Source organism: Pyxicephalus adspersus, chromosome 9 (assembly GCF_032062135.1).
Source record: "Pyxicephalus adspersus chromosome 9, UCB_Pads_2.0, whole genome shotgun sequence".
NCBI lineage: Eukaryota > Metazoa > Chordata > Amphibia > Anura > Pyxicephalidae > Pyxicephalus > Pyxicephalus adspersus.
The window spans coordinates 47,744,425-47,888,603 of record NC_092866.1 but is presented as its reverse complement, the minus strand read 5'-3'; the positions used below and the strand labels follow the sequence as shown (position 1 = coordinate 47,888,603).

Here is a 144,179-nt window from a genome sequence, read left to right as displayed (position 1 = left end):
AGATGGGTGAGAAGAGCTTGTTCTCTTTAAAACATACTTGGGCCAAGAGGATATGTACAAGGGATGGTCCTCCGTAACCATGCATGAAAGTTTATCTTCAGCTGCCTTTTAAAGTTCCTACGTTATTATTATTATTATTATTAATAATAATAAACAGTATTTATATAACGCCAACATATTATGCAACTCTGTACATTAAATAGGGGCTTCAAATTACAGACAGTGACACAGGAGAAGATGACCCTGCCCCGAAGAACTTACACATCAATGGATAAAAAAAAAAAATTGTGTCAATGAGCAGAATGAACAAAAGGATTTCTTGTGTGCTGCTGCTCCTTCAGTGTCCAATCACAGGCTGGAGTCAGAGACATTACCTAGCTCTTGTTTTACCTGTAGTACCTCCGACCTCCTACCCAGCTCTGATTTATTGTAGAGCTGCCTATATCTGAGAATTGTATAAACAGAAATTTTAATTCATTTGTTATGTATTTATAATCTTTTTCCAGATCGCATGTATTGTGCAAGGTGCATGTACTCATATGCCCGAATGGGTTAAAAGTTTTGTGTTTCTGTATAACAGATATGTTTTAGTTTAGACATTTAACTGTGCCCATGTGGGGCTTAACACTTAATAAAATGGGAAAAACACCAGAAACAAGTTACAGAACACATATGTAAAATAAACCACTATGAAGGGTAATACAGTTATACATTGATAAGGTCATAATAAAACAGATGTGCCGTCTGACCCCCCCCCCCCCCAGTTCATCCACCCACCCACACGTATTACTGTAAACCACACATCCTGAAGTCTCCTGTTCTCATATTGTATTCTTATTTATTTAGGGTATTATGACGGAAGTTCCTACCCTGCACCAAGCTTTTATAATCCAATACCATGGAAACCTATCCCTGTGCCTCCACCACCAAAGGAAAATGTCAAAAACCCATCTGGAAATAAGAAGAAGAAGAGAGCAGCTTCAAGCTTGGCATGTAGGCCTGCTACAGCTATGCCCTACAAACCCAAAGACAATCTTCGTGTTGGTGTAGGAATGGTCAAGAGATAACTTTTATCAGACAACAGAAGTTTCCTCAGCCAATTTGGTTAACCCTTTCTGCAGTCACTCAGCTACCTTCCAGCGGTAATGGAGGAATGCAATTAGGGTATGCTGCATTGCTGAGAGAATAATTTGAACAACTCCAATACTTTTGCTGTGTTCTTCTAGGGTGTATTGCTCCAGAGTACCTGCAGCTACATAGGCCAGTGAAGGCTTTTTTTACAGTAAGTACAGATAAATCCTTAAGCAGTTGTATGTATGTGGTTTATGGACCCACAACCACTATTGTGGTTTTCCGACAGTTATATTTCATTTCTTTTGAAATCAATACTTTTTTAACATTTTTTGATATTATGTTTTATAGCTATTTATGTAAAATTTTAGTTTTTTAAATAGAGTACACACATGACACAAAATGATACATTTTCTAAAACAAGAGGTCATAGTGTCTAAATAAAACATTGGATTGAGCATATACTCAGAAGTAGGAAGGGGCTGTGTCATTCCTCCATATTCTTTCCCAATTCTTTCACTTGTGTCTATAAATTTTAGCCTTAGCTGTTGGATAGCTTCAATAAATCAGGCCTAATGTGTATGTGAAACACAAGTACACCAGATCATCCACAACAGCTGTTGAGTACAGACAGATTTATTCTTCAATTGATTCTACAAAGAGTACCTGCTTAGATTACCCCATAACTTTTACATCTAGGTGAACATGAGACCCGATTACTTGCTGACACAGTATGTACATATCCAGTGTAAAGAAAATATCATACATCCTGATAGGATTTATCCTATTTTTAAAGATACACTTTTTAGCTATTTTTTTGTTCATAATTTTTTTTGCTTACTTACTGCAAAATGTTGTGAAAAGCAAAATCATTTCTGCTTTTAATACAAACTGTTGTCCATGGCATTTGGTATCATGCTTATGCTTTCCAGCCAGTACTAAATAAAATGACAATTGGAATGTTTAGCTCTTTTAACAGGGTCTTTTCTTGCCCCAGATTAGTTTTTTTTCACTTTGCGGATTTTGTTTATAATTTTGTAAAAAAAATATTTTTGTAATTTTAAATTAATTTGTTTTGGCATTGTTTTAAATGTGATGTGTATTTTTATATTTATTTCCTAATAAAGTTAACTAGATTAGCAAACATGCAGTTCTTGTTTTCATTTAGTTCTGTGCAGTTTATACTTTGGCCTGGCAAGTCTTTAAAAAAATGATTATGAGGATTTATCGTTTTGATTTTAATTGGCCTGGCTGTGTTTGGCTAACATGACACATGTAAATCAGACCACCACATTATTTTACCATTATTATTTACTCATATATATTGTGCCAACATATTACGTAGCGCTATACAAAGTCCACTGTCATATCACTAACTGTCTCTCAAAGGGGCTCACAATCCAATGTCCCTACTATAGCTATATGTCATTAACACGGTCTAAGGCCAGTTTTGAGAAGTCAATTAACCTAACTGCATGCTTTTGGGATGTGGGAGGGAACTCGAGTGCCCAGGAAAAACCCAAGCAGACATAGGGAGAACATACAAACTCCTGTACTGATATTCGAACCTGGGACCCAGCACTGCAAAGGGAAACATGCTAGCAACAGAGCCAACCTTGCTGCCCACACAAAAACATCTTTAAAAAAACTTAAACTGTAGAAATCGTGTTAAAAAAAAGGAAAGGGGGTGAGCTAGAATTACCTGTTTGCTCCCTGCAACTGATCTTTTCCTTATTGCAGACCTACTGTGTATTGTTATTTATCATATCTGATTGTTGGTGGGAGAGTATATAAATATGCAGCAGGAGAGGTGCGGTAAATGGACATGGATAAAGGAGTTGCAAAGTGAGAAGTAGGTTCCTCTCCAGCAAGAAAAAACATCAGCAGCACAGTAGTGACATCACCAAATTTCGGTTCAAAATTAGTAAGACAAAGGCATTAAACTGATCTCACATTGCATATACTGTATACAGCTATAAGTACAGTATAAGTGGTTAACTAAAATCCCACTTTAAAAATGTTGGTGTCAGACAGGTCCTTGCTACAGTGATGTGCCTTCTCAAATAAGTTTTCCTATCTGCTGTCAAAATTTCCAGGAATCATGGCTTCTCTTGTGGATGCTGGGACTGAATTAATCCCCATGCACCTGTACAGGAGTTACACCTTCCCTGTCCAACCAATTAGGATGGAAAAAAATCAGGAAGTGGAATAAAAGAAGGGAAAAGCTGGTGATGGCTATGATGGAACCAAAACAGTTTAGTATCCCCAGGGTTTAGTTCTGCCAATTGCTACAGGAAGTACACTTCTACTTGTTTTAGAAGAAATTGTAAATGACAAAATGTACATTTTTCAGGCTACTGCTTTATGGACAATTTCTAGGTGTTTCTTGTACAATACCTAAACTTTTTGAGTTCAGGGCAACTTTAAAAGTACACCTAAGGTCTATTGTAAGCACTTTACTTGTCTCATGTCAACATTCTCCTGCAATCTCACATCAGTGTTTCTCAAGCAGAGTTTTCTGGTTGCTAGGGGGTCCTTGAGGAAAGAGCATTTTTTGCCTCTCAGATTAATTTAGGTGACATTGATCTTTTTGGCTATCTGTAAGGGTGACATTCTTCTCACTGACCAGCATTGAAGTCTACCACGTGGATTGCTAAAGATCTGTAACATGAAAAAGGGAACATATAAGGCTTACAGCAGCCCATGGGCACAGGCATGTTAGATGGCATACCAAGAGGAATGGTATGGGTTACCTTAAAATTCAAATTGAAAGAATCTGTGAACCATGGAAAAATAAGTTGTTCTCTTTACTGATTTGCTTGATAAAGGTTATGAAGCTGTAGTGCTTATTCTGATGTTTTACTAATGTATAAATGGTATGGAACAAGCATGCAAATGGTGAAATCTATGGGTTGAGAAAGGTGAACACACCATGGTCCATCAAGTTCAACCACTAAGGAAATAAACATACTAGAAAACCTGCATATTCAAGACAAAAACATGTATACACAGATGACCCAGAGGAAGGCAAAATAACTGTTTAAAATATGGTTCAGAAATGGTTTAGAACAGTGGTTGCCTAAACTTACAGGCTCCTGACCACGCATGTGCAGGGAGCCGTGTGTCACTCAAAGGGGAAAAAACTTCCCCCCATAGTGACATCAGGATGCCAGAACTCGCCCACTCTTCTATCGCAGGTCTAAACCCTAAGCCCATTTCCCTGAGCCTGCAATCCATGTGGGGGACATGGTCCTGGGCTCTGGCTGATGTGCCCCCCCAGGGGTCCTTCTCCTGACCACCAAAACTTTCTTGCATACCACCGGTTGACGACCGCTGGTTTAGAACATCTGAAGGGTTGTTATTGTTCTTTTGTCCCTGCTAATGACAGTTCTGGTTCAGTTATGGCTGCCAAGATCACATCCAGGATGATATAGCCCAACAACAATCTTTGCAGATTTGGATATCTACACACGGGAGGCTTTTACAGCTAATACCATCCGTGAAATGTAAATCAGATATATCCTTATGAAAGGATTTTTGTTAAAGTGAATGATATGATGCACTCATGTACACGTTCTGTTTGTCCAGGAAATGTTTTCCACACCTCAGGCTAAATCATTCTGAAATGTGTATATATAACAGGGACAAGTCAAATATTTAAATACCTCGGTAATGTGATTTTAGCTACCAACAACTTCCTGTTCCCAGGAAAATAAAATAATTCTTTTAATATCAATCCAGATAAAGTAGACAGATGAAGACATGTGACCTAAGAATGAGTTTCCAAATGCCATTTGTTAATGAACGTGTGAAAGGTTCCAGAAGCTTAGCAGGGGAGAAAGCTGTAACAGTTCTTTCAAGCCCTGATAAATTTCTTTGTGTTTGCTAATCCCTTCCAATGAATATACAATAATTTAAGGAAATGTCTCTTTTAAAAAGCATCATATCGAATAACTAAAATAAAGGCGTTGAAGTAAGGCTGTTGATTGCAAAAAAGCTTTTGTCTGTACAGGAATGCTTTTAATTTGTCATTGTAACTGATAGAACTTTAATATTGATTGTACAAATAATTACGGATATTGTCATAGTGTACAAAGCCTCCTGTTTGGTCAGTGACAGACTGACAGTGTTTGGCCTGGGGTAATGTTTGCTGTTTTTTCCTTTGGAGGAACTGTAGTCTTTTAAGCCTTTATTTGGATATGTGTGTGAAAGAGAACAGCAAGATCAAATCCTTCTAATGTGTGTTAAAGTGGAACTATACTTACATTGGAAAACAATATGACCGGACAGACCCTTTATTGCAGGCGATGTCCCTCCTGCAATAAAATAAACTTAGCAGTCTGTTTAGAAATCTTTTCTCTATGTACACTGCAAATGTTGCCCGGGGTGCTTTTCCAATCATAACTTTAGGCAAAAAGAAAACTACTGCTCACTAAACAACTAGAGAAGGCACAAAAAGATTTCATGCTTCTAGATCAAGAGTTGGCATTTTGGCCACCAAACTATACACGAAATATAGAGAAATCCTGGAAGAAAACCTGATGCACAAAAACCAAACCTACAGGGTTGTGTCTTCCAGAAGGATTATGACGTTAAGCAAAAAGCCAAAATCACACAGGGACTTTAATAGCAGCACTGACATATGGGAACAACCAAGAGGTGAGATCTTTAACCTGAAGACCACTATGGGTTTGGACCCAAGTTGGTTTATGGATGTGGTGGAACACAATGGCACAATAACTATGAATAAAAGCTTGGACATGTATAGAGTTAGGCTAGGTACACATGTGCAATGTTTTTGGATTAGGGCTAATATCGGATGAGAATTTTGCGTGCATACAGTGCTCATCGTCCATCGTCTGAACGACCGTCCTGGCAGGTGCACGGACGATGTATGACGAACGATCTTAACAAGTAAAGGGGAGAGAACGCAGTGGGGTTCCGCTCTGTTGTTCTTCCCTCCCTCCCCATAGGGCAGGACGGTGCTGTATGTACAGTGCTCGTTCATGCATGGTGCAGCCGTTTGTCGTTGGAAAGGATCGTGAAAGATGTGTGTACATAGCCCTAGAACACATGTAAGAAAATTGGCTCAGGCAAACTAGATTGGAAGTGACCTAGTAGTAGATGGAATTGCCTACTAATAAAAAGTTTTACAGTTATTTTATTATTTCTCAATTTTACTTAAGCTTGCAGAAATGGAGAATATAGTCCTCAATGTGTTGACATGAGGACTGTAAATAAAAGCCTGGCTGCATCTTTTTCACCTGTAGAAGAACTAAGATGGCAAACCCCAATGAAGGAAGAATTAAGCTGCGTACACACTTCCAATTTTTATCGTTCAAAATGAACGACGAACGAACGACGAACGATCGATTGGGCAAAAATCGTTCGTAAAAAAAGTAACCAATGACGCCGACGAACGAGGAAAGTCGTTGGAAATGAACGACCGGACCAGCGGATGGGATTGGACGACGATCGTTCACCATCGTTCGTGTGTACGATCGTTCATTGATCGTCCATGGTCTGAGCATGCGTGATGAACGAACGTTCCTGCGGTGCACGTAACTTCCTGTATCGTTCAAACGATCGCATCTATTGTGTGTACAATATCTACGAACGATCGTGTCGTTATCTGTATGTACAGGATCGGTGCTATACGATCGTTCGCAGATATCGTGCAGGATCGTTCGTCGTTCGTTTACCAACGATAATAATTGGAAGTGTGTACGTAGCTTTAGTCCTTGGGGAATAGTCTGTAGTAAATGATTGGCAATGATTTCTGAATATAGTGGCAGAAGGGCTACCTCCCCTAAAGCAGACACAGACAGCAATAAAAACCTATTATAGTTCTTACAAAGGAGATTAGACAGTTCATTCTGCAAACTAAATTACAACATTGCAAGAGAATTGTGGTAAATCATTTTTGCTTGCACATGGTTGAATGATTGAAGTAGGTAAAACATAATTTATTCACTAAGCAATTAAAAATTATTTTGAAAGGTGATAATTTACTTTTGCAAAGCGAATAGCCTAAGTTCTTTTGATAAATGACCCTATTGTTTATATTGATGTCTATGTCCCTCTTTCCTTCACTTCCTATTGTCTGACAAGAAGCAACAAAAATCCCCCCAAAGGGGACAAAACCATCAATTCAAAACTGACAGAGGCTCTATCTATTCACTGCTTTTTCCAAACCTGCAATAAAAAGTTTTGGCTGGGCTTGAAGTCTGTGGATGACACCTGACACTTTGTATATGTCCAAAAAGCAATGAAAGAGTACGAAAAATGAAACTGTTGAGTTTTGAATCTTGACAGGCATGCCATGAAATAATCCGGTGTGAGGGGAAGGGTAGCTGCACTATAAAAGGTTCATTCCGCACATCCGTCATATGTCAATTTTATACGAGCACCCTGGAGACATGAGGATTTATTTTAAGCGGCTGTAATTAAATTTAGATAGGTTGTATTGATGCTAACATATTTGTTTTAAAATAGTTTATGCTGAAATAAGAGCACAGGAAGGCTCATGTGGCAATAATAGGCGTGCAATTTCTGTAACATGGCCTTCTAAGCATCGGCACAAACATGAACAATTCTTGATTACATTATCTCACTGGCTTGATCCATATTACTCACTTACTAAAGCCAGTTTTGTCTGCAACAGGAGATAGGGGGGTAGCAGCCATAGCTAAAAGGGAGAACTAAAGTTCCATAAAGCGCATTTAAATCCAAAGCCATAAATGTAATATGTTGCAGCTTACCACTCTGAAGATGTGATGGCTCCATTCATTTTCGCATTTATTTTAGCTTCCTTTTAGTCTTAGGATGACATTCCTCACTTACCTTCACTTTTCTCAACTATGGTTCAGTGGAATCATAAGACAACTCCAGAAGTTGCCAGGGGTTCCTTGAGCTGTGGCTGATTGATCTATAATAGGATGGTACCTGCATACCTCGTGGCCAATACTACTTGGCAGAGCTAATTTCATGAAACCAAGGACTTTATAGTTGTCCACAAAGGTGGCATTTTGACCCATAATATATAGGGGGGTAACCAGTGCAAATAGCATTTTCCTATTGGCTGATTATAGCAGGGATTCCTTGATATCTATCAAATATTTTAGAGGTTCCTTAGGGGTAAAAAGGTTTAGAAATGCCACACTAGATAGATATTTATCTAAATTGTTTTTTTCATCTTGAAATCCCAAACCACCTGACAATGAATTAGAAATAGTTTTGTTATATTATTTAAAGCTTGATTAATCCTTAGTTTATATAAATCAGTTATAATTGAAACTTGGACAAAATGGTTATAAAAATGTAAAGTTCACTGCAATAATTTCTTCTTCCATGCCATGTAATAGGCGTCACTGGTGCCGGTAACAAAGGAGCTCGCTTGGGCTCCTAATTGTACTGAAAAAAGCAAGAGTGTTGAATTTGTTCAAAGTTAATTCAATAGTTTCATAGACAATGCGTTAGAGGCACCCGTGCTTAAACGTTCATTTCAGACCTCCAAATCTTCCATGTTGCACCCAAGAGGATCCAGTCGATTAAAGTTGGTCTTAAAGTTGGTTCGCTGACAAAAGATGGACCAAAGTTCAATATAGTGCTTACCTACTGTTAATCACAGCTAAAGTGGGTTAAATATTCAGGGGCAACAAAAAGTAATACATTTTATTATATTTCATTTATTCCCTAGACGTGCATTTTGATCACGTCTGAATGATGCTTATAACGCTGCAAAAATGTAAACATAATTATTACAATAATATTTATTAATGTATCATTAAAATACATGAATAGCCAAAACTTTTAAAGCTGCATTATATGATTAAAAAACCATTTGTCATATATCTGCCTTGAGTAACCAGACATTATTCAGGTATTTTGGCCATCCTTACCCCAAGTGTATTTGTTCTCTGTCAGCTTATTTTAGTATTTTGCTTAGCAGTAATGAGGCTTATAGATCTGATATTTCTCTCTGCATGTTAGAACGTGCACACTTATCGGTGCTCCCTTTTGTCTTCCCCACAGCCTTATACCAGAGGTATGATTAGAATTCTATCATTCACAGTATGTAAGTATCAGAAATGACTTGTGAGTGAAGTGTAAGGTAATTGTGCTGTGGGTTAGCAGATATTGCTGAACGAGTTCATAATCTGTCAGACACATTCAACTTTGAATAATCGAAACAAGAATTCCTGATAAAAGCAGAGACAGTTGGAATGAAATATGATATATTGTTATGCTCTGAGCAACTTTGTCAGATAACTGGCAAGCACAAGTGAGCTAAGTTCATTCCTTACACAAATGAACAATACTGCCTGTGATTTGATTTACTCAGAATCTGATATTGAACTGATTTACACTTTCCTAACTTTTGTCACTTTAAAGCTGAACTCCATGCAAAGAGATAAATACAGACATACTATAAATAGGTGGGTTGTTTTACCTATTAAAGGATTTGTATTTCTGTCTATTTCTGAGAAGTACATAACTCTGCCACATGGTGCAAGCCTGTCTGGTAAGCCCAGATACTTTGGTTTTGTCTAAATACAAGAGGCATGTGTAGTCTCACATAAATATTGGCGTGCTTCATATTTCCTCCAGGTCTGTCATCTAGTATAAAACTTTGCCTTTGTGCAAAGACCAATTACGGCTTTTCCCTTTCCTGGTGCAGGGTGGCTGATCATGTATCTACCCCCTTATCTTGTTTTCTGTAGGTAGCCTGTAGCAGGTTGGCCTACTGGGTTCCTCCATTAGGTTTGCTCTCCGTTTAGGCTATGTGCATAACAGTGATGATGCTACTTTAATAAGTTAATATCTGGGTTTTCAAAGGCATTTGGTTTACACATTCTGGTATTACTTTGAACAACTACAAGCCAATCAGAACACTGGGCTCCATGTACTTAGTTACCAACTTTTGTTGTTTCTAATATAAATTGCAAGGAGTGTTCCAGTTAGCTAGGGCCAGTATTAGATGTCCCAGGAGACCCTAGACCTTTTAGCACTCCATCCATACAGTGTTCTCCCCAGCCCCTTTTAGCCGGGAGCAGCACCCGGCAATTTTCAGTAACCACTCAACTATTTTTGAGTAATTGCTTGGGTCACAATAAAGCGGCTGCCACCTGTCTACAATTTTTTCCCATCCAGGTTTAAAAAAATGGGTTGAACACCCATTTACAGCCATATACCAACAAATGATTATCAAGTGATGAAGCGCTTCTTCAATATTGGTCTCGTTGGCTTTGTAATAAGGTGAACCAGTGATCCAATCCTTGACTTACTTTTCTTCAAGTACATCGGTGTCCAGACTATGGACCTTTAACAATTTACAGAAAATTTTGAATAGGCAACTACATTATTCTGGGCACAGGTTCTCCTTATATAAAATATACAGCCAAATGGGGATCAGAAAGTTTTTATTTCTATCCATGTAGGAGAGATATTTCTCTTACGTTGATGTGTCTCCAATAGAGCAATCAAGGAAAACTTTCTCCATCTAAAATATGATTTTGACCAATCGTTACCAACCTATTTCCTGCACTCAAGTCATTTTAGTTTTGAATCAGTTGGACATGTTGGTAAATCTCAATCACATGTATAATTGTTTTGTCATATGTGTAAACAATAGGTCACATTCCACCAATATTTTGTCATGTGAATCCAAACTTGCTAATAATATATATTGCAGTGAGAATCAAAGCCAGCATGAGCATTTATGTCTACCATATGGCTAGTAAATTGGAGTATTATTTAATGAAGCCAGGGTACATATTGAATGCCACCATATACTTTAGCTATATATTTTTGTACCCAAGTTAGATTCACAATACCTTCGCTGTCCAAATACTAAACATAGAAAGTTCCCTCACATGCCGTCTTTTCCATACAAATATGTATGGAGTTTATTATACGTATTTGTGCAATATTTTGGGGCTTTCAATGAACGAAATATATGATAGCCGCACTACGGAGTAAAATGTTATTTATTAAAATTCTTAAAATGGAACTAAAGTTCTGCTTTGAAAATTTGCGATCAGGCAGGTGTTTATTGGAGAAAGGGTTAGGCAATGTCTCTCCTGCAATAAAACATACTTACGCATGCTACTCATGCTCAACTCAGCATAGAATGCTGGGACACCTGGTGCAGCTTCCCCTGAAGTATCCACTAGTGAGTGTATTTAAAAAATTGTGATCATTCAGGTCAGGTTATTTTATTGTAGAAGGGACAGGTGATGTCCCATGTGCCTGATCAGGGGCTGTTTGATCGCTATTTTTTGAAAAAAGATTCCAAACTGTAAAAAGCCTCCTTTACATTCTGGAGATGTGTTGTGATGGATTTTTGATCTTCTACAGCAGGGAATGGCAAACTTTTTGAACTACTAGGCCATTTCAGGAGGTCAAGAAGGCACACTAGGCCAGAAGAAACAAGGTGTCCAACGAAAGGTTTTTTCCAACCCAGACTGCAAGCGAGCAGCCTCAGCTCATCTGCGGTGTAGTCCCTGGCGTCTGCTTGGCATCGAAATGCCTACTGAGATTCAACCGCTTGAAAGTGCTGTTGGTGTCGTTGCACACTAAACACAGGGCTTTGGTGCCGGGTTGGATGAAGAATAATTCGTCAGTCCATTCGGGGTGGAAGAGAAGACATTCGAGGTCAACCTTCCAGAGACTGTTAGCTGTGCGTTGCTTCTGCTCTTTGAGCATAAAAATTGGGGTACTGTGCGGGAACTCGCAATAACGCGACAATTCAATTAGGCCGGATCCAACAATAAATAACTAGGGGGGCATTAGGCCAGACTGGACTACTGGCTAGGCCGTATCCTGCCTAAAGCCCGAGGTTTGTCTACCTCTGTTCTACAGAAAAATTTGAATTTTCTCCTGGTGTGTGAATATCACAAATTTTGTTCAGTGCAATATGAATGCTGGACTTGCTCTTTAGCCTGCACTAGCATCCAGACATTTACATGCATTGTATACCGAATCAACCTCATTACACCATCTGGGCAGCCATTTCTTTTGGGGCATCCTATAGATAGGATCAAGTTAAGAATTAGCAGTGGATCTGCATGTGTGTGTCATGCCTGTGTGCAGTACACTTATTTTTTACCCCATTTTATTCTGCTTTCAGCAAATCTGTTTCTTCTAAAAACTGACCCCTTCCCCAGCCTTTTCCAAGAACAAATACTTAATATCTCTTTGTTGAACAATGAGTATTCCATTTAATGTGTATGTTTTCACAAGCAAAGACAACATCTGAAGTCTTTTGACTTTAGCTAAAGGACATAAACCCCTCTTAGTATTTGTTCTAACCATATCTAAAGCTTCACTTGCATTAGCAGGGCCATTTCTCCAATACGTAAAGCCTCTGCTAACATAGATCGGCCCATGGAAACAAATGCTGACAATGTTTCAGAAAATAATCTTTTGTTTTTGGTGGTCAGAATCAGTTGTCTTGAATTCATTCCTACGTTCTGCAAGAATTAAGGTCTTGACTCCTTTTAGAACAGTCCAAAGTCAACAAATCCATCTTGCAGCCCATTCCTTTGCTATTTTTTCAGGTGCTTGGGTGTGTTCTGTTTCTTATATAACATTGATATACCAGCTTCAAAGAGCGAACATCTTCGGGATTAAGATATTTAAAGAGATTAAGGAACCTATCATCCTGGCGATAGTGCTTGCTGTCCTGCCTTATGTTATGCATTCCTTGGCATACAACGTTCAAAGGAGCATGATAAAAACAAGGTGTATGTAATCATATTATCTGCTGCCTTTAAAACAGGGAATGATAAGGCCTGGTTTGTATAATCATATTACCAAGGTTTTAATCTTTCAGTTTATGAATCCTCCAGTCAACATTGTATCCAAGGTATCCAACGTAATCTTGTATTAGGAGTAAAGGAACAATCTCAGTTTGTGTTACTACTCTTATTGCCATGGATAGTTGAATTTTTAAGGATAAATGAAATATCATAAAGTTTGAAGGAAGAAAGAAGAAGAGGGGTTTCCTGATAGAAAAGTATCTATGTATTTAAATATTAGGAAGCAAACAGTACATTGTAGTATGATCCACCAAATAAACTATACAAGGTCACAAAGCATAACAGAGTCCTTTATAGAAACCCTTGTAAACAGTTGTAGTAGTTGGGTAATATTGTATAAAAATCATCAGTAAATTTAAACTATGTGGGTTTAAACAATTATTTTACATAGTTTAAATTTATTGCTAGTGAATTACCAAACTACTACAACTCAAATACCAATTTCAGAAACTTAAATCTGTATACCGTCTCCTATTAATGATACCTACTGTCACGCTTGGGTAGACAGGGCCACTAGGGGGCGCTAAGACTTGCATAGGAGTGGTGTGACCCCTAAGAAGGGCCAAGGCGCAGAGTCTAAGCAGTAACTAGGTCTTCTCCAGAGCCTCTAGTGGTGAGGATGTTGCGCTGCTAATTACTGACAGGTTGTGGTCCTTGGGGACACTAGGGTGGGCAGGTAGATACACGGTACCAAATCACAAAGATGAAGAATAGTCGGGGAAGGCTGGGGTCGAGGCAGGCAGCAAGCAAGAGAGGTCAGGTCACAAGCCGGAGGTCAAATATCAGGGATCCAGTTCCCACTTCTACTCCCCTCTTCTCTGGAAGGTGTCAGCAGCTCAATCAATTGGTATTTTTTGCTCTCATGTAACAGATTTACCTAACAGTTCCCATGATATATACACTGCCTGGCCATTAAAAGGCCCCAAACCTGTTATTATTATTATTAAACAGGATTTATATAGCGCCAACATATTACGCAGCGCTGTACAAATAAATAGGGATTGCAAATGACAGACGAATACAGACAGTGATACAGGAGGAGAGGACCCTGCCCCGAGCTGTTGGGGGCAGTATTATGACCTGGGGTTGCTTCAATTGGTCAGGTTTAAGTTCACCAACATTTTGTGGCCAAAAAAATTAGGTCAGCTCACCATCTAGAAATAGGTTTGCTAGATCACCCAGGTTCACCCATGATAATCTATCTTCTCCAATCCTGGAGAGCTTTAATAAGTCAAGTCCATAGTCTTAGCTTTCTTTTTCATTGAATGAATTGGAAATGAAAAAGTATTCTTTCAGTGTGACCAGGGACAGTTTTGTGGCTTCTGTGGCTTCTTCCAAAGAAAACAAATTATACACCCATGCACAACTTTTATTTTGATACACCTGGAATGTATTTATCCAATTTGAAGTAAATGTTCAGCTGAGCTTAAGTAGAACTCCCATGCCTCTGCTAAGTGAGTGGATTTGTTGTTGAGTTTTAAAACAAAGCTAATAAAAAAAATGCCAGCTGAATACAGCGATATACTAAGCACGACCTGTCATCGATGTACATATTTGTCAAGCACGACGGCACTTTCAGGTGGCAGGACAAGTCAATGTTAAGCTGAATGGCAAACTTTCGAATGACACAAGATGACAAGTTTAGTAAATTTACCCCTTAATCTTTAGCCTTTGTAGTAGTGAAAGGTTAAGTAAACAGTATGAGAGAGAATCATCACAGATTAATACCAGGGTATTTCTCATGTATAAACACAGCAGGACAGCCGTTTTTCCAAACTTGGCTGGAAAAAAAACTTGAACTCCATGCCCTTCTTAATTTTCCTTAAAGAGTTTTACCATGATGTAGGGTATAATATCTATAATCTAAAATGTGGTTTGGAACTGAGTAAGTCAGGGAAAGTTTCATGTTATAAATATGCTTTAAAGGGAATATTTTACATATTTTTACGATGGTTAGGGTAAAAAAAATAAAATTTATATATTTACTAAATTTTTATGTAAAAAAAAAACTTTTAATATGCAGATAAATATAAATGTATTGCATCTAAACATAATTTATTCTTGTGTCCTGCAGCAGGTGAAGCTTTAGGCTCCTTTTCATATTTTTGTTGTAAATCCTTTTCTCCTTTGTTGTAAAATTCTGGTGTAGTGGGCTTAGTTGCTCAAGCTGCAATTTTATATATATATATATATATATATATATATATGTATATATATACACATAATTTATATTTATACACATAATAAATATATAATAATTTAGAGTTAAGATTCAACTTCCTGTTTGCTTTATCATTAAACATCTCTGTGCATATATTATGGAAACATGTATGTTATAAATTAAAATCAGGTGTCATAAAAAACATACAACATGTTTTTGGAAACAATCCAAAAACAATAAAAAAAGCAAATATAAATAATAGGGTGTATATAATATATATAGAAATATATTGAGGCATTGTTACCTAATCATAAGATTATATTACCATCCACATACTGTTTTTCTTCAAAAGGGCCATTGTCAATGTAACTAATAAGAGGACAACACAGGCACGACGCACAGGAAGTTATTAGCACACAGCATTTTTGGACAAGTTTCTTTTTGCTCTCTTTGAACAACATGCTTTCTATATATTATTTATTAGATCAAAACCAACAAATTGTAGAACAAACTGACCCAAAATCATTATACCTTCCTAAAATAGTAATCTACTATCTGTCTCACCGACTTTGATGCTTCAATACCCAAAGTTACTAAAAAGCAGAAGAGAATTTTTTATATATCTATTTATTTCTCTGTCTTTCCCCATTTCATACTTGTTTCAAGTCAGTGATTTAGAAAGAATCAATCAGTGGGAAAACAGCCTGGCAACCAGTATTTTTTCATGGTGGGCAGCATTGGCATGGTTGCAATTCATCTTAAAGCTTACCCAAACTCACAATATCTATGTCATGCATCCCGGGAGGCTCTTGGCAAGTTTTTTCCCAATCCACGTCACCCAATATCACGCTTGCGCAGTGCGAGATTGGGGGACGTAGAAAGAATAACACAGAAGATGAAAGCAGAAGATGGCGGTGCCTGGCACTCCCTCTGTGCCGGCCCGAAGACGGATACCAGGATGACGTGGGACCCAATGGAAGAAACCTTCCCGACTGATAGACTTATCTGCGGGATTGAAGGTAAGTGTAATTTTTTTGTTTTGGGTTTACTTCCGCTTTAAAAACCTCTACACTAGCAGGACATGCAAACCTCTGCTTCTCTCCCCCACCAAAAAAGAAAAATGGGGGAGCCCATGAAACAACTTTCAGGTCTTCAAGGAACCCCTAAATTTATTACCATATCCACAGCTCACAGTACATTAGTGTGGTGGTCGGCGGTAAGAGTATCTCTTACATTGCTGGTTCATGAGAACAATGTCACCCTTAAAGACAGCAATAAAGATCATTGGTGACCTTTAAACTGACCCGAGAGGCACAAATTGCTCAAGGAATCTCTAGCAACCTCTGGAGGAACCCTGGTTGAGAAACGTTGCTCTTGTGTATAGTGATGGTCACTCCTTTGTATTCACTTCTGGTCATCGGTCATATTTTCGCCCTTGCTGTAAACATGGCTTATCTCTAGCTGGCATGGTGGTCATATCTTAAATCTAGTGGTGTCACTCCTGGCTTTTTTATGGTTGTTCGAAAGCTGTAGCAGCAGTCAATCCGTCCATTTACTGGTAATCATTCCTTGAGTGAAGAGTTCTTTTCTTTTGTTTCTCTTTTTCTTCTGTTTTTATTAGCTACTCTTTTTGGTGTACCGGGTATCTTTTCTGTCCTCTTACATCCTCCTGTTCTTCACCATGTCCTAATATTTTCCTGTAGGTTCTGCACTAAAGCATAAAGAATTATACTTTCCAGCAGTTCTCAAATGAATTGGTGTAATTTTTCCTCTTTTTGTAGTTCAAAAGAAGAAGCAAAATGGTGGACCTTAATGGACGGTTAGATGAGAAACTTTTAGGGAACAATTGTACTAAATTGCATCTGGGTTGGGCTGTACTAAGTTGGGATCTGGGTTGGGTTTTTTACTCACTTCGATAACATGGTGCAGAGTATTTGTCATTTTATAGATTAAGAGAACTCACACAATCAATACATCAATGCTCATTTTAATAAGGGCATATTCACACATACTTCTGCAAAAACAAATATGGAAAAATGTGTTTTGGATTCTATCCCGGACATGTCTGCCAACTGCTAAGCTACTGAGCTCATCTGCTCCTCATTTTGTGGAGTCTCCTTGAAAAGTACAGATTAACTGTTTTGTACAGTAGCTTAGCCAAGCTAAAAAAAATGTGGAGGATTAAAAATAATAAACAAAACCAGAGCACCTTTTTATTCAATACCAACATTTTCGTCCTTATTTCATTAACAATTGTCATTTATAATGCACAGATAAAAAAGACAGACATTGCACTCAAAACCTAATGTCTGAACACGGGTCATAAATCACAGAACCTTGGCTGCGGTTCTCTATCCAAAATTATAGGCGAAACCTTTAGTTAAGTTGAACATGGATCTAATCCACACCAAACAAAAATACATATGGAAAAGAGTTTCTAGCAAACACATGCTTTAATATGTAACAAAAACATACACATACTGTGGAAGAAGTCAAAAGGGAGTGCCTTCAGGACACGTAAACCACAAAATCAGTCTCCTAAATACAAATGTCCTCAACAGGAACGAAAATAAACTTCCTGAATATGCTGTGTTTACTCTGCGTTGAAACCGAATATTGCTTTTTATTATCTTGAATTTTATCACATTTCCAGGTTAACTGGTTCAGTATTGGGCTTCCGAGGGTCCTTGTACAAAATATGTGTTTAGGTTCTCCTTCCATTAATGCCCATTGCACATACCAAGGGACCCTTTGGCAGGTTACCACCTAACCAGTGTAGAACTCTGGTAAGAGCTTGCTAACTATATATTATGCATACAAAATGCTCCTAGATTTTTCTGTCTACAATGGGCCCCTCTATGTCTCTTCTGCTATAAAATACTGCCTGCTATTAGTTTGTTATGAACCTGACAAAGGTGCATACAAAACTCACAGCATACAATTCCAACATCTGTAGGCAGGGTTATCATTGACATCATTTTTTGCCTAATACTAAGTAAACTTCCTGGGCCCACCTCTCCCAGGTCAAAAAGGTCCACAATTGCAAAAGTCGAACTCTTTTGATTAGAGATACATATAGTAGAACTCCTTGTTCCCAACCCTAATCACAAACTGATTAGGATGCCAAAATGTCATGACAAAGTAACTTTTGGGGATAATTGTGAAATGATTACATGATCTGGGCCCAGCCAATCCAAGTCGCCAATTACTCTGGAACTGTAAAAAGGTGAGAAAAAAATGTAATCTTCTTATCTAAAATATTAGTTTCTCCCTTTTGAAGAGACATTTAAGGGGGGATATGATCACCTTGTATAAATATAGAAATGGTCCATATAGAGAACTCTCTTCTCAACTATTCACTTTAAGATCATTGCAAAGGGCACTCTTTGCGTCTGGAGGAAAAAGAGTTTAAGCTCCCGATAAGGAAGGAATACCGGATATTAAGGCTTTAAAGTAAAGATAACAGAGACTATTGATCCAGGGAACATCTGATTGCCTCATGGATTTTTTGTCCCCTGTTGGAACAAATTGTACCAGGGTTTTTTTTTTGCCTTCCTCTGGACAAACTATGTCTTATAGCAGTGGTCGCCAACCGGTGGTCTGCGGCTCTGGTCGGTGCACTCCCGAGCGGGGTCAAGAGAAAGACACACCGGCCAGAGCCGCAGACCATGTCCCCCGTGCAAATCCCTGGCTCAGGGAAGTGGGCAAGCTGTGTTTCATGACACAACCCGCCCACTCTCCAATCGCAGGCTCAGATCTGTGATGGCAGAGTGGGCGGGGTTATGACGTTATGATGCCACTATGGCGGAGGTTCCTCCCCTTTGACAACCGGCTCCCTGTGCATGTGCGGTCAGGAGCCGGTAATTTTAGTGGTCCGTGGGATCAAAAAGGTTAGCGACCGCTGTCTTATAGGGTTTTTTATCTGGGATTTGTTTATTTCTCTAGTGGTTGAACTTGATGGACTATTTTTCAACCTGAATTATTATGTAACTATATGTAATTTAATTTCAAAAACATTTATTACATATACAAAATATATTTTCTACTGTTAATAAATAGCCTGAATATGTTCTTTATTGTAGGTCCTCAAAAGGACATACATTTTAAAAGATATAAAGAATATATCATTTTTACATTTTAATACTTTTATTAATACCTTAAACACCATAAATGCATTATACAAATATAATATTAACAAATACTCATTGCAATTAAGGTTGTGCTTGCATTTGATGTCCGAGAACCCATTTTTATGTGGAAGAGCTTACACCTTGCATGTCATAGCTGACATATTGTTTACAGGATTACTCCAAATGAATTCTGAATAGTGAGACTGAAGCCATCAATTGTGTTGGGGTTGTTTGCTAGCTTTTAAAGAGGGGGCATAGGCTAAAATTTTCCCTGCATGAACATCAATCTATTACATGGGAATAGGAGTACACCTACGCTCAATACAACAAGTGATAAAAACAAGTGATTTGCCTTTTATTGTGTTTATTGTGCTGTAACTCACAAATATTTAAACTAAACACATCAGGGCAATAAGGATTCATAGAGTCAATGACAACTATCATATTTCTACCAGTAAAGGTTTTCTTGAACCATTCACATCTAGCTAGGGCTAGCATCACATCTAGGGCTAGCAAGTCAATTTTGTTAAAAGCCTACCAATGTATGTATTTCTTGGGGCTTAGACACCAGAACACTCAGTGCAGCTAGTATACGTAATGGGAACTGGAAATCGAAGATCCTGGCAATTTAAGAGAACAGAGTTGGCTTCAGATCTGAATTCAGGTGTATACATGAATAGGGATTAATGGTTTTGCCACTCATCAGATCATCATGTAACCACTTGTTCCCAAGGCATTTCCTTTATTACTGCTTAGATGGCCTATGATGGCATATACTGAAAACATAGTACTTTGTGTTCCAAGTTACTTTATTGGACTGATGGAGAAACCAGTTGCAGATGAGAGAGTGACAATACTTTACCATAGTGTGCCTTAACTTAATCCTTTAAACACGTCCACAGTGATCACATTTATACATGATGTCTCTTACAATGGGCCTGATTTGGTAAAGCTCTACAAGGCTGGAGAAGATACACTTTCAACAGTGAACCTGAGTGATCCCGCAAACCTGGAATGGATCTAGGTCCAGGATTAAAAACATTTGCTGGCAATAAGCAAATGACTTTGAAGAATTCCATTCCAGCTTTGCTGGATCAGTTTCACTGATGAAAGTGTATTCTCTCCAGCCTTGGTTTCATTGGGTTCATTGTTTTATGTATGACACACTTGACGAAGGCTCGTATGTGTTTTCCTTTAGCAAAAAGATAAAAATGGATAGAATAATTTTCCAGTTATCTAGACCATGATGTTTAATAGTTTGCTCGAAAAACCTTGAACACAGATGCCATCTACTCCCAAATTCCATAGCAGGGTAAAACTGTTTACTCAGCACTCGGCTATAAACACCCATCCATGAATAAAATTCATCAGTTCCGCTGATCCATAGCTTGGATGCCACCACAATCCAATTTTTGTGTTGTGCTATGAAAGAAGCAGGTTGGCTTCAGGGCAGCCATGAAAATTCTGAGAATTACAGGACTCCATTTACAGACTAGTCATTATAAACCAGAACTGTATCCTACACATAGCACCAGACAGTCATGAATGCTCCAACAGATGGAAAGGAATATCCTGTGCAATTTGTTACAGAGCAAATAATATTTATTTACTGAAGCACTAGAATGCTTCACAAAGACGTACTCATACATCTACGGGACAGAGAGGACAGCATGGAATATTCAGGAGTCCAAATATTGAAGGAAAAGCTTTTCCAATGATATACATCCGAAATTGTTTTTTGCCAGGAGCAAGAAGTGGCTCTGCGGCAGTAATTGCACAGCGCTGGAAGACTTCCTGCAGACTTCAGTAAAGAGATAGTTCTTTCTTTTTTATAAAATAGACGCTGTGTGATGGAGAAGAGAGGCTAGCTAGGAGAAATGTGCATTAGTAAAGGACAGTCAGTGAGATTTGCTGGAAATACCAAGGGTGCTTCCAAATTTTCTGTGCTTTAAAGCAAATTTTCAATAGCTGGGCATTTGTCACACTGTTACTTATATGGTTCAATAAGCTATGCCTGTTTGACCAGGAGCATTCACAAAATGCCATTACCACTGTCTACATGGACCATGCTCGCAGCTCTTATTATTAGGTAGAAAAGGCAAAGTTTCTAATGCAGGGGCAAAACCAAACAGCTTGGGTGCATCTATAGTGTTCTGCATAACATGTCATAAACGTGAATGGTATTTTTATTAAAAAAAAAAAAATCAAACTTGTATTTTGCTCATACTTGTGAGCTGGCCCTAAGAATTACAGAGGTGAGACCAATATATGGCTGGCTCTAGACTTCCCCAGGCACTGCCATCACCAAGCTCTCTGAGACACAGTAGTGTTTGGCTTGGTCTAACTTTCCATTTTTTGTAACAGCATTAAAGAGGAGATTGGAGACGGAACTGGCAGATCCGGCATTTCATTTAAATTACAGTTATACTTCATTCCAACTAAGCATGGTCTGTGTACATTAAATATTAAAACATAGGTGTTGTATATAGTAATATAGTATATAGGAGATGTATATAGTAGTATAGTATAAAGGAGTTGTATATAGTAGTATAGTATATAGGTGTTGTATATAGTAGTATAGTATATAGGAAATGTATATAGTAGTATAGTATATAGGAGTTGTATATTGCTGGTAAGCCAAGATATTTTGTGGTGTGGGGGATGTGTTTGCAGTTATAATACGAATAATAAAGAATAGTTAGAAAAAACATGGTATGGATGTAATCAAAAGATTCTGTACCACCAAAAGATACATGGAACATGGAAGCCATAGGGGCTTGTCTAAGGGGAAAACTTTTTTATAGAGAAGAAAATGAAGCAGAGGATCTCAAGGCAACACATTATTGTGTTAACCTCTAATAGAATTCATGTAGCAGTGTTCTAAATCTTTTTAATAGGGGGACCCTTGAAATACCTTTTAAATCTTGAGGGAACCTCTTCTATATTTACTATATCCACAGCTCACACTACATTGGGAAGAATGCCTTTTACATTGCTGACCATTGGGAAGAATGTCACCCTTACAAATAGCCAAAAAGTTTATTGGTTTCAGCTTAAACTTACCCAAGATGCACAAACTGCTCATTGCTCAAAGAACCCCTATCAATCTCTAGAGAAACCCTGGTTAAGTAACACTGTCATATAGGAAATAGTATAGAATAAACAACCAAACAACTTGGCTGCAATTGCCCAGCAGTATTTAAAGGTCACTTTTGTAAATGATGGGGAAATCCAACAACATTTTCAATGTTGGTAGTCTGGTAGACTCATGTGGCACATTTTTCAGCCTAAAAAAAAACTTCCAAGGAATGATTTTGTAGAGCATGTTGCAGCTAAGAAACGATTCTTGCAGAAAAGCAACACATGAACCTAACAGTAATTGGCAAAAGATCATAAAGTATGGTGCAACAACTGGAGGCAGAAAGTATTTGAAAGCGATGAGTCAAAATGATACATTTTTTTTGTGCAAATACACCTACATGTTAGAAGACAAGTTGGCAGAAATACATAAATAACTTTCTGCAACCCTCTATGGGGCAAGGTGACAGATCTGTCGTAACTATAAAGCAGGGATGAGCGAGAATGCCTCTGGCATTCTTGTGAAAACTTCCTCAAACTACCGATGGGTCCGCGAAATTTCAGCGACTCATCGGAAGTTCCAGAGAATCTTCCTTTGTGTTATCCTTGGCACTAGAGGTTAAATGGGGACAAGTCTCCCCGCTCAAGCGTCATCAGGATTTTACTTTCCTCAGCCAATCAGAGAGCACTAGAGGTTTTGAATGGGGAGACTTGTCATCATTTAACCTCTAGTGCCGGGGATCGCACACTGAGCTGATCAATGAATGATCTTGATCGCTGCCAGATTGAGTTTAAAAATCTCGCTAGCTCATCCCTACTAGAAACTTGGTGACCCTGTAGAAAAAAGGGGGCAGTCGATTATAGGGATGAGGGAACTTTGACATTTGTTGCCCCTGTAGGCTTCAAAGAGCTGGGAGACCGAAAAAAGTGGATAGAGGTCCAAGGAAGGTGGAATGTGCTCCAAGAGGCAGAGGAGAGAGATTAGAGAGCAACATTCCAGGAACCCAAAATAAGCTGCCTGGGGTTGAGTACCATAGAGCTTAGGTAGGTATGGGTAAGAGTATGTGTTGAGCATAAAGTCCTGGAGTGTATGTTTTTATAATGTGTGTGGGCATGTAACTATAAATTTGAGCCCCCAGGGGGTATATTGGGTTGTCCAGGGACTGAGACCCACAAGCTACAGCAGGGCTGACTCTTCCTACTCCTCTATCCAGATAGCCATCCAAGACTTTGATGGGGGCCCATGACTATCTACTTACTTTCATGGGTTCTGTCTTTCAGGCAACAGAGTGCATTAGGGTCTGTCTAGAAAACATATTTTTTGGGAAATATGTATCGTGGAAAACTTCACTGAAGGGTTGCCTATTGAAGATTAAAAGTAAAAACATAATTATCCTGCAAAGTATATCCACAATTTTGCTAAAGTTCAGACATACTTTAAAGCCTGCTTTTAGCATTTTTTTGGATCATAAACAATAAATGCCATGCCACGTACAAGGAAGAGGGATAGACATTCAGATCACCTTCGTCGCCTGGCCACAAAGGAGCAACATAGGGGAACGGGTATTTTCTGTACACTTCACTGTGTTCCTGTTGTTGGGGAGTCACCTGCATTGATCTACAATATGCTACCAGCCTAATGGTATAAGATTTGACTGTAGGTTAATCGGCTTAAAAAGCTTTACAATTCTAATTAACATAGCCATGCAGATGTGTCAGCATGCAATTAAAAAAGTCATAAAATATGATTGCTTTCCTAAATTTCCAAAACTGTGAAGACAAATCTACATGTTCTGAAGAAAGAAAAATTGTTGCATCGGCATTTCTTCTGTACCAACTGTCTCTATTGACCAACCAACTGAAGCCCTGACCTCAACATAACTGACGCAGCATGGGATCACTCGGATCTGCAGGAATAACGAAAGCAACAAAAAAAAAAGTTATTTCAAGTCCTGCAAGAATGAAGATTTTAAACCCAAGGCTATGTAAAAATATGAGGCCACAAAACCATCCAAACCATTCTTTTATATTCTAATGTGTATTCCTATATTGAATAATATCTGAGGAAATGTGCATATATGGAAAAACAGGTTTGAAGCTAATCTCCAGGCTAATGTTAAAACTTTGGACTTCCCATGCACTCCCTTCTAACTAATTGCAGGAGTTTTACAAAAAAAAGTCTTCTCTCTTCTTTTGGTCAGAACTGTAGGGGTCTTGGGTGTGCCATTTTTAAACATTTACTAGATTGTAAGCTCTTCTGGGCCGGGTCCTCTCCTCTTCCTGTGTCATTGTCTGTATCTGTCGGGCATTTGCAACCTCTATTTATTGTACTGCGCTGCCTAATATGTTGGGGATTTATAAAAAACTGTTTAATAAGCATGAAATAAATATATAAAATATATAAAATATATAAAAAAAATCAAAGACTTGTATAAAGGTAAATCAATATAATAACCTAAAACCATTAATTTTTAGCTGTGTAAACATAATTCCAGGGCAGAGGTACTACACAGGAGGTGTACAGGTGTCCATACTCGTTTCTCCATGACAAGTTCATTATTAAACATATAGAATATCTCTTTATACCCCATCATCATCATACAGATATAAAAAGCAGAGGGGGCAAAGAGTGTAGACTTGATAAAGTAACATACCAATAACAATTGACTGTAGTTGACTCCCCCTCCATTTCTTTATTCTTTAGTGATGGTCATTTGAAGGATCACATTTTGGAATAAGATATTTATCTTGTGGATTTTTGTCTACTTTGTCTGTATTTGGATCGGACTAGAGAAGCCAGTACACTAAAATAAAAACTTATTAATCTGAGAGATGTGTGTAATATTTCTTTATAAACAATGCATATAATACATATTAAATTCTCATTTCATCTACACTCTCTGCTTTCCGCATCATAGTTATAATGGAGATTGAGCTTGATTTGAGTTTATTTAACTAATTATTAAGTTTTTGGTTTCCATCTTACTAAAAGCAATTCAGAAATTGTTCAGTTTTTTATTTTATTTTTTAGTAATTATTGTACAACCTGTCCAAATATCCTCTAGAGTAGTGTTTCTAAACCAGGGTTCTTCCAAAAGTTTCTAGCGGTTCCTTGAGAAATGAGCAGTTAGTTCTTCTCAGGTCAGTTTAACTGACACCAATGATCTTTTTGGATATCTGTAAGGGTGACATTCTTTCCAATAATAGCAACACAAAAAGTTTTCTTCCTACTGACACCCAAACTAATGTACTATGAGTTGTGGATATAGTAATTATAGTAGGGTTTCCCTAAATGCCTGAAAAATATATGATATTTCTTGTTAGGCTGATTCCCGTGATAAGAAAAAGCTTATTATTAGTGCTGGCCCGATGGTCAGGAGTAAGTTCAAAATTGGCTCAGGTCTATTCTAACCTCAGTCCATTACATTATCTTTCATTAACGATCATAGAAAACCACATGAATATGACAGTTGCCATTGTCTGGTGGCTACATTGGCTGCATCGACAAGTATAGTAGGCCATTGGGTGATGAGCATCTGGATTGGCTGAGCTCCACTATATCTTTAAATTCTGACCCAACCAGATAAAATCCAAGTTGAAAATTTTGTTTTCTGAACACCTCTATTTATTAACTCTCATACTCAGCTCCTACAGGCAGAAACTACATGAGGATGTCCCCAACCTAGTTGGAACATGGCAAAGTTTGTAATGGTGTAATTCTGGAATCTTGTCAATGAACATTCCTGGTACCAGGTCTCCTTTAAAGCACATACTGAGCTTCTGTTTAACAGCCTTTTTCATTATTTGCACTGAGAAATGATATGTTGGTGGAAATGATTCCTTTCTGGCAAGTTTAGTGTTTCTACAGCTGACGGGATACCTGCTGTGGCAGAATACAGAAACATGGCCCATAACTTCATGCTGGCTCCAGTGGGGGGGTTTGCTGATTTGGATAAAGGCCAGGCAAAATCTCTCAGCCGTCTCAAACAAGAGCCACTATACATCACTGCCTGCTCACCTAATCCAGGAGGATAAACACGAGCTAAAGAAAACCATTAAGACGCTCTGCTCTCTGGTTAATGCGCTATTGCATCTGAGCACATCAAATGATGACGCTTTACAGAATCCGCTCAAAGTTTACTTTTCAAGATTGAGATAACAACAGCTGATACAGAACATATTTTCTCACGTACAACATACAGATTTTTTCACACGAAGAACGCAAAATGCCCAAATGAATCCTATTTGCTAGATTTTTGCAGAATTTAAAGCTGAACTCAAGGCAAACTCAAAAAGCTGAATATAAAGATAACATACTTATATGTAGCTGTTTGAAGGACTCTAGATTGGAGATTTTCCTTTTTTTAATATTAACATAACTTCGTGTTTTTGAAATGTGGGAGAAAACTGGAGTTCCCCAGCGGAAACCCTACGCAAACATGGAGAGAAGCTGCAAACTCCATGCAGATAGTGTCCTGGCTGAGATTCAAACCTAGCAATGCAAAGGCCACTGAGCCACTGTGCTGCCCATTATCAAATTGGAGTTGTTGCAGTTGGTTTCCAACAGCTTACAGTACCTTATATTTGTTTAAAATCATTTAACAAAAAGTTACCAGAAGGCAGAGGTTTTTGGCAATATATACTTTGCATTTGTTTTTTATTCCTACAGTCACAATGGATGTGCCATGCAGTGTACAGCTGTAAATGCGGCACAGCCAGATGTACCAATGTATCTGAATTTAAAGAATTCTGTCATGGTCATGCAATGGCAGAAGATTGCCATGGACCTGGATATCTGCTTTAGAGTTGACAAAGATGATGCAAATGGGACAGGTTCTGCAAAGTAAGTCAATGCAACCCAATGTGTTGTGTTTAATTTATTTTTTGTTACAGGAAGAAAATGTATTTACTGAAATATGCAGGTGATAGGGGTTAGAAACGGAGAAAAAAGTTCAAGAACATGTCATGGTTTGTATTAGAATGCCTGCTTTTAATAGATTAGAACTGCATGTATTAGGGACAGCTCAAGTCTGGCATCCTACAGACTATATCTAAAGGTTTAGTCACAGCTGACAAAACAAACATATTGTCTATTATTGTAAAAATGCAAAGTGTTTTATTTGGCCCCATGTGATGGCAGGCTATGTTTAGACATTTTCTTTGGTTTAGAGTCCTACAAGTAAAATTCCATGTAATAACTCAAGTTAAATGCTATACAGAACCATATTTAGCTCTTACATTCTGGAAAAATAACCAAGCTATTTTAGAAGTAGGAAAATCATCTGCTGTTTCTGGTAGAGACATTCTCTATTCAACACTTAAAAGGGAAGCCCACTCATGTTTTCTATTTATTTACCATAACTTTGTTCATTTAAAGACTATTCACAAACATTATATTAAAATGTTATTTTTTATGAGTACAATGACACAAACTTTAGTGAAACAATGGGCAAACTTTATATAGGTAATAGTGTGGCCACCTGCAAAGTTGCACGCAGTATCAACCATAGATCAGAATGGTGGATAATTAGGAATCTAAAACAATTATTATTATCCTGGAACTGGTTCACACATATGGTCTTTAAAAAAATGGATTCCTTACATCTAAAGGTCTTCCAACTATAATTGCAGAGCTCTTCACCCACCAACACTTGACACTTTGAAAATGACCTGTTACTCCGACAGTCTTTTCCTTGACTTATGTCCTTAAAGCATATTCCTTCAATTAATCTTTCTACAACAACTTTCTCATTTTAAGCTAAACAAAAGCCAACTGAATACCAGGCCTGTACCATAAACTTAGCACGACCCCATACAGCCAATGACCAAGATAGGTGTGGTGGAAGAGCTACAGAAAAGAGTGTGAGAATTGTACACTTTTATACTACAGGTGTTGGAGGGCAGTGCACCCCAGTATAGTCAACCGCAACACTCTGCCTTCATAGAACCAATTGATTTATGGTTCTGCATTATTAGTTAACATGGAATTAGGGTGAGCAAACAGAAACTAACTTCAGCATAGGGCCTAAGACAACTACCAATGTCAATGAGACTAAAAGTGGCCATAATATTTTACAGTTGGCACTAACACAATAGGTGTAGGTAAATCTTTCACCTGAGCCACCTGCTCTGGCAACACTTTTCTAAGATCTAGTGCAGGGGTGTCAAACTCAAATACACAGTGGGCCAAAATTAAAAACTTAGATAAAAGCCACGGGCCAAACTTGAAACTGAAATAGCACCACTACTACAATTCCCTGCGTCAAGAAAACAGTCCAATGCAAGGCTTAATGTTATGAGTGGCTGGAACTCCCTCTTCACTGAAATAGCAATGCTTCTACTATTTCCTGCGTCTTTAAAACAGTCCAATGCGGGGCCATGCATAGGCAGAGAGGCCGCTGGTCTATAGACGCGAGTGATGCCGGGAATTGTAGTAGCGGCAGGCCAGCTGCAATTCAGGTTAAGGATTTCTTTTGGAAGCCTAAAAAAGGACGTTGCAGGCCAGATTTGGTCTGTGAGCCAGAGTTTGATACCCCTAGTCTTGTGCATTCAGCCAATTTTCACTTCTACTCTGATAAAGCGATGAAATATGTAAATCTAAAGGCAAATTACCAGTCAACCTATTGTAAGTGATCAGTTTTTGGCTTTCTGAATGGACATGGGTGGATCGGACAAGGGAAGATCAAACATGTTGAAAAATGTTGATGAAAAGTATACAAGCTTGTTGTTGTTGTTTGTGCAGATGATCAAACAAGACCCTTTGAAATTCTATTCAGAATTCCAAAAACTAAAAATACCAAAAGGAGTACAGGTAGTCCTTGAGTTAAGGACATCCAACATACATACGACTCCTAGATACGAATGGGCTTCCCTGCTCACTCCTGTGCAGGACAAAGGCTTGATGGGGGTAGGGGCGGTTTGCATGACTTGCAGAAGAAGTCTTGCTGTTCTGCAACTCTTGTAACTCTTTAATGACAAAGACAAACTCTGCAGTTGTTTCTTTTTGCATATCAAAGCACAGCTTTCTCCAGAAGTTAATGAATTTTCAGGGCTCCATATCAACTTTCACCTAATTTTCACCTTTTTTGCTTTTTTTTACAGTAACTGACACAATGCTGCCTAATAATATGTTGGGACTAACATCTGTCCTAATTGCATTTATCAAAATAATGTACCTGTTCTGACTTACATACAAACTCAACATAAGAACTAACATACAGCCCCTATCTCACCCGGTGACTGCCTGTATTCACTTTCTTAACAGTTATTTCTTCTTACCAGTGAAGAAAAGTTTCCCCTACAAAAGGAAAGTTTTTGCTACATACTCAACATACACTTTAATTTCCCAATGACAGGTGTACCCATAAGTCAGCCCTGTTGCCCTGTGATTGGATCTTGCTCTTCCATCATAGGAAATAAAAAACAGGAATAAATTCACAAGCTTATTGGGTGTTCTGTGCAAAAAAATAAAAAAAAGCCCCACTTTGTTTTATTTTATTTATTACACAGCCATTGTGATGAATGTGAAATGTTTCCCACAGAACATGTTAACACATTACTTACAATTGTAATAGAATGTAATATATTTGCATTGTATAACCACATTCCGCATACACATTTTTGAGTGTGTTCCAGAAGAGCTGATGCACATTAATATGATAGCTGCACATTGTGAGCTGGAACACAATCGAGCATTCTTCAGCTGCTGTCTGTCCCCTAAACCAGTGGAAATATGAAACAAATATATTGTGTCAGCAGTGAGTTATCACTCCTAGCAAACAGGAAACAAATGGTTTCTTCGAGGGCTTTTTATTATTGGTCTCATACAGCCGAATCTTTTGGATGAGTGTCAACACATTCACTTTGTGCTGACACCATTTAGAACGTAAGTAATTTACTGTTCCGTCCTTTGCCACTATAAAGGACAATGTACACTTTGTGTGGTGGAGGTAATGGGAATCTTCCCACCAGCGGATGTGTCGTTCTGCTGGGAGAAAAATATGAGTTTCCAATAACGTATTCATAATCCAAATCACTAAAACCTCCTATAAGATTTAACACATTAAAGTTATTTTTTTATAAAGCCACAACTTCATGCCATGGCGCTCCTTGTACAAGGTGCCGGTTATAGGGTGAAAATGCTCAATCCACGTCTCCCAGTGGTTCCTCACTTTGAGAACTCAACCCAAATTTAGCCATTCTGATGCACAATATGCTGAAATTTTAAATTGCCGTCACCATCGGAAAGCCACCTTATGAAATTATATACAGCTAGAATAACAAAGTAAATGTAGAAAGGAAAGATGTTGCTTCAGATCAGCCGAGTCGATATGCAATAAATAATGAAAAAAGAAAAAACATTTGTATATTTTTTGTTGTGAAGCAGTGCGTTACAAAAATTATAACTCAGTGGTCTATATACAGAGCAGTGAATCTGACCTTAATCAGTCATTCCCTAGTGGGGAATTAGGCACGGTCATTTAAAACACATGGACCTGGAAGTTTCACTACCAGAGAATATTTGGTGAATGTCCAAAAATAAATAGACTGCTTAGTGTTACATTTTTCGTAATTAGAAACAATGTTGCCAGAATCTATGTAATATTTTATGTTGACAGTGTTAATACGCCCTCATAGGTGTTCTGTGGTTGGAACTGTCAACTAATTAGGCACCAGGGTCTGTTCCCACTGGAACGTCATGTTAGTGTGCACATTTCTATGCAGAAACATATGTGTTAATACAATGAAGGGAAACATATGAGACGTGTTAGTGTATTATTATTATGCAGCACCATCATATTACACAGGGCTGTACAAAGTCATTAGTCTTGTCACTAACTGTCCCTCAAAGGAGCTCACAATCTAATGTCCCTACCATAGTCATATGTGATTAATGTTGTCTGAGGTCAATTCTGAGGGGAAGTTAATTACCCTTACTGCATGTTTTTGGGACGTGGGAGGAAACCCACACAGACACTGGGAATCCTGCAAACTCCATGCAAATAGTGTCCTGGCCGTGATTCGAACCTGGGACCCAGCTCTGCAAAGGCCAGAGTGCTAACCACTGAGCCACTCTGTATTAGGTTGACATTCATACTGAATGTTACCTCTTTAAGCTCTTTACAAATTCACTTCCGTGCAATGTTTGGCAATGCATGCATACACCACATCCCTACAAAGGGAACAAGCACTGAGATTGCTCAATAGCACAACTCACAAAGTTTTAACACAAGGATAAAGTAGGATCCTTGTTTTTGCCATGTGATCGGATCCACAGATAATAATAACTGAGCCACTTTAATTATATGAGTTTTAGAAACCAATACTCAACAATCCCCCTTTCTTTATGAAAATCAAGTATAAATATTCTAGATTGCAGATAGTCACACAAATAAAAAGAACCATAAAGGCACATTACTCCATGTTGTGAATGATAAAACAAGAATGGAACATTTTCTAGATAGCCAATAAAAGAGATAGACCATATCTAAACTTTTCATTGCTTTCTCTTCTTCTTTACAGTGACACAATAAGAAGTCAGAGGATAGCTCCCCAAACTGATAAGACATCCTGTGTCGGAGATTCAGAGGTCAAATGTCCCATTCGGGAGATCCCTAACTACATCATAACTGGGATGGGAAATAAGGTTGATTTACTAGAGCGCTTGGAGGTTCTAATAGCAACAGGTTCCCTGAACTGGTGGCTTCACCAACATCCACATTTACCTTTCCTTTGCTCCAATGCTGCTCAGTTTAGTTGTCAGAAGAAAAGAGGATTACCTTGTACATCATGGGAAGTCATTGACTCTTTCTTACATGCTTGGTGACAATGCTTGGTAATTGGCTGCCCGGACACCCAATTCTGCAACATGGGATCAGTTTGGATCTTACATAGCTATGTTTTTTCACTCCCACCAGCCAAGTAGGGCAAGGTTAGTATAAGCAGAGATCAGTAGAGGTTTTGAATAGGGAGACTTGTCCTCATTTAACCTCTAGTGCCGGGGATCGCACACTGAGCTGATCAATGAATGCAGCCGGCGCTGCATTAATTGATCAGCACAGCCCGCTATCTTTTTATTTTTGAAAAAACATTTTTTTTTAAAATTGGATCTCGCTTGGTGAATTAACACCAGCAGTTCTTACATTTCGGTAAGCAAGACCGGCCAAATTCGCCACGAGATCCAATTTTAAAAACTCACTCGCTCATCTCTAGTACAGTTAAAGATTAGGGGATTAACTCATTATAGTAAGTGATTATACAGCTTCCAACCTCTGAGATAATTGTGATCCAATACAAAGTACATAGGACCCAAAGAAACAACTTTGGATCTAACTTAAAAATATTGCAAGAAAAGTAGGAATATATATCAAAATAAATAGATTTATTTAACAAAACATCTGTATGTGTTATCCGAGTATTTCTTAGTGCTTACATCCAGTACATTGATAATATGACATACATGACATAGGTCCACCTATGCAACAGACAAATAAGTTTGAAATCCTCTGATAAATCTTAGTTTCCACAAGTGTCCCGCAATTAGCTTCCTCAGAGGATGTAAGAGATAGGAATTTCAAATCCCTCATATGATGTGTCAACAGGAGACGGATGTATTTTTCTAGGGTAGTAGTTTTGGCACAGGATTCTCAGAAGATTTTGTTTTTTTAAAAACTCCTTTTTGCCAGCACCATAAAGCATTCAAATAGGTCAGGGGATTAAATTAGGTAAAAGTTGATATCCCAGTGCTGGCTATGTGAGGGGAAAGAACTCTCCTGTCCTTCAGAACTACAGCAGAGTGTGCTATCTACATGAACCCTAAACCCTAATATCATTCCATACTTAGGCTTAGGAAGGAAGATGGACTATTGCTGAACACAACACAATGAATTTGATTTATTAAATCTCTCCAAGACTGGAGAAGATAGATTTTCATTAGAGAACCTGGGTGAAACCTGGAATGGATTTCTTAAAAGTCATTTGAAATTAGTTGGCACACATTCTGGATTTGCTGGATCAGCCAGGTTCCCCCGTCTATCTTCTCCAGTCTTGGAGAGCTTTAATAAAACAAGCCAAATGACTGTTGGCTATTGTCTAATTCTCTTTTTTTACCACCCATTCTGTCAGGTTCCGTTATACAACCAATATAAAACAAGGTAGTTTGAGCACATTTGGGGTATTTAAAAGGCAGAAAAATTGAAATCTCTTGCAGAGCTGTACAAATATTCTAAGCATTTTCTATATACTCATCTCCTTAATTAAACAGCAAATATAATAGCTACAGATAGCTATTACAAAATGTCCATTGTGTGAAGGAGTCCTTCTACGATCGAACAGTATTGCCCCTTTAACAAAGGCTGTTTGTGCATTTAATCTGGCAAAAGTCATCGGCTTGTTTTCTAGCTGGCTTTTTTATTTTTACATAATGCCAGTTCAGTGGGCAGCCACACTATTTTAATGAATGGGGACCCACTACATGCAACCATTTAATGTAAAGTCGAAGCTCCGAAACATGTAATTGTAAACTAAATATAAATCTGTTTTTGGACTTATAGCTTGCTATAACAGGATGACGGGATGATAAAAATCATTTTATGCTGGGATGACATTATAACAGAATAAACAAATTAAAGATTCATTAAAGTCACTTGCACAGTTTTACTTAAATTGATTATAAGGTTTATAAAAGTTATAGGTTATAAGTTACCATATCCTTTATTTGTTTGGAAAACAAATTATAAAAAATTGGCAAAGATGTGACAATTGGCTAGAAAAAGATACGCCTGTTGATCACACAAAATCATCCAGGACAAGAAAAACTTTTGGTATAAACATAGGCGATAGGTAGATCTGGTTATAAATCTGAATATAAAGAAATATATTACTATAATTGTCTTACTTATTTAAATCCCCCTTCCCCTTTGTGGTTTATTTACATTGCCTAGATCTGACACATCACCTCCTCTTACGGTCATGGGTCACCTACATTTTGACAGTGGCTTAATTCTCAACTGACCAGGCTCTGGTTGGACAATGGCAGTGGTCCGGTAGTCAACCTTCCAGCAGCTATAAAACTTTAGATGACTTCTTACTCCCCAAAATAAGCTTAAATTAGTGCTCAACTCCAACTGCATACCATTTATACAGGGTAGCCAATACTATTATATTTTGTTATATACTGCAAATTGTGACCACACTGTGATCTTCTTTTATTATTTATAAAATGCAGACCATGGTGTGGAGCAGTTCCACCACAAGAGAAAGTTTTTACTATACTGAAACTATGAAACTAACATATTTTCTGAATGTTATTTATTTGTAAAAGTGTCCCTTGTATAAACCTCCAAACACCCTAAGATTACTGCTAGGAGCTGCCATCTTGATGTCCAGAAGACTCAGAGCTGTCATGCTAGTGATACCGTATAGCAGTGCTTCTTATATTGCCAAAAAGATCATTGGTATCAATGCTAAATGATCTAAGCGGCAAAATTGCATTTTGCTTAAGGAACCTCTAGCACAGTGATCGCCAACCTTTTGAACCTTGCGGACCAATAAATCCATGGACTCCTGACGCGTAAGCGCTGGGAGCCGTGTGTCACTCAAAGGGGAAGAAACCTCCCCCAGAGTGACATCATGATGTCAAAACCTGCCAACTCTTCCATCTCAGGTCTGAGCCTGCGATAGGAATGTTGGCGGGTTGTGTCCATACGGGGGACCGGTCCACCGCTCTGGCCGGTGCGCCCCCCCAGCGGGGTCCGCTGGGCAGTGCACTGGCCAGAGCCATGTACTACCAAAATTTGCTCTTGGACCACTGGTTGGTGACTGCTGCTCCAGAAACCTCTGCAGGAACCTTAGGATTCCACTGAAATCTGGTTGAGAAACACTGCTCTATAGTATTCCCTTTTGATCTTTCCCCAGATGTGACTTTGGGTTGAACTGAAAGGAAGAAAAGTTGGTCAGGGATGCACAGAGTGCAATAATAACACTTCCAGAAGAGGAGAGAGCTATACCCTACAAAAAAAAGTAATGCTGGGTAACTGACTCTTTCTGAAGTAGTCATATTTTCTACCAAGTTCAAAGGCTCATTTTTCAAAAACATCTAAAATACAGGATTTTTTATGCTTTTATTTGCTAGATTGTGACAGTGTCTCTCTAATTATAATTTGTATGTGGCAAGCAATGCATCTGTCACGTAAGCCACAAAACATTATTTAATATATTTTCATGATGATGAATATACCTCTTTGTACACAAAATATACCTAGACATGAGGATCACCTTGTACAGACATCTAATTTAAAAAGATTGTATTTATTTACCGAAAGACATTTCAGGTTCCAAATAAAAAGGTGTTGAAAGAAATATTGGATATATCTTATGTGACATAACCCGAAACTTTTATGTCATATGTTTTGATGTATTTGGTAAAGAGCTTTCTGCTTTGACTATGTGTGAAACTCTGCTACGCACCAAATGTTTCTGCTCATTTTCACATTCACGGGAGGCTTATGAACCAAAATAGTTATAAGTCTTTTCCTTGTCTGTAACAGATCAGCAAAAATAAGCAGGTTCTATGAACTGTTTTATGGAACAAATAACCACACAACTTCATGAAACCTTAAACCCTTTCATCACAGTTTTGGTGTCCCATTTAGGCAAGGTATGTTGTTTGGCTGTCCTGGATGCCTACTTTTTAATTTGGAAATAATGCAATGAAACACCTATCATTATCATTACCTATCATCAGTTGGTTTTAATCATGATACTTAATAAAACATTTTTCTTAAAACGTAACAATGTAAATTATTAAAATGCATGATCTCTGGTCAAATGAAATATATGTTAGTAGATATTACATTTTGTTTGATTCTATGATGTAGGCTTGAATATGACATCCTCAATCCAAAACACTGCCTCTGAAGAAGTGTTGATCAATTTCTAAATTTTGATAAAGTATTTACTGTTCTAGTTTGCTGTAATGACTTTTTTGGTCATGATACATAATTCCCATGTGAAGTATGATTATATAGAATATAATTGTAGCCTACAACTTGGCATCTGCCACTGGCTGTGGTCCGATACTTCTATAGGAAGGACTGGGTCCACCTCTCTTTATTAGCAGGTTCTGAATACTTCTTTTCTTCCAGTGTGATGTTATTCAGCTTGGCAATGTTAAACATCAATTAGAATAGAGAGACACTTTATTGAATGATTATTTAGGCCTGGTGACCCTTTGTAAATTGTCTCATGGCGTATTCAAAGTACAATTTCATTGAGAAGATTCTTTGTAATGTGAAGCCTTCTTCAGTCTTTTCCCATTAGGAAAAGTGATATTAAAGATTTTTATAATTACCATAGTAGCTAATTCTTCACTAGCCTAATGATTCTTACTACAATGGTTCCGCTTTGGAATAAGTCCAACTTGGTAAAAGTCCTGTTTGGACACAAAAAAATTTGCTTGGTATACAACCTTTCCTTGGATTAACAACCTTTTCTTGGTATACAACCTTTGCTTGGAATAACAACCTTTGCTTGGTATACAATCTTTTTGCTAGAACTTGTATGGGTCAAAATGAGTCATAGCACCGCGCCCTACCCTTATTTACCTCTCTTCAGACAAAGCCACTATTGCCCACGAGCGTCAGTGCGCCAGTTGCTACCATTCAGTGAACAACCCACGCTATAACTCTCTGTGAATTACAAAACATCTCCTCCTCCTCCTGCCTTCTCAGCACCATCTTAGTATATAGTTACATGGTTACATAGTAGGTTAGGCTGAAAAAAGACATAAGTCCATCAAGTTCAACCACTAGGGAAATAAACATATCGCAGATTTAAAACCCTATAAGACATAGTTGGTCTAGAGGAAGGCAAAAAAGTAGGCACTCGACTCTTAGCAAGGTAAAGTGAGGATAAAGTTTCATTTATTTCATCTAATTGCTTTTGTATTTATGTATTTTAGTATTAGGCAGGTAATTATTTCATACAGCCCCATCAATGTATAAAATGCCAATAACAATAGGATTTTTTTTTCCTGGGAATGGATTAATCATTTTCCTTTTATTTCCTATGGGAAAAATTTGTTTGGTAAAAGTCCTGTTTGGTATAAGTAAAAAGGATCTGGAACGGATTAAGGACTTATACCAAGGTACCACTGTATTTTCTAATTAAATCCAAATGTGCAAAATGTGTGAATTCTGAGTAAACTTATGGGTAAATCTTGAATTAAAACATTTAGGAATAGACTTTTATTGTAGCACTACTGAATCTGTTTTGTTTCAGGTTCTGAATCTGTTGGGTTGATTTAAAAAAGTGAGAAATATTTTGATTTATTTCCACTGATTTTTGCTGATTTTGGAAAAAAAAAGAGGTACCACATATACCCAAAAATAGAAAAAATAATTTTAAATATAATTAATTGAAGATCAAGAAAGAACTGGTCGAGTGAACAGAAGCCCCTTTGACTTTCATTAAAGTCACCAGAAAATGGTAATTATTAAGAATAGTGGGGAACAAGTGTCTGCGACATTTCCACCCTGCTCTCCAGTCTATGGGGTCATCACTATCGAAGTGGTGAAAATAAAGTTTTAACTTTCTTTGGTGAACATTTGTGTTTTCCTTTTTATAACTATGGATATATTCTTGTTGTTGGGGAACAATGAATGAGAAAAAAAAGGAACAACAAAGAAAAAAATATTCTTATACCTAAAATTTGGTAACCCACAAAATGGTATTTTTTTTACAGCAGGACAGTCACCTGTTCCAAAATTTCTTAATAGACCCGTAGGTATTATCCTTTCTGTGTGTCCTCATTAAAGAGTTCAGTTCACTTATCCATAGCCCCTACATGTTTTTGTTGCTCTGATGATTGTGGTACTTTGAGAGATGTTTGTCTTTACTATTTTATGTAACATTTGGCCTGAGTGGATAACCATTTATGGGAGAACATTGATCATCCAGCAAACTTGGAATGGATCTTGTCACCGATCGAAAACATTTGCTAGCTAATAACATATGATTTACAAGGAATTCTTTGCAGGTTTATTGGATCACCCAGGTTCTTCCATAATAGTCTATCTTCTTCAGTCTTGGAGAGCTTTATTAAATCAGACCCATTTTTGTCCAGTTATGGTGTCTTTTCAGAGACAAGGCACAGCACAAAAACCATATGAGAAGAAGCTGAACTGCACATCCCTAAAGCCGCATACACACGTGCAATTCTTGTCGTTGGAAAGGATCTTTCACGATCCTTTCCAAAGATAAGACCCGCACGATGCATCAACGAGTGCTGTACATACAGCACGGTCCTGCTCTATGGAGAGGGGAGAGCGATGGAGTGGCACCCTGCTGCGCGCTTTCCCCCTTACCTTCCATTAGGATCGCTCATCCTTCATGAACAGCGCGGGCTGTACACACGCCAGATTCTCACCCGATATCAGCCCTGAGCCGATTATCGGGCGAGAAAAATTGAACGTGTGTAGGTAGCTTTAGTGTGACAAATTATATTATATTAATTAAATGGCACCTTCATGACCAATACCAATTCCCTAACCTAAGAAAGAACCTTAGCACAGTGGAAGAATTCTAATGTTGAAAGTTAATACTCTGAGTAATTCTTTATAGCACAAGACTTGCGTAGATTCTCATTAAAAAGCTATGTAATGTATCAATGCAATTGCCATTTTAAGTTTCTCCTCCTAATAATAGATTCTTGTTATCATTATGATCCAATCAATCCAATACTTTCTGAGTTGTACAGAATGCATATTAGGAGTCTGGACTTTAATTTTACTTTACATGCTGCTTGACAGGGACATGAAACGACTTAGGGCATAACTGGCCAAATAATTGTAAATTTCGGGAACAACTTAACAGTGTCAACCCAAAGTTCCTTTTTAGAAAAATAGCTAAGCATCTGATCTATATGACACCATAAAAGAAAATATAAATTATGAAAAGCTTAGTACAGTCATGGGCAGCAGTATATTTATTTGGGTGCTTTGTAAGTTTTTATTTCCAGTATTCAGACTGCTCAGACATTGAGTAGCATTTCACAGGATGTATTGCTTACCCTAAACCCTCAGCACAGGATGAAGTTATCAGGAATCACTAACATCTGCTGTGAACAGTGTGTGAGTTTTGGGATTAGACGAGTGTGTTTAAGTAATAAAAGCATTGAGGCTGCTGGTATTTTAGCATGCTGAAGCATGTGTGTTTAGGGATAGCATGTGATATGGAGGGTTAACGCAATTTCCTTATTCTATGTTATATATAAAATTTTGCATTATATTTGCTCTGCAATTTTGAAGAAAGTTTGAAAACTCATAAACTATTGTGAAATCATAAACTTTAAGGATGACAACTCGCATAGCAAAGTGTTTACTTTGTGCCCATGTTCTTAACTAAGATGGCTTAAAGCTATTAAATTTCAGTTTTTGGTAGACTATCAAAGCCTTATGATGGGTTCTTGTTCTAGCTGTAGTTTATTTTATATTACAGAGAATTTAACACATGGTGCTGAAAGATGAGAGACAACACCTAATAATCCAGGTGGAGAGAAACAGTCAGGAATTATAGCAGAAAGTTCTCACTATAAGACAAGTAAAGAGTGAGGGGCCTCACAGGTGATGTAAATCAGTTTTGGCTGAACTTTGGTGGACTCTTAAATTTCAGTTTTCCAAAATGAAATGCAATTATCAGTTCCAATTTCAAACAATTGTTCCTACTGTTGCTACTCTTTAATTTCAGGGACAATTTAATTTTTTTGTGCTACCTTAACTTTCATATGTTGCATTGTAAATTTCATTACAAAAGGGCAGCCTATTGAATAGGAAGCGGCTGCCAACTCACCATACTGTGCCAAGAAGCATGGCACTTTTCTTTTCTGCTACAAATCATTCCCCCACCCAACATGCCAATACAAAAAGGAGAATTAACCCTTTAGTAAACACTTTTCCCATGAGTAGAAGCTGCATAGCATAGATACTTAAGAAAGGACGAGTCCAGGAGCCAGGTCAGTCCGACACAATGGGATTGGTTCATCCAAAGAGGATGACCATCCTGATAGTTGGAGGGAGAAGGCAAAGGGTAGCAGGTCACACAACCCTGTTCTGTAGTCACAGATCTCTTACTTGTGCATCATCTTCAAGGTTGTTTCCATTGGGATCCATGTGGAGGATGCAGGGGGAGCAGCCGGTCAGGCCGGTCTGGCATATCCGGCACTTTTCTTTTCTGAAAGAACCTACTGTAATTTATTACCATGCATTGCTTCAATATACAACATGGGTGCATTGCCTTAGTGCATTGAAGTATATTTCAAAATGCAAGAGTTATCACAACACAGAATTTAAATGGGCCCTTATAGTATGCAATGCCAAAACTGTTTCTATTAAGTTTAGAGTAAGGATGAGAATAGGTATAACAGGTATAACATCCTGATTATTTTTTCATTTTTATTCTGTGTGTAACTTGTTAAGGAAATTTCTTCTCACTTCCTCTACCGTTATTGTTTTTGGCAGCCCATGTCTCCTACCTTGATTCTTTTATAGGACTATGGCCTCAGTCAGTATCTTGAGCATTCAACACATTTAGTAGTATCAGATACCCTTTGTGAGTGGTAGTAAAAATGCCTCAGTGGTCAGTGAGAATAAAACATTCCCTGGTATCAATGGCCATTTGGAAAAAAAATCCCCGGGCTTTTGTGGCCAGTGAAAAAATTTAAAATGTTCTAGTGTCAGTTAAAATGCCCCAGCCTCGGTTGAAATATTAAATACCCCTGTCTGTAGTCAGTAAGAGGAATGATGCCTTACTGTGGGTGCACAGTGGGAGGAGAAATGTTTGTAGGATTTGGAGAAGAAGAAAATATAAACCAGAAGATTATACTGAGAAAGGACTATTGGAGTTTGCACTGGTTCACTGGAGGGAACTAGAAGAAATTCTCCTAGTTCCTTCTTGCCATTAGGGATGAGCGAGCGAGATTTTAAAATTGGACCTCCCAGCAAATTAGGCCGTTCTCGCTTACTGAACATGTAAGTAAGAACGGCCTGTGTAAATACGGCCATCAAGAAAAGTTTTTGAGGGCTTGCCCTAATTTACCCACTAGTGCCTGGGGATGCCTGTGGACCCATTGGAAGTTCGAGGAAATTTTTGCGAGAATGTCAGAGGCATTCTCGCTCATTCCTTCTTGCCATAACCTTTTTAAATTAGACTTTCTAAATGGTTCCATTTTCATAGTGTTTAAAGATTCCAAAGTTCTGTAGAGATGATGCTTTGTCCTTTAAAATTCACATGTTTTGCTATTCTAGTTCTACAAATATGTGTTTTATACCTTTTAAACTGTTGAATGTGTTATGGATAATATTTTCTAAGCATACATTCTATTTCCAGCAGTATTGAGCTTGCATTTCCATCTTTTCCTGAAGCGGAAGTCCAACTACAAAGTGATTTCTACCAGAGATCCTTCTGCTTACATTTTAGGACTTTTTTTGGTCTGTGTACCTTTCTGCATTCTATTTTGTGCTGAGATGAAGTGGCTGCTGTGCACACGCTTGAGAATTATGCCATCTCCACTTGGCTAATAAATAAGGACAGAGACTTTAAAATTGGAAGACAACTAAGTGAATGTGACAGTAATGGAGCAACAAAGGACAGAGCAACAGGTAATTGTGCCATTATGTGCAAATATGCTAAGCACTTCTATATATGTGTTTTTTCATGCATTAAATCCAATTTAATGCAACTAATGCAGTCCTAAAAACATGCATTTTCAATATGGTCTTAATAATAATAATAATAATAATAATAATGTACATGCACTTGTTTCGGCCAACCCATGACAATGTGGTTCACAAACGTGAATTGATTCCTTAAAAGTCATTTGCTATTAGAAATGTTAGCAAATGTTTTCAGTCCTGGACCAGATCCATTTCAGGTTGGTTGAATCACCTAGGTTCGCTGATGAAAGTGTATCGTCTCCAGCTTTCAAGAGCTTTAATAAATCAGGCTCATTGAATGGAAAAGATGTGAAAGAGGGCCTTAAAGCTTACCTGTTGCCCCCATCATAAGCAAACCATAATGATAAACACATAATATACTCGTTGCTGTCGGTTAGACCATCTACAGTTTTGGTTTGTCCACATATGTCTTCAGTTTTCAGTGATCGATTATGTAATGTTTCAATAGACACAACATTCTGTAACAATTACAAACCCCAAAAAGGAAGGATATTTCCTGCTCGATAGAAGAAAAACTTCAAGAAATTGCAGAAGCTTAAAAGTACAAGAAAGATTAAATGTTTTGTTGACGAAGATGATTGCCTTTTGGTTTAATATTTGCCGGAGCTAATTTAAAATGGTAGAATTATGTTTTAAAGAAAGAGTATCATGTAAACTAAAAAAGTTAGTTTGGTTTCAGGATAATAAGGATGACAGCACTGCATAATAATAACACTGGTCAACAAACGTTTTCCTGCCAAACAGATTAAAGTCATTTTAGGTTATGTTTGATGCACAGAGTCCAAATATGGTATTGGTTTTACTAGATTGGCTCGAGTTTTTGAAATAATGACCTTAATAATAACCTCATTATCAATGAAACATGGAAATTTGGCAGAATCAACTAGATATGCCTACTTATACAAAATTAAATTTTTGAAATACTTAATGTCAATATATTTCATATTCAGTATATTTACAGAACTAATCATAAAGGAGTCATTGAAAAGCTCCATTTGTATGATTTCCCTTTATGCTGATGATCAGGACAATCACGTTGAAGGCTCCAGCAGTAGTCTGCCATCATGTGTCTGTCCCATCTGCCCTGATACCTTTCTTCCATCACCTTTATATCTTGATGGAACCTCTCCCTTTGTTCCTCACTGAAATCGCCAAGGTTTTCTGGAAATTTTTGCAAATGGCTATGAAGATAGTGTACTTTTATGCTAATAGTAGCACCCAAATTTTTAAAGTTTAAGAGCAAGTTTTGTACCAGTTCTTCATAATTTTGTGCTTTATGGTTGCCTAAGAAGGCAGAAGCTTCAGTATTAGTCATGTAACTTGTGAAATTTTAATCATTTATCAGTTTCTAAATCTGGGGTCCATCAAAGATTCCTGCTTTTCATTTTTCAGTACTCAATCTAGGGAAGAATCTACAAATGTATTTGAAGCAATCGCTGTCCTTGTTCAGAGCTCAAACAAATTGCTTCATTAACCCTAACTTTATGTGTAGTGGAGGGGGAATGATTTTTTCTTTGTCAACCATTGGCTCGTTAATGATGTTCGCTGCACCTTTTTTAATGTTTTCCCTTGGAGGCCATGTCAGTGATCTTGCTTTGCTCTTTTCTCCCACAAGCAGATGAAACATGGGTACTTTGTGTATCCACTTTGCTGTCCAAGTAGGAAGTTCACTATTTTTAAATCAACACATATAGACCATTGGTGTTCATGATAGCAAAGCTTTTGTAAGAGCATTTTGATATTTTCATATTCTTCTTTAAGTTTTGTTGAGGGACCAATTGGAATTGATGCATAGCAGTTGCCATTATGCAGTAAAACAGATTTCAAACTTCGAGTGGAACTGTCAATGAAAAGCCGCCAGTCTTCTGCTCGGTATTCTGGTATTCTAATATGGGCTAGTAGTCCAGGGATGTTACAACAGTACACAGTCTTCATCTTCACTGAAATATGGAAGGAGTGTCACCTCTCTTGTCCTAAAAACCGTTGTTTTAACTTCCAAACTCAGACAGTTCTTTTCTTTTAGTCTGGATGCTAAAAGTTCAGATGCTTGTTTTTACAGACTTAGGTCACGTAATAAATCATTGAGCTCTTCTTGGGAGAACTGCTGGTTTGATGAAACACTTCCTTCATATTCACTTCCACGGCTAACTCCTGGATTACACTCCAAACCCTGAATATCCTCCATGTCAGATACAGGAATATCAGGGAGTGTACTGAACACTGGTATGGGAACATCAGCACCATGCGGCACAGGTCGTCCTGCTGATTCCAAATCAGGGTATTCCACTTGTTTTTCTTGTAATGATTAAAACCTTTTATATTCACAGCACAAAAATAACAATCAATAAAATGGAAAATTTTCCATTTTTCCACTGACGTAGACACTCTACACAAGTTTTTCATACCATATGGGGAGCCCAATACTTATCTTGGTCCCCCAGTTTAATACAAAAATATGCAGGATATGATTGTTTCACTAATTCTGTATTGTTTATTCTCTGTTTTTTCTCTGGGAATATTCACCACAAATGTAGCAAAATACATTAGAGTCATTTAAATAACTTCTTAAAAAACTCATATTTCTGTAAAAAAAGAAAAAGTATGAATAAAAGGAAGGCAAAAACATTGCGCTCTGTGTGGAAGAAGTGGCCCTCCACTAAATCAGAATTCCAGTCCACTGATCAGCAAAGCTTATGCTGTGTGCTGAATGGAAGGACCGGAATCAGCAGAGGACATCAGGAAGTGAAGGATCACTGCATGCTCAAAGAAAGCAAGGGTCCTTGTCTGCAGCTTGTAAGCTGTTTTACTTAGTATGGCGTTTTTTGCCAAAGAAATAAAAATGTTGGACACCTTTTATGCACCTTGAACAGCTAATTTTACTAGTGTTTCTTAAACAGGGTTCCTCCAGAGATTGCTAGGGGTTCTTTGAGCAATGAGAAGTTTGTGACTCTCATCTTAGCTCATTTCCGCTATCTTGTAAGGGTGACATTCTTCCTGTAATGTAAGTGGCATTCTTTGCACTGACCACCACTTTAATATAATGTGAGCTATGGCTATAGTAATTATAGCAGGTTTACCCTGAAGACCTGAAAGTTTTTTCCAAGGGTCCCCCCGTTGAGGAAAACTGATATAGAAAGTTTTCTGGAAACTTGCTAAGCTCTCTGGAACTGCAAATTACTATCTTCTATCAGGCCTATAAAATAAAACTACAAATCCCATAACCCTTTGCTAAATATCAGATGTTCAGGCTGATTAGGACTGTAGTTCAGCAACAGCTGTATGGCTTGGCTAAACTCTAAACTCTTTGCATCTGTGCAGCAGCTGCTGGCCCACAGTTCCCAGGGGCTTAGAGCTAATTTGTAGAACTACAGGGGGCTGTGCCTGGCAATAGGAAAAGTCTATTAGTGCTGCTTATGTTGAAAAATTGTGAGTTTGATATCTTCCACATGCCGATGTTCCACATTGTCAGTGCTCTGCAACTCTTTGGTTAACCCTTTGGTAAAAGTTGCGTATAACTGCAATGTCAAAGGAACAGAGGCCAGGGCATGTTCTATTGCAGAAGAAGCTGAAAAGCCAACATGCTTCCTAGCTAAATATTGGGTGGCCCTGCAGTAAACCCAAGACAATCTAGCTCTTGTCCGCTGACTTTGGCATATTTGTAGATATCAGGAATTTTAAAAGTTGGAACAATTACATTTTGAGACTTTTTTTGTCTAACTTTGTTTAATACTGGTTTACCTAACTGACTACCAGGCTTCAAAGCAAGTCCCGGTCCCCTGGATCCCTTGGTGGAGTCCCAGCACTCAATTCATCACTTTGTACCCAATTTTTGCCCTGAGGATTCTAAGGAAAGACATATTTATGTCTGTAAATAGTTATATTCCAGAACTTGCCTTGGAGTTTCAGTGCACTGAAATTGGCTAACAGCACAGTGGGAAATGCTGTGGAAAATGGTATTTGGCAAATTATCTTTTGCAATGTATTTGTGCAGTGTATATGCAGTATATGAGTGGCAACTCTTTAGATATGGAGAAGAATGTAGATATGTCTTTACACAACATAGAGAACACAGCACATTTATTATGCCTAGAGTTGAGAGTCCTCTTATTTTTACCCCAAATTTTCACTCTTTTCACAGTGGATTTAGACAAATTTAGGAATCATCAGTAAAAGTTAATTTTCTAATTAAATCCAACGTGAAATAATGTAAATTAGGGGTGAACATTGGTGGAATCGTGTGTGAAAATGTAAAAATACCCCTTTGTGTACATCTTTTACTTAAAGTTCTTAGGTGGGAGAGATCTTGGAGAGATGGGTTTATTTCTCAATGCTTCCTCCATTCATGGTAATGCCAACATGTACCCATATATGCCAGGCTGTTTTTATGGGGAGGGTGGACATCGTGCTTTTATTTGTTTTATTTATTTTTGTCATTAACAAATGAATGTTTTAAAAATTGGTGGTTTCTGGAATAATAGAAAATAACAGGATTTTTGTTGCATAATGTATTGGGTATACGGTAAAGGATAAGGTGTAAATTGCAAAATTTACCTCCATAATCTATACAATACCTTCACCAAGCCTCTGCTATTTCCTACACACCTATGTGAATCATCACTTTTCCCTTTCTCTCCTCTAGTATTCCAAAACTCAGTTGCGTATTAGTCATCCTTCTCAGTATCCTTATAATAAAAAGGGGGGCTGAGGAGCAAAGCCAACACCAAACTTTTATTATACTAAGAATGATAGCCAGTGGTATGACAATATTCTGACCAAATACTGTACCAATTTGCACAAGTTATCTGGTACTTACAAATTAATGTATTATTGTAGGTATAGCCTTTAGAGAACATGTTTTGATTCTTTTTGGTGGATAGCAATGTTCAATGTCGCAGTCCAATAACTCAATGGAATGGCCTAGAACTAGCCAGGCCTTCCCAATGAATATCCAAGGTAAATATAATGGTAGCAGTGGACAGATTTCAGCAATCATGCCTGCAAACAGAATATTAGATGGTGGTTCAACAAGACTGAAGCTTCATAGGGACACTGACCACTTATCCTAGAAAACCTTGCAACAATGCAGTTGTTCTTCTACTCATGTGCCATGTAAGTTCTATCAATCTGAGCCTTGAGGTTAATGGGGGATTGTCTAGTGTGCCAGAAAACCCTGTCCCCCTAGTAATTGTACATGGGGATGGAAAGTCCAATAATAACACAAACACAAGCTCTGGTAAGTGATCAGAAGTTATCAACAACAAACAAAGACTGGTAAAACATATGTACCACCCGGTTTAATATAATATATTCAGCAACTAGTCTATCCAGCATCAGAAAATATTTAGACCAGCGGTCACCAACCGGTGGTCCGCATAAAAATTTTGGTGGTCCGTGGCTCTGGTCGGTGCCCCCCTGAGCAGGGTCAGGAGAAGGAGCCCGCTGGGGGGACGCACTCGCCACAGCCACGGAACACGTCCCCGTACAAGTCCCAGGCACAGGGAAGTGGGCGGGCTGTGTCCCTGGCAAACTCTGCAGAATCTGCATCAGTTTTTTCTGTCGCAATGTCGGCGCAGTGCCAGCGCTCCCAGGACATATATTTTTTTCCGGGCAGGCATGCATGGATACAGCCCAAGGCAAAGGGCCAAAAGCTATTTTACCCTCAGTGGTGGTGACTGGTACTCTGACTGTTTACCAGCTAACTTACCTACTTACCTTTTAGTGTTTGTAAACTATTGCTCTTCTGATCATTTGCCTGGTCCTGGATTATGCTTTGCCCGCCACCTGCCCTAACTAGTTCCCTGCACCTGAATTATGCTTGGTCTGCCACCTGCCATGACCTTTGTTTGGGACCTGGACCACAGTTACTTATTGCCAGCTCTGACCCCTCCTTGCTGTGGTCTCACTCTTTTGTCTGCTGGACATCTCCCTCCACATTGAAACCTTTACGTCTAAAGTAGGGAGAAACTGAGGGTTGCAACCTGGTGGCACCTTTCAGTGAAGAGCCCGCTGGCCACTAGAGTTACTGGCCCATTTTTCCTTGCAGGGTGCTCTGGTGAAAGCGTCACTTTGACTCCGCATCTTGTGTTATCCCAGGCTTCCAGTCTGTAAAAATGCCTAACACATAAAACATATAAATCATTCAATAACATTTACTGAAGGAAATACATCATGTTCCCTAAACTAAATGAGCATTTTCTTTGTTAAAACAGAATTACAATCTGGCAGTGCAGCAATTTGCCAAACCTTTAGAGGAAGTTGCATTCAATGGATTTCCCTGGAAGGATCAACTGGTATTTGTAAGGCTTTACACTGGAAATAAGAGCTATCTGTAAGTACAGATGCACTGATAATAAACTACTGCAGGATTTTTTATTTATTTCATTGTTTGGAGGTCAATTTTTTACTTTAACGCTTGTTTTACCTATTCCATTTGCACTTTTGACTGTCTTATTGATAAAACCCATAAGAATGTATGTGGCATGGACTTGACATTGACTCACCACATATTCCAAGCAAAACTTTTAGATTTTTGATTTAGTCCCCAAATATGATCGACAAGTGTTTACTATTTAACAAAACAAGGCAAATGATATCTGGGCCTGAAATGTATTCCTGTGACATAGGAAAATACACAGTTTTGAGAAATCATGGTTCATGACTGATTAAAATACACACCCGTGTTTTTGAGTGTATCCAATCACAACTTTGTTTAAAAATCTAGCCATTTGCAAACATTTTCAGTTGTTATTAAACTTACTGCCCTTACTAAGCTTGTATATATTTCAAAGCACAGGCATCTGTCATGCGTTTGGACCACCCAAATATAATTTCTCATGTGAAAAGCAATATTAATTTGTTACATTTTCTCAAGATCACCATGAAAATGATTATGGGTGTACAAAATCGAAAAATCTAATTTATTAAAAGAAAAAAAGACAGACCCCCCCTACATTCTATACGAGCAATAAAAGAAAACTTTTTGTTTAGACTACAGCCACATGTACTGCATGCCAGAGCTCTCATTATTTACTCTTACCATCCATTTATTATTATTTTACAGACATGGGCTGATTTACTAAACCAAAACTGCTAAGCTTTTATTGGGAAAAAAGAAATACAAAAAGTCAATTCAAGTCTGATTGAAAATGTTATTGTGTGTGCATACCTAGGGTCTGATTTATTAAAGCTCTCCAAGACTGGGGAAGATAGACTGCCAGGGAAGAACCTGGGTGGTTTAGCAAACCTGGAATGTAACTGGTTTAGGATTTGCCAACTGATAGCACATGAGTTTTGGAAAAATCAATTTCTGGTTTGCTCGATCACCCAGCTTTCTTCTAAAGTCATGTAGAGCTGTAATAAATCATGCCCTAATGTTAGGCCCGTTCCCCGTCAATATTGTTTGAGGATGTACGCGGTACGAAGTGTAATTGGCTGTGAAGTTGTTTCTTAGGCAGTTGTCCCCAAATAAATGTTTTCTTCCATCTCCTTTGCCCACTAAAACTCCAAATTATTTTAAAATGATTGAATGGTGTGAGAATTTACCCCAGAAGGGACTCAAGCAGCAGAAAATAAATAGATTCATTTAAAGGATAAATGAGGAAAATTTGTCCTCAATTGGGTCCCACGCCTGGATGAAGAAGGATTACAGGATGGCCCGGGACACAATGGAAGACATCTCTGGCAGATAAAGCTCTGAGGCTATGTACACACGTTGGACTTTTGTCATTGGAAAAGCTCTTTCATGATCCTTTCCAACGCCAAAAGAGTGAATGATGCATGAACGTTTTGCTGTATAAAAAAAAAGATGGAGAGCGAACAAGTGAGAGGCACCCCGTTGTGCTCTCTCCCCTTCACATGCATTGCGGACATACGCCGTTTGTGGATCCGCCAGGATGAAACCATAAGCGATGTCTGACGGCTGCTGTACACACATCAGATTCTTGTCTGATACTAGCCCTGAGGTGATTTTTGGACGAGAAGCATCTGATGTGTGTATGTAGCCTTAGACAGGGCTTTGTTGTTGTTTTATTGTATGTTGTTTTTATGTTCTTTTGTAGCTATTAGATAACTATTAGATAACTACTTGTAGCTACTTGATTTAAAGTTTCTATTTCCATTTGTTTTAATATTTGTGTTTTTTTGTTTGTTTTCCTCTGGTAGTGTTGTGCAAAATTGTACCTAAAATCAGTTGTCTCAAGGTAACTGAAGTTTGATTTGACTTTTTTACTTACTGTAAGTACTTTTTCTTTGTTAGATTTTGAAATGTTTTTATGTAGATACAATTAGAAAACATCAGGGCCCGTATGTTTTCCCCTTTGCACTGTAATGGCGCTATTTTTTGACACCATGATACCTTAAGTATATTTGCAAGAGAATTTAGGAGGAAATTTAAATCCCAAAATTAAAATTAATTTAGGTTGGTCTTTCCCATTGATTACAATATGTTTTGTAAAATATAGGCAATTTAGCATACTTTTCAATATTAAATATTTTATTGTTTATTTGGAAAAAAAATTAAATAATGGTAGGGAATTATTTTTGGGGTACAGGACATTTCCAGGATACTTAAGGCGGATCCATAATTTTTTTTTTTATGAAGTGCGTCACCTGATCTTCCTCGTGCGCAGTGCGTAAAACAGGAAGAAAATGGTGGTGCCCGGTGTCCGGCTCGTGCCGCGATGATAAATGGGGATAGTTGGGGCAGTGCAGGATCGACTCAACTATCGCAAAGGGATCGACAACTTTCCATCTGTAAAAGTAAGTGGTATTTCTATTTTTTTCCGCTTTATATACTGTTGACATAACCCTTACAAATCCTTTGAAGTTCATTACAGGATCTATTTATTCTTTCCTATTAATTTTAATGTATTTTGTCAAAATTCCTGTAACTTTCCTAATTTTTTTCACAGTTTAGGAAAATGAAAACTCTTAGCTTTACTACTTATATATTCCGGGATGGAGGCCCTGATTGGCAAAACCTCATCATCCATAGAATAATAGGCCTTCAAGAGAAGTCAAGTGATACATATTGGGCATATTCGGTGTAATCTACTTATCATTCAGATCTGCATTCATTACTGTAACAATGTTCTTTGAGTACACATGGAAATGTCATATGACAATATGCTGAAAGCCACATAGGTAGCCAATATAGAAAATGGAAAAAAATGGTGCTTCACTACAAACCATGTTTAGGAACACCTGCATTCTATATGGCATCCGTTCTATAAATCGTTCTTTCACAATTTGCCTGATAAATCTTTCTTTGCCGACAAATATCTGTCTCCATGAAAGGATGACTTGGTTGAGGTCTCCACCTGCTCAAAGTCTTCGAAATTAGATTCTTCCTCAAAATACAACAACATTACAAATCTTGGAAGAACTCTGACCACATTAAATCAAATAACATTGCTTCTCTACAGTTTATTAGGATAGTAAAATATCTGGAAAAACATTCTGAAAAATGCATTCTGAGCATAATATCGGTCTGCTGTTGCTTTCTTTCCTGTTGCCATTTCCTGCTTGGAGACTGGATCTAGTTTCCCACATGCTTTACAGGCTCTCAAGGGGAACTGGGACATATCCTGCCTTCTAAAATATTTCCATCCCTATTTCCTCCCTGACCTTACAACCAACCGCAAAGCAATAGTTCCTGCATACATTGCACCTGCACACCTCAATGACCATTCATTAGTTTGCAGCCCTTGAAAATTGGACGAAATGTCATCCATTTCAAGTGAATGTGCGTAAAATGGACTACTTTGGATCTGCTTCATGTCTGATGTCATTATGCCAATTATAACACTTTAAAAATGATGTAGTGTTTTTCCTGTAGGAATAGTCCCTAGGAGATAGCTCATACATGCATACGGATAAAATGGAATCTGCTTTCTCTCCCAGGCATGTGGTTTTTTCGTTTCTTCTGTAGACTAGTTCCACACCTGCATCCTCTTTTTTTTCCTTCAGGAAATTCAACAAACATCTGATACCCTAAAGCATTAAATATGTACATTTTATTTAACAATCCCCATTGAGAATCCATAATGCTATAATTATTTAAAGCCAGAAATGGGGTGTTTTGAAATATGCATCTCCGGAATGGTTATACATGGATTTAGAGCCAGTAAAAAGGTGAAATTGTAGTAAAAACTCTAAAGATGTTTTCATTGTGCTTGAAACACAACTGTAGTACCCTATGCTGTTATTGAAGGGGCATCACAGACCCTTATCGGGACCATTTTACATTTAACAGGTGAATGGGTGTTAGAATGTAAATTGTTTTATTTACTGAGCTGTCCACCCCATGAGTACTGAATATTGGGCGCTCCACTTGGTCAAACTGCGCATTCATCTGAACCATGGAGCAATGTTATGTTGTGGCCAGAATTGTAGGATTCAGTTCCGTGCTTTATTTTAAAGACATTCTAGCTAGGCTAGAACAGGGTCCAATAAGAACTGGTATATGACTGGACAAAAGGACTGGAAATCGCTCTGTTATGGAACAGAGTTTTGTAATCTGTGGGTTCAGACTTTGGTTGACATTCCTGATTCTGTTTGATGTGCAATACCTTGTACTTGTAGTTTATGAACCTGTTCAATTAAACCGTTTTATTGTAGTGCAATTAGAATACTCAAGTTCCCAACTAATCAATAAATGCCCACCATCAAATTATAATACCCTATAGTTCTATTACTTCTGAGAAGTTTATGCTATTCTTGTTGAAACATATTGAGCTACATTTGTATCTGTAATAGTACAGATATGGATACAACTATAATTCACAGGTATAATGTACACTAGTATTCATTACCTTCTATAAAAAGTTAAATTGAAACATACAACTTTTTGATTGTTCAGAATGGTACAATTGGTACAACTAGTGTTTGCATGGAGCTGTTATCTTCCTTTCTTCTATCACCTGTTCTAGTTTCAGATCTTGTTTCCTTTTATTTTCAAGTTTTTTTATGCTAGTTCATTTAGAGCTAATTAAATGTCTCTATTTAAACTACACATTAAAGCAAAGTAACTGAAAGTTTTAACATTTGAAGAGAAAGACTACATATACAGTTTGATAAATTTTACATCTTTTGTGAAAAAAACTGAAACAATTAGTAATGATTATATGATGAAAGACAGAACTTTTTAACTTATCGAAATTATCTCTTATCACTTATAAAAGAGGTCCATCTCTACCTAAAGCTCCAGCAATTCCTGAAACACTGCCACTTCCTTGCTTCGTAGGTTATGTTGGTTTCCAAACTTACGCATGTATGAATACCCACCCGTCTGATTGCACATATTGGTTCCTCCAATGATGTCATACATAACTCGGAATGTACAAGCCCATGGAAGAAACCACTACTGTTGGTGGGGTAGAAGGTTTTTGACGCACCCAGAAATTAGAAATACCTACTGTGGATGGGGAGCAGTCATATGGATACCATTAGGATGGAAGTATAGATGGCTGCTTAAGAGGGCCTGTGGACTTCCTTTCTGATTGATCTGATATTCATCCCAACAGCCAACTGCAGGAACGGATATCACATGCAAACAACATTGCGACATTGCAGGGTAGCAGTTTAGTATTATCAGCCTGCAAAATGAATTGGTGTTACTGGCAGGTTCTCCATGTAAGAATGTTGTATGTATTTCATAAAAGAATATTGATAAGACTAACAACACTCTGAACACCCTGAAATTGCTACTTTTCTAATATTATTTTTCCTTTGAATGCCACTCTTCTTCGGTTGCCATTGTAGTTGGCACCAGCTTTGCTATTCCACGCTGCCCATGACTTCCTACTACTAGATTTTTATTCCCTCTGAATATGCCACTGGTGATTCCATGCATTCATAGAAGACAGGTAGTGTTGAACACTACAGTATGATCTTCTTTGGCTTTTTGTTGGAATGAAGATGGCAAGTGGGCTGCTCTTCACTGCAAAAGCACCAGAATGCTTTGGTTTTTATTGCAGCCAACTGTCAACCGGCACCCAGATAAAATGGTGAATTTTATTATTATTATTATTATTATTTAATTTGATGAAATTAAGATGAAAATGAATTACAGCCATTTATCATGATTTCACTGTAAGCACAATTCTTACAATGCCAGAAAAGGCAAGAAAGCACATTAAGTATACAGTAGATCTGCTTTAGGAAAAGTATATGTTATGTCAAACATGCTAAAATAGATTCGGGTTTCCATACACTTTATTGGCTTAAGAAAGAGTATAATCCTGAAACTGGCGCTTGCAATTATTCTTTTTGGTTTGCACTTGGAATAGAATTTTCACCTTGGTTCAGCAACTGTATGATGCTACTTTGAAATCTATAATATGTCAATGTATGTAAGACGCTGGTAGGTAAATACACAGGAACTGGCTCCCATGAATGTCTCGTCCAGTTTCTTACAATCACTCTTCAACTAAGCCTCCGCCTTTACTTTTTCTTTCTGCTCCTTGTCTGTCATTATCCATGTTTTCTCCTTATGTCTCAGCCACTCTGTCATCTCCTGTTTCCTTACAGCCTTCCTCTGAGTCTCTCAGTAGACCATTGCTCTCACTGTTTTCTTTTTTCTAGAAATTTCAGAAAGGTTCTAACAAGGGGGAAAACGTGTTAAACCTGAATAACTGTGCAAACCAATAGTACCTAAGAAATCTAAGCAAAGTAATATACTCGCTTTATCATAAAATTCTTCCTTAGACACAATGGACTTTGACCTTGTTTTGTTTCTTATTAAATTTTTTAAGAACACTTTTTAAATTTTGTAGAAAATACTGGTGACCAAAGTGAGTTGACAACCTAAACGTTTACTAACACATGTAGATTTTAAAAATTCTGAGGCTGATTAAGTAAGTCTGATTTATTAAAGTTCTCTAAAACTGGAGCAGATAGATTATCATAGGAGATTCTGAGTGATCCAGCAAACCTGGAATGGATTTCTTAAAAAAAATTGTTATTTGTTGGCAAGTGTTTTAATTAAAACTATTCTAGGTTTGATGGGTCACCCAGGATCTCTCATGATAGTCTACCATCTCGAGAGGGAGGGCTTTAACAAATCAGACCCATTGGCTGAATCTATGTAACCATGGGATCAGTGATGAAACAAAGGGTCTGGAAGCCCTAGGCAAGTTGAGTTTCCCTATATATATATATATATATTTTTATGGGTGTTCATCCACCCATTATATTTTCGTTCATGAAAACTTTTCCATCCAATATGTTCTCTAAAAAAGCTATAATATTCTATAAAATTTAGCTTGACTTTTAAAAGAAAAAAATACTTTATCCCTCCTTTCCTGTTTAGCTGGAATTATTATTTGTTTTCCATTGGCTGACAACTTACTTTACTATGTTATGACAATGGATTGTCAGCCATTAGAACAAAGGAAGATTATTCTAACAAATTGGGAAATTAGGAGTGATGTCATTATTTCCGGATTTACCACACAGACACACTATGTTATCTTTTATATTCAACTTCAAGGTGAAAACTTTTTTTTTACAAACAATTCTACAGCTGCTTAGGATGACAGCTATGACAGCAGAAACATCATAAGAACGCTTACTTAAGCCTTTATGCCAAGGTAAGGTTATATAAGAAAGCAATAGGAAAGGCAATAAAGATAATTATTATTCAAACTTCACACAAATTAGTGGAACATTTGTATTACCAAATTGCAATATTATTTTGATGTAAAGAACATTTCTTGCTGTAAAAAATGGTGCCCATAACTTGAAAGCTTAGCTAAAAATATCAGATGTTACCGTAGACCAGTGCTTCTTAAATTTCTAATATAGGTGAACCCTTAAAATAATTTCAAATTTGATTAATTTTGAATTATTATATTTATTATAATTTCATATTATATAGTTTTAGTATATCCACAGATCACAATACATTATTGTGGTGTTCAGATGGAAGAATACTTCCAATTTTACTGGACTGTTGGAAGATTTCATCCTGACGCTTTGCCAAAAAGTTAATTGGTGTCAGTTAAAGTGACCTGAGAACTTGGGCCCAATTTATTAAAGCTCTCCCAGGCTAGAGGGGATTTTTTCAGTGAACCTGGGTGATCCAGCAAACCTGGAATCGGAAAAATTGAATTTTCTACATGTGAGTGGAGTGTTTTCCAAACAATCAATTACTGATTGGAAACTTGATCAGATTGGTCATTTGAATTAGCAGAATGGATCTGCTTGAGTCTATTATACCTTGGACACACTTTGAGAATAAAAATTGGTTTGGTATATTTGGGGTGGCAACATTTTTAACCCAGGATAGTGGAGCGTGGTGTTTCAGGAGAGTGAAGGTGTGTGACTGCACCTGCAGTGTGAATTTATGAGGATGGCAGTTTCCTGCTGTTGTGTGCTTAAGAATGGCAAAATCTACCAAAGAGAATCTGAAATTGTTCTCCTCTGGGGCCACGTTGCAAATATTTAAACAACCACCATGTGTCAAAAAGTGACTTTGCTTTTTGGAACCATGGTACAATCTGCTGTGGCTGCAGCTGCACAGCCAAAAACAACTTGTTACTTTAGGAAAAAGTACCAGGATCAGACGCAAAAAAAAAAAAAAAAAAAAAAAAAAAATTTACAACCTTTTCTATTTACTTGAATAAGTGAGGTTGGGACTATGGTGGAACCTTGAATGGGAGATGTTAGAACTGTGGTTGAGCCTTGAATAGGGGAAGTTGGGACTTTGGTTGAGCCTTGAATGGGAAAGGTTGGGATCGTGCTTGAGCCTTGAATGAGAGAGGTTGGGACCATGGTTGAGTCTTGAATGGGAAAGGTTGGAACTGTGGTTGAGCCTTAAATGGGGGAAGTTGGGACCATGGTTGAGCCTTGAATGGGAAAGGTTGTGATCGTGGATGAGCCTTGAATGAGAGAGTTTGGGACCATGGCTGAGCCTTGAATGGGAAAGGTTGGGATTGTGGATGAGCCTTGAATGAAAGAGGTTGGGACCATGATTGAGTCTTGAATGGGAAAGGTTGGAACTGTGGTTGATCCTTGAATGGGAGAGGTTGGGACCATGGTTAAGCCTTGAATTGTAACGTTTGGGACCATGGTTGATCCTTCAATGGGAATGGTTGGGACCATGGTTGAGCCTTGAATTGTAAAGTTTGGGACCATGGTTGATCCTTCAATTGGAATGGTTGGGAACATGGTTGAGCCACGGCATAACACAACATAACAGGTCTGATAACACGTTTTACTGTAAAATCTGACCCATCATTACCTTCAGTCTGCTACTATTTCTAATATCTCTTTAGTCAAAGCCATAAAATGCTAATATAAGTAAACTCATTTAGTTTGATATGGTCCTGAAATTCTACTGTGCTTCAGAAAGGCTTTAATTTAACTTTTGATCTAAGCTCTGGATGCAGTATAACAGCATATTTATTTTCATATTTCTATCACACAGTTCCAGTTACATAAGGTAAGGTTGGGAATTCAAGAATCCTTTCAAAAACAAAAGCCTTGGCCTGACAGGAGAGTTGATGCTTACTGATAAAGTAATTGCAGTTTCAAACTCACATTTTGACCATCTGTCAACAGCCCTGCTAATCCTTTCTGTAAAATGAAACTACCAAGAGAATCACAAGCTTGTGTGCACAAAAAGTAAATGGAACAGGCGTTATATTTTGTGTAGCAAAAATGTAACCCTTACTTGAAGATAAGAATATTTTCACTATCCTCAAACAGTTACACATTATAGTTGTCAAAATGTAAACTTGTGTTTAATAATAGATAGGGCCTCTTTTGGTAGTAATAACTCATGTCAAATGCTTCTACTACTTAAGGTTTGCCACAGCATTTCAATTGGGCTAAGGTCTGGCCTCTGATTTGCTGGAAAAGTTCAATAGACAAAGTTACAAAACAATAGAATATAAATGAGTTTTAAAATTGTATGGAATTTTGCAGATTTTGAGTCTTCTGACAATTGACTCCATTTATAAAACGAGGAATCTTACATTCCCTCAAACAGTCCTTGGGAATCTTCCAGGTCCATGGATTTCAATGGAAATAATTGATGTCCAAAAGAAAATGTTTAAAGAAATGTCAAATCCCCTGTTTTTTTTTAAAATAAAGCTCATTGAGTTTCTGTATTATTTACTTTATGGACATACCTAATGCCACAATAATCTTAGAAGATTAGGCAATGTTTTTCATAAAAAGAAAATTAACTTAGCTTAGGAAATGAGGTGAAGTTGTGCTAAGTTAAATCATCCAATCATGTGCAAACAAAAAGCTATTGTTTACCCATGATTCATGCATTTTCCAATTAAATCCAATGTGAGAATTGTTTTATTTTAAAGTCGTTCTCTTTGGTAATATCTTATTAAAATACTATTTTTTCTTGTTTCTCTTGCTTAACAAACCTAAAAAATAATTTTTTTATTTTGATATTTTGGAAAATAAAAATTACTTTTCTACTAAAAAGCACCACAAAATTTGCACATGAAACATTAAAAAACAACAAAACAAATTCAGATAAAAATGTTTAAATATTAGAAAATTAGAAACAAGACACAATAGTGGCAGGAAAATACTTAAAGGAAAGAAGGAAAATAAGATACTTAGAGCTGATTAGGATAAAAGGATTATTAAAAGGTGAATATGAAAACAATCTGTTTAAAAAAGAACAGTTTACTGGCATCAATACTCTTTATTTATAAAATGTATCCGGAGATAAATGAAACAGAATTAATACAAAAGTAATAATTTTACTTTGTATCTCTCTTATAGGGCCTGGTTTACTGACCCCCCCAGGCGGTATGACTGTTTGAGTATTTTTACATGTCAAATCAGTACATTTGACATGTAAAAATACTTCTAATACTTCTAATTTTTAATAGTTTCTATGCGCCACAGCCCCACAAAGAATGAATGGGGGACAGCTGCTGTCAAATATGCAGATACTGCACCTGTAAGAATCTTCCACCTTGCCAGGAGCCGCTGTTTGATCCCTATGCAAGGTAAACTTAGCCTAAAGTTACAGAAAAAAATAAATAAATAAGCAGTTTGTAATTTTTTTCAATCCATGAATTACACAAGATATTAAAGTAATTTTGCTAGTTTCTATTAGTTGTTAGTTCTATAGTTTTCTGTCTCTGGTTTAAGAATAAATTACAATAAAAGGACAACATTTGCATTATACACATCAACTTTGTTTGGGGCAATCTAAGAGATTAATCAGGTTCAAGTGCATGCTTCAAAAACACTGTATGAATGCTACTATGTGCTACTTGCTTTTCAAAATGTATTATATTTTTAACATTTGATGGAACCTTTGGCAAAGTATCAACAATGAGGCCTTTCACCGAACAAATGAATGTCAAAGTTGCTGAGTCCAAGCTTTAGAGGTGATGAAAGGCGTCCTGGATGTGTCTTTTCACTGAGACAATTATTGTCTGAGATAATGTCAAAATGAGAATACATGATCAGCCATAGATAATATTGTTTATAATGAAATTGTATTTAAAGACTTTACAATACTGTGCACTGTAAATGTAATCCACCTAGGCGGAATAACATACACCTGGAAATCTTGCAAACTTTTAATTTTTGCTGAAAATAAAGAAAGGTCAACTGGTAGTTAATAAGATGGCCTGCTAAGTAAATGACCTCCTAATCCAATGTGTTATGCATTCTTATGTTTGAAGATTCTGACTTTTTTGAGATATGATCCTCAACGTACTGCTTTTTTATCTACCTTGTACTGAAACCAGTCAAAGAAAACATAAGTGGAATTTAAAGGCAACTTTATATTTTACAACATAGCAAAAGTAAAAACATTTTATAAATGAGTTACATTTAAAAGACATTTTAAATATTTATCCTTATCTCATGTTTCAATGCGTTTTGCAGAAGCAGAAAAGTTAAGACTGGAACCCATTATTCCAAATTGTATAACCAATGTAATTTTGCTGGATGCCTTAAAGTAACAAATAAAAAGTTAGGTTATCTGCAAAATCAAGAAAAAGAAGGATTGAGAAGAACAAGGTTTTGTGGCAAAAACAAATTCTAATTATGTTAGTGTAATAACAAAAATATCAACAAAAAAGCAGTGATATATTTGTTTCACCACTTCTATATTTCCGTCACCGGTGGCCTCCTCTTGGATGGAAGTGACGTGGCACTGCCCCTTTTCCTTGTCACAACAAAACTACCTAGCAAAAATGAGTCAATTTGTCCCTTTGTCAAGATGGCACTGCGTGTCTTATTAATAGGGGACCTGAATTTTGAAAGCTGACCTCAAAACAGGCAAGAACTATAATGGTAATTGGACAATGCAAATAATGAGGTAATGTTCAAATATTAGCATGAAATGTGAAAAAACATAAACCGAATCCATGGGCTTGTTATAATAAAGCTTTCCAACACTGGAGAGGATACACTTTCTTCAGTGAAGCTGGGTGATCCAGCAAACCTGGAATGAAAGTGATAGGACCTGGAAATGTTCTCAATATAAGGGGTGAAGGAGAGGGCAGAATTGAAGATGACGCAAAACAGGGAGGGATAATTAACAGTTATTAGCAGTTAGGAATATGTCAGAGGGAGATTTGGAATTTGGTTCCAAGACTGATGGAGACAGGTCAGGGGTGGACAGATAGATTTGAGTGTCATCAGCATACAGATGGTACTGTAAGTCAAAGGAGGATATGAGACTACCTAGAAAAGAGAACCGGTCCAAGGACTGACCCTTGGGGAACACTAAAAAGGAGGTGAGAAGGAGAGAAGGAATTATCATTGAAAGAATCTTGGAAGGAGCGGTCAGACATATAGGAAGCAAACCAAGAGAGAGCAGTGTCACTGATACCAATGGAGCGCATGATTTTGATTAGAAGGCGGTGATCAACAGTGTCAAAAGCAGAGGAAACATCAAGGAGAAGGAGGAAAAGTTGCCTCATGATTTAGCTCTGATGGGGTCATTGGTCACTATAGTAGGGGTTTTGGTGGAATGGGCAGCTCGAAAGCTCAAGCAGCATTTTTCCTGAATAACAACTTGGCACAGTTTCGATTTCTAGATGTTCCCTTTAAGACAGCAAATCTACCCTTTTTGAGTCCAACGTAAAAGATTCTGGAGCTGCAAAGATTATTAGACATAAATAAAGACATTTCACTAATTTATTTCATACAAAGAGCCTGTGACCTCCCACGATTCCCAAATCATTATATAAACTCTTCCCAGCCTTGGGGACAATTATCACTCTGCCACCCACACAAGCTAAGCCTTGACCTCAAGCATAAAGAGTTAACTCTTCCTGTGATAGAGAAGCTGCCACACTCAGCAGGGTGTTAAATCAAACAAAAGGAATTCTGTAAGCAATCATTTGCCCTGCATAGCATCATATGATCCATGGAGTCCTCACATTCCTCTGCCCCTGTGCAAGTAATTAGTTCAACAGGAATTTGTTTTCATTTAATTGCTACAATGATGCAGTTATTGGAGACTTAATGGGTGGTCTGTATGCACAGTTTGGAAACTCGACCTCCATCTTGTTTAATGTTATGTCACTGTTAATTGGGAATGAAACAATCAAGCAATGTGCAGATTTTGGGTTACACAGAAAACTCAACGTTCTCTTCAGCTAATGCCAAGTATCTACAAACATTGGTGTGTGTGTATGTTGTTTGCTAATATTGTGAAAGCTGAACTCAGATATAAGAGGAAGGCAGATATATTATTTACAAAAATGTATTTTTATTACTAGCAGTATTAGTATACAAATCTGTATTGCAATTCCATTTGCAGCAGAGCTTAGACTTTGGTAGAGAAAGAGGCAGCACAGGCCCCTGAGCAGTTGTGCAATAGGGCTTATATTCTAGCATGGGGCATGCTGATGGGGAAAACATTATCCAATCACAAGTGACAAGGGTTACAAGCGTACCTAAACTCAATATTTTTACTTTACATATAAGGGTAAACAACCCTTCTATGTAAGGTATGTTTTTTTTTTAAGTGCAACATCCTTTTTTTTAAAAGGTGCCGCACGACCCCTTTATGTCTTGATAGCCTAGGTGATCAAGACCTAATGGGAGTGCAGAGTCTCCCCGGAGATCTCAGACATGCGCAAAAGGGGCATTTTCCTCCTAGGGGAAAGGGATGCCGATCTCACGCATGCACAGTAAGATCGTCTCTCTTAATTTTCCTCTTCACAGTGGCTACGTCACCCAAACTCGCACCTGCGCGGATCGAGATCAGGTGATGAAGAAAGAAGACCGAAGAAGAAGACGAAAGTGAAGTTCGAAGATGACGGTGCCCAGCACTTCCTCTGCGCCGGGACGAAGAGGAGTTCCAGGATGACCTGGGACTGGAATGGGGGAAGGACCAGCACCATCGAGGGACCTGCGGGGTTAGAGGTAAGTGTGAATTTTTTGTTTTTAGTTTAGTTCCGCTTTAACTATAGTAAAAAAAAGGTCTCCTGCCCTGCCAGACAGAGATGTGCTAAGTGGAAAAGTTATATAAATCCCATGGCAGGATGCAGAGAAATACAAATCTTCTGGTAGGTAACACAGCTTCATTATATGTATCCAATCTGTGCATTTAGATGTTGGCCTTGAGTTCAATTTGATTTAATGGTTATGGGGCAGCACAGTGGTTCAGAGGTAGCGCTCTTATCTTTGCAGCGCTAGCTCCCAGGTACGCATCTCAGCCAGGACACTATCTGCATGGAGTTTGCAGGTTCTCCTCGTGTCTCCGTGGGTTTCCTCTAGGTACTCCGGTTTCCTCCCACATCCCAAAAGCATGCAGTAAGATTAATTGGCTACCCTCAAAATTGACCGTAGACTACATTGACATATGACAAAGGTAGGGACATTAGATTGTGAGCTCCTTTGAGGGACAGTTAGTGACATGACTATGGACTTTACAAAGCACTGCATGATATGTGGGTGCTATATATGAATACTAGATAATAATGATAATATTGCCCATTAATGCCTCAACTTTGGATCAATTTTGCACAGCGCTTTGTGTAATTAGATGTCACTATATAAATACTGTGTAATTATAATAATGGTTAAAATGTTCTTTAAACATAGGCGTTTGAAGAAAAATGAAGAACCAGGAAGGTGCCAACTAGATCTACATTAATTTCCTAAATTCCACTGGACTTTTATGGTACCAATTATAATTAATTTTCATTTAGCATCCTTTCCATCATCATATATTTAAACATTTAGAAGTTGAGAAGAAGAAGAAACATGACATTTAGAAGAAGAAACATGACATGTACATTTTCTCTTGAACATCCACAAAATAAATGCATGGAAATATAACAATTTTGTCCCAATTTCTTTTTGACGCATTTCACAGATTTTGCTTCCTTACAAAAATCATGAATCTGCTCTGAGAGAGGATCAACAAGTAGGCAAGACATGATGTTGTGAATATCATTTAGGATAAATGGCAGATTGGGGAAAGATTTAGAAGTGTATCATATTTACCAGCTTAAAATGCTGCAACCATAACAGATTTCCAATTGCTTCTGTGAAGTTCAGTTTTGTTCTGTGACATTTTCTCCAAGACCCATCTATGGACAGACAGTCCTAATAGGCTTTAATGGGATGATATATATCAATACTATTTTTTGATGTCCCATGATTTTCCCAAGAAAACAAAATCTGCAAAATGCGTCAAAAAGAAATTGAAAAAACAAAATCAATATATTTCCATGTAGGTCATTTATGGTTGTTCAAGATTAACTGTACATTTTATTTATTTACAAATTATGGTTTGAATTTAGAAATTAAGTCAATTGGAAATTAATTACAATTGGTGCCTTAAAAGTCCAGTAGAATTAAAAAAATTAATGTAGATTTAGAATGAAATGGATGTGACACTTGGATACTAGAGGTTTTTTCAACACAAATTTTGATACGTGCCAACCAGATACCAGTAAAGTTTTTATAAACCACAAATAAATTTTCATAGCATCATTAACATTTTAATGTAATTATAAACATATTTTTAAAATTCCATTTTAATACCTGGTGATCTTACCCATTATAAGGTAACAACATTGTGCCGCAATCTTCCATTTCTGCTCCAATGTTGCCATCTCGTTACATGGGCCAACACTTTTACACAAGCGTTTCAACAACTTTTACACATGCGTGTTCCACCAATGTTACCATTAGGAAACTTATCCTGAGAAATGCCATGAAGCCATCACTGAAGAGCATGTAGACATGAAGCGGTTGTAAAGTTGGTAGGTAGGTTAGATGAAGCTGGCCATCCTACATGGGGAATGGGAAGCATTGATGGGAAGTATTGAAGTAACTGGAAATACATTGTTTTAAAAGCTCAGTGGGATCACCAGGACAAAATGCTGCGTGTGTTCATAAGCCCTTAGGCTTCTTCTTTTTTTTTTTACCATTTTTATTGGTGTTCAGATAGTCGGTGAGTCTTTACAGACAAAGCACTCAAGAAGCATATTTCCTGGATACCAATAAATAAAAATACAAAAGTACAAATATAAGAACATAAGGGGGCAAATGTGTCACACAAGATAATATAGTTTAAAAAAATTCCAGGTCTTCCAAGTGGCACTTCCATATGGTGTAATTGAAACGAACATTCAATAAAAATGGCAGACCCTTCCCATACATTTCTGGTAAATTCCAAACTGTGCAGGAAATATAACATTCTCCATGATATAAATAGTGTGAATGATTCAAGAACAATTGTTCCAGATGTTGACAAATAATAGGAATTGATTTTTTAGCAGATGAATGTGCTGGCAAATACACCACAGAAACCTTTAAAAATAGAGATTTAGAGATAATATATCACTGCAGCACTTCCAACAGTCCAAAACCTCTAAATCAGCAACCAGTTCTATCGGAAACCAATCATTTCACCAAATCTTAGGTATCCAGCAAAGATGAGTGGAGTGATGTTGGAAGGGCTTACTGCAGTAAAGTTGGAGTTTCCTATCTTTTTATACATTTTATTATTTGGTATTGTTAAACCTGGCTGCCATTGACATTTCTACTCCCTACTTAGGAACCAATCAGATTAGTTATTGAATATGCGGGCTGGAGGCTTTATTCAGAAAACAAAAGCTTTCAGTTTGCATATGACAATGCAACCCTAAAATGACATTGTGAATGTAATGCTATAATTGTCAGATATAAGTACAATAAGTCAACAGTCACTGCTATCTTACTTTAAGGCCTTAATACCGAGTTATATTCTGTGCTTCTAGAAAAACATCCAGCTTTTCCTAAAGTATTCTATATTAGTTGCTGAAACTACTTCCTGAGGGAGCCTAATCCACATTTCATTTTCACAGACCTTACAGTGAAGAATCCCTTCCTTATCCAGAGCTTAAACTTCTTTTCCTCCTCTTGACCTTTGTAATGATCCTACATTGAATAATTTGGAAGAGAGTTCTCTATATGGACCATTTATAAATTTATACAGGGTGATCATATCCCCCCTTAAACATCTCTTCTCAACTGTTATGCTGTTTTGATAATTGGCCCCTAGGTGAAAGAATGAATCTTAATTTTAATGTGCATTGAACTGGGATTTGAATGCATCTGAATGAAAAAACAGATGAATTTGTAAATAGACCTCCCGCAGAGGTAATGAGAAGTTAAAGAGGAAGTAAACCCAAAAACCACCCAAAACAAAACAATCCACTTACCTTTAATACCGCAGAATAGTCGATTGGTCCGGAGGTCTCTTCCATTGAGTCCAAATTTGTCTTCGGGGCGTCGCGCTAGGCACCGCCATCTTCTCCCCTTTTTTCGGAGTCTTCTTCTTTTTTTTTCACATCTATGTCACCCAATCTCACGCCTGCATTGGGTGATGTAGATGGGGGGAAAAAATGCAGATCTCACTGCGCATGCGTGAGATCGCCAATTTCTTTTGGCGAAAGGACTCCTTATGCACATGCCCGAGCATCTTGGGCATTTGCAGAAGGAGCAGTCAAGAGCCTTCCAGGATTCGTGACATAAGGCAATCGAAAATTAGGCGGTGGTGCTGCACCCTTTTTTTTTTGTTTAAAAAAAGGGTGTTGCACTGAAAAAAACACAAACAACCAGAATTTTGTATACCCTTTTATGTAAACTGAAATTTCTGGGTTTCAGTATGCTTTAACTGATGCATCATACTAACAATTCTAAATTTGGTTTGAGCATCTAGGAACAATGGCACATGAAGGAAGAAACAGTCAGCCTAGAACATCTTTGCAGGGTTTCTGCAACACAGGGTGATGGTCTTCAGACAGATTACGACTGTGGAAAACCTTTTGCAAATGCTAAAATTTGGAATTTTGAAATAGGACGGTAAAGCCCTGAGTCCTATGTAGTCATATCAAGTATGTACTAATAATTCTGTTTTGCTTGGTTCACGGGTCTGCATATTTATTATTATAAAAAAAAATTCAAGTTTTGTACGATCTTTGCAAGGGCCAGGCTTTTTTATTTAAACTACCTAAATTCAGAATACCTATCAGAGCTAAAGTTCTTGTGCCACTACCTTGCCCACCCAACCCTATTAAAATGATTTTGTTGTCCAACTTTCCAACTTGCATTTCAAAATCAAATTCTTCTGCCTTATAGTCATAAGAAAACATTACGCCATTCTTTATTTCTAATCTGAGATGCCTAAACTAACAGAGGGACTTCATATTTTTCAAATGATTCTTCTGTCTGGATAAAATATTACAGCTGAACTCCAGGCATACATAGAAAAACACTAATTAATACTGCTCTGTATTCACTAATATTTAAATGTATTGCTTTTTTATGCAGTCAGTGTAAGTGACTACATTTGACATACCACCAACATACCATACTATAGAAGGGAAAATCAGCACAAGGAGTCTAAAGTTATAATGAAATGCAGGAAGAATACTAATAGGAGGTGAGAAAACAGTGGAAAAAGATGACACCACTCATCCACTACTTCTTTTCTTGTTCATTACTGGCTGATGGTTGAAGGGGGGGGGGGGGGGGGGGCTGTATGTGTAGGTGTAACTACAACCAAGAAAACTCAAGCTTTCTGCCCTATTGCATAGAATTGTGCTAAGTAGCAGGTGTATGTATATCTCAGGACTGAATGAACAGAAATTCCAATGGTTTGGCAGGTAAACAGTTCAATTACCATATGTACTTGAGTATAAACCAAAATGTTTTTGCCCTCAAAATGCCATTTAAAAAATCAAAAAGATCACAGTTTTTACTCGGTTGACACCTAGTAGCATGTCCTGACACTGCATTTGTCTCTGGTTTGACAGATCAGAGCTGTCAAAGATAACAAATGAGGACAGAGCTCCAGTGATTACTTTACACAAGCTCTATCGATTACTAATATAATTTTACAGTGAGGACTCCAATTTGTTGTCTAGGCTTATACTTGAATCAAAGTATTTGTTTCTGTTTTTTTCATGTAAAAGTAGGTTCCTCTTTTTACATTCAGATCTGATTATTTTTGAGCATCAAGTACAAGCACCCTGCATTGTGGGGTTCTGCAGAAGTCAAATCGCCTACAGTGCCGTACTGGTAAAAAAGGTGGGTGTCCCTAAACCACACAAGTCTATTGTTTAGAGCCAGGCCCCTTGATTTATTATATGTGATGTGGCTCAAATGTTTATATTGTACACGGTATATACAGTGGTATAACAAGGATAAATAACTTATATCTAGACAGAGACCATGTACATAATTCTCAATAATTCAGGATGACAAGGCCTATACTATACAAAGTACAACTGACTTGATCTTTGAGGTTGTTACAATATACTGGATGAACTGGATCCTGGATCCCTACGCGTTTCGCTGTTTTGGCTTCCACAGGGGATTAGTGTAGATATAAGATATCCATCTTTGTTATACCTCTGTATATACGGTGTACAATCACATATAAACATTTGAGCCACATCACATCCCCTGCTGTTCTCTCCTTTTTGTTTATTGGTGTACAGTACCATTAAAGAAAACTCGAGAAAGAAAAGCTATATGTTATTTTATATATTTAGTATAAAACCACAATTTATTGTGATTTTGGGGTTTCCAAATGATTGGCGCTCAAAGTAATTGTAACAACAATTAACAATGATCTTCTAATATTTGCTTCCTTTTAGTCTTTGATAAATACTAATAAAGGCATTTCGTTATCTTATTCATTTTTCTGGCCCAATATTTATGGCTTTCTTATGCTCTCTGCATCCGCCGGCTGTTATCACTGAGCTTTGTTCTACGTTTGTTACTTAGAAAGATGAAGGGGAGAGGGAGACTTGTTCTAAAGTTCAAATGCACTTCGCTTCCATAGAAAGTACAAAAATTGAACTTTGTCACCCCAACCCCAACACCCCTACCCTACTTCGATGTTTCATGCATACAGAGATCTGGTGTGCCTGTGCATTACAGCAAAATAACCTCTAGGTTTAGGAGGCACGTTACTTAGATTTCAGCAGTTTTACATTCTCATGTTTTGCAGATAAACTAAGAATCTATTTGTATATAATACAATGTACAATGTGCAAAAATTCACCCTATTACTTTTTAATTTTTACTGGGCAACTGAGCTGAGCACTATTCTATATACTTTCACTTAGCAGGTTAAGCAGTTCTAGGGACCTATTTATTAAGTATTGAATTTGACATTCACTGAAACATTCCCTGGGGGAGAATTTTCCAGGTCTGCGAGTTTCAATGGCAGTAAATGTTTCTGTGGTTGCCAGATCCACTGCTTTATAAATAGACCACCCTGAGTTATTTTTATTATTTTATTTGTTTAGTAAATAAGTGTATGCAAATGCTAACAATGAAATCTTATTTAAGCACTTTTCTCTGACATTGCTAGCTAATGTGAAATTGGTGTACTTATTATTTTTATTATTATTAATATTATTATTATTAATAATAATAAACAGTATTTATATAGTGACAACATATTAAAGAGTTGCAAATGACAGACAGATACAGGCAGTGACACAGGTGGAGGAGAGGACCCGGAGAGCTTACAATTCAAGAGGGGGGGGTGGGGGGAAGTCTCACACAATAGCATAAGCTAGAGAGAAATTAATGTCATAGTAGTGGAGTAATTCAAAAAGTATTTAAAGGGTGTTGCCAACCCTGAACATTATTTATACAGAAAAAAGACAAACAGAGGTTGTAATATTGTTTTTTTTTAAATACAGATCAAACATAATCAGGATCTCATAGGGTAACCGAGATCAAATTCTTGGCCTACATCAGGGCGAAACGCGTCGGGTGGTATGGTTATGGATTTGCGATCTATCACTATTGTGCTTACGGATGTTGCTTTGATGGGACTCTTATTCATCACCACTTGGTGCATTATATCTAGTGCCAATTTGTTGGCCAAGAATTTGACCTCTGTTACCCTATGAGATCCTGATTTACCTGAGGTATTTATGAGAAATAATCATTAATACAATACTTTCCTTGCCAAAAAAGATCTCTCTGTTTGACTTTTTTCTGTATAAATAGGATAAGCTACCTTGAATAAATTCAGGTTCTGCACTGTAGTGGTAAATTAAATAGTATCTGCGCTGCTACTATTCACACCAGCAGTGCTGGCCAATGCAGCCATAAGGCAATTCAACTTTTGTCCTATGAGTCCAGTTTACAATAAAACACTACATTTATGTGTTGTTAATGAAAAAACAGGACATTACAGATTTTTAAGTAAGTGATCACACGTCCTGTGCTGTATTTGCACATCGCTCAATTCATAAAACAGTGAATCTGACATTCCCTCAAACATTGGCATGGACAATGCCATTGAAACATGGACAAGGAAGATTCCCACCTGAGAATGTTTGAAAAAATGTCAGATTCCCTGTTTTTTAGAAAACAGGAATAAAAATTTACGGAATGTAAAAAGGCATTTTAGCACATGCCAGCGTGTGTGCACACTAGCACACAAATGTTATGTGCACTGTGACATTTGTTGAGGTTTGAACAAGTTACTTTGTTAGGTTAATATTCAACAAAGATCATTACATTTAGGATGTTACATCTTTACAGTGAGTAATGGATGCCATCTTGTGTTCAAAATGTATAACAGCAGAAAGGTTTTTACTACTTAACCAGCACATTGGAAGTTTTTATATACACACACATATATATATATATATATATATATAGAGAGAGAGAGAGAGAGAGAGAGAGAGAGAGAGAGAGAGAGAGAGAGAGAGAGAGAGAGAGAGATATAGTCAAGTGAAAAAAGGACACCTCAATCAGGTCATAATAACAAAATACAACCTCAGATGAGCAAAAACAAATGATATATTACAATATATAGTTTGTTTATTTATAAAAAAGACCAAATCAAAAAGAACTTAGGAGTATTATACAACACCCTCTCTCTCTCTCTCTCTCTCTCTCTCTCTCTCTCTCTCTCTCTATATATATATATATATATATATATATATATATATATGCTGCAGTTATGCAATATTGTACTATTGTATTACACTTACATATTGCAGTGATATATATTTTTAAAACGTAAATTGTTTAAATGCAACTACTTTTAACACTTGAATTCAACTCAATTTAGGACTAGCTTTAAATTAAACTTGTAGTGAAAAATTATGGATACTGACATCATTAACTTTCTTCCTAAAATACAAGTCTCCTGGTAATCATATTCCATGGAACTGAAATGGAAAGAATACGTGAGTAGATTATGGGTTCTGCCTTTAGTCTGATGACATCCTTTCTTCATATTAATGTCCTAACGTATTTGAGCAATGGATAGTCAGGAATACTCTTTTATTCTTCTCTAAAGGGGTCAGTAGGTATGTAAACAAATCCTCATCCATACATTTATTTATATTTAATGTAAGGTTTGGGGGTAGGATAAATCAGCTGCCTTTATTTATTGAAATCAATGGATATAGCTGCACAGGTTGTGTTGTGGATGGGTGGGTGCAGGTGAGCTGTGAATGTAGGGGTGCAGGTGAGCTGTGGGCAAAGGGTAAAGAGTGCAGATGACCTATGAACAAGGGGTGCAGGAGAGCTGGGGACATGATGGATGGGGGTGCAGGTGAGTTGTGAATAGGGGATACTGGGGTACAGGTGAGCTGTGGATGAGAAGAGACGATACATGTGGAAGAGTGGTGTCTCCAGAGTTTACATCTTCTATATGACTACCAGGGGTGTACTGGGTCGGGCATGGGTGGGAACACCGTGCCCTTACTTTTTTCGGTATTGGGCGTGCGTTCCCACTCTTATTTTGAAAATAATTCCTTGGTGGTCTGCTTCTCTGGCCTGTCCCCCCCCACATGGTCAGGAGAGTAACCCCGCTGGCGGGGTGCACCAGTCAGAGCCGTGGACCATGTCTCCATTATAGTATTGCAGGCTCAGGGTGGTGGGCGGGTTGTCTCTCTGAACACAACCCACCCACTTTCCTTTAATAGGCTCAGATCTGTGATGGGGGAGTGGGCAGGTTCTGGTATCATGATGTCACTCATGATGTCAGTTTCTTCCCCTTTGAGTGACACATAGGCAGGGTGTAGTGGAGTGGGCACCTTTACATAGTACCTCTTTTTTTTTTACGACTCCCCTGATGATTATTGTCTTTACTTCAGGTATGCTCCCCCTCCTTTTATCTAGTAAACTATAGTCAAATAGAGACATCTCAGCCAAAGACCTATTTCATTTTACAATGTGTGATTGCTTTTTTTAGTAAATGTTTATCCATATCATAATTTTTTTATAAATCGGGGTAACTTTGGCAGCTTTTTTTATGTCTGGCTTTTTGATCTTGATAATATTGATCTGAGCAGGTGGCCACTTCTACAATCTGAAAGTAGAGGCTTTGCTGAACTTTGTGGCCTGTCTATGACTGAATAGTTTCTTTACACCCCATAAACTGGTGTTCCTACAATGCTGCACTCCTGTGCGTATAGGAGAACGTCCATCACATCAGTGGCTTACAAAGGGATACAGGTACTCTAATATACTTTTTTGCATTGCTGTCTTTCTGTTTAGATACATAGGTACAGATATCATATATACAGTACTCTACGTTTTTATTTGAAAATACAGAAAAGTTATTTGACTCAAATATAAACCTAAGGCACAAAATGTTGCTGTCACTACTAACATTTAAAACAGTAATCAATAGAAATGCTGTTTTTATTTTAAAACATTTGATTAAAAGTTTATACGTTAAAGTATTCTGTACTTTTGTGTTAGTTATGATGGTCCACTTGCTCTGAAATGATCTTTCGTGCATTTTTGTTGGTCCACAACAGTAGATGTGGTTTGTGTCCTCATGTAAGAGACATGAGTTTGTTACACACTCTGCATTAAGATGCAGCACCATCTACTGGTGTGACCTATCTCATCTTTAAGTAAAAGCAAGACACACCTGTCCATAAACATGATGTTAAAGAAAATGTGATTCATGAGACTAGGCTAACTGTTCCATGGTCCATTTCTGATGTTCACATGCTCTTTGTGGGCACCAGTGGAGGTGGGCTGGGTTCAACATGGGCATTGATCTGAGGCTATCCAGTGCCATATCGCAATGCACTGTGTGTCCTGATTCTTTTCTCATTTGGTCAACATGAACATTTTCAACAGTTTGCACTCAAGGATCAGACTTTAGAGGACCAGACAGGCAAGCTTTTGTTCTCTACCCCAAGTCATCCCTTGCCCCCACCATGCACAATCCTTGATCATTAGGTGCCCATGGCCAGTTCACCAGTTGTCTATAGACCGCTTTTTGTAGGTGATAACCCCACAAGACCTAATGATCTGGAGATGCTGTGGCCCAGTCTAGCCATCATGATTTGGCCTTTCTCAAAGTTACTTAGATCATTAAGCTTGCACTTTTTCCTGCTTCCAATACACTAATTAAACATCAGAGCAAATGGGATCTTTTCTTGCAATATCTTCAAACACTTCATTGTTATTGTGAGGAAACACGTCAAGTGTAGTCAATTATTCTTGTCCTACCTACAAATGATGCATAATGCGAATTCTTGTTGGCAATTGTTAAGAAATCATAGATTGTTATATAGTGTGTTGTAATTGGTGGTTATGGTATTGATATATATTATGTATGTTTTTGTGTCTGCTTTAAAAAATCTCATTTGCTTCATATAATTAGTTTGGATGTAAATATATGGGGATGTGGCAGTATATGACAGAATAGTTAATTGTTAGTTAACTGCTTTTAACACTCCATTGTCATGAACTGTAATTCACTTGCTGCCATGCACATTTGACAATTTGACAGTACATAAGCTTGTACAAGACTGAAGGTAAACTAAAACATTTAATTAGGTGTGAATGTGAGCTGAAAATCAAATGAATTTCTTTACATGTGAAAAGGCTACAAGGCTAAGCCTCCATGGTTGGTAACATTAAGTTAGTATTCCAACTGTACTATAGTTTCATAGATATGTTACCTATAAATAAATCATCCAATGGTAAAGGCAAATACCAATCTCAGGTGTGCTATGCCTTTAATGTTTATTGATACCAATACAAGAAATAAAAGTAATTTGTTGTAAACATAATTTATTGTACTTTGATAAGCATTAATAAGAATTGTTTAGATCAGAGTGTTTAGATCAGTTTGGGGGTTGCAGCTTGGCATTTAGGGCTCTCAGCCTGGACATCACGACATCCCAATCAAGGTAGGAGCCCTCTAGGTGACGTGAGACTTCAGCTCCTGATTGGTAGCTCCTTCGCCCATGCAGAATCCTCCAGTTGTCAAATGTTACCACTTGGCCTAAACAAGGAGACATTGTTAGAATTTGAACATGAAATAGTATTATTTTTACATATTTAAATAGACCCTGTTTCCAGGCCATTTATTTAAACAACAAATCTTACCATAGGGTGGTTTGTGCATTTAAAACGTTAGATATTTAAATGTTATATATACATGTTAAATATATATAAAAACCAGAGAAAACCCATGCAAACACAGGAAGCTGCAAATTCCATGCAGATAGAGACCCGGCTGAGATTCGAACCTGGGACCTAGCGCTACAAAGGGCAGAGTGCTAACTTCTGATACACCAAGCTGCCCAATCCACTGTTTTTAAATATCAACCACTGATACTCCATTAGTGGAATTTCTTTAGCATAGGTCACTTCCTCGCAACAGGTCATAAAATTGGGTTACTTCTACAATTCTTTGTTTTTAGGGACAATTTTTTTTGTGAAATTACTTAAAAGAATTCTATCATTACAAGAACCATTCTCTAACATAGCAAAGGTTCCCCCTTTCTTCTTCCATGCCATAGCCGGCTCCTCTTCAGGGAGTGTCTAACTGCTGGCTGTGGTGGTCCAGCTATTCTGTCACTCACCCTCCGGCACATGGTATGATTCACTTACCTTTACCTGTGTAAAGCCCAGTGAGACCCATGCTGTTTTGTCTTCTCTCTTTTCTCTGACCCTCGCCACATTTTCCAGCACCATCACCTTCTTTCAGGTTCTTCCTCATGTCACCCAATTTTGCACTGCTCAGGCACGAGAGCGAGTGACATGTCTTCCTCCAATGTGAATAAAGCATTGAGCATGTGTGATATGGAGCACTTTTTATATTTACATTAGAGTCTCTTGATCATGCATGTCCAATCTCAGGCATGCACAGAAGGAGCAGTGTGCAGCCTCCAGGGATATGTGATGTATATACCCAAGGAGGCTGCAGGTTTCCCCTTCAGTCTTTACTGCCACAGAAGTCATGATAAAGGGGGAGGAGTCCTCTCCAAAAAAGTAAAGGATATCCACTCCTTTACATAATGCTAAAATGTGATGATAAATGGATCCACCCCTTTACATAATGCTAAAAGGTGATGTGATGGAAAATAATAAATAAAGAATAAATAATATGATTTACCTGGTTTCATTTTGAAGCAGAATGTATTCTCTGGACTATTCATAAGACTGACAAACTCTTTTAATGATGAGTAAAAGGGCTGAACCTTCTCTGCTGGTATGTTGAGTACAGAGTCCCTTGTTGCATTGTTAAAATTAATTCTTAAAAGTTCGCCATTTTGATCTAGCCTGAAAAAAGCAATAATATGTTATTAAACATTTTCTTTCCACTTCATTCTATAACACATTCATTTAAAAGTCTGTTGTATTTCAACACAATAAAAACAAAGAACACAATACAAATCATAAAGATCGCAGTAGGATAATGGGTGGACAATCCTTTCTTAACCTACATAATCATCTTGGGTGAAAACCTAGAGCGTGTACAAAGTTTTCATAATGTTGTTCAAATTAAAACTGGATATATAACATAATATCATATGTCTCTGATATGCTTATTATAGAATAAGAGAAAGTACAAATTTTCAAAGAACAAAGGATTTTAAGTTCATTACTCATCATGTTAAAAATCACATGAATAGAAAAAAAGAGGTCTATTTATTTTTTTTTCACCCAAGATCTACCCAACATTTACCCAAACTACACTACTACCTACCCAAACTACACTACTACCTACTACTACCTTTTTTTCATATTGCATTCCATTAGAACATGGTGAAAAATGTGTGAATTTTGGGCACAATTTGGGTAAATCTGGATATAGGAGAAAAAGTGGAAAGATAGCGGCTCTTTATAGCAGAAAATAAGTCTAGCATGACATAAAACCTTTTATTTCAGTTACTAAAACATATACTTCTTAGAAACATAATTGGTAAAAGAGGCCATGGCAATGTTTAACCATGACTTTATAAAATACTCTCAAAAAGGAGTCCAAGATGTGGGTCAGTACTGTACTTATGGTCTCGCCCAATGCCTTTCGCCCTAAACGGGCTTCCTCAGGGGATTGCCAAGACCTTGGTATATTGACCTCACCAGAAGAAGGTGGAGGAGTACATTCAACCCAGAAAATGTCACACAAAGCGGGAAATGACTCGATTCGAGATTTTGGCTGGCTATCTTAATGATGTAATAATTATTAATTATTCCAGTTCTAGTAGATGGTTTGGACAGCTGCCACCAGCTTTTTTCCCCCATACCTCCTCACATAACACTTAGGACGATTCTTCCTTATACTCAGAAGCACTTCTCAATTAATCTATAAGATCTTCTTTGGAATACCCTTCCCTATTTTTGATAGTATTCTTTACACTCTTTACAAGATTCAACACAAATCTTCTGAGGGTGAAGATATATAAAAAAATAAAACCGCAGCCAGTGTACATATTTAAATCGTAGATACCTCCATAAGTACAGTACTGACCCACATCTTGGACACTTTCGTGAGAGTATTTTATAAAGTCATGGTTAAATATTGCCATTGCCTCTTTTACCAATTATGTTTCTAAGAAGTATATGTTTTAGTAACTGAAATAAAAGGTTTATGTTTCTATCCTTCTAGACTTATTTTCTGCCATAAAGAGCCGTTATCTTTCCACTTTTTCTCTTATGTACTATTGGCTCGGCAACCACTCTAGTGATATTTTCTAACCTCATCACTGCGGAATTGGCTTCCTCTCCTTCTAAATCTGGATATAGAGCTGAACTCTAGATAGATATAATCAATGAATGGAGCGCTGAATTCATTTTTTTTAATCTTTTATGACGCAAAGCAGTGTGCAATCGACTTTTGCAAGCTCCTGTACAGCGGAGCTCAGGCAAGAAAAAGCAGCACCAAAAACTAAACAAAATAGTGGCATTGCAATGTGCTAAAAAGCAAAACTCAGATAGGTGGAGAGAACAGAATGATAGAAGGATGAGGTCATCAGTCGTCTGCTTATCCTTTCCCTGTCCAGTTACAGACTGGAGGGGAGACATGACTTTTAGGTATCACCCAAATGAATTTTGGGTCCAATTCACATCTATACAAGGCTGTGAACAGTTCACATCTGTGTGGTCTATTTTTTGCTTATAACTGCACTGCATCTATGTAACAATGGTACATGGGGTACCACACGTTGCTGTGGTGAGGTCCATCAGCAAAATAGTTTGGGTTGCCATTTAAAATGTGTGACATCCTGCAAACCAAAGCGTCTGGTGCAATAACGTGTGGAGTGCCTCATCACACATATATGAACCTGACCTTACTTACTTTATTATGTTACTTGTTATGCAGTAATTATGCATATGTTAAATTTTACTAAGCTGCTCTGCATCAGTAGCACACAGAAGAGTCAGACCGCTGCTCTCACACAGACTTCACCAGTAGTCCGGGTCTCCAATATCTAAAGGGGCCTCTTTACTGTATAACAATCAACAAACGCTCATGATTCCAGAGCAGCATTTATTATTTAATTACTATAGAGGGGGTGTGTTGGACTGCTGCACACCCAGACTATCATGTTCTTTTTAGATCAGCGGTCAACCTCTCCTGCATGCTGCTGATGAAAAGCAGCTGAGCACAAACATACCATAAAACATCATAAAAAACAACATAAAACAAAACATAACACAAAGAATTAAAACATACACACAAACACATAACATAAAAAAATTGACATATCCTTTACTTTTTATGTAGCCAGACTGTAGGATGCCGACCAAACACACTGGTTGATCGCATTGAGGTTACATTTTGCACTACCATCAAATCAAATGCAAATGTTTTAGAAAAGAGGGCATTCACAATCAATGTTTGAGTAATAATTCGAATGAGCATTGATCAGGAGTTCCAATTTTTTGCCTGATTGATACCTGACTACCAATAATCTACCTCAGTGAGAGGAATTCAGTGCTACTGGTGGTCAGAGCAAGAAAGAAGCAAAGAGGACATTGGCCATGCAAAGAATGGGACTGGTGGATAAACTGGCAGTACATGATCAATATCAATATATATATATATATATATATATATATATATATATGTGAGTGGGTGTTTTCCAAATAGATTTAGTTGTGTGCCTGGATTTCATCTTTAAATGATCTGCTGTACAATTTTCATCCAGCGAGAGGCGATCTTTCCCTTTCTCTCTGGTTCTTGTCTTTTGAGTGAGGACACACTACTTCTAATAGGAATATGTGTGAATGAGCTTACTCTATTATTCGCTGTTTGGACTGCAGAGAAAAATCACAAAAATCAATTCCGGTGTCTGTAAAGTCAATCTGTGTAGACGTCAGGATTCTGAATGCCTCCGGATTCTGCTCTCGGAGTTTGTTGCAGACATGAAACCCGTCTACCACTTCGCTCTCACCTCCAGTTTCAGATTGTTTCAAACAGTGAAGAAACTGTACCTGGGAAATGGAAAATATCAAAGTTAATTTATAAATCCCACAGAAACTGTTCTACAAAGTTCACACATGTCATTTTATATATTCATATCATCCATGATATAGTCAATTCAACGTAAGCTTTGGAGCCAGTACACTTAATGTAGAGGCAATTTTTTTCTTTTTTTTTTTTGGTTTTAGATCTTTTTTTAGTTGGAGAAATTGGAACTCCTGGGTTTTTACTGCCTTCTAGAGTTCCATTTTTGCACGTTCACAACACCATACATATTGTATATATATATATATATATATATATATATATATATATATACTCGTATATCCATATATACTATGTTACCAGTATTTTTTGGAGCATAAGAAAAGGTTAAAGTGGAATGTAATTTTGTAAATCATTAAATGGCCTGGTTTACTAAAGCTCTCCAAGACTGGAGAAGATAGACTATCATAGGTGACCCTAGGTGATCCAGCAAACCTGGAACGGATTTCTTAAAAATCATTTGCTATAAGTTGGTAAATGTTTCCAGTCCTAGACTAGATCCATTCTAGGATTGCTGGATCACCCAGGTTCACCCATGAAAGTCTCTCTTTAGTTTTGGAAAGCTTTAATAAATCAGGTCAATAGGGTCAAGTGTCTTGTTGATCCATTTGATATTCAGGAACTTAGGAGACCCTATCACAAACTTAAAAAATGAAGGGAAAAAACATATAAATGATAAAAAAATGACTAGTCATTTCCTTGGCACTGCCCTCTCCAATATTGCATAGAGAGGCATCCACCTCCTTTGGGAGTGTCCAATTACTCTCCGTGCTGGCCCAGCTTCCTTACCCTTCCCCTTACTTAGTATAGCAGAATACTGTATAAAACAGCCATTCTCAGCCAGGATTCTGTTGAAGGCTAGGCTTCCTCCAGAGGTTGCTCTTCATCAATTCTTGAAGGGCAAGCAGTATAAGTACCTATATTTGACCTGGTATATAAACCCTTTATAACAAAATTTTGTTATAAAAGAACGCAGCATAAAGAGTTGTTGAAGAAGAGAAGAGGGCTGTTGATAGGAGGAAAAAGCAGAGTGACAGAGAGATGAGATCATCAGTGAACTGCTTATTGTTTCTCTGTCCATTCACAGGGTTGGGGTGGTAAGGAGACTTTTACCAGAAAATAACTGCAACGGATAAAGATCAGGTCTCCATCCTCGCCAAGCATGGCTATTCTGAGAGGCTGTGACCTAGTATAAGCCTCTTGCAATCCCTGTACAGCAGAGCTCCAACCAAGAGAAAGTCAGGTGTGATGTGCTGTGTAAATCTCACGTCTGGATGGTCAGAAACAGAAATCCCTTTGGCAAGTAAAACAACTTTAATATATGTACTTCATCTGTATAATTATCTTATATAGTTTAATATTAGTTTGCTTGGAGTTTACCATTAACTATTAAAAAAATCAAATAAAATCTGCTTGTTCTGTTTATTTATTCTGCCCCCTTTTGATCACTCACGGTTCTGCAGACAGGGGCAGATGCATTCAAGCAACTTTTTTGTAAAAGCTTGTGCAATGAAAAAAAAAAGCCCTACAAGGATGATTTTCTGAATCTCATTCAATGGCAGTAAACACTCACATATTAATGAACTGCATGTGGTTGCTGGTTAGTCCTTGATGTTTATATTGTCTGCTCAGTGTAATCACTGTTGTGGCGTTGTTTGTATTTAATAATGTCTGCATTTTTAATATACCATAAACCACAAAATAATGGCAACATAAAAACTTCAGCCAGGGACGTCATCTACGGATTTACGGTCCAAGTGAATCCATACAGTTGTATTTGCATGAAAGGCTGAGAACCGGACGGGGTTTCTGAATCCTATGGGTGTATGTAATCCTTGGCAATGCTTTTGCGTATGACCTCAGGCACATCTGTTCTCATGTATACAGTACTCTACCTATGTTTTTACTTTGAACTTTTATAATGCTACCAATTAACAAAATGTGTGTTATTAGAGAAAAGGCAGAATGAGTTTTCAAGAGGTGTTGTGAGTGTGGGGGAGAAAGCCAGAAAGCAAAATTCTATCAAAAAATAACAAGATAAAAACAAATAGCCTAATAAAGATAAAATAATGAAAACAGATTTTGATGCAACATTCATCTTTAAGCTAGGGATGTCGCTGCAGTACATTTGTATGCCACTAGATGTCCTCATTCTGATTGCCAGCATTATTTAACTCACTTTCTTCTGAGCCCTGATTATTTATGAATTCACTATAGTACAGTGATACCTCAGCTAACAAAGATAATCATTCCAGATTCATACTCGTTAGCCAAAATCTTTGTTAACCGAAACAAAACTAAAATACAGCTTACAGTGACTGCAGTTTGTTATCGCACATCCATAAATGCATTCGTTAGCCAAAGCCGAAACTTAGTGGAATAAAATCTTTGTTAGCCGAAAAATTAATTAGCAGCGTCACTGGTTAGCCGAGGTATCACTGTATATGAATGAACAGTGATAGAAGTAGCAGTATGGAGATCTCTCTGTCAAGTTGCTCCTTGTGCTGCTGCTCCCTCTTGCGCTCCAGCCCTGCTGTATAAGTACCACAAGAGGCTGATACCGGGTTCTATTCAGGTTTCTGGTTTAGCTCTATGGACAATTTTGGGAAAATTGTGCCTTTACCATAAATACATAGGCTATGTACACACACAAGATCACTGGAGCTAAGAATGATCTCTTTCCAGTGGCAGATGGATGAATGAGAACTACATACACAGGACCATTCTGTTCTAAGGAGAGGGGAGGGAGGAGGAGAAGCAAGTGGCATTACACTGTGCTCTACTCCCTAGGAGTGAATAGTGGATGAATGACAAATCAGGAACGATCGCTGTTCACTCCAATGGAGGAGAGCACAATGAGGTGACACTCACTTATCCCCCTCCTTCTTCTTAGAACAGAATGGTGCTGTGTGTACAGTGCTCATTCATTCATCTAATGCATGCAATAAAACACCCCAGCATTTCTTTAGAAGTGCAATGCTCTCTGCAGATATCTTAACAAACATAGACCTAAGGAGACTTCAGGGATGCCTTACGCCCTTCAATATTCTACCATAGAGGTCTGGGTGAGGCAGTGAGACAATTACAGGAGGAGGAATGCGTATGCTTTTGTCCTCAGAAGCCAACTATGGTTCCACCATTTTGTTGCAGAGCCACGCCAAGCAAGCACTGCTGTCAGCCTTCCTAGCACAGGCCAAATTGTTTCTCACCGATTCCATTTCATACCAAGCAAGGCTTGTGATGACATGGGCCATGCAAGGTTAGGGATGGCATGGCTGACCCAGGCACTCTTTTAACCAGAAGAGTTTCTGGTCACTTTAGGTGGTCATACCCTGCCTGGGCTGGTCTGGAATAAACTCCTGCCTGAAAACTGGCTAAATACATGGCACTTGAACTAGAATTCAACTTAACCATTCTGCTAAGGTTGCATCAAGGCCATTCCATAAAACCATAAATGAGGATCTGTGTTTGGCACAAGGACAGGGTCTGGGTAGCTAATTATTCGGGAATGTGTGCACCGAAGAAGGTATCCATAAAAAGTGACAACTATGCTGGGATTTGATACAATCCCTGTGGTGTTCCTGCTGGATCATACATTGCGTGGCATCATAGACCAAACATTGAAGGTACAGCAGGAAGAAAAGGTGGAAGACTTCTTTTCTGCTGACTCAAGACCAATTTGACAACTGCCTTTATTCTTGTAAGGTAAAGTCAGCAGGAGGATGAAGAAAAATAACAAAAAGGATAAAAGTTGGGGTACTAGAGGAGAAGATTAGAGGTGTTTTCAGGACATCCTACCCCTCTTAAATCCTTAGTGCTATACATGGGTGGACGGAGATTATTGAGGACCACACTATCTCAGTGATGCCAAAGATTTGGTGTCCTTTGCTGTAGGCAATTTGTGGCATATAGGTCCTATACAAGGGGAACATGGTTAATCTACTGGCACCAGAGGGACATCGAAATGTTGCAATTGGATGGGCACTTTGTGGCTCATTTGATGGTGTGGAAGAACTTTTTTGGCTACATTCCTGGATGGTGTCAGTAACAGGTCTGGTGACCAATATACATTTGATCTTTAGAGCTATAAAAGGAGGTGCAGAGCCACATTTAGGCGTATTTCTAGCCACAATGGCTTGGTTCAGCTGCAGGCCACACACACAGGCAGAATCTTACCACCAGATTTACAACTAAATTGGAGCTGATGGGATGGTAATGGGATTATAAGGACACACTAAGGAGTAAGGAGCAATGAGGCCAATTGGTATCCATGCTGTCTAGGGCTTACAGAGTAGACCCTACACCAGACTTTTTCAAGCTTTTTATCATCGGAAAACCCTTGAAAAATGTTCAGGTCTTAGGGAACCCCTAAAATAACAATACCTGCAGCTCACATTACATTAGTTTTATGACCAGTGGGAAGAATGACTCTTACATTGTAGGAAGACTGTCACCCTTACAGCCAAGATCATTGGTGTCAATAATACTTAAGGGGTACAAATCTTTCAAGGATCCCCACACAACCTCTGGAGGATGCCTATTTGGGAAATGGTGACCTGGAGCCTCTATCTTGCCCTACAACCAGTCTTAGAGGGCTTTCAATGCAGGAGGAGGTTGTGTTACAGAAAGGCAAACCTGCCTGCCTGTCTCCTGACAGCGTGGAACATGCTTTTTAATAGTTTGTAATAATTACCAGTCCTTGATTACCAAATAATACACAACCCTTGCTGCAGATATTAAACATCTTATTGTCACTCAGTCCCTCAAAAATTGATATCTGCCATCTGCCACTTCAAATTGATTATTCCGGTGCTCCAGCACAGTCGGCACACAATTTTCCACAGCTGGACTAAAGCTAAAAACGTCAAATTTATTGCAGTAGGGTAAATCCGGTTATGCCTCGGGGATTGTATCGTAAAGGTGTCACACAATTTTTTATGCAGCTGTTCCACAGATGCAGGAACCTAATGTTTGCATATGATAAAAAAAAGTTTTGCTGCTAAATTCAGTGCTCCGGCACTCAAAAATATTTGTGGCTATTGTCTTTCAGATAATAAACTTATGTTTCCTTTTTCCTATGAAGCAGTGAATCTGACATTCACCAGACATTCCTAAACATTAATAAAATCTTAATTTTTATTACATGAAAAAAACTGCCCTTCCTGCCTTGTGGCATAAAAACCTGCATATACACTATCTAGCTGAAAAAGAATATATATGGACATTTTATTGCATGAAAAGCGTAATTTAAGAAAAAAAAACACTGGTCTCCCTCACACATGTACAGCTATTGATAATTGTGCTGTTGATAATTCATATAAAATGATGAAGATTCATACATGTAGCTGCACCCAGTTGAGGTCAAGGGCAATTTTGTGGGCTGTTCAGCTGTACCCCCGGACCACCCAGATTGAAAAAAACTGTGCTGGTTCACTCATTGTGGGTGTTAAATGTACGTGTGGATGTTAATGTGTCCCACGTGTTATATTCCTGATGAAGCTGTATTTTTCCAAGAAACACGTCAAAGTACATTATTTGTAACATGGAGATTACAAATACATGTACCTTTTTGTGATATTTTGTAAATGTTTTAATACTTGTATAATATATGATTTTATTTATTGTATTGTTCATTCATAGTTGAATGCCTAAAAAGTCCCTGTTGTTGGCCAAAATTGTGTTCCGCTGTCTATTATGGCAGTGGTCCCCAACCTTTTGGAACCCACGGACCAATATATGCAGGGACTTCCGAACCACGCATGCATGGGGTGCTGTGTGTCACTCATAGGGGAAGAAACTTTCCCCAGAGTGACGTCATATTGCCAGAATCTGCCAGAACCTGCCTACTGCCTGGGATGTCTCTGGAAGGCATGGTCCGCGGCTCCCCTGACCAGCTGGGGGGTGCACCGGCCAGATAGAGTGTTACCCACACATCAATTAAAAAATGCTACATCCCATAATACAGGGGTCCCCAAATGCCGGTCTACTAGTATGGCAGTGGTCCCCAACCTTTTGGAGCCCACAGACCACTAAATGCACGGACTCCACACGGCGCATGCGCTGGGAGCCATGTGTCACTCACAGGGGAAAAAAATTCCCTAAAGTGATGTCATGATACCAGAACCCACCCACTCCAGAGACACAACCTGCCCACTGCCCTGATCCTGCTATGTCTCCAGGAAACGTGGTCTGTGGCTCTGGCCGGTGCACCCCCGCAGTGAGGTCCTTCTCCTGACCCAGCTGGGGGTATTACCTCACACACTCAAAAAGTAGACTCAAGTAATACAGAACTTACTCCAGGAGGATACTGGAGAGCTGGATAATCAGTGTGCAGACTTAATTTTCCAGATGTGTAGGCCACGTTGTTGGCATCTACTTTGTCTTGAACTTGCCAAGTATACCTGTAATATAGCATACATTATTATATTACACAAAACTGTACTCTAATATATTTTTAGCATTCACAAACTGCACAATATTATGTATATCTCATCCTTATTTCAATCCTCATTCCACTTCAATCCTTATCTCATCCTCATCCAATATTTTATTTTGCACAAGTACCTTGATTTACTTTGTAGAACACAGAACATCCAAACATGGTCTGCTAAAATGACTTATGAGTCTTTTTGTTATAAATTGTAAAAACATTTCCTACATTTATGCAGATTTGCCAGTAAGGATTTGGTTATACATTTAACCTGCACGTTTATTACTATCACAACCATGTAGATTTATAGAAATTGTTTAGATGTCAATACCCGTAGAGAAAGGGAAGCAACCATTAATGTAATACTAGACAATAATGTACATAGCATAAACATTGTTAAAAGTGAACTCAAGGCAAAGAGCTAAACATACAGATTAAATACATATATGGGAGCTGTTTTACATGAAAAATATTTTGTGCTTTTGGCCAACAAGTCCTGGGCTTTATACAGCTTTGTTAAGCATCACAGCACTGTCTCAAAAGGCAGAAGATCTGGAGGCAAAAGACCGATTACTGCATGTACTCAAGTATAAACCGGGATGTTTATAATACTAGGAACACAAGATGGTGAAGTGTAAAGTGAATGGGAAACTCTTGCAATCTAAAAGTTTGCAGCACTTTACATAAGGACACAGCACAATCTACTAGAGGCCTACAATAGTGCACATAAGAACAGTGAGTGGCTAAAATTCAAAAACTTCACTTGCTTTTATGCCATATGAGCAAGGTAATACAATATTTACAGTGATGATTTATTGAACAGGGAATATAGGGTTGGCTCTTTTATGTGAAAACACAAAGAGAATGCCAGGTTTACTAAACAGCCAATACAACCACCTCAAAAGTAAAGAGCGAAAGGTAAAAAGAGGTAGATTGTAAGTGTACAAATGCCCCCAGTACCTTATTTCCTATTTTTGTGATTGGTTCACTGATTTTGTAAATTGTCTCCTGCAATAGGAATATAATTTTTGATGAAGTTTCCCAAGGCTTGACGAGTAAAAGGATGAAATTTTCCCTGGCAGTATAATGTCTTTGTGTTTGGCAATCCATAAAGAAATACCAACCAAGTATTTTTCAAGAACAGACAAAGGTAGGAACATGCAACAAAGCTTGTTTCAATCCTTGTATATAGTTCATCCTGAGGATTGTTGTATACCTAACAAAGATGGAGTTATATTTTAAGGTTTCATATAGCAATGACAGCCTCTGTGCAATATGATTTCTACCAGAGTTTCTCTAATAAAAACATTGGTCAAAGATTTAGCAAAAAGCTACAACAGGTATTGGCAAGTGGCATATAATAAGGTTTGTTAGACAATGATCAGGTTTTCCATAATTCTTGGTCACATTCTCCTACACCACTATCTTTGATATGAATACAATAGAATTATACATCCATGAACACCAAGTAACCTTTTAAATACATTTTCAACATTAAGAAGATAAAATGCCACTTGTTCCTAAACTTTCAGTGAGTGGAACATAGGATGAATATTCATCTTTGAAGTTGCTGACTAGTTGTAATCACACAAAACTCATGTTACAGTAGAAGTAACATCCCGACATCCTATTCTTATTTAATGGTATTAAACTCTGACCTGAACACAGAACATCAAACTTGTCTACTGTACTATAGTCTCAACATAACGAAAACAATTTATTACAGGTGTTCTGACTTTTCTGGATAGATTCATACATGGCTTAAACTGGACTTTGACATCCGAATGTATCTGTAGGTACACAATGAAACCATTTTCCAGATGTCTACATGGCTGGCTTGTTAGAGAACCAGGAAAACCTGACCACAGTAATGGAGACAGGTGGTAGGTTAAGTGGAAGTTTTGTTTTTTTCCAATGTTCCTTTCTCCCGGTGTTTAAATTTTTTTCAGGACTACATTTCGTCTGCATTCTTCAGCACTGTTGTCCATGTTTTGTCTTCTTCATAAGCCTGGGCTAAATTAAAGCAGCATCATTCTATCCACTCTTGTAAGCCCAGGCTGTCATGAACACATTCCCAGGAGGGTTTACGGGTACATTGGTCTGGACTTAATGAGCTGCAGCTTTGAGTCTCGGGTCTCACGCAATAAAATGTGAGTGTCGTTCAGTGCTGCAATAACTACTGCCCACTGATGAAAGGGGGCAAGAAAATAAATGACCCATTATGTTACTAGACAAAAAATAAGACAGTTGGAATTAAGATAGGTTGATAGGGAAATGTAAAAAAAAGGTTCCAATGGGTTCAAAGTACTGGGCATGGAGGGCTTGATGTTAAAGATAGGCTTGAAAGGATACCCCAGTCATGTTCTCAAAACAAAATTACACATGAACAGAAAAAAAACTTGTGGGCAGGACGGTTTATTGTGAAAGGGACAAGCAATGTCAATAATATAAACTTACCTACCTGTTAAAAACCATTTCTTCAATGTACACTGTGCTACGCATGCACAGTTCAGTGAATGCTAAGTATAGTAGTATACCCCTGGCTGGCGTGAATCAATCACCTACAGAAGATGCAAGGGAGTTATATCATTCTGGTCTGGCTAATCAAGATAGCCATAAAGGTGCCGCCAGAATTGTTTCTTCATTTGTCTTTGGTGAGATCAGAAGAAATTAATATTGGTAAATAAATCTTCACCAGTCTTGGAGAGCTTTAATAAATCAGGCCCAATGTTCATCATTATTACAGCAATACTGCCTTTAGCCTCCACCAGGAGCACCCATGACAAGGTTACATTGAAAGAGAATACCAGTTATTATGTTAAGGAAAGGTACTGATTAAAAAATTATAATGAAAACAACTTATTAAATTAGGATAAAACTGAACTCTGGAATTAGCATACATTATCTAACTACAAGAGGCATGTCTAGTCTTGGTGCTTTTGGAGTATTGATCCAAGGTCTATATAGTAATACAGTGTTATGTTTTGCTGCAGCTTCCTGTATTTAAGACCGGGTAGTGTTGCTTTTTCACCATGGCAGATGGACTGGTCTTTTTACCGCCCTCTCTGTAGTTTTCTGCAGTAAAACCTGTAGTGGGACGAATTGTTGGCTCCCTTCCACAGCTCTGCTCCTTGCACGGGTTATATACGGCCCAGTGGTGATTTGGGTTTGCAAATACATTTGGTGCTTACAAAGGGGACTTTTATTCTTTGTGCTATTGAAGAATGTATTTAATGAACGTTTCTGATCCTAGAGTTCACTTTTAACATGAAAACGCTTTTTAAGACATTACTGATTAGGTTTACATATGCCTTAGTGATTAAATCAAGCAGTGATATACGTCTGTATGAATCATACACTGAACGTTTATCAGGCTTTAAAAGGACTGAAAAGTGTTTACCAGGCTTTGAAAATTGTTGTCATATGTTATGATTAGGCATATTTTTTTTTACGTGCACACATATGTTCTCTATCCATACATTTGAGTATAAACCTTCTTTGTTGAGATGTCTACTGTATAATCTCATAGTTTATTGAGAAATTGCTGATCAGGGAGTTGTACAGAGTCCTGCTTTTCTTCACTTACAGAACCTCCAGTACACTCCAATTCTCATTCATCTCTTCTGTATTTAATACAACGTGACCTCTTCACCTGTAGCGCAGACTCACAATGCACATCTTGTACTTGCTCTCCAAGAAGGTGCAACTTTTACACTCATACAACTCATCTTTCTGTTTACATTGAAAGTAACAGCCTCCCCCATCGATCCTCATAATGACCTTCCAAACATTATGTTGACCTCCACTAGTCTGACCCGTACATATTTGACCACAAAAAACTCAATCCAGTATTCTTGTCCTAATCCACTAAGGACCACTGTAAAGTTCTGTAATTTAGTTTATGATACTGATAACGATATAAGAAATTTAATTTCTAGATTATTAAAACTAGAAACATGGGAGGCTCACTGAGATCTAGGTATATATACAGTATTGTGTAGAAGAATTTTGTATGTGATGCCAAATTCAGAGGAGGCATGAGGTACCTCAATTTTCCCTACAAAAGGGATTAAAGGGCCAGGATAGGGCCATGAGTATTTGAGTTGCAGCAGATTTGTGGCAGAAATTGAGGATAGAGCTGAAGCATGAGCTTGATCATAAAAGGGCAACTGCCTTTGAGAGGGGGTGGCTGGCCCGGCCTGATGCCAGGTGCTGGGAGTGCCCAGGAGGTCTCCAAAGTTTTAGGTCTCTGGGATCACCACCTTTGAAGATGATGTAATTCTCGCCCACAATCACCATTCCATGCTCCCATATACATACATCTTTAAAAGGTGTTCAATGCTTTTGACTCTTGAAATCAGGTAAAGCTTCCATGGCCCTGTCCAAATCCCCAGTTAGGAAAATACATCCATGAATATCATAGTCAGCCAAAATCAGCCAATAGCTTCGTAGAGATGCAGAGACATCATATTGGGGGAAGCGGGTTCCACACATATATATATATATATATATATATACACTATATACACACACACAGGAACAAGGCGTCTTGTTCACCACATTATGTATTTATTGGATTTTTACCCAACTTTTACACACATATTTTGTTCATTAGTATGTCTTTCGTGTGCGTGACATTTTGGTTTTTGTTCACTGATTTTTACGATCCTTTAATAAAGAAAAAGTTTGCAATTTGCAACAAACCAATTATAAATACCATTTTCTATACTTATTATGCAATCACGTATTGTCTAGAGTGCACATCTGAACCAGTGAAGATTTTCACCCCGACACTCCTTGGATCCAGGAATGCTAAGGAGGGGAGTGTGAGGAAGAAAGCACACAAAGTGGAGAATGAAAGACAAGATCAATTTAAAAAGAATTTGCACACAGCAGGAATTCTGCTACTGCTATATTTTGTCTTCTCCCTTTTCTGTCCAATGAATCATTATTTGTCATTTTGGCTTGTCCAATGTCACCCTTCTGTAAACACAGCTCAATGAATTGACCTAGACTGAGTCATTCTTAAAACTCAGGGGATGCCCTTGACTATACTACAGTTGTTTACACGAGATCTTTGTGTATAGTATCACTTTTAGAGCCAGAAATGTCCTAGTAATAAAACACAAACAACTTCTGTCATCTCCCACTGGTTTAAATAAGAACATTTGCTTTGACTGCATTTCTTTGATTACGATCATATTGGGCTCATCAACTGTTCTAGTGGAAGACATTAACACGACTCATATGTGGTCTAGGAGTTATAACGGGGAAGGAAACCTTCTTGATGCTATGCTCTAATCTGGAAAGAATGCAGAATTCCTGCCAAAGCAACTCTGGCGAATCCCCCCTCCTTCTCTCCCTACTCTCCTTGCAGTCTATTTAAATTCTAACAGACAAAAATTTCGACCATGTCCATTGCACACATTGTTAGTCTTCAAATTGAGCCGGTAAGCACAAGAATCAACGCAAGCTCAAGCTTTACTATCTGCATCAGAAAACTCCTCTACTTTGGCTGGGATTCCCTGGCTGTTCTGGTTACAGCGGTGAAATGGACTGAAGGTTTTTCAAGCAGACTTGGCAAGAATGCTTTATGATTAAATTACACATGATCAAGGGCCAATCCATTCTAGATGTGCTATTAAAAAAAAAATAATGTACTAATAAAAATTATATAACTTGTTTTGCTGCTTTAAGCACATAAAATAAGGGAAAGCTTAATAGGCAGCTCTGCTTCCAAAGAAATGCTTAAGGAAGAATTTTCCATGATTGATGGCAATACCAGCAAGGGAAAGCTTTGCACGGATCAGGATCAAGATATTGGAAAGTTTAAAGGTTTAGCACCTTTAGAACGTTCATATACCTAGAAAAGTACATGGTTCATAGGAACCAACTGAAACGTTTACCATTCCAGGCAATTTATTACAGTGGGTCTCATGTAAAAAGCACAATGAAATAAATTCCTGCATTGCTCAGTGAGATTAACTTGTGGATTCAAATAAAAAAAATATCTATCTATCTATCTATCTATCTATCTATCTATCTATCTATTATTATTATTATTATTATAATAATCTATCTATTTATCTCTTTTAATATGTTAACTGTAGAACACAATTACAATATTGAACAGAAGCATGCTGCCATCTACAGGTCTCTGTAATCTGAAACTATTATTTTTAACAAGGTTTTCTTATTATTAGGTTTAAACAAAATTTTCAGATTGCTTGTGATCACTATGTTACAGCTGACATAGAAATAATATGATCGATAATCCATTGTAACTGTTGGTAAAAAATCTTTAGTAGGGACTAAAGCTGTTGGTGACATCCAGGTTTTACAGCTAGCAGCCATAGAAAGTGTCAGCTGGTAGCTGTCAAAAAAATAAGGTTTACAAATGTATTTTCAGCTCGCAGCATTATGCTGTGGCATGAATATACAGTGTATACATATTGTGGGAAGGAAGCGGTTATTGGTGTGACGAATTGAATATCAAGGTTTACTTCTAACGATCTTTATAACAACATCATTTTTCTTTGTGGCATTTTTGTTTAAAAAAACACAATTGATTCAAAATGTGTTGTGCAAGACTTCTGAAAACTGTAAATGTTTGTAAATCTTTAACTGCAGGACCAATTATCCTGTTTTCAGATTTTTACGCACATGCTGGAATGCAAGGATAATTGGTCAATTGTAATTGTTAATATACATTTAAGCATTTACATATTATATACATCCACTAAATCAGCTTTAAACAAGTTGTCACTGATCTTTGTAGCTGCAGGCACTGTGGATTAATGGAGTAATTCATCTCTAATTTTTACAGCAGAAACACTTAAACTTTCATTTCATAAACCCAACTAATCCGACCAGCTTTTTTTGTAACTAAGCACGAAGCGGGTTGTACACCTACTCTATGTTAATGACTGGAAAGCTGGTGGAAGTGGGTGGAAAACGGGGAAGTAGAGTGCCAAAATGGATCTTTGAGGAATAATTTCTCCACATGTCTACATGTCTACAACTATAGAGGTCAGGGAGTTTTGATTCAAGGGGTATAAAAATGAATGTAAAGAATAATCTTCTTATTAATATTTTTAATATCAATATAAAAAATATTATTAATAAACTGTTTTTATAAAGTGCTCAGAATTGATGTGCATTAAATAGGGGTTGCAAATGACAGACAGATAACAACAATGACACTATAGGAGGCGGAGAGGACCCTGCTCAGAAGAATTAATAATCTAGAAGGTGGTGGAAGTAGCATGCAATAGGAGATTGGGGCAGTACTAGAAAAGTTATGGAGCCATGCGTGAGATGAGGTTATAGGTGAAGAAGTCATTAGTGCATCAATGGAAGAGCGAAGAGAGTGGCTAGGGGTGTATTGGTAAAAATACGAAAATAATTGAATGCTCATAACCTGTTCACAGTTTTACTGAAAGCAGTCAAAATAAAAAATCTCCAGGTTAAGTATGACTATCTTACACATTTACGTGCAGTTAAGTCTACATACTGTTTATCCTTTTTGTCTGTTCCTCTTTTAACGTAACACAGTCCTCATTAATTTGTATAGACTGAATTGTGTACCAAATTGTAATTCTTAATGTACCTTGTAACAAGTAACTTCCTGTGTTAGGACACAAGATGAATCAGTCCAGCACACATGAATCGCTTATTATACAGTTTTCAGCAGTACATGTGTTTCCAATCTGTCTGTCAGGACACAGATGAGCCTCTTTGTAAAACTAATCACTGCCTGCTAAGATACACATACTCCTCTTTGCTTTGCTTGGGGAGTTATCGCCTTAATAATAATAATGATAATAATAATGTGACAGGAACTTGTTTTTCCAAACCTAAACTTCAGCCCTCCATGATTGTAATGGCTTTTCTCCTGTACTGAAATTGGTTTCGAAGCAAACTATAAGATTTTTCACAATGTACATTAGAAGCTGCAGTATTTCACCATTTTTCCTGGCTGATGGACATCTAGTATTATTAAGGGTAGGTTCAGACCAGCCTTGGGATCGAGTGTTGACTGGTTCTTTGCCAGCTGCTCGGTCACTTGCACATCAGCGCTGGTTCCTAAAGTACCAGTGCATGCACATTTAACAGTTGGTAAGCGGTACTGCACAGCTAACTGCCCCCCTCCCCATTAATTCTCTATGGGGCTGCTATGGGGAAAAACTGTTTGTACCATCTCTTCCAAGGCAGTTAACTGGCATGAGGAAGCGGTAACTGCACCGCAACCTCATGGCCAGTTTGAACATAATATTGGGTGTTTTACTGTTTCTAAACCACCCTTTAGTTTATTTTATTTTGGTTCTTTCAATTATGGAGGAACAGCATCTCACATGTGTTTTACCCAGGGTGGTCTGCATGAAAATAGAGTGTCTCCGACCACCCACTTCTCCAAGCTAACATCCATCCATCAAAGCATTAGACTCTGGTCTGTGATGGTCTGTGTAGCCACTTTGCCTAAAACATTTCCCACCCTCATCCTTGGTGACTTTAATGTTGCAGTGTATGACCCCATAAACCGCCCCACACACATCGCTGGACACACTTAAGACGAGATATTTTCTAACCTCTGCAACTTTACCCACCTGGACAACTCACCATTTTCCGATTCTGATAAGAACCTAACCACCTTCAGCCTATCTAGATCCTGCCCCCCTTTACCACATCCCAAACCTGGTCAATGGCAGAGACATATCTGTAACCTTGACCACAGCCTATCCTCAAACTACCTTACGCCCCCAACCCCCACGCTCTCTAAAATAACATCTCAAGATAAAGCCGCTACTCAGTCCAACCACGCTCCTTCTCTGGCTCTGGATAAAGTGGCCCCTGCCACCTTCCGCTTCCCCCATCCTGCTATCCTCTGACCCTGGCACAACAATCAGCAAACATTACACAAGACTGTGTGTGTAGCTGAGCGCTAGTGGAGGCCTCAGCGCTGACTTCATGGAGTACAAAGCCGGGCTACAACACTATAACACTGCACTCAATGTGGCCAAGCAAAATTATTTCTCTGCTGTCATATCCTCTCAAGCTTCCAACTCTTAAACCTTTCACCTGCTCCCCCCACAACTACCTTTTCTGCCCAAGACATAGCCACATACTTAAGAGATAAAATTGTCAAAATCAGACATGATGTCTCTGCTCAACCATATCCATCCCTTCCACCTGTAAATCACCATTAACCCCCCTCAGCCCTGTTAGTTTGGATGAAGTCTCCTCTCTTCTCTCATCATTTCTATTTACTATCTGTCAGCTAAACCCAATTCCCTCGGATCTACTTCGTGACCATTCCTCCACCCTTGCCCCCGCACTAATTCAATTATTCAGCCTTACTCTTTCTACTGGTATCTACCCTTCCACTTTCAAACATTCAAACATTCCACTTTTAAACATCTGACTCTTTGTCTTGGTGTCACCTTCAATTCGGCCCTCTAATTTACCCCCCATATTGAGAATATTTCCAGGTTCTGTCACTTTCACCTGAAGAACATCTCCAGAGTCCACCCCTACCTGTCCCCAGAGACCACCAAACTCTTTGTACACGCTCTTATCATCTCCTCTCTGGCTTCCATTTCACCTTAGAATCAAATTCAAGCTTATGTGTTTTGCCTTCGAATCCCTCAACAGTTCTTGTCTCAATTAACTTTCTGACCTGGTCGAAAAATACTCCCCTAGCTGCTCTCTTTGCTTCTCTAATGACCTACTACTGACTTCCTCACTCATAACCTTATCACATGGCTCCAAGACTTTTCTAGAGCTGCCACAACTCTCTGTATTGGTCTTCCAGATCCTTTTCGACTGGCTCCTACATTCTTCACATTTAAAAGAGCACCCAAAACCCATCTTTTCAAACTCGTCTACCCGTCTTCTTTTGTCTCTTAAAACTCTCACTACTTACCAGAACTACATATCTCCCCTCCTTTTGTGTGATACTTCCCCCACCTACAAGATTGTAAGCTCTTCTAGGCTCTTCTCCTCCTGTGTCACTGTCTGTATCTGTCTGTCATTTGCAACCTCTATTTAATGTAAAGGGCTGCATAATATGTTGGCGCTATATAAATCCTGTTACTAATAATATTAAAAACAAGTGTTTAATATTACCTGAAGTTTCATGAGCAGGATAATGAGGAGGGAAAGGAAGTACTAGGGTATGTAACATATAATTATGAGTTACTCAAGAGGAACCGCACCAGCTTACAGAAAAAAAGGTAAATAACTGGGCAGCTTGTTTGCTCAGTTGCTAGAACTATTAGTCAGCACAACACTAGGGACACTTACATTTTCGAATCGTGGCCAGACCACACTTGGAGTCCTTAGTAACCTTTCCTTAAAGGAATCCTGGGGTTCCATAAAACCCTGTGTGAGAATGGCTGATTTCAGGCATTCAACGAAGGGGATTTACTCTAATGTTAAAAAATTGCCAATCTCACTGCCCATGCTTGAGATTGGCACTTTTTTAACATTGGAGGAAATTCTCTTCTGCAAATGTGCATCGCCCAATCTTGGGCTTACGCAGTACGAGTTCGAGTTATGTAGGTAGAAGAACCTGGAAGAAGAGGAAGAAAATGGACATGCCCTGTGTCCAGCCTGCACAGAAGCGAAGAAGGAAGACAAGAAAACGAATGACCGACAGGACTCAGATTGCAAAGGGATAGACGGCTTTCCACTTATAGGTAAGTGTTATTTTTTTTTTTTACTGGTAGTTCCGCTTAAATTGAAAACAGTGTATGTTCATTCTTTTGGAGAAAATTTGGTATTGCTGTTCTTCAATATATTTAATGTGAGGTTTAAATAATTTAGAATGGTTCATACAGTTGTCATTGCATGCTTGTGTAGGAAAGTAATGTAACAGATGTATCTGCCAGGACTTGGTTTTCATGAATAAAATGCACTTGATATTTCACATATGACATGGAACGGTTCCATTTGGCTTGCCAATGAAAATACCGTACAAGGTACCCAGTTCATCATGTAGTCTCATTTCCATCAGGAATTTCAGCAATGAATACACATCATCTGACAAATTCCAGACGTCAGTAAACATAGAATGTTGTAAGACTTTAGTCATAGTTGAGCTAAGAACTCTTCTTCATGGCTCATTCTAATTGACAGGAAATGTCTTTTGATGTGAATATTGGAACAGTTGTTAAAGTGAACCTGACCTATGTTAGGAAAAGTGCTGAAGTTCAGATAACTTGTAATTTCTAGAAGTAGCTGTGTTGGTTCTCCAAATAATCCCTGTGAAACCCCTCACATACTGGGCTCTGTCTTGGACAACATCATCGCTCTTTTTATTAAACCCTGACCTTTCATGGTGCTAAGCCCCTGTCCTGGTCAATTAATTGTCAAATGGGTGATAGATGTTGTGGCACTTGACAGCTAAATGGTAGAGGTGCAGCTTAGCTTAGGAAGGTGGAAAAATAAATCTTGAAAGTCAAAACTGTGTGTCCAACCGGGGTTTAGAACCAAGTGCTAAGGTTCCACAGGGTCACATTATTCAGACCCTTCATGGGGTCCCATGGATCACTTCTTTTTGTTTATACCAAAGTGCCACTTCAGCACTGTTTTTATCTTTAGCACTTTTTATGTCTAGTTTTCAATATACCAAAAAAAAATGTTTCTGCACTCTCTGTTCTGGTCCAGTCCAAATTTATTTTACTAATGTGAAATTAAATTTCATTAAGCCAGCCGAGAGAGATTGACTCATCTGGAAGAGTATCATTGATACAACAAAATTTAAGGCCACCGTTCACCGGAAATTGTAATATTTATCGTTATGTTTGGAAGGCTTGTCAGGTTCAGGCCTGCCTTTTATTATTATTATTATTATTAACCAGCTGAGCGATAAGCCCGACCTTGGTACGGGCTTAAAATAGTTACAACTATCGATAAACCCAAACTTTTCTCACTGTATGAAAATACAGTGAGAAAAGTTCGGGTTTATCGATCACTTACCTGGTCCCGCTGCGATCATCCATTGTCGTGTTCCAGCGTCGTCCTCCAGCGTCGGGTGCCCTCTCCGGGAAGAAGAAGCCGGCCGGCGGAGAAGAGGAACCCTTCCGGCTTCTTCTCTCTCCGTGCGTGTACGTTGGCGCGTACGATGACGTCAGCGCGTGTGCGGGAAATTCAAATTGAAAGTCATTCAAACACATTTTGTATTGGATTGAATACAAACTCCTGCATCCAATCCAATACAAAATAATTCAAAATAAATACAAAGTATGTAATTGGTAAATTCAAACTCTCATTTTGTATTGGATTGGATACAGGAGTTTGTATTCAATCCAATACAAAATGAGAGTTTGAATTTTGTTCTCATTTTGTATTGGATTGAATACAAAGTCCTGTATCCGATCCAATACAAAATAATAGAAAATATATTTATGTGGTTTTGTCTATAGGTATGTGACGGACACTAGGGAGGTGTTTTAGAAAAATATATTACTATACAGTATACCGAATTATCGCATTTTCAGTATTTTTCATTTATTTATGTATTCTTGTTTAAGCTGATTTTTTGTGTCTTTTATTTAATTTTATTAAACGTATTTTTTTTTTTTACATGATTGTGTGTTTCAAACATTTTTTATATTCATGATATCTACTAGAACCCTGTTCAGACATATTTCTGTAAGTTACAGGTCTACAATTTAAAAAAAAAATTTCATGAAAAACAGTGTAACGCTTTTGGAACAGAAATCTAGACCTCAGTGTAACGCCCAGGTGGTTAATAAACAGGATTTATATAGCGCCAACATATTACGCAGTGCTGTACATTAAATAGGGGTTGCAAATGACAGACTAATACTGACATTGATACAGGAGGAGAGGACCCTGCCCCGAAGAGCTTACAATCTAGGAGGTGGGGGAAGTGCCTTGGGATCAATAAATCCTGCACAGTTCCCTTGCTGGCCAAAGAACCAGCATCTGCACATTTGACAGCTGGCAGCAGTGAGCTGTACTGTACTGCTCCCTGCTGCTCCCAATATTTTCTATGAGGCTGCTGTGGGAGAAAGTTACATGCACCATATTCCACAAAGTTTGAGAGAAGGGGGTTCCTTGACATAAAGTGGTAAATACACTGCAACCAATGATAAGTTTGGTTGAAAAAAGACATCGGTCCATAAAGTTCAACCACTAGGGGAATAAACATATATCAGAAAAAAAACCCTATTGACATACTTGATTCAGAGGATGGCAAAATAAAACCCTAGTTCAATTTGTTCCAGCAAGGGAAAAAATTCCTTCCTGATCCCATGAGACAATCGGATGTTCCCTGGATCAATAGTCTCTGTTGTCATAGCCTTATTTTATATTTTGGATAACGTATTGGGCCCCTTTAAAGGTATAGACCTTCTATAAATAAACTTAAATGCTGAAAAAAATGACAATATTTTTTAGAACTTTTTGTAAAGAAAATATAGCAATACACTTATTTCCAGTCATTTTGAGTTGATGCCATTTCCAGTATATAAAGCAGCATGTATAGCTAGATGATGTCATTCAAAAGGATGCTAATCCCATAACTCCAATTTCATGGACTGCCAGTCTAACATTTTATAACTACTTTTCAAAGACACTGTAAATATTGAATAAATCTGTGCATTTCCTTCGGACATACTGCGTCTGTTTCATTATAGCTGTTAATAATAACCAGGTCTGGAGCCCTCTTAATATGAAATAATATTTTCCTAAAGCTAATTCTTTGCAGTTGTATCAGATAGATGCATGTACAGTATCCTGATGAATTGACAAAGCACTCCAAGTAAAATTATTATACCATCTTCAAAGAGTCCTAAAATAGAAACCTTTCCATCATGTAATAAAAAGTATTGCTCTTTCAAGCACATTATGGGTCTGACGTTGCAGAGTTTTAAATTTGCAGAAACTTAACATGCCTGATGTTCATATTGTTTGCTTATTGTAATCATTTGATTTATTATTTTTTTCAATGATGGGGCTCAGGAATAGATGGGGGTAGCTAGTTTAGTCAATATGCACATTTACCTAAAAGTATCAACATCTTCAAATTGACAGCAGCAGTCCAATGGCTTGCATAAGGGCATAGGGTCCTAGGAAGTTTTGGATCAAGGTATTTGTATGTATTAGGCTATATGCATAGCACATCCGACAAGCCATGGTCTGTCCAGAAGCACCAATTAACAACATAACTGTGTCTAAATGTTAAACTTCAGATTTAAGTTAATTTCAAAATGTTTGTGTTGTTTGAAAAAGCATTATAGATTATGGATATTATAAATGAATTCTGGTTCTGTTACATACCCAAGCTACGAAGAAAAAGATAACTCTCTCTCTATCTCCATTAGACACCCTTTAGGCTTGGTAAACTACATAATTGAACCGCATGCTGACCTTCCTTTCCCAGACGCTCCCTCTCAACTGCATGGGATCCACTTTGTGCAAGTGTTTGCACATGGTTGCATTTGTATTGAAGTGCAGTTGTGGCCTGGGCCGAATTTCCCACAAGGCCACCTAGGCTGTGACCTTGAAGGTATCATCCTTCTATCTCCATACCATTCTTCTTTACTTCCTCTCTTTCTTCTCCCTCCCTCTTTTTCCCCTCCCAATCTCCTTCTGTCTTTTCGCTTTCTCCTCCTTCACTCTCTCTCCCCTCTTCCTCCCACTTTCTTCTCCCCTTCTCCCTCTCTCTTTCCCTGTCCCTCTTTCTGTCTTCTTTCTCCCTTCCATGTTCTCTCTCTTCCCTCTCCCTCTCTTTATCTCCTCTCTTTATCGATCTCTGTCTTTTCACTGTTTCCCTACCTCTCTCCCCTCTTTCTTTAATTTTCTCTCTATCTTTTGCTACCCCTTTCGTCTTCTCTTACCCTCTCTATTCCTCATTCTTTCCCTCTCTCCTCCTCTTCCCCTCTTTACCTCTCTCTCTTCGTTCCTCCTATCTGTCTATTCCCTCTCCTCTCTCCCTTTTAACTGTCTTTTGTTCATGTGCAACAGCTTGCATTGTGTGTTTTGTGTGTCAGCTTAAAAAAGCTTTTATTTGTTGGACAGGGGTCCTGGCTGGCCTAGGGAAGCAAAAAGTATAACGATGCAGTTTTTAAACACAAAGTCTGAGGGGCACCCAAGCTACTGTGATTGCCTAATTATGATAATTAATTAGGCTCCAAACTTTTCAGTTTGAGCAGCCAAAGCACCTGGGATTCATTATATTCATAATATTATAATAATAATATTTAAAATAATGCAAAGTAGTAGTAGAGCACAGCACTCATTGCACTAATGACCTGTAAAAAAAATTAATCCATTTGCCCACCTAACAACCAATTTTAAGTTTTGTTTTGCAGTACAGGTTAGAAAACTACCTGATTTGTTATAATATGCATCTCTTTATCTTTTTATCCTTTGTTACTATCAATTAATATGGTAAAATCTATGAATAATTACCCGTAAAAGGTATGTCTCATGTATCCAATCCTCTTTCCAAGTGTCACCAATTCTCCTTGTTTGACAGGGGCACCATCCAAGAGAACAATTCCCACTTTTCTCAAGGAGCACAACCAATTGTAGGCAGTCTGGTCACAATTTAGAACATCTTTGTATGAAAATGTAGGAATTTTCAAGGCACTACCCCAATACTCGTGCTCTGTAAAGACAGTACATAAAAAGAAGGTTATATTGTTTATATTATTGTAGTAAATTATATTATATTAGATACATATAATTATTTATTTAAAATCAACTTTCAAGGTGTATTTTATTTTCTCATCTTTATGGTTAGTTATTCCCCTTCACAGTTTTTTGCTTGCCTATACTCCTTTGGTACAATTTTTCACGTGTATTTCAAGCTGGTGATTTGTTGTGCTTGTAATTTATTAGACACAACAGACTTAGAGTTATGCTGCTATCTTAGCAAACTGAGGTAATCACTCTGCAAGGAACAGTTCACTTAGCACGGAGGTGAAGCTCCACCTCCTCTATCAAGTTAAGTGATTCGATATTCATTTGAAAAGTGAATTTTGATCTAAGCTAAGTGAACCATCCCTTGTAGTCCCACAATTGGCATTGTTAAATAAACAGTCTCAACTTTTCTCATAAAGTCAACTCCTACAAACCCGATTTGTCAAAGAGATTTTTCAGTAAATTAAAGTAAATGACGTGAAACATTAGATCTGATTTAATAAATCTCTCCAAGACTGATGAAGATACCATGAAATAGCCTAGGTGATCCAACAAACCTGAATTTAATCTGGTCTAGGATTTAAAATGTTGCCAACTAATAGCAAATGATTTTAAAAATGTGGGTTTGTTGGATCTGGATGGGTTTGCTCGATCACCCATGGTTCTCCTATGATCGTCTAAATTCTCCAGTCTTGGAGAGCATTAATAAATCAGGCCTAATGTAAACATTACGTTTGCAAGAAATACCTAATCTTTAACAGCAGTTAAATGGTTTTAATACAGTCAATGGTAGTGGCTGAGCACTGCTATACTTGTCATTGACTGTTGCAACAATGCGTTTCCCAGGGGTTCACACTTCCCCTATTGCCTTCTCTGGAATATAAAACACTTACAGTAATACAAACTTTAAAGAGGTACAACTTGAGAACCTTAGCGCAGTCCAAATAGACATAAGAAACCATTAAGTCAGGTATTAGGTATGAGTAGGCTGAATTAGGAAGAAGTGATTTAGGGTAAAAGCTGTCAATTTGAGGCAGTGAGATGCATAGAAAGAATTTGGTTGGTAAATAAATTATGTTTTTATTCTTTATTCAGAGCAGTTTTTCTCAACCAGGGTTCTAATAAACTCCCGGGTTCCTTCAAAGGTTGCTAGGGTTTCCTTGAGCAATGAGCAGCTTGTGACTCTCAGGTCAGTTAAGTAACACCAATGATCTTTTTGGCTATCTGTAAGGTTGAAATTCTTCCCAATTACCAGCAATGAATATGTATTCTTCCCATTGACCACCACACAGGTGCATTGTGGGCTGTGGATATAGTAAACATAAGGGGGGTTCCCTAAAGTCCTGAACATTATTTCAAGGGTTCCCCCATATTAAAAAGTTTGTGAAACACTTATTTAGAATGTGTAGGCCTTTTGGAGGCTTTATTTTTAATGAAGAATAGATACCTGATAGTTGAAAGGAGCTTCTGTTTAAATCTGGAACCAATTAAAACCCATTGTGCCCTTAAAACATCCAGAACAACTTTAATTTGGTCTCACACATTGGGCCTAATTTATTAAAGCTCTCCAATGTTGGAGAGGATACACTTTCATCAGTGAGCCTGGGTGATCCAGCAAACCTGGAATAGATCTGGCCCAGGATTGAAAACATTCGCTAACAAATAGCAAATGATTTTTAAGAAATCCATTCCAGGCTTGCTGGATCATCCAGCTTCACTGGTAAAAGTGTATCCTCTCCAGCCTTAGAAAGCTTTAATAAATCAGGCCCATTGACTCTGATGCATTTTTCCAAAATTATAAAGTTTTTTCTTCTAGAATGAAATGAAAACCCCCCAATTTTGCTAATCTACACTCTCTATATATATATCTTTATAATCACCATAACAAAAACATATTTTTGGTAGACACATTTTTACACAATCTCAAACAAATGCAGCTGATGATCATTTCATATTTACAGGTGTCAAAAACAATCCCGACATTCTAATCAAGTCTTGTTGCCTGATATGTAGATTTATTTCAGGAGCCCCTCCACACAGAACAAGGAATCATTTCTACTTCCTAGTACAGCTTTTTCATGGAAAAGGCGTTTATGATACTGGGGAGCAGTATATCCTTGTTTGTTTTTAGAAAGCTTTTATAAGCTTATTTTCATGGTTGTTACAGCAACTTTGGAGTAAGTCCTTCGATGGAGATAAATCCATGGCAGACATATGTAAACACTTTCAAACATGTGAAAAATTACTTCTGATGGCTTACACATGCTGAAGCTATTCCTAAAAATCCTTTCATTAAATAAAGAAGTAAATGATGGTTATGTACTTTACGTCAGAGTCTCATATGCAGTAGACTAAAAAAAAAATGAGGCCATCTCTATCCAAGGCTAGTACACTTTGAGATAGGCACTGGTGGGCTGATTCCACTAATGAGATTTAAGTTTGTGCTTCTTATCTCTCCCATAATTAGATGGTCAGGTACTTGTACCCTCCAACTTCCCTATTCTATATTTTGAAGAATCAATTAAAACGAAGGTGAAACTATAGTTTGCCTTTGTAATGGCAACAGAAGGCGATTAAAGTAAAATATTTTAATTAAAATAGTACTTGATTGGTTAACAACTGCAAAAAATCTAAATTTATGTTTTGTGGTAAGTGATGATTTGTTATTTGGTGGTGATCTGACGTTATCAAAATGACAATTAGAAAATAGGAAAAAGCCTAAAGGTGGTGATCTGTTATTCAATCATCATTTTTCTATGGATAGCCCCCAGAAAAAAACATGTTGATCAGTTGGAAATCCAGTGTTCATGCTTAAAATAAAAACCAAACATGTCAAGAAGTCCATGCATCACACAGATGCTTTAAATATGTAATTTTATTTTTTTGAGACCATTTATTTTCATTTTTGGTCCATGTGTTTCAATGGCAGTAATGGATTCTCCACTAGAATTATTGTTTTAGTGAATGTTTCAGATTCACTGCTTTATCTATAGACCCCAAACGCTGCTGTGCAAAACACAATTCTGACAATATTCAAAGCAAGATTTCCTCAACCATTGTAAGCTTTAGGAGGATTTACTGACTGAATGCAGTTTAATAAATTATATCCAGATAAGCTTTTTCATTGCAATTTTCAAATATTTTAAATTCCAGGAAAACCTTTGGGAGATATTTTGGCCATTTTGAACTGCTTTTTGGACTATGTATTAAACAATTATCCATGACAACGCTGCTCCCCAGCTGTTCTGTTGTAGCTAGTTTGGTTTACATCATCAAGATATCATAGGTTTAGAAGAAGAACACGTCTTGATCCGCATGAATATTAGAGATTAATTCTCCTATGCCTGAAATCTGCAAGAAACTCACTACTGTGTTTTTCTCGATGAGTTCAGCTATTTTTGCCAATTTAGCAAATTACAGGATTCTCCGAAGAGACCTGGTCTTAGTAGCCAGGTTACTAGTATACAAGAGAAACAAAACAGAATATTTGATCAGCTTTCCAAACTTATTGCTGAGTCTTGATCAATATCCAAAACTAACTAGTAGCCATGTTTTTCTTAGTAAGTTCTACAAGCAGGTCTATGTCAATGGTCCACAACATTGCCTATAATTACACAGTAATTATATAGCACCATCATATTGCACAGCGCTGTACAAAGACCATAGTCATGTCACTAGCTGTCCTTAAAAGGGGCTCACAATCTAATGTCCCTATGATAGTCATATGTCTTTATTACAGTCTAAGGGGAAGGAAAGCCAATGAACCTAACTGAATGTTTTTTAATAGGTAGGAAACTAGAATACCCAGAGGAAACCCACCCAAACACAGGGAGAACTTGCAAACTCTTTGCAGATACTGTGCTGGCCGAGATTTGAACCTGGGACCTAGCTCTGCAAAGGCCAGAGCACTTACCTCTGAGCCACTGTGCTGCCTATTGACTATTCTGTAAATTTTACCATATTTTTTCAAATGTATAGATAGAGTTGTAGCATTTTTCAGGTCATCTTTTTTATTATGATTTGTTGTGTTCTCACTGTACCCTCTAAGGCTGCATACACACGTACAATAATTGTCATTGGAAAGGACTGCATAATGCATTAACAAGTGCTTACATACAGCACAGTTCTGCTCTATGCAGAGGGGAGGGGGAGAACAATGGAATGGCACCCTGCTGCGCGCTCTCCCCTTTCCCTTGCATTAGGATCATTAGTCGTCCATCATATGTTGATCCGCCAGGACAGTCGTTCGGCCGACCAGATTCTCGTCCGACACACCAGATTCTCGTCCGATATCAGCCCTGAGACGATTATCGGGTGGAAACCATTGGACGTGTGTACGTAGCTTAATACTCAGAGCTCCTTGTGGAATGATTTATATTCAAGTATATATGGTATACAATAAAGTCTACCAAGAAAAGTTCAGTACTTTGCTGGGAAAAAAAGACCTACCTCTGCCTGGCTATTAATGCAAGCTATTCTGGTGTGGCCTGGACAGGAAATAAATAAATTTTATCCACATCGACTAACATAACAAAAGCCACAGAATTTAACTAGGTTCTGTCTCTACAGCAAATGAAAATGCTAGGTATAGTTTCCAGTAAAATTAAAAATCTCTGACATGAAGACAAATTGTACTGCCTGTCCTCGCTAAGTAACATTGATGATTAATGTGAAAAACATTGGCCTTCTAAGGTGTTCATATAGGGGAATGTAAACTCTGTCATGCTTTGATGGAGTTACGGATGTCTTCAGTAATTTATTCAATGTTAATTCAAGGCAGACTACAAGGAAGGTTGAGAAACCACAGACACTGAAATCTTATTCATTTAGTATTGGAAACTGTGACACACAGACAACATTTGTCCTCAGCTTCATAAGTCTGGCTTTTCTTGATACTCTTGAAAAAATGTAGACAAAGAGAACAAGACAAGACTCGTACAAAGTGTGACTTCATTGATGAGATGCACATGAAGATTCAGAAGATAAGTGACAGGTGCAGACACTTGCCTGGAGGCAATAGATTACAGACTGCAAATAAAGTTGGCTCACCCATAAGTTATTCTGTCATTCACTATTATTATTAAACGAGGAAACACAAATCCAAAAGAGTATTCTGACACTAGATTACCATAAAGGAAGTCATTAAGTCATTAACGCATAACTCCAGGCAAGAACAAACCTCAATCTATCAACCTAATATGTAGTCAATACATTCATTAGAGATCCTATTGTCAATATTCTAAAATAAAATCATACCTGTAAATGAAGAGTAGACAAACCCTGCTTTGGTGCCGAGTTCTTCCAAGGCTATTTTAACTTTGTCCATAAAAAAAAGCAAAGTTTTCCTTGCCAACTGTTTGGCTAGCAGGTATTGGTAGTATAAGTTATTTGGGAACAATTATATGTACAAGGAAAGCAGTTCTAAATGTTTGCTCCCCTCTGCTACTTTTATATTAGTCATTCATTTATTTCAATATCAATGAAAACAGCAGTAAGGATTTATATTGGCTGGTGGTCTTCAGGGGACACAACCTCACACAGCTAGTCAATGAATACCCTAATATGATGCTAAGCAATTCAATGGCTGCTGGTCTTATGGGTGGTCCCTTGATGACCTTACAGCTCAACGTTCTTTGTTTAATATCAATGGTAGTGGCAGTAAGTAACTCCACAAAGTACCCTTATGTACATTGAGAAGCTATCCAAAGTTGGTTCAAGCAGTGCTTATGTTTAGTTTTATCAGAACTAAATGTTGAATGTTCAGACCAATTTTACAATCAGCCAGAATCCAAACAGCAACACTAATCAAGAAGACCTAGGGGTTTGACCCAGTAAACTGACACCTTCAGAATTGTTGCTTTCCCTGAGAAAGTTGCATGAAGATTTCTCAGGACTGAAGAAGCATTCTAAGGCATAGACAGCAAAAAAGGTTTCCCTTTAGGGGAGTAGTACTGAAGACATTCAAGGTACATTTACCTTGGAAGATGCCCCAAAGCAGATGTAATTTACAATTCTTATATACTCGAACATAAGCCAAGATGGTATTCCCCTTAAAATGTCATTAAAAAAATCTTGTTTATACTCATCAGGTAGAATTTATGGGAGAGGAGGGGACAGGGAGCATCTCACCTGTATAGTAATGCACATTCGTAAGGGTTGAGTAACTAAATGACTACAGTTTGTTCACTTAGCAAAGTATTTAAAGCTGAATTTTCTTCTTATGTAAACAGGTTTAAACCTGTGGGCAGTCACAGACTGAGGGAACTGAAGTTAGTTCAAAGAAAAGGTTTATTTACTTTAATTAGACCTGAACCAAATGTCAGATGAGATGGAATCTGAACAGCAACACTCACCTTATCGTGCTTCGAATCTTTAAATTTATCGTCCAGTCCATTAGTTATTTTCTACTGGATCAGATACAAGATCCAGAAACAAAACTATAGCTTGGGGCGAATTTCTAAACATCTGGCTGCAAGGAAACATTTTTTTTTAAATATAGATAATAGTGAACATGATTACATACTCTATGTGTTTTTTTTTTAGAAAGTGAACTTATTTCTCCACCATTTAACTAGAGATTTTATGGTGATTTTTTAAAACTGTTCACCCATTGCAGTTTAATCAATATAAAACCCTGTAAAAGCAATTAAAGCCCTGATTTAACCACCACTGGGAATGAATGTCCTTTGAATGATTTCATGTGTAGATTCTATAAATCAAACAAAGATCAGAAGTGTGTTCTTTCTTTGGATAGATATGTATGAAGTCATTCTCATCTCTGCGTTTAATCTGTAGGGCATTGTTCTGCTGTCTAAAAGAATACAATGATTCTGATTATTAATGCCAATTCTAGAGTTTGCATATCCCTCATCTGATTGCATCAGGTTTACATTCTTTATGCATTTTATTTACTTCATCTATTTATCTAGCACTGACATCTTACAGTTCTTTACAGAGAACAATGGATGGCTTACTATGGTCTATACCCGTGAATGAGCTAATCTAATGTATTTAATGTCATACAGATGTGAGGGCAATTACTTCACAAATGAAATTTTCTTACATTTATATATACTTAACTCCATCTGTTGGTTGGCCAAATGATATCTTGTGGTTCTACATTTCCTTTTTGGTGCTGGGTGGTTTTTAACGCTGACTAATCCCAGTGTATATTTACCTGTCCCTGTTCCATTGCAAGCGATGCCATCTTAATCCTTCTTCTCTTTCTCATTCTGATCTTAGGCTATCTTATTTGACTGACTTAACTCCTCCACGAGCATGCAGTTGCTCATTCAGTCCCCGCATGCATAAGGGAAGCCGGAATGTGCTGGGAAATTTTCACAAATAGGATGGTTATAAGGCAGGTAAGAATGCTTATTGCCTCTTCCTTTCTGCAATAAAACCCTGCCTGATACCACATTTTTTAAAACAGATGTTTAGTTCCACTTTATAACGTACAGTGCATCACTCTACCCATGCCAATTTGGTTATGAACCCCTAGATGGTCCATGACAGGCTATGACACACTAATGGATTTGATGATGCTGGGCATCCTTTGATTTATGCAGCTTTACCTTTTTTACATTATTACTCGAATACTATTCTGATTGTATGAGCTTTCCAAAATGTGCCAAGAGTCCCTGGGAAACATACTTCAATCCCTACTGCATCGCAATGTTGTCTATGAAAGGCACTGCTTGTGGTGTTCTGCCTCAACTTTCTTATCTATGTCATTCGAAAAACACAGCAAAACGATGAAGTTTTGTTGTGCTTTTTTGTGTAGATGAGCATTTGTTTATCATTAGTGTAATTTCTTTAAAATAAAACAGTTTTCACTTTTCTATGGAGAAAAAAACAAGTGGATTAGTACTAATAATTCTCTTTTTGCTCCTCACCGCCCTTCATATCTACGTCTGCTACTGCTTTCTTTTCTTCAATGATAAATTACATTATTTAACCACTTTCTATGAGCCAAGGCTTTAAATGGAACATCCCAAAGAGCTGCATTAACACTTATTTTCACAGTACTAGGGTGCATAGAATGATGCTCACATATTACACGGGCTCCATTATAGACAACAGTGAGAACCACCATGGCTATGGAAGAAGCAGGACCCTGCATGTGACTAGAAGACACCTTATTCATTCAGAAGGACGTGTATTTAATGGTCTCCTTTAAAAAAATAAAAATGTATATTTTATTTATTAGCTGTTGAGAATATTATTCCTTAGCAGTGACATAGAAGACCACCTACAAAATAGAGAGATCACTAGGAGGCCTCCACAACTTTTTACAGGCTTACCATCTGTGCACTAAACGCGGTCATATGTGTGCATGTTACCACTCAAATCCAATGGAGAAGAGGCCCTTCTAATGCTAAAAACATCTTCTCTTGTTTAAGTATGAAGACGTAATGGTCATGTCTACAGCAGGCAGTTCCTCTTTTACATCTGTATTCTTTTTGTTTTACGGTTAGCTTCCTAAAACATGCTAAAGATGATGTAACTTGTCACTAGTTCAGCATAATAGGCTTTATGTAAACCAAAGCAGCTTATAAGCCTACACATGTGGTGGTGGCAATCATTTTCTTTTGTCAGTATCAGACTTCCTGGCAAAGGGTGACAATTCTCTGGTAATGGATTTTTTGCTAGCAAATGTTTAAAATCCTGGACCAGATTCATTCCAGGTTTTCTGGATCACCCAACGTCACTGATAAAAGTGTATCCTCTCGAGCTTTAATACATTAGCTCCAATGTATTGTATCTTTGGATGAGTGGCGTTACTACTCGAGGACAACAAAACACCTCTCCTCTTTCCCCTCTCCTTTTTCCCCTCTCTATCTTTGTATGTTCTGTAGTCCATTAAATGGACTGGGTAAAATATTTCACACAAAGAGAAAGGACATCATAAAAACCATTAGAGGGATCTTTAATGTTTCAATACAATTTTCCAGCAAGGGTAAGATGTACATGGGTCCTAATGCTGTAATTTCTTCCTCCAATCTGAAATACCAATAGATATTTATGTCCTTGCTTTACAGTGCACTCAGTATTTTTCCATGTGCTTTTCTAGTTCACTGCTTTACTCACAAAACCCAGGAACTGGCCCTATGATGATATGTTGTTGGCTAGGAACTGAATCAATATTTGGTATGACTACCCTTTGCTTTCAGCCAGCATCAATTCTTATAGGTACACGTGCACAAAGTCTGGGATGTTGTAGGAATATTGTTGGGTGTATATTTACCAATTATACCATACAGGTGTTAATGATAATCATTTTCAAATGTAGGTTGTATCACAACCATTACCTGAAACAAAAACAGTTGTGTGAGAGTGTTAAAACTGGTTGAGAAAAAGCCAAACTCTGCTACCAAGGTGAGGTTTCATGTCACACCATACACCACGACAAAACAGCACAGCTGAAACAGGTCATGTGGTGGACCTAAAACGCAGTGTTTGACCAAAAAATGGTCATCTGCGGCAGATGAAAGACACCTAAAGTTTACTTCCCTTCGAATTTTGAAGATGTCCAGCAAAGCCATTAGTCCCTCTGGGATGCAGGTGGGCCCATATGGTAGCCAGGGATGTCTGACCAAAAATCATGGAAATACTCATGAAATTGCAGGCAAAAAGCCATTGAAACAAGGCCAAGCAACTCAAATATGCACAAAAACATAGGAACGGGGGTGCAGAAAAATGGTAGCAGGTGCTCTGGATTAATAAGTCAAATTTTGAAATATTTGGCTGAAGCAGAGGACTGTTAGCCGAAGAGCCGGAGAGCTGTACAATAATGAGTGTCTGCAGGCAAAAGTGAACCATGGTAGAGGTTCCTTGGAAGTCTGGGGATGCATTTTTGCAAATGGAGTTGGGGAATTGGTCAGGATTACCCTGTAATGGTATTTCCGAGTCACACTTGGGGTACCTAAAACATAATAAGAACCCACTTACCTTGCTCCGTCGCTGTCCCCCAGCGTCCTGCTGGTCCCCGCAGGTCCTGGGGACATGGCCTTCTTCTCCGATCTTTAGCTGTGCAATGGAGAGACGTTCTCCAGGGTTTCCCGGTTAGGAGTGGGAGGAGCGGTGGGAAATTCAAATATTTTGTACTGGATGCAATAGAAAATAGCTGTATTGAGTCCAATACAAAGAAATCTTCATGTAATATATATATATATATATATATATATATATATATACATATATACAATACATGCTACTGTACAGTTACATTATATGTTTCACTACTTGTTTTGTTTAAAGTTTATTAATAAATTTATTAACTATTGGACATATTTTGGTGAGTTATGCCTTAGAAATATAGGCCTACCAACACGGACAGAATTAGACCGACAGGGGGGTTAATGGTGTACTCAATGCTGAGAAATTCAGACACTTATCCATCATTTAATACCATCAGGGAGATGTCTGATTGGCTCTACAGCAGAACAACAACTCCGAAGCACAAAGAAGTCCTCTAAGTGATGGTATGGCTGACAAAGAACTCTGATCTAAACATCATCGAGTTGTCTGGAATTACATTAAAAGGCAGAAGAATTTGAGGCAGCCCACCTCCACAGAAGATCTGTGGTTAGTTATCCAAGACGTTTGGAACAACCTACCTGCTGGATTCCTTCAACTGTGTGCAAATGTACCTGGAAGAATTGATGCTGTGATCACAACAAATAATGCCAAATAATGATCTCTCTTTTGTTCATTCACTTTGCATTGGCAATTGATAAAAAAACTATTCTATAAAACACTTCTATTTGTGAAAGCATATATATACACACACACAATACATACCTTTTCAATTAAGAAAAAAATCATAACCACCAATATCTACTGGGGATCAGTTTTTGTCTAGAAAATATATGTATGTACTCTATTAGTGGTAGCTGTGGTAAGTTTATTATCCTTTTCAAAGGTCAGTCCATTGTTTTTTAGCATTTGTATCTATAAATGGTTTATAGGCCAACAAAATGTTAGCTTAGACGTCACATCCATATACCTAGGGTATCAAATCCATGGTGTCATGGTGGGAAAACAAAAGACACTTAGCTTCCCTTTTAGCGGGACATAAAACCCTGATAATCATTATGTTTAAGCCATTTCCAGAATTGTAAAATGCACAGTTACATGGGTAATTTCATACATACATTCCACATAAGGAACCCAAAACAAAAAGTGACCTTTGGTTGCAGCCTAATAAAATACAGATCTGAGATTAGCAGTTGACAGTTCAGGCAGCTCAAAATCTCATGTATATATTTTTCTTAAAAAGCAGTTCAAGAAAGCAAATGAAACCAATCAGTGGTTGGCTAATGCTGTCTATCAAATACTGCAACTGTGTAAAATCAAGTACGTCCCTTTAAAGTGGGGCAACTGGAAGGATTTAATTTCATTTTTGGAAATGGCAAGGAAAAGTTTACCCCTTCTCCCCTTTTTTCAGTTGGTAAAGACCTTTTCTTTTTCGTATTCCCGTAATGGTAGTTTAGGAGACAGGAAGGAAATTTAGGTTTTAATAGCTGTTAGTTTCCCCCCTGGTAAGGCATACACCCATATTTTTGTTCTAGTGGAAATTGTAACTAAAAAAGAATATTCTAGAGTTGTCTTTCAACACAGTTACATCTTCCAGGAACAATTGTCTAGAAGTGGAATTTCTCTTACTTTGGAAAGCTTGGCTCAGGGTTGGAACACTGGCATCCCGCATTGATTTTGTGCTGGAACTGAAATCAGTACACAGCCTTTAGTAGCCATTGTAAACATAAGCTGATTGGCAAGGAGGGCAGCGTTCCCATTGGTGCTTGCTTCATTTGTCTTTTTTATATTGAATTTGAGAAGTATAGTGTATGCAAGAAGGTTTAATATTGACTATCAAAATGAGCTGTTTTCCCCATAAATCACTTACCTGGTAAAAACAGCTCCTCCTGCATTTCGACTCGAGCCTCTTTTGAAAAACACCTCTTCTTTAGCCATTCAGCATCAAACTCACTCTGATGTTCATCTGGCCAAATAATGGACACCTGAAAAATGAAGAGAAATAAGCAATAATATTGCAATTTTTGTTTTTTTATAAAACCACAATTTCTGGAACCGCACAATTGACAGAAACTAATACGAAGTATATTTTTTTGGACACAATAAGCCTGATTTATTTAAGCTCTGGAAGACTGGAGACGATAGACTATCATGGGAGAATCTTGATGATCTAACAAACCTGGAATAGATCTGGTCCAGGATTGGTAGTCTCCTATGATAGTTTATTGGTTGACAAATATTTCCAATCCTGAACCAGATCTATTCCAGGTTTGCTGGATCACTAAGCTTCCCCTATGTTAGTCTATCTTCTCCAGTCTTGGAGAGCTTTAATAAATCAAATCATATGATGTAAAAAAAGGAAAGAAATAGAACTTGATATGTTTCAGTAAATGTAGTGGGGTATTTAAAAAAAACACCAATGAATGCAATTATTTAGTTTAACAAATCCTTGAATATATTTTAAACGCAGTCCCTGGAATTATCTTTCTTATGTAAGCTTCTTGTTATACCCTGTACAATAGAAATGAGAAAAAGAGTGGCATCAGTAGGAGCCAATCTGCACGGCATACACACGTGCTGATAAAGAATATTCTGAAAGGAGGAGAACGCAAGGTTAATGAAGAGCATATCGGCCTTCTGATTCTCCCATCCAATCACAGCTTGGAGGAGGATAAGCGACCAGTCTTTATTGTCTTAGAGCAATAGAGAAAATCAGGTCTCTAGGCTGGCTGTGCTGTTTGTGGAAATCATAGAAATGAACAGACAAATAGAAAAATCCTTGGACAGTTAAAACATCCACATATTGTTTTTTAAAGTTGCAAAACTATGTTTCTAGTTATTCGCAAAAGTTTAGCTGTAATCATAACCAATCCGTTGCACTATTAAGGCTGCAACACCATACGTGTATGAGCAAAATTACTAAAACGAAGAACCACTTAAACAGTTTTGTGTTTTAGAAGTTGGGTAAAAGGGCCTGTGCCTTGATACGTCCGGACTATCATCAACCAAAGTCCCCTTTTCAAGTTTGGTTAAGTCTATAGAAATTTGTGGCAGGCATGGTGAATGTGCCCTGGTGATATTTATGATGGTTCATGCAGCAAAACAGATCTAGCAGCCTATCCAAACACCAAATCCCATGAACCCACCAAACCAATACCAACTCTGCCCTATACCTTAATAAATAATCACACCATAAAATGTGGTTAATGACCCGAAGGCCTTTTATTACAACAAATTAAATATTATTCAAATAAAATTTAACATTTACCAAAATCTTCAATATAAACCATAACTTAAAATAAATACCAAAACAAAAATTAACATTTTACCTTATTAAACATTGGTGATGAACTGACAACAACTTTACACCCACTCCAACAATCATAAATGAAGGGGTGGGAGGTAAACTTTTCTTCTCGCCCTTCTCTAAGCTAATTGCCTCCCACTTCCTGATCCTGACCTTTTAACAACTTGACCTCTCCTTCACCTCCACCCCCACTTAACCCCACCCCACTAACTTCCAAAACTAAGTAATTAACCCTTTACTAGCCTATTCCCTGTCTGCCCAGTCATGCCGGCTTTGCTCTATGCTCCTCTTACTCGCTCGCTCCAGGCCTGACTTTAAAAGGAGAGTCATCACATTAGTCTTACCTTCCCCCCATCCAAATAACTCACCAAGCCCAACAGACCAATAACTTTCCAAGCACTTAGATTTATGTTTAGTCAGATTCTGATTTACAATCCTATATATCTGTTGTGTGTGAAACATATCATTCTTAGGAAAGCTCCATCAGGATTATATGATCGCCTGCCCTTCCTAATTCATTACAGGTGTCCCGGGCACGGTGTCCATATATATAAAGTGTTATAATCCCTTAACCAAATTCCAAGTCAACAAAAATTTTGCTGAAAATGTCCATGTTTCCATAAATCTACGGTGATCACTGGAAGGTTTTTGGTTTCCCAAGAATTATTAGTTCTTTTTAAATAACTCAGCTTAAAAAGATTAATGTGACATTCCTTCCTAAAATGTGTTTTGAAGAGAATACTAAGTCTGCTGTGTTAATGAAAACCTGGCATGGGAAAAATCATTGCTGTACTTTTTCTACAAAAAAAATGCTACTTGTCTGGCTTATACATAATTCCTGAAATCTCATCAAAGCTTTAACATGTAAATGTAATTAAAAAACAGATTTCCTTTTTTTTTCTTATTCTTTGTCTTTCCTTATCAATCCTGCAATGAAGTTCTGTGTTTGGTGCATTCTACCTTAGGGTGACAACTGTTTTTCTGGTATGATACAGCATTGTCATTGATTAGCAAATTAAATGTCACCCAGATAAGGCTAAGATCTCATTTAAAGCTCATTAATTGTTGGTCTCAATGGTTGACAGCCCATAGAAATTAATTGGTAATTTGCAGTGAATGTGTAACTTTGCTGAGGTATCGGTCTATGCAGCTCCTTGCATTGTAATAGGTAATCTGGAGATGAGGAAGACAATTTATACACATTTATACTAAATGTGTACAGCCTTTCAAATAGTTAATTCCTAATTTTCCGTTTTGTTTTAGAACGTTGCGTTCAACTTCAATTTCTCACTGACCTCCAGGATTCGCTCATGCTTAGCAGAGTTTGTTCTTCCTCAACCCACACAATTATCTGTGCTGCCGATTGTGTCAAAACTTCATAGAACCACAGACCTACCTCCATGCTGAACAGAACATATTTTCTTTTTTTAATTTGGTGATCAAGTATTTTGCACCCAGGAGCAATTTTCTGCATTGTGTACTGTTCACTGTACTAAAAAGGATTACAAGTAGTGTTGGTCGAATATCCCACTATTCGATTCGACAGCTATTCAATCGAATAGTGAGATATTGTTCGGGTGATCGAATGCCAAATTTGAACACTATTGAAGTTAATAGTGGGAGAATTCTGGTTATTTTTAGGGACTATTAAGGGCTACAAGAGCAATCAGATTGCTCTTGTAGCCCTTTACTAATTGTATGTGTTCTTGGATAGAGTTTCTCCATACAAGAACACAGGGAGTCCTGTGTTCTTGAATAGAGAAACTCCATCCAGGAACATATACTACAGGGCTGCAACAGTGATCCTGATTGCTGTTGCTGCACTGTACTAGTAGTATGTGTTCTTGGATAGAGTTTCTCTATCCAAGGACACAGAGCACTAGATGTGATGAATGGGGAAAGTTGTCCCCGTTCTACCTCTAATGCCTGGGGATCGCCTGCAGTAACAGCTGTGACCCCAAAGTTCCCACGGTCATGTGACTGTGGGAACTGAACTGCAGATGAACTCTGCAGTTCCACTATGATCCCAAGGGGAATTCCGGTCACAGCCACAGCTGAAATCATTGAGAAGATGCCCCGCACTAGAGGTATCTCTTACGCTGTCTGTAACACACTTTTCAGTAATACGTGTTATCCAGGAACCATGCTGCAAACCAGCCCAACAGAACTGTGTGCATACGCATACACAAATTGGTTCCCTACGGCTTCCATACAGTAAAAGTTGGGGGTGCAATTGAAATTGCAGTACATTGATATGCCTGTATTAGCCAAAGAAGTTCCAAAACCCAAAATCAAATCAGGCGTATTCTTGAATCAGTTGTGTTTGTTAATGTAAATTAGAGGTACTACTATCGGAACTAAACTTTAAAATCCAAAAACCCCATTGTGTAGCTGTGCATCTATTCACACAGCGAGGACCTCTCATTCCTTAAAGTGCAGTTTTCATTTAAAAAAATGGCACTTACCTAGTTGCACAGAGCCCTTGATCCCTTATCATATTCCATTTGGTCCCACGCTGGCCTGAGTTTCCTGTTCTTCTCTGCCCAGAGAAACCAGGGGCCATAAACTTCTGGACTCTTTTTCTGGGTTCTTCTTATGTCACCGGATCTCTATCCCTACAGGCACAAGATGGGGTGACATTTCTCCTGAAAACTAAAAAGAAAAAAGTACCGATCTCATTGCGCATGTGTGTACGTATCCTAGGAGGCTCTAGGTTTCCCTTTAAGTCTTTACCTCTGCGGTGGTAAAGAAGGAAGGAAGGAGTCTTCCAATTTTAACTTAAAAAAAAAGTTTATAAAAACATTTAAAAAAAGACATTTTTTTTCATTATCTAAAAGGGTTTTTTACGCTTTAAATTAATGGCAAAAATGTCATGATAGGTCCTCTTTAAGTGTTCTGTTAACAGAAATGAATAAACTGGAAGCATGCACGGGGACCTCTGTCATTTTAGCCCAGCCAATCAACACCAAAGATCCCAAAACTGGAAGTGGATCAGGTCAGGATGTCTGGAGCAAAAGAATAAGGGGGGAGGAAAGTTTAGTTCAAAAATTGTGATCAGTCAGGTAAGTTTATTTTATTGCACAAGAGACATAGCCTGTCCCGTCTGCAATATTAAGCTACCTTTTGTAGTTTTATTTTTTTTATTTAATTCCACCTTAAGAAACTGTCTAAAGTAGATTGCAGTAAAAAAATACTTTTGCATGTGGCATTTCATTTTTATCTATTTTGTCCAAGCCGTTTCATTTACCAAATGATCAAAGTGGAACCAATGTCACACTTTTTTCTATACACAGAAAGAAGCATTCATCCCTCTTGAACTAAATGTTATTGTTTTCGACAAAGTGAAATTATAAGTCAGCGTCTCCGCTATGGTAATAGGAGATGGCGACATGGTAGCTTGCAGTTTCCAAAGTGCAATTAGGTGAAAAAGTCATTTCCTGACTTGTGATTTTACAGTTGTGACATTATCAGAACCATTTCTATGGTAAAAAAGAAAATAAAAGAAAAGGCCATTGTTTTGTAAAAGCTTATAAATGGTTCCTTTCTGATGATTTTAATGACATTGTATGTAATGATGTGCTTTCAGAGATGGTGCTTATTTTTAAAAAAAATGTATGCTTCAGGCTATGTTTTAAAACAATTGTTGTGTTTATTTGTGAATATTTGCGTCCCACGATGATCCATTGCTATTTGGACATTGCTGAAAAGCTAAGTATCATTTAACTTTCTCCATTGTATGCTGTTGTTTCCACGGCTATTTTAACTCTTTCTGGACATGGGTAAGAGGAAAAATGTACCCTTGTACTCATTCCCCATGGTGAGGGGGTGGATATCTGAGAGCCCCTAATTAAAGTGGGCTTCCAAATTCTAAATAAGCTTTCCACTTGCAGAAACTTACAACACAGAGGTTACATTGTAGAGATGAGGGCCACTCTTCCAACTATGGGCCTTGCCACTGTTGAGGGCAATAGAGTATGTTTTTTACAAAAGTTAAAGGGAGCTACACTTTACCCCCCCTCCCCTTACTTTTAATAGTAAGCTATTTTCTGGAAGACATTTTATGTATAGGAGATGATGATTTCCAATTCAGGTCCAAAGCCTATTGGAAGGTCTAGTTTCTATATTGGGGGGTGATCATGGTTTTTGGTAATCTCTGAAAGCAAGATATGATTTACAATGCCATTCACAATCATCAGAAGGGAAACATTTATAGGTTTTTGCAAAACATTGCTTTTGATTTTTTTAATTTTGAGCCATATGGGCATAAACAAAATGACAGAAATAGTCACATTAGCTATTTTATTTCTGGTTAAAAGGCTTTAAAACAAAACATCTAAAAATGCCTATAAACCTCTGCATAGGCATTTGAAAACTTATATGTTTTCCTTAAATCGCTCCTGGACACCTAGTTATGGATAATGGGTGCCTGTTAGTGGTGAATGTGTTTTTCTACTGCTAGTTTGAGCATAGCCTTAAATAATTGCCAAGAAACCCCTAAAAAAGCCAGAAAGTTACTATACATTTGATAAAATTTGATAAAGTGCTCAAAGACTGGAGATGATAAACTATTATGGGTGAACCGGGCTGAAGCAACAAAACTGGGATGGATTTCCTAAAATAATTAGGAATTATTGCATTTTTGCTGGTTTACCCATAATAGTCTATCTTCATCAGTCTTGGAGAACTTTGGTAAATGAATGACTTATTAACCCATAATAAATTACATTAATATGACAATGTGTTTTTTGAAAAAATGCTATAGAAAAGTTGAATTATTTACCCTTTTTTCATCCCTTGCTAAATCTCAGTAATGTTGATCTTCTTTAACCTATGTAGAGTCACATTTTTCTAAATGCGCTCCTACAACGGGTATATGACATTTCTCATTGACAGTTTCCTATCTATGCCTTCATAATCAGCCTGATTTATTAAAGCTCTTCAATACTGGAGAACATAGACTATTATGAGTAACCCCAGGTAATCATAGTTTATCTTATCCAGTCTTGGCGAGCTTTATTAACTCAGGCTCAATGTGTGTTGAAATGACTACTTTTCATTAAAAACTGGTGCAACAAAGAGACAGTGCACAAATACATTTGGGAGACAGGTACAGACCTTTGTTACCCTATACCGGGAAATTCTCTAGCTAAGACCTGGTTGACCAGGAAAGGATCATGAGCCATTGGCTGAAAAACCGGCACCCCAAAACACATGAAAGGGTCAAAACAAAAACAAACCAGTATACAGCATGCTCTTTCAGATACATATCTGCTGCCAGTGTGCAGTGGAATCAGGATAAACAATTTATATACATTAGATATGCCTTTACAACTGTGCAGAACAACAGGTAGGGCTGGAGTTGATATTTTCATAGAAAAAAAACAGGGAAAAGTTAAGTTACAAAAATAGTGATGACAATTATCAAAATGACAATAACATTAAAAAGTTGGGCCCTGAAGCTGAGATAAGCAAATAGGTGGAGGGGCTGCAGGACAAGGTGCAAAAAGAATCCGGTTGGGGAAGGGTTAAGATAGTAGTAAGAAGAGTTAAAATATTTGGGAGATTGGTTGGTGGGTATGGACAAAGGCGGGAACAGAGAGGTTACAACCAAGGTGTTAGGAAGTGGAAAAGATTCCTGCCCACTCGTCTTTTCTTTCCTTTAGTGGTGGTTGGAGTCTTGGAAGGCAGTGTTTTTTTGGTAGTGCTTGAGAGCAATTGGGGGATCCATCTTTGGTATGAGCATCTTCTTCTTGGCTAGTAAATTGCTGTAAACAGTGGTTAGGTCAAAGGTGGGGGTGGCAGATGGATGAGATCAGCACAAAAATATCAATCTACAAACCTATCAATTGTGTAGTGGTGTTATTGTGGAGGGGTGGGAGCAATAGGTTGGTTGGGGCAGTTGCTGAAAGACTTCAAGCTGCCCTGGTCAATGCTATATGATATTTGTGAGTTTACTTTTCATTTTAACATATTGTTTACATTGCCTTTGATAGCCAATTCCAGCAAGACTTGGCATTTCATACATTTAAAGACCAGGAAACATCTGTATTTTATATCACATTCTAACCCAAGGCACCATCTACAACTTAACCCATATCAACAGCAACATTTATATTTTTCTGTGTCATACCTATCTCTGACATTTCCACCTCACCTAGACAATATATTACGCTTGATATATACCCACGAAGAAGCCCCCGTGGTGAAACGTGTCGGATAACAAGACGTTTTTTTCATGTACACCTTCTTTCTAGCCTAGAACACAACTTTTCAGCCTAGCCAACCACCACCCCATGATTCTACAATGGGGAATGGTCTTTTGTGATGTAACACACTACTGTACTGATGTATGACACCAGACTAAAACTCAACTTAAGTTGTGTATTTTTCAACAAGCAGTTTTTATTAAGCAGCAAATTCTATTCTATTCTGCTTGTTGAAAAATACACAACTTAAAACAAGAGCCTGAAGCCCCTCTCTTTTCTCCTTCTAACCTGTTTCTGATATTTTTGAGTTTACTTTTCATTTTAACACAATGTTTACATTTTAATGAAATGAAACTTTTGCAAAGATGCAAACAATGCAATGCAAAAATGCCCTTGGTCTGAATCCCAACAACAACCCCTACAATGGGAAGTATTCTAACCATTTAGTCACTCAGCTGCCCACTATAGCAAGTATGTCAGAGTGGATTTTCTGGGTTTATTCTGCAACCCTTGGCCAATTTAAAATATTTCAGTGAGTTAAAGTCCAAGCCCTTTATGGCTCATTAACAGTGCAAATCCTAAAAACTATTTTGTTGGATGGAGTTTAATAACAGTGTTCTGCTTATACTTATATTTATGAGTAATATTAGACACACATGATGGCTGAAATGAGATTGGTAATTCATATGCCGGGTAATATAAAGTACAACTAAAGCTGCTGTATATCAATATAAACACAAACCAAATCCAGTTATTATGTTATGTACAAGTCTCATAAAGCACACAAAAAAACTTCCTTTTGTGATTAGGTAATTACAATGCCGATAGCCATGTCCCCACTTTTTTATCCCACTGTATTGTGCACAGGACCAGCCCACTTGAGAGTGGCAACTTTGTTCTGAATTCCATAGTAGTGCAGCACTTGTTGCCACCCCATCACAAGAAGTTGCATAATTCAGACTTATAGGTATTTGTGGGCTTTGCAGAGGGACTAAGAAAAGAGTGTAAGCTCAGAAGCAATTATAAATATGCGCTGCAGCCTAAATATATATATATATATATATATATATATACAAACTAAATAAAAGTGGTCCAGATCTTAGTAATTTTACAATCTCTTAGATGTTGTGGTTGCAATGATTCTATTTCTCATGCTTTTTCTCTTTTTATCTGTAACTGGTGATCCTGTAACAGACTTCCCATCCCAGTGCCAGCATGAATCCTATGCCCCATCATTCTATGCCACACGTCTGTCTGAGCTTACAAAACAATTATGATGAACATGAAAGCATTTGACTTGCTCACCAAAATTACAATTCTAATTAAGTCATAAAGCTTCTGGGTGCCAACAACACACAAAGGATTAACCATTTCATTACCAGCTGCATAGTGTTGTTAGTGGGGTAGCAAAACTTGCAGGTTCAACAGTCCTTCTAAGTCTTTACATATAAGAGAATAGTCAATTTGGACTGAATATATAAAATGCTTGTAAGAGACTCAAATTGATTTTGTTTGACATTTAAGGGGTATTTTTCATTTCCATTATAGATGACAAAACAAGAATTTTATCTATTGTCTATTCTTTGCAAAATGTAAAAGAACAAAAAACACTATGGGCTTGTTTTTTTAAAGCTCTCCGAGGCTGGTGAGGATACATTTTCATCAGTGATGCTGGGTGATCCAGCAAACCTGGAACTGATTTTTTCAAAGCCATTTTCCATTTGCCAACAAATGTTTTGAAACCTAGACAAGATCCATTCCAGGTTTGCTGGATCACCCAGCTTCAGTGATGAAAGTGTATCCTCTCCAGCCTAGGAGAGCTTTAAAAAAATTAGGTCCTTTGACTGAAAGGCAACCATACATTGGTCCATGGGTGAACATCCAGGTAAGGAATTGATATATTCATGATATTGATCATTTATTTGGCATACCCACTGTGCACCCAATGACCAGCCTGGTCCAGGTCTACAAACTCCACCTCCCCATCTGGAACGGTAATCCCTAACATTCACCAACAGACAAAGCTGGAAGAGCCCTTTTATTATAGTAAACATCAGGGATCCCTCCAAACGGTGGTTAGGAGAGCTCCCTGATGACTTGATAGCTTGTCCAAGCTTGTGGTGTTTGATCAACCAAAGAACAGGTATTACATATCAATATATGATCAATACATACATCAATTAACATCCAACAAACTTTAAATCAAATCTCTAATCTATTAGATACATTCAATTCATGGCCACTTTAAGCCAAACCTGGCGCATGGAGAAAAACAAGATTATTACAACAATATTCAAAGCATTTATCTATGTACCTTGTTTCCATTGTAGAGATTTACTTTCTCCAGCCCAGTGTTTACATCCAGATCCTCAATGGGAAGTTTTCTGGCTTTGGCAGACTGTAGGAAGCATTGGGGACATTGGCAGTTGTCCCTCAGCCATACATAGGGGTATAGACTTTGCCCTCCATCCTTCCAGTGTACACAGACAAAGCGTTGAGCATCCAGTACCTCCAAGTGTTGGATCATGGTCTCTGTCTGAGCAGCTTGGTCATAGACAGGAGCGCTGTGTTGTCCTCGAGAGAAGTGTAGCTGGGACACACAAGGAAATGTCTTGTTTCTTTGAACATTTGCTGATATGTGTGCTGAACACAGGCGGACTTTGCTCCGCAATAAATGTTTAGCGGTAATAGTCCACATAGAGACTCACTTTTCATTCAAGATTCACTACTGGAATAGAAAAAAAAGACTGCATTAGCATTTTAGTATTTTAAAGTGATATAACAATAACATTACAATCTATGTATTAAAAAAGGTTGGAACAGTTATATGATGATTGTAATGCTATAGAGCTGATTTGCTCCAAAATACTAATTCTTTTATTCATTTATCCAAAGTTTTTACAAATATACACTAACATGATCTACAATACAACTCCTTCAATACTTAAAATGAATTAAAGAGGAACTATACTCATTTGTGGGTGGTGAATGTCTGCCATAATCAGCAATTATGCACAGTATGCACAGCATGCACAGTGTGCACAGCATACTTGCCAATAATGGCTGAGATTTACTTGTGTGCAGTGGCCCTGCAGCAATTACAGGTCCAGGACCTGTTATCATTGCATCATCGAAAAGCTCTATCTTCACTGCCAGCTCCAAAGTGGACGTCCGAGAAGATACTCTTTGGTCATTAAATGGCCACTGAATGTAAGGCCTGTGCATGCATAGGAGTTTCATTGTGTCCACCAGCTGGCTATGTAGTTGGCACCACATGTGCCATAGTTTTTTGAGTTTTCCACTTTAAGTTAGTGCATATTAAGATCAATACCACTCCATTCGTAGCAAAAAATACATTACAAAATCCTAATTTTGCCTGTTCTTCTTCTACAATTAGACTATGTTCAAACTGGTGGTGAGTTGTAGCTTGGTTACTTCTTCCTCACAATCCTGAAATGCTTCTTTGAGAAAGACACTACATTTAACATGACAAGCTATAGAGAATGAATGTGGAATGGAGTAGTTCAGTGCCAAAGACTACTGTAAAGGCACCAGGATTTGTATGATTCTAGGAAGATGATGGATGATGATGTCCGCACTTAGGTGGTGCTGTCTTTCTGGTGAGAAAGAAAGATGGGGACATCATCACAGCGATCACATCATCGTCACAGAGAGGACCGTGTTCCTTTTAAAAGGTTGTACATTAATGCAAGTGTTGCCATTATACACAACTCAGAATCTATGCACATTGCATAAATAGATATATCTGATGGTGGGTCTGATTTATAGAAAATGGTTTTCTAATTATTTACTTATCAGATTTCATAGATAGTTAAAGTGCCTTAGAAAAAGAGTACTAAATCCACAACCCCCCTCCCACCTTCTAACCTTTCCTTGTTCCAATGTATTTTTTAAAATGTATATAATATACTTACCTTTTCCAAATGTCTTCAGGATGGCCATTTAATTTGCAGGGTCTTTGTCCTCCTTTTATTCTTTAGGATAATGATGGGGGGGAGGGGGGGGGTTGGTAAATAATGCAGGAAATAGAACTGATGCAAAGATGTGGGTGCAAATCTCTGGATAGCTGCAACCATGGTCCATGTGGGTCCATGACACCCCACATTTCTAGAATGTCCTCAAACTAAAGACATCCTGTGTTAAAAAAAAAAAGATATGCAATATAGGACAGTCTGGCATTTTTTTTTTAAACCCTCAGGGAGGACCTATTTTGGGCTTGGACAACTTTCCCATGTTTTCCAAAAGCAGAGCTTCTTGGATATATAAATACAACCTGTTAAACTGAGTGTGGAAGGACAGATACAAGCATTCTTTGTTCTCTGTATCCCCCCAGGTTGAGGATTTGGCAGCCAAGCTATATCTCTACCTGATCCTACCACTGACAGCTATGACATGCTAGGTAGAAATATGTAATGGACACATTCAGTGCACAGAGTTTTATAAAGCAATGATGTCAGCCTCTGATAAAGATCTTAATGGAAGGTTCCTGTAATATTGAAGCTTTTATACTTAGCTCTTCAGTGGTCTGTGTCTTTATCCTCCCCATCTATTTACCCACATCAACCTCCAACAGATTCCATAACACTCAACACTTCTGAAAGTTTAGATTTTTGTTACCCCTCCTGCATGCTATGGTTCTGTCCTCTGACTCTGCAGGTCACAGGTTGTTACAGGTCATACGGGTGATATTGGGGTAGAAAATGGAACCAACGCACCTGGTGGAGGGGGGCATTGAATGCTGAAATGTCTAAAGCAGGTCATGGAAGATAAGTGATACAGGCAACTAGAGAAGGAAGTATAAAAGCTCTTCTAGTTCAAGGACTTTTCATTATTTTTTTTTAATTTTACCCCATGTACTGTGATATCCATGTGTGTTAAGATTTCTGACATTTCTTCTAGAAAATTCACTTTCCCCATATAGAAAATGTGCTTCTTCTGTAATAACAAATAGATTGAGTGTTTATAAATATGTCTTTCTGTAACTTTTTATTTACACTAGATTAGTAAATTGCAAACATCATATTGTTTGCATCCACATAAAACATTTGGCTTTGTTTAAAATTTTGGCATATAATAAATATTAGCTGGCAGATATTTAAGAACACTACTGCCAACCAAAGTCCTCTACCACTTTTGAGTCGGCAACTTGGCTGATCCGATCTCGTTATTGCATTCATAACAATAAAGTCTACAAGTGGAGGTGAAAATTGTGAGGATTAAAAGTGTCTTGATGCTTTTTAATCTTTGGCACCTAGTCATGGGGGTAGTACATATTTTTCTTTAAAGTATCTCCTACCAAAAAAAACCTATAATGTAGTTCAGAGTTCATGGGAAGAATGCTTCTATACATTCCCAGAAAGATCATTGGTGTAACTTAAAGTAGAAGTAAACCCAAAACTAACCCATAACCATAAAATCACACTTACCTTCAATCCTGCGGATAAGTCTGTCTGTCGGGAGGTTTCTTCCATCGGGTCCCGCATCCTCCCGGTATCTGTCTTTGGGCCAGAGGGAGCACCAGGGGCCGCCATCTTCTCCTCTCTTCTTTCGCGTTCTTCTTCATACGTCACCCAATCTCACACTGTGCAGGCATGAGATCAGGGGACGTAAATTGGGAAAAAACTTGCCGATCTCACTGCGCATGCATGGGATTGGCAATTTTTTTTCCTATGATGAAAGAGCAATTTTTTTCCCTATGATGAAAGAGCAGCCAAGAGCCTCCCGGGATGTGTGACGTAGGTATCCTGGGAGGCTATGCGCTCCCATTCATTCTTGATCGCCTAGGTGATTGAGAATTCAGGAGCCATTGCTGCACCCTTTTTAGTAAAAAAAAGGGTGTTGCAATTAAAAAAAACACAAACAAACACAATTTTTACTTTAAATAAAAGTGCTGTCTAGTTCTTCTGAGTTTAGTTATGCTTTAAACTGACCTGAGAGGTAAAAATTACTCAAGAGATCCCTAGCAAGCTCTGGAGAGTCCCCAGGGTTCAATGGAACCCTGGTTGGGAGACACAGGTGTAAATCATCAGGTAGTAGCATCCCTCCAATTCGATTAGAGCTTTCCTGGGTTTCGTTTAAAAGAGCACTTAACATGAAAAATGGAAAATGAATCTGATGCTTTCTAAAAATGAAAAATATTTTTTTTTTCCTGCAAGTTTTAATTCCTAACACTTCATTGCGTGTGCTGCCAAACTCCACTGTCTTAGGGCTAAAACAGATGGGCAAATCTACCAATTAGATGAATCTAAAGGGAAATCCTCAGCTGAGTCTGATTTTAATTTTTTGGGTTCCTACTAGTGGTAGTCAGTAAATATTGATCAAAAGTCCACAATCTGTATAACGTGTAATAAACTACTGATTGCATCTAATCAATGTACTGGTTGAATCCCATATATTTGTGTGCAGCTTTGGGACTTTGGGGAAAAGATTGAGTTGGTTAATCAAGCACAAACTTGGCAGTCAATCTGCTCACATATACTATGCCTAACAACAGGGGTCGGCAAACTCCAGCCTAGCCGGTAGTTCTTTCCGGCCTAACGCCCCCTGGCCAATCCGGCCTAATGCCGGCCGGCAACCCGCGGATCGGCCAGGGGGTGTTAGGAACTACCGGATGCCGCCTCCTTGCTGTGCTCCCCTATTTATCGCAGCCAGCGTTGATACTTCCGCCGTTCCCTATTTACTGCAGCAGCGGAAGTATCAATTATGGCTGCGATAAATAGGGGAGCCACAGCAAGGAGGCAATGCATACAGAGGAGAGGGCATTCACTTCAGGGGGAGTTCCCTGGTGGTGGGCAGAGCTTTTAGGGTGGGGCTCACAGTCCAGCCTAGTGTGCCCCTGCCCACCCCTGAAATAGCCTAGTGCTTATAAAAGTTTGCCGACCCCTGCCTTTCAACATCTGCTAAACATTCAGGTGTATTGGTCTAGTGGTCCCCCAACTCTTTGGTTTCTTCTGATGGCTCTAAATCACTACTCTATCCTTTAAATAATGTCAGTATTCAACAAACTCAAATTTTTTTTCTAGCAAGCTTTGCTTTGGAAAACAACAGACTATGAACTTTAGAAAGAAAATGAATAAACTTTTAGGGCCCTATTATACCTGTGGTGGGAAATTGTGGTCCTCGGGTCCCAGGCCCAAAACAAACTACTGCTGTGTGCCTGTGGCACTGCAGGTAATCAGATTTGCATGCAGCTATAACTGTGGTAATAGCACAGATCTTCAGAAGACAACCACATGGCCAAAGGCGACATGCCACTTTTGAGAACTGTGCCACGATCTGCTGAAGCCACATCCAGAAAAGGTTTCCAACTTCTATTAACTCTATTGGAAGAGAACAGCACTGTGGTTGAACCCACTCTGCTGCAAAAAGCTATGGCTCAAATTCTAAGAAATTTAAAGGGGTCTTTTCACTAATAGATGATGTGAGCTGCCATTGCTGAACTCATCATAACTGCCTGAATGTAAAGCTGATCTTTTGGTTTCAGTAGTCTCAAGCACACTGTGACAGAGTGTCCCTAGAAAGGGTAGAAAAGTGTCAGGAAAGTGTAAAAAAAGGCTCCAGGGAATAGAGAGTTAATAGGTTAGGATAGGTTTCCTAGGAAGAAACCAGGTTCTATAGGGCCCTGGAGCCGGTCAAGGGAGTGAAAGGGTGGGTTCCTTGGCCCAACCCAATCCTAGTTTGGGTTATATGCACCTGCACTCAGGTGCAGGAGAAGGAAGTAATTAGCCAGAGGGATCCAAGCTGAGAGTGAGCAGTCAGAGGCTGAGAGAGAATCATAGTGGATTCCAGGCTGAGAGAAAGCCAGAGTGGATTCCAGGCTGAGAGAGACCTAGAGAAGATGCCAGGCTGAGAGAGAGCCAGAGTGGATTCAAGGCTGAGAGAGAGCCAGAGTGGATGGCAGGCTGAGAGAGAGCCAGAGTGGATTCCAGGCTGAGAGAGAGCCAGAGTGGATTTCAGGCTGAGAGGGAGCCAGAGTGGATGCCAGGCTGAGAGAGAGCCAGAGTGGGTTCCAGGCTGAGAGACAGCCAGAGTGGAGTCCAGGCTGAGAGAAAGCCAGAGTGGATGCCAGGCTGAGAGAGAGCCAGGGTATGTAGTTGCTCAGCTGAGCCATTTCTTTTGTTTGCTAAGGTGCTAATAAATAGACTGGCAGGAGCCTGTTTAACTGCAACTTTGAAGTCCGCTGTCTGGTTCACTGCTATCTTCTGACCCGTTGCTACGGGCGATCTCACAACACCCAAAACGGCACAAATTCTACAACAATTAGATAAACACCCGAGCTGCTCCTTCATTCTGGGTCTGCGATTTTGAAAGGTATTAAAGGCAGCGGATCAGAACACCAACCATGAACACTGTATTATTATTATCTTGTATTTATATACAGCCAACATATTACGCATTTACAAATATCTGATATTCTTAAATATCTGCCACCTAATATTTATTATATGCTTTACAAAGGCCATATTCATGTCACTAACTGTCCCTCATAGGGGCTCACAATCTAATCTGCCTTCCATAGTCATATGCCATTAACACAGTCCAATATATTATATAATAATATAATGGCAGCTCACGTAATCTCTAAGTGAAAAGACCACTTTAAAAAAAATAAAAATCTGAAAATTAGACAATGTTTACATCACCCTTATTCATTGTAATTTAACGCCTGGTGATTTTTTAGTTGGTTCAGTTAAACAAACCGTTGTAAAGTATGCACGGAATGAACAACTGTCCTTCCCAGAGAAATACAATGGGCCGTGTTACAAACCTCCTGGTCTATTCACTTTGCAGGAACTCCCATCCCCCAGCAGCTAAAACACAGCTTGTACTATGATCTGAGCTGCATTTTGTAGAACTGGAAATGTAATCTGGATGTGGTACCTTCTCATTTCCAGTGATTCTGTATCTTTTCAGCCTTACAGTCTCCTGAATGTCAATCTGTTGTATGCACTGCAGCAGTCAGCTGGACCCCCAAGCAATACCTTGTGTTGTCTTTAGCCTTTCTCCCAGTTTCTCCCTTCCTGTCATGCTTGTTCTTGCTGGCAGATTTAATCTAACCCTGTCATTGGGTCTCCGCCAACAAAGCCCCAGCCCTGTGTAAATGGGAATGTGACACCTACAGCCTGTGCAGCTACTTAGCATGGGCCTGCCACAAGCAAAACAAAAGCTTTATGCATGCATGTGATCAGTTAAAGCCTTGAAAAAAAGATTTTATTTTTATATTTATATTGGGCAGTGCATAACTTTCATCTGCCCCTCTTTTGGAGGACATATCATAGAGATGTTTCTGCTTCAAAGGGATTAATATTAATAATCTCTGCATAGTCCATACAAAAAATTAAAAATTAAAACACTAACTTTATACTGATGATATCTTTAAATTAAAGCAAAACTAGCGTGAAAAAATTAAACAATTGTGAGCAGAAAGAACAGGCTATGTCTTTTCTGCAATAAAGTAAGTTTGCAGTCTTCTTTATAATGAACAGCAGCACATGTACAAGGGACTATTTATTTTTAACCCTTTTTCAGTGACAGAGACGCTTTAAATTGCAAGGTCAAATTATTTGAAACCCACTATTCCACCCTCCCTAGTCTTTTTGAGTATCCTGACCCTGGATGGCAGGAATTAATTAAATCCCACGTGGATATGCAGGATTTGCATCATTCCGGCCTTGTCAATAAAGATGTCCAAAAAAGAAAGAAGGCTGGGATAGTGGCACCCTCTCTGGACAAGGCTGGGATAGCGGTGCCCACTCTGGATAAGACTGGCATAGTGGCGCCCACTCTGGAAAAAGCTGGGATAATGGCGATCACTCTAGAGAAGGCTGGCATAATGGCACTCACTCTGGACAAGGCTGGGATAGTGGCGCCAAGTATGGAGAAACTGGGATAGTGGTGCCCACTCTGGAGAAGGCTGGGATAGTGGCGCCCACACTGGAGAAGGCTGGGATAGTGGCACCCACACTGGAGAAGGCTGGGATAGTGGTGCTCACTCTGGACAAGGCTGGGATAGTGGCGCCAAGTCATGAGAAACTGGGATAGTGGTGCCCACTCTGGACAAGGCTGGGATAGTGGCGCCCACTCTGAACAAGGCTGCTGGGATAGTGGCGCCTACTCTGGAGAAGGCTGGGATAGTAGAACCCACTCTGGAGAAGGCTGGAATAGTGGCACCCACTCTGGAGAAACTGGGATAGTGGTGCTCACTCTGGGGAAGGCTGGGATAGTGGCGCCCACACTGGAGAAGGCTGGGATAGTGGTGCCCACTCTGGAGAAGGCTGGGATAGTGGCGCCCACACTGGAGAAGGCTGGGATAGTGGCGCCCACTCTGGAGCAAAGACATATGAGTTTTATCAGAGACCAGGCAGGTACGTTTACTCTGTTGCGTAAAGGACATAGCCTGTTCTTTATGTAATAAAAAACCTTGCTTGGCGCAATTGTTTAAATATTAGCTTCCACTTTAAGTCCAAAAAGAACCCCCTCACTTGTTTACCCTCTCCATATCAAAATCTTCACCTTTTTCTCATCAAACTCTGACATAGTAGTGAGGTCACCACGAAAGGGCAGGTGAGAGTCGGGTTTTTGGTCTCTTCATCAGCCTGCACCACTATACTAAGCGGGAAGGGGAAGAAAGAAGAGGAGAATGACAACAGCTGCGGTCACAGGAAACAGAAGTGGCAAAAAGCTGTCTGCAATAGTTTTAAGTCTAGTATACCCGGAAATTTTATTTTTGGTGGGATTTTAGAATAGGAAAAAAGGTTTATACTAGAGTATATACAATTTTGCCATCTTCATTTGTTTGTGTCTCAGTACATCCTCTCTAGTCTCTTTCAGATACCATGTACATGTGACAACACAAAATGGGAGACAACAAAGCCTGAACGAAGGCATTTGTGGCAGGGTTGTGAGGTATTTATTAATAAATATTGCAGATATGAAAAACATGGAAAAACATTAAAATACATGTTATAGTCTTGTACATATTAGTGTAAATTAAGCCGTAATTTTAAAGTGTTTCGTATCAGATTAACCATATCTCTGTATAAGCAAGTGTATATGTACTATGTATATGTATATGTGTAATACTTTTACCATCAATGGTCAATGGTGTGTATTGTTACAGTCTTCAGCACTTTCTGTCTACTAACTCATTGTGTTAAGGATTTTTTTTTCCTAAAGGTCAAAGTTCAAACTGTTTAGCCAGGCAATGGAAAGAAAAAGGGAATTACTTATAAAAACAAATTTCATATTAATGTCTGTGTTCTGCATTGGAAACAGAAGCCTGAAAGTCTAACAGTAACCATATTGTGGTATTCACAGTTCACCCTTTGTAAACAGTTTAATGGAGCGCTACATTTGTAGGTTGATGAGTTAAATTACGCACAATCCTGGTTTTTATGCAGATTGGTAAAACCTCAGTGGTTTTAGTCAATGAATCTTGTGAGTGATGAAGCCATTACCATATTTTGTGGTTATATATATATAGATGTGTGTGTTTAGGGTAAGAGCAGGAGGGTCATGAGGGTCCTTAGCAAGTAGTTACAGAAGTTTTTATTGTAAATCAACTTACTCTACATGCCCAATAAGAAGAGAAATCAGCTTTGTTTAGGTATGTTACTACTTTCTTCACAAAATCCTTATTTTTCTATTGGCAGTGTAGCAGAGGATAAAAGCCATTTAGATGGCTTCAATATGCAAGCATTTTTATTTATTTATTTATTGTACATTTTCAGTGCATTTTCTTGTTTTTTGTTTTGAGCATGTTTTGCATGTGTTATGGCATACTTCCCAACTGTCCTCAATTTGGATGCACGGGCCCTGATTTTATGAAAGCTCTCCAAGGCCGGAGAAGGTACACTTGCATCAGAGAATCAGGGTAATCCAGCAAACCTGGAATGGATCTGGTCCAGGATTGGAAACAATTGTTTACAACTAGCAAATTACTTTTAGGAAATTCATTCCAGGTTTGCTGAATCACCAAGCTTCATTGATGAGTGTATTCTCTCTAGCCTTGGAGAGCTTTATGAAATCAGGCCCAATGTCTCTCTTTCAAAACCAAGTCCTGCTCCTCATTCCTCTTTACTGGCCGCTCTTCTTAAGTGGACATATACAGCGCTATTAAAATGTAATATATATCCAATAAAATGTGTTTGTCACAGATCCCAGCAAGTCCAGGCGATCTGTGCCTCCTTCGGGCTCACTCACCCTGCACTCCCCTGCTGCCAGTACCAACTCTGCTTCAGGATCTAAGTCTCTGCTCACTGCCTGGTCCAGGTCATGTGACTCCCAATCAGCTGCACCTTTACCTCAGAGGACTAGAGTGTTCCGCTGACGCACTCCATCTACTGGTGGGTTAGGAGTCTGCGGCTCACATGACTCAATCATCACATGACATTCCCTTTAAAAGGAAGTGGCTGGCAGCAGGAAGTTGCCTGGACAAAGAAGTCCTTTTCGCTGTCTGCCCTGACCTTCGGCATGTCTGACCATTCTCTGGCTCTCACTACAGCACCATGCTTTGTTCCTGCTAGTGAGCAGTCACTTGCCTTGGCAGGCACGGGGGCCGCAACCTGGCAGCAGCTTGCAGTACAACATCCTCACCTCTAGAGGCTCTGGAGGTTCACGTCTCTACCTACTGGGCTGGTGACACAGAGGATCCACCACCCTGCCCTGAGGAGCTGTGACAGTGTTATTTTGCACTTAACCTTCAGACTACTATTTATTTATTATGAAGGGTCCTGTAAATAAAGGACATGCAAATTGGTTCAGGTGCATGCTCAGGCACCTGAAAGAAAACATCTGAGCAGGAGCATGCTTATACTTGTATGTGTCCAAACATGCACATATGGTGCGCAGATGTTTGCATGCATGCGCCCACATGTTCCCCAGATGTTCCCCAGCTGATTCCAGACACCCAATTAAAAATGAGTCCCATGCCTTTAGCCTTGTATGCACCTGACTGTGTTCCTGGATCACTTGTGGTGACTCATATTGTACTTTGACCTTGCTCTTTGGATGAACCTCATGTTACCTTGTTTGCACTCTGTCTAACCATTCATAACTTTGGCTTGTTCCTGGATTCACATTGCATTCCTACACTGCACCTGCTAGCACATTGCCATCCCTTACCTATTACTAGTCCAGCCTCTACTCTGCACTTCTGAACCTTCTTTACCAACACTCGTGCCGTCCTGGTGCCCATTGTCTCTAACGTCAGGGTCACTGGGGCAAGTTTGGCAAAAGAGACTTTGTCTACTGTTTCAGGCACCTACAAGGTATGTTACAGACCCCTTTATTTTCATATGGGCCCTACCCCTAATATTTGCCAAAGGTCTCATTCTGTGTAGCAACAGTCTAGGGAAACCTGGTATCTACAAATAATTCTACATTAACAACGCTTCCAATTTGCACCTTACACTGTCCACTAACTGATATCAATAAGTGATCCAGGGGTCCCAGAAAGATAATGACATTAGCATGAACCTTAGCAAAGGAACAAAAAAACCACATCAGATAAAGTAACAAAATATGACCATATAATAAGGTTTGCAACCTGCCGCCTGCACCATTAGTTTCTTATCAGACTTAAAGATGTAAACCTTCAATTTGACTACTGGGATACTGGCACACTAATCATTATTCTTACAATGAAAGGATATTGTGAAATTTATACACGGTATTAAATAGCTGGATTATATCAAATCTAAATAGTTACCTAATCTCATGCTTTGAATGCAGAGCTAAAACACCTTTCACCTAGTAGTAACCACATGATGGGAATGACTGTTCACCTAGTACACTTTGACCATAGACATCACTGCTTACAACATGTGCAGATCAATGTTCTTGCATCCTCCTGCAAAATTCATGCTCTGGTAATTACAATAATTACTTAAAAAAAGTTTGCATTTTAATAAACACTTTTTAGTTTTATTTTCCAAAAGATTATAGGCTGGAACAATTTACATGTGTAGGGAGAGTGTACTTATAGAAGCAACATGGTGATACAGATATTGCAAGGTTTCTGAAAGGGTGTTCAGTTTTGAGCTCTTGGCTATTGTTGTAAAAGTATGCACGTTCACATCTGCATCTGCTTGGTGTTTTTTCTGAAAAGTGTACTTTTATCTACCGGAGCACATGGTGATATGTGAAGGTGCCAAGGCACTCGTGCACCTAAAGCCTCATAGTTCTTTATCTGGGCTGTGGGATCTTATCCTCAGAGAATTTTGAGTACTGTACCACTGAATGTTATTCTTGTTGGTGGTTCTGATGTATCATTAATAATAATAAACAGTGTTTATAAAGAAAAAACATATTATGTAGCACTGTACATTAAATAGAGTTTGCAAGTGACAGACAAATACAGACAGTAACACGGGATGAGAAGAAGACCCTGCCAGAAAGATCCTACAATTTAAGAGGTCAGGGGGAGATATGTAGTGGTGGGAAGTAGTGAGGGTTTAGGAGACATAAAAAGATGGGTAAAGTTTGAAAGGATGGGTTTTGAATGCTCTTTTAAATGAGTAGAATGTAGGAACAAGCTGAATAGGACGAAGAAGACTATTCCAGAGAGTCGGTAGCTCTTTTAAGTCTTGGAACTGTGCATGTGATGAAGTTATGAGTTAGGAAGTCATTAGTAGGTCATCGCAGGAGAGAGCTGCTAGGGGTATATTTTTTTATTAGGTCAGAAAGGTAAGTAGACAAACTGTGAAGAGATTTGAAGGCAAAGCACAGGAGCTTGATTCTAAGAGGAAATGGACATAGGAAAGCAAAAGCCCAGACTACTAAGTTGGCTGCTTACACAGATCACAGAACATGCTTTAGATATACAGGTAGAGTAAACCCCAACTTTGTGCTCATTCTTCTCTTAGCATGTTTGTTATTCTTTTTTTTTCTATGCAGTAATGTGACTAGCTGGGTTCTTTTACTTGTTAGTTTTCTTCTTGTGTTGAATGGTCGATGATGACGCAGAAAGTGGTGCTGATGTCAATGTCATAACCTCTTGATTTACTGCATCAATACTCAATAAATCAAGAGCTCCTTCAGATAAACAGAAAGCTGAAGATATCTTGTAGGGAATAAGTTACTTTGGACACAGCTGCCTCAGGTTTGTCAGCACAAGATGTGGTATGTATAGAGAAAAGTTTCAGAACAAAATCACTGTACAGCCATAAAAGTTATTCCAAGATGCTTGGTAACATTGTCATGTTTATATATAGGTATATTTTATACTTTATCAGCACCACTGACTATAGGTTACACAGCATTGTGTTGTGTAGGGGTGTCACAGGGTCAGGGTCACACTCTGGGCACATGGTGACTACGTTACATCCATGTGGCATCTAACCCTTTCCTTCATTGACCTGACCATCCCTGGCCCATCCCTATGACTCATTGAATTACAGCTTATTCAATCAGCAAAGGCTCAGCATCTCACGTAGGCATTATCACAGACTGTTTTCAGAATTTTCAAGATTTATTTTTAATAAGTTCATTAACAGGTTGATGGTGGGAGAAATCAGTAACCAAAGCAGAAGATCAAACATTGCTGCAGAGATTGATTCAAAGACCTCTGTACGTCTAACACTGAGTGCCTTTGAAGCGCCTTCTGTTAACATCACCATGCTAAGCTAAGCTATGTCAGATTTTTTTTGCCTCTAGAATTGTGAATTTAACAGGGTGGTGATAGACACATCATGCTCTGTATGTCTGCCTTGCTGTCTGTAAAACTCTTCAGGTGTGGTCCTTCGTGATTGTGTACATAGTGTCAAGATATATAGGAAAGTAATATCTGTACTTAGAAAGTATTAACATGCCATCTATGTCAACACAAGTCAAGTAACTAGAGATTTATTACTGATTTTTGAGTATAGTATGTTATAAGTATAGCTTAAACCTTGTATTTTTATTACGGTCCTTCTCCTTTTGTGCCGATTAACCTTTTGTTCTGCTGTCTTTGTCTTCCTTGTCCTATTGACTATCTTTTTCTTTACGGTAATAAAGTGAGACTAAAGTCCTATTTTGAAAAACAAATGATTAGGTAGGTGGTTATTGTAGAAAGGGACAGGAGATGTCCCTTCTGCAATACCTGTCTGATTACTGCCCAGCTGCCAAATTTTACTTAGCCAAGAATTTGCAGCTTAGCGGTGTTTGCCAGGAAATCCCACAATCCCAGCTTCCCTTGCATGCATTATGTCACCCCAGCACAGTCAATCAAGATGGCAGAAAAATGTAGGGAGGGAAAAGAAAAGAAGGAAGATGGCAGGAACTCTACTTTGAAACAGGGATAGGTAAGTCGAGCGGGTTTAGTTCCACTTTAATGGTCAGGGAACTGATGAAAATCATCACAATAGGGTCTAGCTAATAAAAACCTGATAGAAGATTTGACCCTTCATCACTCTATTAAAAAAAAAAAAAAAAAAATCTAAGTTGAACTAAGTTGGAATAATTTTAAACAGTGAGTCCTGCATTAGGTAAATCTAAAAGCTGACCCTAATCCAATACTCACTTTGTTTGCTGTCCATTCCTCTGCAGACTCACCAGTCTGCAAACCATTGACTGCTGATCAACACCAAGCAGATCCAAATCATTTCCCAAAATTCCACCCTAGCCTTACAGGAAAAGGTTGCAGGGAGCAATCATTTCAATAAATTATTTAAAAACTTAGAACTTGGTTTATGTCTTGATTAAGAGGAGAATGGCAAGACTAATTACATCACATGACTGAACTGGAGACAGGGATAGCTCTTAACAACAGGATTGAGGCATCTAGCTTTGGGAAGTCAGTGAGTGCCCTTTAGTCTGTAGCTCAACACCTAAATAGTTCTGGTGAAGACTCAGACAAGGAAGAGGTGGCCAAGGATATCACCTAACTCTGCCTTGGATGGCTCCAAGACCCTAATATCAAATTTTCATGAAAGCCACATGTCTAGCTCTGGATAGATCTGAGCCTGCGATGGGAGAGTGGGTGGGTTGTGTGCAGCCCACCTCCACGACCCAGGATACAAACGGGGGACATGTTCCACGTCTCTGGCCGGTGCACCCCCCTCTAGCAGGTTCCTTCTCCTGACCCTGCTCGGGGTGGCCCTGGCCATAGCCACGGACCACCCAAAGGGCCAGATTAACAACCTTATTGGGCTGTAGACAGACCGCAGGCCGTAGTTTGCCCATGCCTGGTCTAGCCAATACTTCAAAATACCTTCATGTGAAATTAATTTAGCCTGGGCACTACATAAACACCATCCAGGACTTTCCCCACCAAACCACAGTAGGTATACACATTATATATTTAATATAAAGGTGGTGATGGGGCTTTCAGAGGTGAGATTTAAATACATCCAAAATTGATTCTAAATTAACTAGGTGCCCCACTAAGTTATTATATCTTTCAGTTGGACACCTGCTCCCTAAGCCGTTAAGTTCTTCCTTTTCCATTGAGAAGAATGGGATTTCAGTCCTAATGATACATTAAATATGGCAGTCATAAAAATAGGATCTTAATAAACCCTACATACCATAAACATGGGTAGACAATTGCAAAGCCCTCAATTGCTTTAAGTCCCAAACAAATATTATGAGTACAATAATATATTTTATTATATTATAATCAGTGCATATCCCATCGTTTATGTTTTTAGTTAGATCGGACCTACAAAAAAAGTAATGGGGCTATATTTAAAGTGTTGTTTCCAGCATTGTGACTTCCACCTAAATACAGCACTGGTGTCAAAATGTAAAATCAATTTTATGAGCATTTGCTTTGCATTCCCATGTGACAGATGAGTTAAATTGCTAAATCAAAACTGTCTCTAGAATAAGAACTTGCTATTTCCATTGTTATTTGTATTTAGATCAATTTCTGAAGAAAGGCCAAACACCAGGAGCAGACAAATACAGTCTCTTCAAAAAATATTACATTTTCCTTCAAAATAGCCAAAACCCTCAGCCAACAATGACACTGCTTGGACGACAGTTGTTCACAAAGTGAAAAACAAGTTATAGTTTGAGGACTGTAAAAAATATTAATATTGTTTTAACATAGTGAAAAGGAATGATTAATTACATATAAAGCAAAATAATGCTTTTTAATGCCTTTTCTATCCCATGTAAAAAAAAAAAAAAATAATTATCCAAAATTTTGCTCAGCCTTGCCATGGGTCAATTCTGCCCTCTATATTCGTCTTCTCCATTGATTGTCTTCCAGGTTGAATGGTGTCCAGAACCTATTACCATCACCAATTTGTCTTTTACATAACACCTTTGATCTTACCACTTATAGAACAACCTCTTTGTTGCTGTGTCTTTCTCTTCTACTCCTAACAGAACATGGATATCACCGAGACAAAGACAGATAAATGATCTCTCACCCTTTATTGACCACTGCTCCCATACTGAAAGAACAAATGGGCCTAAGGCCAAGAAACATTCGTCAGGGCTTCACCTTTACCTTTGTAACACATAAAACACTCTTGTCATACAGATTAAAGTCTGTCTCTTGATTTTCCAGAAAAATCACTTACTGCTTAACATGGGATTTCCATTGGCCACAGCAGCCTTTAATTAAACTAACAATCCATAAATAACATAACATAAACAACTAGTATTAACAAAAGAGGATCTTTAGGTGTCCACTAACCATAACACATAGCTTAGAACCACCCCTGTCCCCAGATGAACCCCCCTGTCCCCAGATGAACCCCCACCAACTCAAAGACTTTTTTAAGATCTCTATCAAGGGGCTGAGACCTAGGCAAAGCACACCATAACCTGCTAAAAAGGAGCACGCTTTGCCCGTAATCCCAAATACCAAGCCCCAAAAAAAGCTCCCCAAACCACCGAGGTGCCATGACAAGAAGAACAAATAACATAAAGTACATAACATAAGTACATAAAGATGGATGGGCATTTTAAACCTCCAGCAAGCTTTTCCAGAATGTTCTCTCCTTGCCGTTCCTCCCACCCAGCAACCATTCATGTAAGAATTTCATTTTCTTTATCAGCCCCTAATATTTTCCTAACCTTTTTGTGCCTATCCCTACCTTAGTCATGTAGCCCTTCCATCCCCTTCTCCAGGGATAATCTTTCACAGTTAAAATAAATTGTTCCTCAAATGAAACTTTTACTTAACATAGAATTTGCAGGTCTGTGCATCTAGTCTAGTGATCCGGGTGTTCCTGGTAGATGCCATATCCAGATTCTTGTAGACTACACTGCGGCTAAGCAAAGTGTCTTGGACAAGGACCGCTCCATCCTGAGATTAAACAATGAAGGTACAACATTCCTCTACAATTTCCTTCTGTAAACATTTTACCACTATGCAGTGCTGCACACAGTAGTAGAGTTATAAATGGCTTGCAGTGTAGATAGATAACTATGCCAGAACGATAAGGATAAACATGACCTAGCCAGAACGTGTGCACTGTCAATGGATCCTGATTTACATACTTGTGACCTAGGACAAAAATTCTTCACTAATCTTCATACAATTTATCAAAAAGCAATGGCTATGGATAGGACTTGAACTAAAGTTGGGCATATATCTGTAAGATTCGCCAGAATATGATCAACTATTTACAATATTTTAACCATGATGTTAGGAATAGGAGGTCAGAGCTATTTTAACAGGATTTTCAAATATAAGTAGCTACAAATATAAACTGATAGCTTAAAATATCAGCTTTTATAAGTAATTTACGATTTGTAGTTTGTTTTAGTTCCTAAAGATTTTTTAGCTGAAATTTGGTATTATGTCCATGCATGAATTAGAAAGCACAATGTTACATAATGCACGGGTACTTTTGCTGAACAACAATGCGTGCCTTAGCCTGCCCATGATTTAGCAATCTGGGATCTTTGAAAAGTATGTGGTATATATTAAGAATGACATCTCCATCATGTTCCATTAAATCACTTGTAGAGTGAGAATCCTCAGCTGTCCACACATCAGAGAGGCACTTACCCAGATCATTACATGTTTATTATTTAAACAACTTACAAAGTCACCAAGCCAACCAATCCATTATCTATGACACAATACTTTTAGGCAATGATAATGTCTGGATATTGTATGATGGTTTATCTGTGACATTTAAAGAGTGTTCTATAAAATAGCCAAAACAACTAAGAAAAAACATATTTTACTTTAAATTTTCCATTTTTATAGCTATTTCAAATAAACCAATAAAAACTGACCATCTTCGCACAATACTGCAATCTTAGTTTGCCCAGAAGTTTGCTTTCAACCTTTATTAAGATGACATAACAAGTACAATGCATAGTCAATCTGAACTTGCAATGACATCAATCTTAATATAAGTTTAGGATCTCCATATGTTACTGCACAAGAAGTTTCTGGTACCCCAGTTATAGGTCCTCTAAGCCTAATTATTAATACACTGGGTGCTCCCTAACAAATGTCAAGGGCCAAGTCATCTGATTCTTAGTAGTTCCTCTGGACTCCCATTGCATACATTTATGGTAAATGGCACATAAGAGTCTTCTACACTTTAAACCCTACACTGTAACCCAGCGTTTGTCAACCAGGGTTCCTCCAGAGGTCACTGGGGGTTCTTTGAGCCATAAACAAATTGTGTTTCCTGGATCAGAATAACTTACACCATTGATCTTTTTGCCTATCTGGAGGGATGACATTCATTCCATTGGCCAGCTATGTAGGAGGGATTCTTCCCCTAATGTACGGTGGGCTGGGTATATAGTAATTAAACCAGGAGTTCCATGAAGACCCTGAAATTATTTTAAAGCTTCCCCTACTTTTAAAAAAAAAAAAGGGCTGTTCTATCCTAGGATTTGTTAAGTGCAAAAAAACTATTATTCCTGCAAAGTTATGTTAATCTCCGGTGGAAAACAGGATTGCATGACATGTGAGGTTTTCACATGGCCCCCAACTAACTCCCACTATTAATGCTGAAAAAAGTGACCAGGCTGAAAAAAATTGATAAAAAGAGAAAACAAAGGTTGGCATCCTGAGTTGCCTGTAAATTACATGTAACAGTTTTAATCCCTTTGTTCCTGTGGAGCCCATTAGACCCTAAGTAAGAAGGCTTTAATGTATGTTTAAAATTTGAGACGTTACCAAATCAGCTATAGAAGAAAAATCTTGTAGTGAAAACACTTATTCCCGGGTTTGAGATTTTGCATTTTCCTCATTTCTTTTTATCCACAGGACAGGACTTTAGGATACATCTTCCTGTTGTAAATGTAGGAGAAATCTGGTGTGCCAATAGAAAACAAAGGGAAAACATACAAACTCAATGCAAATATTGTTTCATTGGCTAAGACTCAACCCAGTGAGGCAAGGTTATACTGCTAGTCACTAAACCACTATGTCATCAATTTTATCAATATTTAAGGTCTATAGAACTCCTTATACGACACTGCAAACCTAAGTAAACTGAAGACTTCTAAAAAGTATGCAGGGACCCCAAAAGTGTTAGACCTTCCACCAAATGCCCCACCCTCAATCTACACATTTCCTAAAAGTGTATAACTATAAAAGGGATATAAACTAAGATACAATGCAATGTATAGTACAATATGAAAGAGTCCAAGAGAAGACATTTTTGTGCCTTTCTTTTTTTTGGTTAAAGTGAGAACTTGGATTGGCTGCCTAGAGCAGCAGAAACTAAGATGATTCATATCCAAGATACTTTTTTAACTTGTGAAAAAAAGTCCTGTTTTATGTTTGCCTAAGTATAACCTTTGCACTCATTTCCTTAGAGAGACAAAGGCATTCAAACCTAAAATGCAATATGTAATCTGTCAAATTAAAATGTAGCCCTTATAACATCTAGAGGAAATGAATCTCTTAACTGTCTGACCTTGGCACATTGATTTAATCTAAAACAAGTCTAACACTTGACTACACATGACATCATTGAATTAAACCAGGGAGCATATTATGCTTTTACAGAATGCACTTTCTAATATGTTTTATGAAGGTGACTGAACAAAGAGTTACCCAGAATGTCTGATACTTGGTAGTCGTTTCATGGCAATAGGCCACTCATGGGCCACTGCCAGGGAAAAAAGTTTAAAACTGACAGACTCATACTTTTTAACTTGACTTCTTGACTTGACCAAAATCAAGGCACCATGAAGACAGAGGGGGAACCCATCAGATTACCAAAAAAGTGCCATTTTGTTGTAAAATAATACCACTCTTTTAATGCCCTAAATCATAAAAGTGTCAGTTGGCACCACAGAACAACCTAATTGGCTTTTTTTTAGAAATGATCTCCAATATCATACTATTAAAAATGCCACAGGGACCTGTGGGGATTGCAACTTTTTAGGATGGCTATCTCTATCAAAGGTGGATCAGTGGTGTTTGGACTGCAGTAATAAGCACATTTGAAAGTACTGAGACTAAATTAGAAGTGAATGGGCCACATATACTACTTCTACATATGGCACTATGATTAGGTTCTGATTGCCAGAAGTGAATTAAACTTCTGATTGCTATTTATGTACAGTAAATATGGTACAATGATCAAAATGCTGTTTACTACCTTAGAAATTGTGCACATCCTTATATAAATCTGGACTTATAATCGGGTGATCAGATGTATAAAAGTGGAGAAAAAATAAGTGGTTGCTACCATGCGTTGGAAAAAAACTTTATTGAATTATATTAAAGCTTTATAAAATTATTTTCTAAAATTAGATCATGTCATCTGGATGACTTGCTTTCTTTTTCTAAAGACACTGGTTAAAAGTAGGGTGAATAGGCTCATATTGGTAACATGTGATGTGGTGAAATGACAATGGGAAAATATTCGCTCTTTAAAACACTAAAGCACTGACACTCAATATGCCTGGAATTAGCTAAGAGAGAACAAAAGAACAACTAAAATATGTGAAGGGTTCTACCTCCTGCACATCTGAAGTGTCAGAATTGCTTCCATTGCATTGTAGAGCCACTAATACAAGGAAAAGGGTTGGTCCTGACTTCCAGACATGACTTTAATTTACATCTCACTTACTCTAGCTTCTGTTGGATACTTTTAGTTGGAGAACTGGTTACAAAGGCTGTTCAAGGGACCACAAGAGTCTCTGGAGTTCAAATACCAAGCATTCTTCTGTTCTTCTGCAAGAACTTGACTTAAATAGCCTTTTAAGCTTTCTAAGGCTGGAGAGAATACACTTTCATCAGTGAAGCTGGGTGATCCAGCAAACCTGGAATGGATTTCTTCAAAGCCTTTTGCTATTTGCTAGCAAATGATTTGAATCCTGAATCAGATTCATTTCAGGTTTGCTGGATCACCCAGCTTCACTGATGAAAGTGTGTCCTCCCCAGCTTTTGGGAGCTTTACTAAATCAGCCCTAAAGAGTGTAAAGTCAAATGCCAACACTTCCAAAGTTTTTAGTTATTAATCAATGTGGACTGAATACAGCCCTGCTATGTCTGTAATATTTAGCAGATATCAGAGCTTAAAGTGCCCAGGACAAGATAAATTAAAAGAACAAGGTGCTAGTTTAGTGCAGAAGCCAGCCCCCCAATTTAACACCATACTCTTCACCTATAGTTAAGCTTCGCTCAGTATTAGGAGGCTAGCTGTGCTGTTCCAACATACGGCTGTCCCCACAACTTCTGTGCGCTAAAGATCTGGGGAAGGAGCCCACAAATAATGCGGTATAATATATTCTGGCACAAGTCCAGAATACAGTCAGAGGTCATACATACGTACTTAGTCAGTCTTGAGAGAGGGAATAATTTGCTCCTAAATCCCTTCTGTGCACAGCCTCAGAGTGTGTGCAGGGGATGCTGAGAAGATACATCTCAGTGTCATGCATGGACAGACAAGACCACTAGGGGGCGCTGCGGCTTGTATGGTGATTTGTAAGGTGGTGTGAGCCCTGAGAAGGGCCAAGGCGCAGAGTCTAAGCCGTAACCAGGTTTTCTCCAGTGCCTCTGATGGTGAGGATGATGTGCTGCTGGTTACGACCAGGTTGTGGTCCTTGGTCCAAGGTGGGCAACCATGGTACAAAATCGTCGAGGAAAGCCGGGGTCAAGACAGGCAGCAAACAAGAGAGGTCAGGTCACACGCCAGGGGTCAAAAACCAGGGATCCAGGAGACAGACACTTGTGACACAGGGGCTATTGCAGGCACAAGGAACACAGGAGACACTGGAAGCAACAGGAGGGACCGGTGACTCAGGGAAATCCACAGACAGACAGGAACACAGGAACAGCACAGCAAAGTTGGCTGGGAACCAACATACTGGTCAATGAGGGGTTAACCAGGAGTTGGACAGAGGAAACACTGAATAAATCACCAGGT

At 38.2% G+C, this 144,179-nt stretch overlaps 2 protein-coding genes across 6 annotated transcripts in view; one reads left to right on the top strand and one right to left on the bottom strand.

Moving 5' to 3' along the window:
- Positions 1-2,215, top strand: part of CCDC34 (coiled-coil domain containing 34) — a 19,939-nt gene extending 17,724 nt beyond the window's left edge. For both annotated transcript variants that reach the window (XM_072421831.1, XM_072421832.1), the window contains exon 7: positions 847-2,215. In XM_072421831.1, the coding sequence (XP_072277932.1) occupies positions 847-1,067 (221 nt within the window). In that variant the 3' untranslated portion in view covers positions 1,068-2,215. The remainder of the gene's footprint in view (positions 1-846) is intronic.
- Positions 2,216-73,452: 71,237 nt separating this feature from the next.
- BBOX1 (gamma-butyrobetaine hydroxylase 1) lies at positions 73,453-138,275 on the bottom strand. 4 transcript variants are annotated; one of them, XM_072421829.1, is made up of 8 exons: positions 138,149-138,275; positions 122,180-122,593; positions 112,223-112,337; positions 100,081-100,279; positions 84,505-84,610; positions 77,979-78,175; positions 74,850-75,016; positions 73,453-73,733 (listed from the first exon to the last, which is right to left on the bottom strand). In XM_072421829.1, the coding sequence occupies exons 2-8, from the start codon at positions 122,561-122,563 to the stop codon at positions 73,573-73,575; spliced, it is 1,329 nt and encodes a 442-aa protein (XP_072277930.1). In that variant the 5' UTR covers positions 122,564-122,593; positions 138,149-138,275; the 3' UTR covers positions 73,453-73,572. The 4 variants fall into 4 exon arrangements, with proteins under 4 accessions (XP_072277930.1, XP_072277929.1, XP_072277928.1 ...); XM_072421828.1 differs by lacking the exon at positions 138,149-138,275 and adding an exon at positions 128,868-128,961; XM_072421827.1 differs by lacking the exon at positions 138,149-138,275 and adding an exon at positions 128,767-128,917.
- Between the last annotated feature and the right edge of the window lie 5,904 nt (positions 138,276-144,179).

What these genes read in the sequence shown, in the direction of transcription:
- BBOX1 (XM_072421829.1), bottom strand. Translation starts at nt 122,563, where the DNA reads ATGTGGACTATTACCGCTAAACATTTATTGCGGAGCAAAGTCCGCCTG. An exon ending in ATCTCTACAATGGAAACAAG is followed by an intron (nt 112,338 to 122,179) that starts GTACATAGATAA and finishes TTCATTTTTCAG; the next exon opens with GTGTCCATTATTTGGCCAGA. An exon ending in GGAGGAGCTGTTTTTACCAG is followed by an intron (nt 100,280 to 112,222) that starts GTAAGTGATTTA and finishes CTGTCTTTACAG; the next exon opens with AGCACGAGTATTGGGGTAGT.